At 39.0% G+C, this 108,089-nt stretch overlaps 4 protein-coding genes across 4 annotated transcripts; 1 reads left to right on the top strand and 3 right to left on the bottom strand.

The window, feature by feature from the left end:
* The first annotated feature begins 661 nt into the window (after positions 1-661).
* Positions 662-70,847, top strand: rims4 (regulating synaptic membrane exocytosis 4). Its single transcript, XM_026167306.2, has 6 exons — positions 662-1,948; positions 46,595-46,739; positions 55,372-55,484; positions 57,155-57,256; positions 59,530-59,669; positions 63,649-70,847. The coding sequence occupies exons 1-6, from the start codon at positions 1,852-1,854 to the stop codon at positions 63,865-63,867; spliced, it is 816 nt and encodes a 271-aa protein (XP_026023091.1). The 5' UTR covers positions 662-1,851; the 3' UTR covers positions 63,868-70,847.
* On the bottom strand, positions 25,732-34,295 carry LOC113025575 (uncharacterized). The gene is made up of 11 exons (XM_080301243.1): positions 34,229-34,295; positions 33,959-34,060; positions 33,014-33,085; positions 32,744-32,845; positions 31,520-31,621; positions 31,205-31,310; positions 29,445-29,515; positions 29,071-29,344; positions 26,924-27,082; positions 26,789-26,845; positions 25,732-26,359 (listed from the first exon to the last, which is right to left on the bottom strand). The coding sequence occupies exons 1-11, from the start codon at positions 34,283-34,285 to the stop codon at positions 26,112-26,114; spliced, it is 1,350 nt and encodes a 449-aa protein (XP_080157369.1). The 5' UTR covers positions 34,286-34,295; the 3' UTR covers positions 25,732-26,111.
* On the bottom strand, positions 39,506-42,217 carry LOC145428865 (histone-lysine N-methyltransferase set-1-like). Its single transcript, XM_080301707.1, has 4 exons — positions 40,867-42,217; positions 40,621-40,783; positions 40,314-40,506; positions 39,506-40,018 (listed from the first exon to the last, which is right to left on the bottom strand). Exons 1-4 carry the CDS (start codon positions 40,967-40,969, stop codon positions 39,908-39,910), a joined length of 570 nt encoding a protein of 189 aa, XP_080157833.1. The 5' UTR covers positions 40,970-42,217; the 3' UTR covers positions 39,506-39,907.
* A 9,644-nt stretch (positions 70,848-80,491) lies between the features above and the next one.
* abraa (actin binding Rho activating protein a) lies at positions 80,492-85,685 on the bottom strand. Its single transcript, XM_026167304.2, has 2 exons — positions 84,661-85,685; positions 80,492-82,198 (listed from the first exon to the last, which is right to left on the bottom strand). Exons 1-2 carry the CDS (start codon positions 85,291-85,293, stop codon positions 81,761-81,763), a joined length of 1,071 nt encoding a protein of 356 aa, XP_026023089.1. The 5' UTR covers positions 85,294-85,685; the 3' UTR covers positions 80,492-81,760.
* Positions 85,686-108,089: the final 22,404 nt, after the last annotated feature.

Here is a 108,089-nt window from a genome sequence, read left to right as displayed (position 1 = left end):
CATCTTATTTTTTTTGACCACAGTGCACATTAAACATTATATTTATAATTTCTTTTCTAAATTATGTTTTTGATCAATAGATTGAAAGCAACATCCATATTAAGCTTAATTAAATCTTATTAGTGTGTCCAGCTGGTTAGATAGAAATGCCTAAGGGTTTCTCCGGATATGAAAACACTAAGGGAAAATAAAAGTACAACCACTGACCCATTTTGAAGTTGTGTTTTTGTGGATTACTTTAGGAGGGTTGAGATCCTAAATAATATCATACCTCAGCTTCATCTTTCAGTATGGAAATTAAAGAAAGATGTATTTTTTTTACCATTGTAAAAGTGACTGCTGGCTTCTTTTATGCATTTGTGATATTTTCTCAAAAAAAAAGGTTAATGGTTACTGAAACATAAGGAGAACGAGTGAGAGACGATGTGCACTTGTACTGCCCTACATCTCCTCGACAATCCCCAAGCCACACCCATATTCCCTCATCCACATTTTGATTGGTTGGGCTGCAGGCAACAGTCTGCACTCTGTCCCCTCTCCCACCGCCTTTTTCCTGCCTTCTTGCTCTCTGTCTCTCCCCCCCGTTTCTGCTTTCCCCTCTCATCCATCCTCCCTCCCCCTCCAATTCCCCCCGCTCCATCTCCCTCTCCATGCAGCTTGCCAGTGAATGAGTCCAGTCAGACACAAGCTGTTTAACAGTGCAGTCTCTCTCTCTCTTTCGCTCACACATCTCTTTTACTCTCTCTCTCTGTCCTCTCCCGTCTCTGGAGCAGACAGTCAGTGGAGCATCGGCACGGCATCAGAGCGGCACAGGACTGACGGAGGAGGACGAAGTCGACAACTGCTGACAGAAAACAATTAAGAACATTTACGGCAGAACATCAATTGTAATACAGTTGAAAGCAGAGCAGAAGCAACAGATTGCCCTCACTTGCAATTGCTGCTACAACTGATGTTCTGGGCTTGGAAATGAAGCAGACTGGGAACAGCTCCTGGCATCTCGTGGTCAGTTTCTCTGTCTGAAAGAAATGCTTTTGCTCTGTACAAAGAGGAAGGAATTAACAGTGCTGAGCGACAGGAACCAAAAGCTTTGATTCAGTCGTAAAGCAACACGTTGCTGGGCGTCAGCACCACCTCCACCATCAGTGTCTCCTCACATCCACATCTTCCTTTCTACACTGGGATCTAAGGAAGAAATTCGAGCTTTGAATGCACAAACAGGAGGATGTTAGACTGGCATGCAGAGTGCAGAGTTTAGGGAGTTTTGCTGTGAATCAAAGAGCAAGATCTCGTTTTAACGGTGCAGGTGAGATCGGGTGCCGTCAGTAGTTCCACCTGACTCTCATTTTGACTTCTGACGACATGAGAGACATGAAAAGGACAATGCACATGAGGATCAACAAACCAGAAGCCAATAACTAGAGGAGAGATGACAGGAAAAGAGAGACCTAACCCTGGAGCACACGGTCACAGATAGATCCATAATTATTCTTTGAAACTATTTACCTGATCAAAAGTGAGCAACCTTGATGTATATCTTTCCACATTTCAGATTTCTATCATGTTTTTGCACCAGAGGACATTAATTTCACATACAGAGAAAGACGAACAGCAAAAACTTTATTTCATGTCAACTTGTGCCACCAGTCAGTGCAAGTAACTTTCTGCACCGATTCAAGTCGGTGTGAGTGCCTTGGGGCTCTCATTTGACTGTTCTTTTTGGAGTGAAGTGGATCTGCCGTGGGGGGCAGCTGACAACCATCCAAGACGCCGCGAGCCGTACTCCGCGTGAAAAATGCCCAGCCGCGCTTGGCCAAGCCGGCCGACCCGGGCCCGACGACGGGCCTCTACATGGAGAGGTCGCAGAGCCGCATCAGCCTGTCAGCGTCCTTTGAGGCCCTCGCTATCTACTTCCCCTGCATGAACTCCTTTGATGAGGATGATGGAGGTAAGTGGTAATGAAACACACACACATATGCGCAAACCTGCAAAGGACATCAACATGACTGATGGATTAATTCATAAAACACAGGCCTCCAAGATACATTATTTGTGTCTGTTAGGCAGTGAGTTATGTAAAACCTGCCAGAACTTGAAGGACAATCTCCTTTCAGCATGGGTTCATTGATCTAAAACCTAATAGGTAGTTTTTTCCTTTTTTTTTTTCAATTTTTAATATTCAATATTTTATCAGTCATTTTTTTTATAGTGGATGGAGGTCATTTAAAAATACCACATAAGAGAGCAGTGCCTAGCACTACAACCACAAAGACAGTAATATATTACTTTAATAGGAACTATTATCTATCAATATTTTACTGAAACAAAGTGAACAACAACTAAAAATAAAAGCAATCATGCTCTGAGACTGTCTGTCTATATCTGCCCCACTAGAGGCGCTAAAGTTATAAATATGGATATGTCATGTCTGCAGAGACTCTTGTGGCTTTGGTTGTCATTGTCAGTTTAAGCATTCTGTCAGGTATGAGAGTAAGCTGGTATTACTGTGTTGGACTTTTAGCAGAACTGTGGGTAGATAATGTGCATTTTCTACTATTCTAACACTTTGAAGAGCAGATATGTTAAGTGCATAAAAAGAAGTGAAAATCTTTACCAGTGATATCGACATTACATCTCTGTATGTGTGTCTATGACTGAGCGTGGCGCTGTGGTATATCATGTGTTGCATATGTTTGTCTCTGCGCTGTATACCACATATACTGTACGTTCATGCCTCTGTGGTTTCATTGTCAGGTTCTCATTGTTCAGATTGTCATTGCAACTATGCAGAGGGAGAAAGACAGCAAAGCCTATGCACACTTATATCCACTTTCATTGATGAGATTGCTGGTAGGATAAAGTAATTCCTCAAACTGGATGCATTAGATGATGTAATGTATTTTGCTCCTGAACTGGTATTATTGCAAACTACGTAACCTCTGATTCACTGTCGTATTAATCCTGCCTAGAAAACTGCATTACTAGTATCTTTTCTAGAGCCCAATTCATACTGGATTATTTGGCAGAGTATGCATTTTTTTCTGTTTCCTGTTGTTTGTTTGTTAAGTAACATTGGAGGACAATGAGCTGTGGTGGATAAACTGTGTTATGACTGTCTTTCCAAAGGAAACCACGCATCGTATCAAGGTTAACAACATATGTGGAAACGAATTGACATAAAGGGCAAAAGTGCTTTTAATCCATCTAAAGAGATATATATATATATATAAAAAATCCTGGTAAATTGGCTTCACCAGGGTTTTTATTTTTGGTATAAAGAATGTAAATGGGGAACACAATGTTCATGTATAAAAAAATTTATAAGAAACTTTTCATTGTAATTGAAAAAAAACAAATTCCACACAGTTAACATGAAAACAACAGTGAAAAACACACAAACACCTTCCTTACAATCCACTTGTTGTGGCTGTTTGATTGACTTGATTACCTTTATGAAATTACCTTTGTTTGGTTATAATGCATGTTTTTACCACACTATTAAGAAAAGTCATGTTAAAATGTATCCCATATGTTCATACAGTATATATTGCCAAATGATTTTGAAAATCTACACAAGTTTGGTGCATATCATTCTTAAAACACAGAAGATCAAAATTAAAACAAGTCTTAAATTATTTATGTGTTACTCTGTTTTGAAGACTTGGTCTATTTGTTAAAATGTAACTCTAAAACCAATAACTTTTAGAGTTACATTTTATGACAAACTCTTATTAATGTTGTCCACACACATGCAGAAGTGCTTTTTATTGTTTTTGCGGAAACCTACACATTGCAGAGATAGCCATAGATCTAAAAGCTGTGAGATCAAATAACAGGCTGGCCCATATACAGAGATGTGTATAAAATGTTCATCCTTAAGGACATTTTAACTGTGAATTTAAAAGTGTAAATGCTGCTCTTGTGTCACAGACATTTCTAAATCATACAGGAGAGATAAAAGGCCCAAACGGCAGCAGTCTGCATTTTTCTTATTTTAAAGACAGTTAGAAGTATTGGAATAGTTGGAACATGAGCCATTATTGGCTGAGACCACCTGTTATAATTATTTACATAGTAAATCATAGCAGTTTTCAAACCAACACATGCAGCAGCTGTGTCTAACCAAACCAGCGCTTAGAGGACTGTTTTTAGAAATATTGTGTACACCTGCGCCTGCTCAAGAGCACACAGACACACACACATTAGTGTGGTTATCTCTGTTGACTTCACCTGGACCCACAACACCAACACCCTGGAGAAGGACCAGCAGTGGCTGTACTTCCTCCGTGTGCTGAGGAAGAATAACCTGGACCGGAAGCTGCTGCTGGCCTTCTTCCCCTCCTCAGTGGAGAGCGTGCTCTCCTGCTGCCTGGGTGTTTGGTATGCAGGGGCCACAACTGAGAACAGGAAGGCTACGCAGAGGGTAACTAACACCACCAAAAAAAAAAAAATTGGCTGCCCTCTGCTACCTCATGAGGCCATAGCCAAATCCTCGTGTGTCAGGAAAACCAGTGCCAAAATCACAGGTGAACCCTTACACCCCGCCCACCACCCGTTTGACCAGCTGCCCTCTGGTCAATCAGGTCCCACACCTCCAGGATCACAAACAGGTTCTTCCCCTGGGGCATTCAGATTGTTAACAAACACTATCCCCCCACATCCCACCCACCTCACCAATCTGAGCCATGGTATGAGTAACCCCATGACTCAGGCCTCTGACATAGGGACTCTATTCAGACTTTTCTTTGCACTACTTTTAAGAACTTTGCAACTATTTTTTGTTCTCTAATGTCTGTCTTTCTCCTATTTTTTTGTATATATTCCTCTTGATTGTTTATCTTTCTCCTGTTTGTTATTTATTCCTGCTGTCTACTTTTTATATTTTATTCAGGCACAGTTGGTGTGGAGCACCCACAATCTCATTGTACATGTAGAATGGTATTCAGGATGAATCAAAACTAATACTCAAGCAGTCATTTCATGGTGTAAGCACTGCACGGGAAAGCTCAGTCTCTTACCAGCACAAGCACGCTCTTCTATGAGCACTCATGCATTGACAAATAGACGTATTCCCATGTCTAGACAAACAAATTTATATGTACAGGCATTTGTGATCGTAGGTATGCTGTATGAGCAAATACGCAGGTAAGCCTCAAGATACAAGCGCGCACACACACAGGAACATGAAAGCAGTGTGTGAGGTAATCAGAGCGAAGCGACAGGCCGTGGTTTGTGGCTCTCCATCTAATTAAATGCTAATATGGCTGCTGATTGTGGCTGACTGCAGCTAAATAGAGGCCTGATTGCAGGTTAATTCTCTCTCTCCCGTTTTCTGTCTCATTGTCTCTCTCACATGCTCTCTCAAGCCTTCACTCCCTCCCTGAGCCATTTTCACTCTGCAGTTTTGAAATCCTGTTTGCAGGTTAGCTCTGTCTTTCCACCTTAAATTGCCTTTTAATCGCTTGACTTCTTGTTTCCCTTCCCCTTCCTTTTTCCCCTTCCCTTGCTCTCTTTGTTTCATTTGTCCTCTCTCTCGCTTCATTTCAGCTCAATTCAAATATGCTTCTCTGACAGCACAGGAAGGAGAGTACTGTTCTAACAACAATAAGAAAGAACAGGTGAAAAAGTAGAAGCAAGGCAAGACAGTAGCCCTATCTGCAAGGGTACATCTCACTGATGTGCTGGATTTAAATTTACTTTAAAAGAACTGCTAAAAGCAATTGTAGGATTTTAGAAGCCATCACAACTACTTGTTTTGACGGTCAGATGAGGAGAAGAAATTGCTTGGCTTGAGTGTGTTTTATAGCTAAAACACATCCATTTTATTCATGGAAGTATTTCTTAACACTTCTGCAAATTGACCTGTGTCCTGCTTGTTTGTTTGCTTAGCTTGGTCACTGACAGCACACCGCTGCCTTGTTTTGGAGTATATTTGCACTCTGTATTTGGTCAGTAATGTTTATCCTGTGTGTAATATTAAAAATGTAATTTATTATATTGGGATTAGATTGAGCTCTGAATAAGTATTACATATGACAGATATAATATTTACCTTTTACTGTCAAATAGAGGTGACACAATATGGAAACCTCAAAATTACATCACATGATTAAGGTGACAATCAGTGGGCAGCAGCATGGCTTCATGCCAGGAAGGAGCAGCGATGATGATGTTTGCTTTGAGAATGCTGATAGGGAAATATGCAGAAGGTCAGATGGAGCTACACTGTGTCTTTGTGGATCTACAAAAAGCATAAGAGAGAGGAAGAGTGGCATTTTATGAGGAAGTCAGGAATTACAGATAAGTATGTGAGGCTGTAGCAGGTCATGAGGACAGTGCGACAGTGGTGAGGTGTGTGTAGTAGGAGTGACAGATGGGTCAGAGGAGGGAGGGGTGGGATTACATTTGGGACTGGCTCTGAGCATCTTCGTGTTTGCAGTGTTGATGGACAGGTTGATAAATGAGGTCAAGCAGGAGTTTCTGTGGACTAGGATCACAGTGTGATCTGCAGTGAGAGTAGGGAGAAGGTGAAAGAGAGCCTGGAAAAGTGGAGGTATGCACTCAAGAGAAGAGGAGTAAAGGTGAATAATGCAAGACAGAATATGTGTATGAGTGAGAGGGAGACAGATGTAGCAGTGAAACTGAAAGGAAAACAGGTAGTAAGGGTGACTGCGTTTAAATACCTGGAGTTCACCACCTAAAGCAGTAGACAGTGCACAAGAGAGGTGAAAAAGAGAGTGTAGACAGGGTGACGAGGGTAGAGATGAGTATCAGGAGTGATTTGTTCCAGAAGGATCGCAGCAGGAATAACCGGGAAATTTACAAGATGGTAGTGAGACCTGCTATGACTTACAGTTTGGAGACGGTGGCACTAACAGGAAGACAGGAGGCACAGCTGGAGATTTTTCTTGTGACTGATAAGAATGGACAGGATTAGAAATGAGCATATTTTAGAGGGGCGAGTCTAGGGCACGTTGACTTGGACCTGTGCAGAGGAGAAACAGTGGATATGTTGCACAAAGGATGTTGAATATGGAGCTGCCAGGCAGGAGAATAGGACAACCACTGAGAAGGACATTTGGAGGGTTGGTGTGACAGAGGAGGATTCTGAGAGAAATGGAAGGTGTGCAAACCCCTAAAAGGAGTAGCTGAACAAATAGAAGACGGACATATACAATATACTGATAAAATGGTGGTGTAAACATGGGGAAGGTTTAAGTACTGAGCTCAGGGTATGTACAAGTAATCCCTGGATTCACACTTTTCTAAATGTTCTGTTTGAGACAGTTTTTTCTGCTCACTCAGGAGAAAAAACAGCTTTAAAAGAAAGTGGTCTTAACAGGAAATGAGCTAAAGCACCTCCAGACTGGCAAACCAACTCAGGGGCCACACTACAACCCAGTATAAGATAAATAAGGATTATTTTCAACTCCATAATAATAGGTCCCCGTTAAAATGAAACAGCCACCACATAATTGGGAAAAGCAGAACAGTTGTAGGTTGGTAAAAAAAAAAGGACGACTGATCCTTAATTGTAAGCCTTTTAATTGACCAAATAAGTGGGAAATGAGCTGTGATTCATGTAAATAGAGTTTATGTACTCCCTGATAGTTAAAAAATAAACAACAATAAATGAATTCATGCTTATAGTACATGCCCCAGCTGATGACACACAGCCTTATGTAGGCCATGCATGTGTTATTAGCAATTCAGGTGTCAGGTTTCACCATTTAGGTGACAGACTGACAGCTGAGTTGATTCTCCAGGATTACGTTAATGTAAAATATGAAAGCCAGTCATCAGTGCATGCATTTTTTCCCCTATCATCTGTTTGAACCAACGTCCCAGGGAACAGTGAATCTCACAGTAATGGAGTTTATTCCAGAAGTAACTTTATGCCGTAAAGCGCAAATGCCACTTTCTTATTTTCTCCTTCTGGTTCTGACTTTACACACTTTGCTGCCGAATGTCCTCTTGTTGCACTCAGCTGTGCTTTTTAAAGGAAAGTGACGAGAGTGATAACATAGTGAGAAATGCTCCAATTTAGCGATGTAATTAATGAAAGCTTCTCAGTATGCGTTGCTGCATTTTATTCTGAGCTGATTCCCCCTTCAGTGGATGCAGAAACTAATTGTTGTGCCTCTTCTATGATATGTTTTTGTCAAATCTTCCTACAAAACTGCACCTGAGTGTCTACCATAAGTGGGATAAGTATCATCACTGGAAAGTAAAAGTAAAGGCATTCATAGCAGCACTCGATATTATTCCATGAAAAATGCTTCATGCAAAAAGCTGAACAATTGAGCCTAAAGAACTTGTGAGATGGTTGAATTGAAATGGAAAGCCTCATATCTTTACTTTATTGGATGAGTGATGTGTCTGAGCTTATTTATTTATTTATTTTCCAACAAGCTTTAATTTGTGTCAGTTGCAAATATGATCTCATATAACACAACATCCTATCCATCAGCACGGGACAGGGTCCAAAACCCAGAGACGCACACTGGTAATGTGTGAAAGATACAGAGAAACACAATCAGTAAAAAAAAAATCAATGTAAGGTCCTTAAATTGTAAGTAAAAACTATTAGTCTTATTGTCAGTAAATTATTTAAATTACATTTGTGGATTTTTAGAAATCATCTGTATAAAGTAAACATCATCTAAATATCCATAGCTGTGGCTGGTGTTTCTGAGTGATCTACTTTATATAGACGACCTATGAGGTCACTAGTCTGGTGCTATTGCACGTTTTTCTTATTCTATAATACATTGTGTGATACTGTATTGTATTTTGCCATTCCCCAAGTTGAGCCATTTTATCTTATGCATGTTATTGTGTTCTCTACACTGTTGTGTTGTTCAGCCCCTGATTGATCCTGCAAATTTCATTGTACTAGCCCTGCTTGTCCACTTAACAGCTGCAAGTACTTTAAGTAGTAAATAAGGCTAGGACAATACTATATGAATGCGGTCCAGTTTTATTTTCCAGAGTCCAAAACTAGATTTTTTTTGTCTATCTGATTTTAAAAAAAAATGCTGTGTACAAAAAATACAACCAGCAGAGACAAGTTCTCTTTTTCTTTGAATGTAAAATGAAAATGAAAACAATAATGTTTAAGTGTTTTAGGGAGAACACTTTTTTTCCTCTCAGACTTGTTCTCGTTCACTCTAATCCTGCCATTAATCAGATAGAGAAAAAAAAACTCTAATAGAAACAGAACAGGCGCTCCTGGTGCTGCTGTACTGGGAGATTAATTGACTTTATATTTCATTGTGTGAGTGTGTGTGCTGCAGTAATTCTTTGCTTGTGGGAACAAAATGTTCTCATAAGGAGAAGGAAATTAGGAAAATCTTCCAAAGTGGTGATTTTATCCCTTACTTAGCTAATTTAGGATGAAATCTGAAGATCAACAGCAGGATTATGTACAGGTTTACACTTGGACTGCTCCTCTGCGAGGACACGTGTTAGTGTCTATTTATTTAAACTGCAGAATCCAGATTTCCTATAGAAACATTAAAAGAACTACCTTTTAGTTAGAAATGAAAGTGTTAAATGTGTGTGTGTGTGAAGTACGAATGTGCATCAGGTATTATGGCTTCATAAAGCAGCTAGACGAGATGTCACTTCTAAAAGGAGGATCTGGGACATTAGCCTTCTGCAAATCAGGAGAGAGAGAGTGAGCAGAATGACATGAAGGGAAATTGAGAGGAAGGGAGTTGGGACTTATGTATGATGAGCATAAGTGGAGCGAGTAAAGAAAAGAAGCAGGATGGAAAAATGACATGAAGAAAGAGGATATCAGTCAAACATCAGCTGGCGATAGATACGGAGGAATAGGACAAAAGTGGTAAAGGTGAAAAGAAGAGCATGAGGAGGGACGAAGAAGGTAAGACTGAAAAAAAGTACAATAGCACAATAGGTCTCCTTTTCCCTTCTTGCTTTAAAAAGAAGTTAAATCTTTCATGCTCTCTTCCTTCTTGCATCTCTTGTTTTTTTCTTTTCCTCCTTCCCCTGCTCCCCTTCATTGAATAACAACTCGTTTTCCTCTTCTGTTCTGCTGTGAAGTCACACAGAGGCCAAGTGTATGAAGAGAAGGCAGTGGAGAGATTAAGGAAAAGAGCAAAATATTTCCAAGTCAAAATAAGGCAAAGTCTGTGCAGTAGTGTTCTTTATGAAAATAACTGAAAGAAAGATGCCAAAGATATGAATTAGTAGCGGAAGAACTGAGGAGAAGAACAGAAAAAGCAGAGAGGTCTCTGGTGTGCTTCTAAGCTAGAGAGACGACCCAGAAAAGTCAAGAGTAAAAAAAATGGACTGCCAGGAAAGGAGGTCTATTCTATAGGGAGGGCAAGGAGGAGGGGCTGGAGGGAGGGAGGTAAAGGCTGCAGGTGTTCATTTGTTATACTGAGCAATATGGCAGCAGGGAGTGTGTTCTTAGGTGTGTTTTAGTCTGATGCGGGAACAGAGATCGAGTTGTTGCTTTAACACAGTGTTTTTCTCCACGGGGTACAAAAGCACGTCAGCAGCGCCACATGGCAGGGGAAGGTTTGATGAATTTCTTACCCGGAGATTATAATGCAATATGACATCCTCTTTAACAAACCAGCAGCTCGTCTCTTTTCACACCAATGGGAATGAAAGAGCTGCGAGGAGACGAAGATCTAATGTTGGCAAATTCTCTGTGCCGAATGTCGCTCACTGCTTTGTAGAAGACAGTTTGAATTTCTTTGAAGCCTTATTCAGATTGAACACAAAGCAAAATGGAAATCAAGGAAATGGCAAGGTCCTTTTAGAGACGATTGTTACTGCTTGAAAGACATTAATGAAATGCCTAAGAGTAATTATTTGGGCAGTAAAGGGGACCTCGGATCACCAGTTCAGTCTGAGTGAAAAATTTTTTTAAATATTAAATAAAAAAGAGGGAAAAAAGCTTAAAAAGGATGGTAAGTTTTTTCCTACAGCTCACGCTAGTACTACTCAGCTGCACAGCATTATGGTTTCTTTATTTTCACATCACGATCAGCATCCAAAGCACAAAACAAATGCAATTCTAATTGAAAATAAAAGAAAAAGCACACACCACCATCTTTACTATAATAACGAATAGCTATGCCAACCACCACAGAACAGAGCCCCCTACTGTGCGCATGTGTTGCATTATTGGCAAAGGTTTCCTGTTTCAGCCATTTACCAGCTCTTACTCCGCATCCTTTGTGTCCTTCTTGCTTCCTTATGTTGTGTTACTGGCAGTATTGTCTGGTTGTGTAGATCCAAACAGAAACCAACATCCATTCAAAAACAAAAACATTTTTTGTTTGTTATTTTGTGTTTTAATGGACTCCAAAAGACCTAACAGCACTCATATTCAATCTGTGTGACATAAGCACAAGCTCAGATCAAGTCAAGCATTTGTTACGTGTGCAGATGCATAGTGTTGATACTGAATTTGCTAGCAATGGGTTCACTGAAAATGTGTCCTGCTACTACTAAGTTATCCACCTGCACAGTTCAACCTTTGTAAAAATCACACCCAAAATAAAAAATCTTTTCATTTAATTCACCCAGTGATTAAAATTATCCCAAGTGTAAATGGAAACTTAGTTGTGTAGAAATGTAAAAGATTTTGTCATATCAGTGCATCTGGCCAAGAGCAGCTCTGTATTTGCATGCATTCTGCGAATTGTAGCATAAAATGTAGTTTAAACAGCTGCCCGATTCCTCATTCAGCAGTATGTTAGGCAAATGTGATGTGAATGCAGCTGACCTTTAAAGCAGGCAGCAACTCATGAGGTTCTAATAAAACATGAGCGACTAGCTATCAGATATTGCGGCTTATATCTATTGCAAAAAGCATTCTCTTGGTGTAGCAGGCCTGCAAATGAATGGATTACTTGCTGACAGCGAGCTAGAACCATCTGGCACTCTGAAGCGTTCTTGCTTTCAGTGATACTAGATAATTGATGAAATAAATCGATTTCTATGCTGGACCCTATTGTAGAATTTGTGCTTTCCAGACACCATTTACACTGGCAACTAACTCACTGGGGGTGCTTAAAATAACTGATCTCCTTTTAAATACCCCTTCAGATTTCAGACTGACATAGTTCCAAATAGGGGCTGGACTCAGACACTAGGACGAGATGCAGGGATCCAAGCAAGGACTAAAAATAACAAGAAAGCCAAAGAATTAGGGAAAGGTAGAAAAAAAAATACGTAAGATGAGTACAGAAATGAAATGAAGGTCTGAATGATGCCTGACTGTCTTGACAGGCTGCATTGTGACAGCCTGAGAGCAGGAAGTCAAGTTGACGTGGGTTTCAAGTGGAGACAAAGCCAGACGAGACAGCCTCTGCGATTCCTCTCCAAACATACCGTTACATAATGAATGAGAGTGAGATTTCATTCTTAATGCCACAGCCTGTTAACAGCCGTGCTTTGTGTGGTAATGACAGGAAGCCACCGAGAGGCAATTTGAATGTGTTGATCCGACGAGCTTTGACAGCCACCTCCCATTGTCTCTCATGACAGGTTAAAATCACCACTTCCTGCTCAGGCTCCTGGTAAACTGCTGTGATTACTAGAACCTTTAATGAGTTAAATAGAAATATTAAGTAAAAAAAAAACTTTTCCTACTTCATAGTTTCCCCCTTTGTCCAATTTGTTTTTGGACTCTTCTTCCTTTCGTTCTTCTCTTTTATCATCATGTTTCATTGTCTTCCCTCACCTCTTTTCAGCCATCATTGCCTCTAATTTTCTGCTGTCTCCTTCACCTCCTGCTCTCACCTGTCATAATTTTTTCCCGCTCCTTTTCCTCTTTTGGCAGTCCTTTCTTCCTGTGCAGTGACCTGACTCTTCACCTCTCTGTTTTCTGACATTATGCCCATCTTCCGTGCTGTCAAAAACTAGCTATGAGTTATAGCAACTTGGATTTTATTTTTGTTGCTTGAACATCATTTTTGCGAGATGTTGCAGACACCACAGTCAGTGCTTAGACCCATTCTGGGTCTAAATAAAACCTCTCACTCAAATAATTCAATATATTGTAGAAAAAGAAAAGGAATTAATGACAGATTTATTATTTTAAAGCATCTTAGTGAGTGGAAATCTTGATTTCCCATACCCTTGTTTCCCTTCCTTACCCCTAACTGGTTACAGCAAATGAGCCGGGTTTGTCAGAGGTTTCTTCCTGTTAAAAAGGGGTTTTTCCTTTCCACCTTTGCCAAGTGCTTGCTTACTGATGCTTGGTGTTTTCCCTTTATTATTGTAGGGTGTCTACCTCACAATGAAGCACAATGACATGACTGTTGTTATGATTTGGCGATATATATATATAAATAAAACTGAATTTGAATTAGAAACTAAATTAGTCCAACATCTGTATATTTTTTTTCACTACAGCTGTATTTTGTTGTGTTTTCTGTGTTATTATCGTATTTCCAAAGAGATTTTTGGAAGACAAATACATTAAATGTGTCAGCAAAATATATTTTACACTATGTCCTTTTTCTGGCAAATAAAACAGCTCTTGTGTATACACTTAAGCAGCTTTTTAAGGGAGGACAACAATTGATATCTGAAAATTCATAATTTTTGAGAAAACATGCACTTTTTCTGTCCTCATAGAAAAAGTTTCAGTCCTTGTCCTTTCTTAGCTCGGCTAAAGGAAACATAACACTGTAAAGCGAAGAACAATAAAACGGTAATGGCTACTAAAAAGAAGAGACAAAACTGCAAAAGTAAAAACAAGGGTCCTGAAATCTGAATAAATTGGCAGTAATATGATTCAATGAAACAAACTCTTTAGAAAAACAACCAGTTAAACAGCTTTGAACTACATCTGCATAGTGTTAACTCACTTCAAATTACTACCAAACAGAATCTGCACAGTAAAGACGAATACACAGTGAACTACAGGAGACTCAGGGGCAGGCTGCTCACATTATATCACAGCACTGCCCGAATGACATCAGTGCTTCCCTTAAATTAGATGTCAGCAACAAGGTGAGTTTGCTGATTGGTGAGCTGGATGGGTTGCCTTTCCAATCAGGGTCGAATGAATCCTGGAAGCAGACTAATTGGCACTTGGGTCCAATCATGGTTCAAGGACTGCACAGCAGGATCTACATATCATGAAAACACAGAAGAGGTTAAGCAGATGGGTGGGTGACAGTGGTCAAGGCCATAACATTTGGCAAATGTTCTTATTTGAGTGCTAGATGAGATTTATTGCCACTCTCGTATCTGATAAATTTAAATTAAGGCTGCAGCTAGCAGCACAACCACCCCACCTCCCCTCCTCATGACCTCCCCCTTCTGATGCTTTAATTTGTGAACACTTAAGAGAAAATATATCACAGCCACCGCTTTCATTTAGTTTTACTCGAATTTCTTAAATTTGAAATGCTCGCGAAAGAGCCCTTTTCATGAAACCGCATGAAGATAAACATGTGCTCCACCTACTGATGTCTCAGAATTTTAGCAGTAACATTTACAATCCGTTTGTTTGGTATCATAATGCTAATAAAATCAAGCTACATAGCAAAAAGCTTAGAAAATTATCTGATGCTATTATTGGATCAACTAAGCTCAGATTATCCAACGCTTTTTGTCTCTGTTCTTGCAGAAGTGTTGCATCTACACTAAGTAACTGAGTGTAAAGATGTTCACTGGCTCTAACTGAATTTTCTATGGAACATGTTTCTGTAATGAATATTAGGAGTTGCTGTAAAGATGTATGTAACATGCACTGAATCTAATATGATGTCCTCTCATTGGGAGAGATTTTGTGAGTAGAAAATAGTCCATCACTGTACAAAGATATGCTCATGGATATTTTCTCAGTAGTGTTCCAAATTCTGTTTGCAGCTCTGGGGATTTGTGGTCTCTTTTCATATAATTGAAAGCATTCATTTCAAAATTAATTAATTATATTTTAACATCTATTAATCGCCATTTACAATCCCCCAAGAATCAGTTTACCACCAAGAATTTTCTCTCCAACAGCACCTTAAGGACACGAAGACTTTTGTAGTGATATTTCGCTAGTTTATCAGAACAAAAAGTATCCATAATTCTTTTTTATCCACATTTCTGTCAAAATGTTGAAAGATAATTCATTTTACTGTGATAGAGGACTAACTAAAGAAAAGAAAGTAACACAGATGTTAGGCTTTTTGTTTAATGATAACATATGCAACCTGTCTTTTTCTATACATCCTTATTTACTGGGTCCTTTTTTATTTTTAGACAAACCAGGGGTGCACACAGTAGATTATCAATAATCCATTAAAAACAAGACAATTTGTCATCTGGCGTTATGAAATTTTAAAACTGTAACAGCTGTTAGAATATCAGAGTGAGCTTGGATTAGCTGGTACAAGAAAATATACTTTGAAAATAAGTTTTGGGATTGTTACTACTTGTAAAAAAGGAAATTTGCTTTTTCAGGTCAACTCTAAGTTATGATGTGTAAAATACTTTATAATATTTTGGAGAAGGTTTCCTTAAAAATGACCTCTAGTGTCCGTATAAAATAATTCTAATATAGATCTAACTCAACTTTGGACCATTTCTTTCTAATTTCATTGTTATACTTGATTCTTCAGAGTCTATTTTCAAAAGTCCTTGCTCAGGCATTTTCTTGCTTTTAAAAAAAGTGCTTGTTGGAGCCTCTGCTTCCATTCTGGACCAGTTATTCCTCTTCACTGCCCTGCGGTTCTAATATAGACCTTGGCGGGAACAAATCACCATAGTGCCAGCTGTAATAGAGGTTAGAGGACTCTCTTGTGTGGATGTGAGAGTGAGTGCTTACACAAGGGCTTTTTGTGTGCACGTGTGAGTCCTTTATCAAAGAACTAGCCAAAATCATGTTAAATTTATTTCATTGAAAGGACCAACAAAATTGGTGCTCCTTAAAGTGATTTATTCTCCCTGCAGCAACACAAGAAAACTGTCCAGTCATCGCTTGTAAGTAGAAAAAGGGTTCTTGCACTGCCATTGATTTGATCAAGATATTATCACTGATAATGTGCTGGATAGAAATGTTATACTGGTTCAGACACTAGTCTGATAAGATAATCCTACACCATATCTGACTTTATTATGCTTCCTTTTCAGATTGTACAGGGACCTGTTTGATTACCTGAAACTAATCAGTTTTTTAAACTTAAAAAGTTGTCTTTTTAACTTTTTATCTTAATGAGGACAATATTTTTTGGTTTCTGAACATGTATTGTTCTGCATTGTACTGTACCTCAGGTCCAGTACAGTCTTTAGCACTGAACATCCACTTTTCTACCAATTAGCAAATGCTGGGATGCTAATACACTAAACTCCAATGGTACTTACTGCATGTTTTGCCTTATGGTAACTTTGCAAGTCAAAAATCTTTAAACTGCTAATCATTAGAGTAACAGTCAGAACATGTTGGGATGCTGATGTTAACACTAGTACAGTGGCTACAAGACTGCAAAGTTTTGCATGTAGTAAACTGCGAGATTTTTTTCCTTTTTGATCCGTTAAAAAAATAAAAAAAAACTATCAGGTTAGAGTCAAAACAGATGTACTAGATGAAAAAACGCTGATAGGACAAAGTATTTTCATAAAAAAAAACAATAAAAAACCCAAAAAGTAAATAGTTATGAATTTGTTTGCCTGCAATTGAGTGAAATAAGTATTTGAATTCTGGCTCCAGTGGGCAAGAATCCAGTCTGTGCCCACATGGCACACAGATTGCAATTAATCAGTCATTAAATTACAGATCCTCCTGATCCTCCTGAAGTCTTGGGTGGTGGAGCAGGTCACCTACTAATCAGAAGGTTGGTGGTTCGATACCTGTCTGCTCCAGTCTACATGCCAAATATCCTTGGCAAGAAACTAACTCCAAGTTGCTCTCCAATGCATGAATGCGTGTGAACCAGTCCATTTACCATGTGTATGAAGCACACCTGTCCACAGAATCAGTTTCTTCCAGTCCAACCTCTCCATCACCATGGGCACAACCAAAGTCAAATGATGTCAGAAACAAAATTATAGACCTATACAAGGGTTAAATAGGCTACGAGGCCATCAGCAAGGAGCTTAGTGAGAACGTGACAACTGTTGGTGCGAATATTTGGAAATGGAAGAACTATAAAATGACCATCAAATGCTCTAAGTCTGGAGCTCTATGCAAGATCTTGCCTATGGGGTGAGGATGATCATGAGAAGGGGTTGTGGATCAGCCCAAAACTACACAGGAGGAGCCTTGTTCGTGTGTAGTGTGTCACCATTGGTAACACACTACACCGGTAATGGCGCCCAAGGTCCCCTATGCTTGCAAGCATAGGGAACATGTACAGGCAAATGATACAGAGATGGTTTGGGATAAAGTTCTGTGGTCACATGAAATCAAAATCAAACTCTTTGGCATTAACTCAACCAGCAGTGTTTGGATTAAGTGAATACTATCTACCTCCACAGTCACACGTGGAGGTGGAAATATTATACTTTGAGGCTGTTTTCCCGGTAAGGGTACAGGTTGACCTCACTGCATTAAGGGGCCAATGGATGGGACTTGTTTTCATTCATAGGGCTTGTTTTGTAAAAACAACAGAACTGTAATTAAAAAAACATATTTTATGATAAACTCTCACCCTATCATAGCTGGCATAGGCTCCGCCCCCAATGACCCGGAACTGTAAGAGCAGACAAAAACGAATGGATGAATCTTCCCATATGGAAAAGAAATAGTAAAAACTTTCATGAGTAAATCATATAAGGTTTACATGATTTACTCATGAAAGTGGCCACTTTCTCATTACTTTCATATATTGTTTTAGTAAGTATCCAAAACATACAAGTTTCATTATATGATTTTTCAAGGGATCTTATATCTGTTTTCACTCTTGTATGCTTTTCATACAAGTTTCACACAAGACAGATACAAACTTTATAAGATTTATATATATCTTTTCCATATCAGTTTTTACCACCATAGGGATTTCATAAAATAACAAACTCTGCCGTTCTTTGCATTTTACACAAAATTATGTAAATATTGAAAAAAAGTTTTAATGGTGATCAAACATGCTTTGCATTACATAAAATTGTAAAAAATAATTAAAAACTGAGTATTTTACATTTCTTTCTATCATGTGAGTGTCTTATAAACTTCCTTTAGCTGCTTTGGCTTGTATCAAAGAGTAAAAAAAAGAGTTAAGTGTATGGGGTCTGTCAGACAACGAGGATAAATATGAGTTGTGTAATTCTCTGGAAAGCTGTTTATCACTTTGTTAAATTGCTTCAGTGGCAGAGTACTTACAGTATGGAGGAGCAGAAATAAATCATCTTTCTTTTTTTCTCCCTTTCATTATCACATTTCATCGATGCTGCCAACCCTTCATTTTATCTCTATCTTTTCTGTAGCTCTCGATCCTGCCACTCAAACTCTGTCTTGTTCTTTTTAATTTGGGCTTCTTCTCTTTTGTAACTCGCCATCTTGACAGATATTTTTCTTCTTCCAAGAGGCCCTGCCTCTTTACATTATTTTTTCTTCCTGTCTCTCTTTGTCTTTCTATCGGAAAATAACTAGCCTTTTGCTGAATATAACATCGCTTGTTCTTCTAACACAATAAATGTTTTATAGATGAGAAACAGTCATCCAGTATGTTCAAATCAGAGCAATGAGAATCTTAGATTTGTGTGGAAGTGGTATTCAAGTAAATAATGCATACGTATGCTGACGTCAGTGTCCTCATATCTTCCTTGATGTCACTAGACTGAGCACTTTTTCTCAGAAGCCACAGGGATGGAAAGAAATGATTCAATGAGGTTCTGTTAGTATTTTTATCCAGTGAGTGTTTAGCTGGTCTTACAGAGGGATTTGGGCTGGCTGTAGCTCAGGAGGTAGAGCAGGTTATACACTGGTAGATGGTTCGATCCCTGGTTGCTCCAGTTTGCATGCTAAAGTATCCTTGGGCAACATACTGAACGCCAAGTTTCTTTCTGGAATGTGTGTGAATGTTAGACAGGAAGCACTTGGGTAGAAAAAGCATAGAAAAAAGTTCTGGTATGAATGATTCAATGAGGCATGTTATATAAAGCGTTTTGAGTGCACGATCGTGGCTCAAAGAGTTGGCAGTTCGTCTTGTAACCGGAAGGTTGCCGGTTCAAGCCCTGGCTCGGACAGTCTCGGTCGTTGTGTCCTTGGGCAAGACACTTCACCTACCACCTACTGGTGTTGGCCAGAGGGGCCAATGGCGTGATATGGCAGCATCGCCTCTGTCAGTCTGCCCCAGGGCAGCTGTGGCTACAACTGTAGTGTGTGAATGTGAGAGTGAATGAATGGTGGAATTGTACAGTGCTTTGAGGGCTCCGAAAGCGCTATATAAATGCAATCCACTATTATTATTATTAAGTGTTTGTAGTATATGATGTTCGCCCACATTAGAAGATCTTAACAACAAATATAATCAAATTGCTCATGACAGCATGAATTGTATTATTTTGTTGATTACGTGACCTTATAACTTCGTAATAATCCCCTTAATTAAAAGTCAATACTTTCCTTTATTAAATACAACATACACTGTGTTTGGTACTACTTTGTGCATGCCAATATAAAAATTTAGTGTAGACATTAAATGGTATTTGATACTGTCCCTGCTGTTTTCTTATGCACAATAGTATAGAACTTCAAATTTTCAGCTTCCTTTGAAATGCATGCACAGTTCATGGAACAAAAAGCTGCATAAATATACATGAGCGAGTGAATGAGTAGTGAATCATGACTGAGTTTAAAGCTTAAAAGAATTATTCACTAGTGAAAATGCTAACTAGTACAATGCCCATGTGACTTCTGAAGCTGCCGATGTGAGAATACTTCCTGCTTCTGATTGCCTTACCCAGGCAGCTCCTTTGGTTTAACTCTGTTAACAGTAGCAAAACCACTTGAGAAGTGTGTACTGTACATGAGACAGAATAACTTACCAAGATGGCCTGACCTGTTTCACAATATTGTCACATTTAACGGCTGATGACAAATGCCAACTTATTTCTAAAAAGCACGGCTTGAGGTTTGCTCGTAGCCATAAGTGTTGGGCAATGGGCACTTATTAAAAGTGATTTAAGGAAACAAGAAAAAAAGATACAGTAACTGGATGCTGGGAGATGTGCTAGACCAAGTCTGATACAGATGATTACACCATGTAGCTTACATAACCTAGAGGCACAGGACATTATTGGAAAAATAAAATTAAAAAAAATCTCCTGGTTAAGTAAAAGTTAACACAAAACAATTTATTGCTGATTTTTTGGTGCCAAAGTGTACCACTGTAAATCTTGTAGAATCCATAGATTAGCATATTTGGCAGCTCATAAATGACCAAACAGGTATTCGGCAAGTCTTGCAAAAACGATATGGCTTTTCATCATGTTGGAGGAGGAGGAGGTCAACCAGAGTGCAGCAAGTTCACTAATGAACCAATGACAAATGAAGATCTTTGTAACTGAGATTTTCAATCAATATAAAGGGTTAATCAGAATATTGGCAGCTCATCAATAACTTTTTCACAGGTCACAGGGACATTTCATTTCACCTGAGAGGAGATAACAGATAAGGCATGTACATAGAAGAGAAAGCTTTGATTTCATTCTCCTTAACTGCACCTATATTTCTCCCTCTGAAAGGAGTTTGTTAGCAGTCTAGTGTGCACAGTTTTCAATATATAATTTTCAGGTTTTGTGTGATGGCACCAATACAAATGTGAGCTGATTTAATCTTCTTGAAAATCGGGTAAAGATCACATCAAATCTGAAAATCTGTAAAAATGTTATATTACCCACAGTTTTTCATGGAGCGTCTTCAAACTTCACAGCAATATACTAGGCCTCGGGGAACATGAGTACCTAGTTTGGCTAAGCATTTGACCTTGACTAACATTGTTAGCACTCAAGGTCAATGATGACATTGAAATTTTTTTTTTAAGAATCAAGTAATCAAGGTATCAAGTAATATGTCATATTAGAGGGCTTGGTGAGAACAGCAAAATGCACTTTTTATGTTTCCAATATGATGCCCTACAAAGTCACAATGACATCATAAAGTTTCACAAAACCACTCTAGATCTTAAAATCTCTGTCAATATGGATTTCCATATTACCAATTAGTGCTCTCTGAGAGCTGTTGTTGTATACAGTATTGATTTAAATATACAGTATATATGCTAAAACAGAGATTGCATGATGCATGATCAACATGCTCCCCTGGCCAACATCAATAGACTGGGCTGACCTGGGAGGATGGTCAGCTAATGAGGCCCAACGAACACCATAAAAGCCTGCGAATATACTCACTCAGTCACTCCCTTAAATTCACCTTGCACCTCCACATTACATCTATCTTCTGCTTAAATTGCTAATATGAATATAAAAAAATTCCCTACTTTGTTGAGTGTACAAGTTTTATTTTTATTTTGAAAAACTGAGACACACTTTACAAGCACATACTACTGTACATACTGTGAGAATCTGTACTTACATACTGTAGCTAATAATACAACTTTATATGGGAAATGCAGAAATAAGTACGTATGGTACACTTAATTAGTAGTGCCTGCTCATACTAATTAAATACCTCTCAGCTGTGACTACATGCATGATCTGATGGATGTCTAGTTTGATGTCAGATAATCTTTGGCCTCAGTCACATCCTCGTTTAAAGTGAGATGAGGGGTGGCTACCACTTTATCACCCCATCTTGTTCCGTTTCATGTGCAAACTAGTGTAACAAGACTGTTACTGCGAGTGTCCTCTAACTACAAACACGATCTTGTGTTAGTGAGGCAGCTTTACTTTTTTATGCACATACACTAACTGTACAAAGACCATCTTACCAAACAGTCATGTATCTTGGTGTTAGGTTAGATAGCCTGTAAACAGGGAGCACCAATCACTGTGGTAGAGGCATGTGTACAAGGGACCCAGGTGCCATCACACTGCTGCTTAAATGAGAAGAAACTGATTAATTCACGGGCAGCAGCTGTGCCAATAAACTCCTGCAGCTGAGCAAAACTATCCTGATACTATAATCAGTCTGAAACATTGTTTGTCAGTTAATCTATCCTAATATCTTTGAGCAAGGCATTCAAACTGGGGTATCTCCTGGCCAAACACATAAGACTGTGACAGTACTCCCCAGTGTTCAAAAATAGTATAGCACACTCAGCAAAACCCTCAATTTCTAGGAAGGTTAAAAAAATGCTTATCTACCAATAAAGTAATTAGCGCTGACTCCTTCTTCCGGCGTTCAGTGTTCTGCTTTGCCCATCATATGTGGTGCCAAAGCTTTGAAAAGGCAGCTTCTTTTTCATCTCCAGCCTTAGTCATCGCTCGTCATCGTCTGTAGTACCGCTACCAGGAAAGTCATTTTTTAAATAAATGCAACTCTCTCAGCGCCTCCCAGAATCCTCTCAATCTGACAGGCACCTTATGCCAAATCATCTCTTTCTGTAATGAATAGTCTACTGGTGACAAAGTAATTTCACTCACTGGGTATTGCTGTACATCCATTTAGTTTCATTTAACCACTGATTCATCCACAGAGGTTCAGACATGCAGCGATGACTGTCCCTTTTCCAACAAAGTATGCATTAACACATTTTTGCATATGTCATGTTATGAAGAATGGAAACAATAACCTGATTGACAAATTACATATAGATAATTGCTAAAAAAAATTTATCTGCAGAACTAAAATAAGCAGGGAGTCTGCTTTTAAATTGGCTATAATATGTACAGTACAATTTAGGAGGAGGACTTCTATAAAGTATTCCCAATAGCAGTTTTAGATTTCTGCTTCTTCTTCCCTATGTGAGAAATTAGGTCAAGTTAAAATTCACTTCCCCCCCCCCCCCAACACACACACACAAAATGTGGCCTAGAGAGGCAAACTCACTGTGGAAGTACAGAAGGGTGGGTGAGCAAATGGATACATCACAATCTCTCAGCACGGCACAGGAGGCAAACACTGCCCCAGAAGTGTGTGAAGTTGAGTTTTTAAACTTTATAAAGGGTTTCTCAGAAAAAAAGGTCCTTCCTGAGAAAAGAGGGAAGTTATATGATGCTACAGTTCACTCTATGGCAGTAACACTGACAGGGCTTTGACATGATAACACCCCACTGTGCAAGAAGGGGATGTATTTGTGATGCTGTTTGGAAAGTTGGAGAGATGTTGTCTGTAGCTGTACATAGAAAATTTGACCACACTGCCAAGATTATATTTGGCAGTGTCTCCTAAGTTGTGAATCATGAAGTGATTTTTAAAAAACAGTTTTCTTAAGTACTTTAGATACATTAATGATTCATAATGCTGGTGACTTTGCAAGTGCAAAACTTCTATAGAGCATGCTATTTAAGCTGCTTTAAGCTGCCTGAGACTGCTGTCTACAGTATCTGCAAGCCACATTGCAACCCACCTCTAACACAGCTGCTCCTTTCATGTCATATTTGTCTTAATTAAGGACATATTTGACATATATTCATGAATATTATTTGTATATGGGATTCTCGCTACTGCTGTCAAAGTGCCTTAAACTAACTTACACTCTATCATAAACATTCACACATATTTGCACATCACAAGCAAATACTTATTTTGTCATTTTTAGACATTTTACCAGTAAAAGTCTGAAATCAATTTTGGGAGATTTATGTTAAGGCAGATCCCAATTCACTGCAGAAATATCTGCCTATTGAGTGAGTTAGGCCACAAGGTATGACCTACCTTGTCTACAAGTCTCCCTGTCTGTATGTTGGTCAGATAAGTTGTCTGAATGGAGAGCGACTATTTTTGTATCTGCTCTGCTTTCATTAATATCTCTCTGCTGGGAGACAAACTAATGAGTCCTGGCTCACTGATTGCTACATCACAACTTTTGTGCGTCACCTCAGACACTTTTTGTGCTACATCACAGCAGGCACACTTCATCACACGCTGTGAACTACATTCACCAGAAATGCAGGAGGCTATTTTAGATTGGAGTGAGATTTTATTTTTATTCTTTTTTCCCCCTCTTTCAGCGGTGGAGAACAGAGAGGAGAAAAGACTGGGAGAAATGCCCTTGCTGATATTTATATAGAGATGACATTTAGGATAGTGGGGAAATGGTATTCACCTTTCAAGAGCATTAGGTAAACCTTATCATGTCTGAGGGGAATAATACCCAATTCTGATATTAATTCTTCACTTTTACAAAGATTTACTTTTTTCAGACATTTGATTACTTTAAAAACTTTTTAAGGTGAAAGGAAGGACAGGTCACTTGCACTTGGACCAGGGTTGGGGATGCAGTGAAAGAAAGGAGAGAATTCAAGTTGACAGAAGGAACCTTTGCAGTGAGCTTCCAGATTTCAAATGACTGCACCAGACTTAAGACCCGAGGCATCTGGAAACAAATAAACAACAGCAGCTGGTCTCAGAAGGAAAAGTGGCCGGGCTTGGCTTTCTAAGCAGATGCTGGCTGACCAACATCTGTCATCGTCATATCAGTAAACATTTGTATTTCAGGGTGATTATATCTGAATTGAATCAAAACAAACACATTTTTAGACAATATGTATATGTGTATATTAGGGGTGCAACGATATTCGTATAGATATTGAACCGTTCGATACAGTGCTTTCGGTTCGGTACGCATATGTATCGAACAATACAACATTTGTAATTTATTTTATCAATTTTCCTTCTGACGATGCTGTCTGCACTGTCGAGCGCAGATCCACTGAGCGCTCAACACAGACAGCATAGACCTGTGAGTGAGTTTTGGTCGCTGGACTGATTGTCAAAAAATAGGAAAAACTGCATACAGCTAAAAGTTTCCTGTCGTTCAGTTACAGGCCATGTTTAGTCTTGACTGGTGGTGTTGCCTGTATATATGTAGCAAGGTTTTCTGTCATTTTTATGACTTGTTAGCATGCAGTAACTGATGTGACTTCACTGAAAGCACTGAAAGAGATGCAAAGATGCGGGCAGGCAGGAGAAAGGAGAAAACATCGCAGGCCTAATGTTTTGTGCAAAGTGTTGGGGACAAATCAGTGGAGAAATGCTGCAAATAAAAAAAACTGTCAGTCCTCTAAATTTTAATCTTTTATCTTGATTGCCTGGCAAGATTGCCTTTCACTCTGCTGCAGATAAAGCATGTTCAATTGGATTGAAGTGAACAGAGATAATATCCCATCAGTGGCATGAAAAGGGTTGCAGCAAACCAGAGTGGTAGATGTGTCTCCGGCCATTACCCACCTGTTGTATTAGTTATGTAACTCTACTCCACCTCAATACACCACCCGTGACAAGAGGTGACAGGAGGCTACACACACACACACACACACACACACACACACACACACGGGTCTATGTGGTATGGCGGGACTATACGACGTCAATCCGCCCGGTGGTGGTTTAAGTGGACTACCCTTTTGAAAGGACTTAGAGCCAAGGGAGCGAGGTTAAAGTGTTCGAAAAAATCTGAAAAAAATTTGGGTCACTTCAGACCTCATACACTCCCTATAGAAGTCTAGATACACTGATACACACCAACCAGACTCTATTGTGTTTTCTGGAGACATTGTCCACTTGACAACAATGTGTTTTATGAGGTCCAAAAAAACCAATATTGGGTCTTTAAAGGGACAATGATGTAATATGTAAATAGCTCATCATTACCATGAATACACATCTGACAGGACACAGGATTACTGGAACATCATTTTATTAGTGTTCTTGGATCTGAACATTAATTTTAACCATAAATAAAAAAAGAAATCTATGGACAAAAATGCCCACGCTTCCCACAGAAATATAAAAATATAGAAAACAGAAAAATTAAAAACATTTAAAATGAATTTTAATAGTTTAAAGGTAAATATTAAGGGGAGAAAATATGCATTTATAATTTTTTATTTTAAATATAACCCGTCAAAAAAAACCCTAAATAAATTAAATGTAAAAATTATGAAATACAAACTACTTCTGTATTTAACAAGAACTTTTTTTTCTTTAAACAGAACATCAGTGTTAACAACAATTGGCAATCTGACCAAGATGTAAAACCACAGCTCTCTAAACAGTTATTTTAGTTCATTTTTTTCTGCCTTTTTGCAGTTAATCCTCTGTTTCTTACAAAATCTCTTATGTTTTGAACTGTTCTTCCTGCCAACACCGGATCTTCTACCAATTTGCAATGACTGCATTCATTTTTGGTGGCTAGTTTCCCTTCGTTTATGTGGTCTTTAAAATGCCTCATCACTGCAGCAACCTCAGCCTTGGACCACATGTTTTTGGGAGCTCTTCGGGAATTGTGGGATTGAGCAGCATTTTTCTCTGGAAGATATATAAAGTAGTAGTAGTTAAAACAAACAAAAAACCAAACAAAAAAAACAAAAAACATTTGGTGGTTAAAAGAATTGATTCTACCCTGTACTAACTTCTGAAATGTGTTGCTACCATCAATATCAAAACGAGCTAAAATTCTCTTTGAAAATTTATCAAATTTCTAAAATGAGACATTTAGTGTTCCGCTGTGAATAAAAGACTGAATAAAAAGTTGAATAAAAGTCTCTTGATGCATGCTCAATCATCCAGGTAAGCAAATCCCAAAACGTTGATTCTGTTAATCTGGACGTAGCGTTTTCAGTGGGAGAAACATTTTGTCACTCATCCAAGTGACTTTTTGCCACCACTCTGCAGTTTGCCATATGTTGCAAAGTGATGAAACAATAATAAGCTTAGAGAACCAACTGCACCCCTTACCTTCAGAGGGAGCAGCAGTCTCACTTGCTGCAGGCATTGTGAGTGGTCCTTCATCTGCTGATTACACAATTTGATTAAGTTTTAATATTTGTAACAAACATTTTATCCACAGAAACCAAGCTAGTGGTAACTTACCACAATCTACAGTGTCTTGGAGCTGCGCTGTGTTTGTGGAATCAGCTACTGCATGTACAGGCTCACTGGTGCCACACGCCAACATTGTGAGTGCTGTGTCATCATCATCTGATTCACTCTCACTGTCCTTTGTTTCAGCATCACTTAATGCAATTTCATCTGAGAAATTGTGGGAAAACCCCCCCAAAAAACCAAACACAAACCCCCCAAAAACCTCACATTAACAACGAGATATGACAAAATACAGAACAAATACTGGAAATTATAGTACATAGTTTTACTATTTAAGGCCACCACTCTGCAGTTTGCCAAATGTTGCAAAGTGATGAAACAATAGACTTCAAGAACCTTAAATCATGGACATTTAACAGAATGGTCTGTGCTTTTAGGTTTTAATTCGGTTGATAAAGCATAATATTCAACTACTGCCCTAATATTTGCTCCTTTCAATACAAACCTTCTATTTTGATCTCATCCAGTGATTTCCCCTGGATCTGGGAAAGTTGTCCTTTTTCCAGTGTTAAAAGCAGTTTGGAAATCTTGGCCAGCTGTGTTGTGGGAACTGGTAATCTGTAGAATTCGCGGTGAACGCGGATATCATGACCCAGGAAATCTGCAACCTGATCAAGTTCGTTGTTTTTCAAATTAAGGACTTGTGAGAGTGTGGCAACATGTTTTCTGAGCTGTGTCGATCTTAGATACTCAGGCTGCTTTGCTCCACACTGGTGTGCATGAACACGCAAGGAGTCCATTCCTCTGTAATGACTCATTGATCGGGGTCTTGCAAAGAGGTAGATATTAGTGGCACAAATACCACAGTCAGGCCTCCTACTAACCAGTAGTGACAGAGCATCCAGCATGCTTGGTGTTAGCAGAACTGGAACATTTCTGTCCCTTTTTCCCATTATTTCTATTCTACAGAAATAGTTACAGAGTCTGTTCCATTTCTGAGAGCCCCATGGCAACATCTGTGTGGAGTGCTGTTTTGTCTCTTTCAAGAAAACTTTTGAGGCGCATCTTTGAAACCTCTCCAGAACGTCTTCGGTTGAACACAATGATTTGTGAGAGTGTAACTTGTGCAAGTTGGGCATAATTCTGAGCTGTGGCTTCGTTCTCCAAGCTGCAAAAGGCACTTTCTGCAGATTTTTGAAGGTAGTGATGGAGAATCCGAACATCTTCTGTAAAGGGCAATGTTGATGGCTTGTTAAACTTTGCCTCACTCAATGTGTTCAAGGCACGGTGAGACACCATCTCAGACCATTTGGAGACATACAACTTCTTGAACGCATCAGTGGACTTGATTAGGGCTTCATCCTCTGTCATGAGGGCACGACAATGGATAATGTCAGACATTTTATGCAGTGTATGTCCCAGTTTCAGCGCAAGGCTTGGAGTTTTGTATGACAGTGTCTCTTCATCAAAACCTGAAACTTTCTTTACTGCTTGCACAACTCTCTGGAAATTAGCAGGCTTAATAGCTTCTTCCATGTTATGCACTGAGAATTCTGTGCGCAGACACAACAACAAACGTCCCGCTTCACGAAGCTTCTGTCGTATATAATCATACTTTGTAGGGTCTTGTCCATGTTTATTGTAGAGGGACTGGGCAAACTGAATAACAGTAAAGTCATTTCGCACAGCTGAGGCAATCTCATCTTGTTTCATAACAGCAAGAACCTTCCAGACTCCACTTGACACCTGCGGATAACACTGAGACTCCAGAGTTAAAGCCAGGCCGAGTACTTTGGTTCTTCCAGGTTCTTTATCCGTGTCATCTTTTGGTTTGTTAGGACATCTGCGGACATGTCTCCAAAGATCCTTGCGAACATACATCCCTTGACAATAAAAGCAATGAGCAAACTTTCCCTCTACTGCTTTAATCTTGGGTCTTCTCTTCACTTTCAGTGGTCCCACTCCACCATGCAAAACTGCAGCATTATGCTTAAAATTTCCCTTATTTCTCAATTTCTCTAACAGACTTTTACGCTCGTTTGAGTCTCTAGGCAGGGAAAATGCATGCACAACATCAGGAGCCGTTTTGTGCGTTTTCAGGTGGCGGGAAATTTTAGCTTGTGGTTTGCCACAAAAATAGCAGTAATTTCTTTTACTTAAAGTCATTTTTTCTGATTCAGTTTCGCAAAGCTCACTTTTATCTTGTGGCTTGTCCTTTGTCAAGTTGTGGATTAAATTCGTTGAATCTGATTGTTCATGCGCTTTGGAGATGTCATCTTGGCATAGCAGACCTTTTGATGTGCTTGGCAATAATGAGATGTCTTCATCTGAATCTTCATCATATGACTCTGAATCTGGCACATATTCTTCTTCTGATATGCTGTGGTTGCCATCATCATCGCTTGATATTTGATCCAGAACTGAATGTGGCAATCCATCCTCCCCTGAATATTCAGAAATTTCTTCTTTCTGGAATGTAAGAACAAAAGTTTTTTTAATTGATCAATACTTTAGACAGGTAAAAAATAAACTGAAAAAAAGTCAAGCCAAATATGAATGGGATACACACCTGTGTTGACTGGTGGCAATTCTGATTTGCCAATTTTGCAAGGCAAGATTTGTGCCAGACCCCTAAACAAACTGAAACACATTTTGATAGACTTAATTTAGCTTTGCAGTTCTATTTAAGTGAAGTAGTTTTTTGTCAAAGCATTGCAGTAATGTCAAATGCTGAAAAAACAAAAAAAACCAAAACTGTTCACATTAAGGATATTTTAATGACTACACATACACTGCTAATCCCCCTCCCCCCCCAAAAAAAGGACATCCCAGATGTGAATGAAGGAATTATTCTTATTAAATACTTTGTTCTTTAGGTAGTTGAGTGGCATGAAAGTGTGTAGTTGAATGTGTGTGGCCTCCAGATGCCTGTACGACTTCCCTACAATGCCTGGGCATGCTCGGGATGAGGTGGCGGATGGTCTCCTGAAGGATCTCCTCCAAGACCTGGACTAAAGCATCTGCCAACCCCTGGACAGTTTGTGGTGGATGGAGTGAGACATGATGTCCCAGATGTGCTCAATTGGATTCAGGTCTGGGGAACAGGCGGGCCAGTCCATAGCATCAATGCCTTTGTCATGGAGGAACTGCTGACATACTCCAGCCACATGAGGCCCAGTGTCGTCTCGCATTAGGTGGACCCCAGGGCCAAATGCACCAGCATGTGGTCTCACAAAGGGTCCGAGGACCTCATCTTGTTACCCAATGACAGTCAGGCTCTCTGGCAGGCACAGAAATGCCACCCCTCACCATTACTGACCCACTGCCAATATGATCATGCTGGAGGATGTTGCAGGCAGCAGAACATTCCCCACGGCATCTCCAGACTGTCACGTGCTCAGTTTGAACCTCCTTTCAGCTGTGAGGAGCATAGGGTGCCCGTGCTGAAGTTGCCAAACTTTGTGTTTTCTGGCAAATGCCAAACATCCTGCATGGTGTTGGACTGCAAGCTCAATCCCCACCTGTGGATGCTGGACCCTCAAGTCACCCTCATGAAGTCAGTTTCTGACCATTTGAGCAGACAGATGCACATTTGTGGCCTGTTTGAGGTCATTTTGCAGGGCTCCTCTTGTTCCTCCTTGCACAAAGGTGGAGGTAGCGGTCCTGCTGCTGGGTTGTTGCCCTCCTATGGCCTACTCCACATCCAGGTAGCACCTCCATGCTCTGGACACTACACTAACAGACACAGCAAACCTTCTTGCCACAGCTCACATTGATGTGCTACGCTAGATGAGCTGCACTACCTGAGCCCCTTGTGTGGGTTGTAGACTGTCTCATGCTACCACTAAAATGAAATCACCGCCAGCATTCAAAAGTGACCATAACATCAGCCAGAAAGCATAGGTGCTGAGAAGTGGTCTGTGGTCACCACCTGCAGAACCAGTCCTTTATTATGGTGAATTGACTATAATTTCCACTTGTTGTCTACTCTATTTGCAAAACAGCATGTGAAACTGGTTGTCAGTGTTACTTCCTAAGTGAACAGTTTGATTTCACAGAAGTGTGACTGACTTGGAGTAACATCGCATTGTTTAAGTGTTCCCTTTATTATTTTGAGCAGTTTATGTTATGGAATGGGGAATTGAGGACAATCCCAAGTATACCATTTTTACAAGGTCCTGCACCAATGAGGTAATACTGCATTTCTTTAATTAGACGTGACCACCCATTAATTAAAAAGGGAGCAGTGTTCATTTCAGCACGTCTTAACTTGTTGAACTCTATTAATGCTTTTTACTATACACTGTACCTATTCACTAAATGTCTCACCTTTGCACTTAAAGCCAAGCCACTTGAGGGAGGAAACCGGTCCCACACACTGAATGCACTTGTCCAAAGATGATATTGTTGTGCACACCAGACGATGATTGTGACACTGTTAGCAAAATATTGCAACATTTATTTGTTTTGGACAGTTGGAAAGGTGTGTTTTCAATTCAGTTGCAGATATCAACTAATAAACTTCGTCCATGTAAATCACATCACACCCAGGTGACTGCCAAACACACACACACACAGCATCCATAAAGAATGATGATAGATTAAATTATTAGTTCATTAAGTGGTACACTGGATTATATTTACCCTTTCAGGCTCTGGATGTTTCAGGTCCAGATCATTGTTTGGAAAGCTGTTTGGTTGTGGCTTTAGGCAGCTCACAGTCTTCTGAATCTGGCTGGTCTCAGTCTTCGTGTGTAACAGATAGAGAATGAAGACAAAAGAACAGTAATCTGACAGTTACTAAAAATGCATCACTCAAGAGGATGAATAGACCATTTCACTATTGGCAAATAGCGTAAGGTACACATCGTGCATGAGAAACATTCATTAAAATCTGTCCTAGGTCAATGTTACCTCTTCAAAATCTTGCACTGAAGAAGAATGCATGGCTTCTGAGCCTTGCTGAGGCATTTCTTCATCAAGATCCTGCAACAAAGAAAAGATGGCACAAAGATTAGACCAAGTGCTCTTCTTGCAACTGTACTGGGCAGTCCTGTGCTTCTGTCTTTAATTTGCATGTGTGTGTGTGTGTGTGTGTGTGGGGGGGGGGGGGGGGGGGGGGGGGCTTTCCACTCAAGAAATGTTTTCTTCTGAAAAAAATACTGGCTACAATAGTTAACAACTGATTCCTTTGCAATCATCCATCCTCTTCCACTTATCCTTATCAGGATTGTGGGGTAGCAGTTTTGGGGCCTATACCAGCTACCATAGGGCAGTACAACCTGGACAGATCACCAGTCTAACATGGAAGGACAAGCATTTGCATTCACACCAAAGGGCAGTTTTGAATCACCAGTTAACCTAACCCCATAAGCTACATCTTTGGACTGTGGGAAGAAGCCAGAGTACACAGCGAGAGAGCCCATGCACTACCAGCAGTAAAAAGTGCCTAAAACAAGTTAAGTTGTATAGTACTATCTATCTTAATGTTCAAGCCTGAGTTTCAAACCACATAGAAACAAAGCACATGTAGTCAGTTCTGCATGCTGTAGGTCAAACTGTCAAGAAATACGAGAAGACCCCTCCTAAAACCAGAGTGATGTCACCATGAAGCAAACTTTGACGGAGTCTCCCAATAACAGTGTGGTCCTCCTAAGTCACATTTGGGTGGTTAACACACACACACACACACTCAGATGTTATCCAGACTTGCACTTTGAAACAATGAAAAGGACCTACAAGCCACGGTCCATGTAAATCACATCACACCCAGGTGACTGCCAAACACACACACACACACAGCATCCATAAAGAATGATGATAGATTAAATTATTAGTTCATTAAGTGGTACACTGGATTATATTTACCCTTTCAGGCTCTGGATGTTTCAGGTCCAGATCATTGTTTGGAAAGCTGTTTGGTTGCGGCTTTAGGCAGCTCACAGTCTTCTGAATCTGGCTGGTCTCAGGCTTCGTGTGTAACAGATAGAGAATGAAGACAAAAGAACAGTAATCTGACAGTTACTAAAAATGCATCACTCAAGAGGATGAATAGACCATTTCACTATCGGCAAATAGCGTAAGGTACACATCGTGCATGAGAAACATTCATTAAAATCTGTCCTAGGTCAATGTTACCTCTTCAAAATCTTGCACTGAAGAAGAATGCATGGCTTCTGAGCCTTGCTGAGGCATTTCTTCATCAAGATCCTGCAACAAAGAAAAGATGGCACAAAGATTAGACCAAGTGCTCTTCTTGCAACTGTACTGGGCAGTCCTGTGCTTCTGTCTTTAATTTGCATGTGTGTGTGTGTGTGTGTGGGGGGGGGGCTTTCCACTCAAGAAATGTTTTCTTCTGAAAAAAATACTGGCTACAATAATTAACAACTGATTCCTTTGCAATCATCCATCCTCTTCCACTTATCCTTATCAGGATTGTGGGGTAGCAGTTTTGGGGCCTATACCAGCTACCATAGGGCAGTACAACCTGGACAGATCGCCAGTCTAACATGGAAGGACAAGCATTTGCATTCACACCAAAGGGCAGTTTTGAATCACCAGTTAACCTAACCCCATAAGCTACATCTTTGGACTGTGGGAAGAAGCCAGAGTACACAGCCAGAGAGAGCCCATGCATTACAGCAGTAAAAAGTGCCTAAAACAAGTTAAGAAGTTGTATAGTACTATCTATCTTAATGTTCAAGCCTGAGTTTCAAAAAATTTCAACATAGAAACAAAGCACATGCAGTCAGCTCTGCATGCTGTAGGTCAAACTGTCAAGACATACGAGAAGACCCCTCCTAAAACCAGAGTGATGTCACCATGAAGCAAACTTTGACGGAGTCCCCCAATAACAGTGTGGTCCTCCTAAGTCACATTTGGGTGGTTAACACACACACACACACACACTCAGATGTTATCCAGACTTGCACTTTGAAACAATGAAAAGGACCTACAAGCCACGGTCCATGTAAATCACATCACACCCAGGTGACTGCCAAACACACACACACACAGCATCCATAAAGAATGATGATAGATTAAATTATTAGTTCATTAAGTGGTACACTGGATTATATTTACCCTTTCAGGCTCTGGATGTTTCAGGTCCAGATCATTGTTTGGAAAGCTGTTTGGTTGCGGCTTTAGGCAGCTCACAGTCTTCTGAATCTGGCTGGTCTCAGTCTTCGTGTGTAACAGATAGAGAATGAAGACAAAAGAACAGTAATCTGACAGTTACTAAAAATGCATCACTCAAGAGGATGAATAGACCATTTCACTATCGGCAAATAGCGTAAGGTACACATCGTGCATGAGAAACATTCATTAAAATCTGTCCTAGGTCAATGTTACCTCTTCAAAATCTTGCACTGAAGAAGAATGCATGGCTTCTGAGCCTTGCTGAGGCATTTCTTCATCAAGATCCTGCAACAAAGAAAAGATGGCACAAAGATTAGACCAAGTGCTCTTCTTGCAACTGTACTGGGCAGGCCTGTGCTTCTGTCTTTAATTTGCATGTGTGTGTGTGTGTGTGTGTGTGTGTGTGGGGGGGGGGGGCTTTCCACTCAAGAAATGTTTTCTTCTGAAAAAAATACTGGCTACAATAGTTAACAACTGATTCCTTTGCAATCATCCATCCTCTTCCACTTATCCTTATCAGGATTGTGGGGTAGCAGTTTTGGGGCCTATACCAGCTACCATAGGGCAGTACAACCTGGACAGATCACCAGTCTAACATGGAAGGACAAGCATTTGCATTCACACCAAAGGGCAGTTTTGAATCACCAGTTAACCTAACCCCATAAGCTACATCTTTGGACTGTGGGAAGAAGCCAGAGTACACAGCCAGAGAGAGCCCATGCATTACAGCAGTAAAAAGTGCCTAAAACAAGTTAAGAAGTTGTATAGTACTATCTATCTTAATGTTCAAGCCTGAGTTTCAAAAAATTTCAACATAGAAACAAAGCACATGCAGTCAGCTCTGCATGCTGTAGGTCAAACTGTCAAGACATACGAGAAGACCCCTCCTAAAACCAGAGTGATATCACCATGAAGCAAACTTTGACGGAGTCCCCCAATAACAGTGTAGTCCTCCTAAGTCACATTTGGGTGGTTAACACACACACACACACACACACTCAGATGTTATCCAGACTTGCACTTTGAAACAATGAAAAGGACCTACAAGCCACGGTCCATGTAAATCACATCACACCCAGGTGACTGCCAAACACACACACACACAGCATCCATAAAGAATGATGATAGATTAAATTATTAGTTCATTAAGTGGTACACTGGATTATATTTACCCTTTCAGGCTCTGGATGTTTCAGGTCCAGATCATTGTTTGGAAAGCTGTTTGGTTGTGGCTTTAGGCAGCTCACAGTCTTCTGAATCTGGCTGGTCTCAGGCTTCGTGTGTAACAGATAGAGAATGAAGACAAAAGAACAGTAATCTGACAGTTACTAAAAATGCATCACTCAAGAGGATGAATAGACCATTTCACTATCGGCAAATAGCGTAAGGTACACATCGTGCATGAGAAACATTCATTAAAATCTGTCCTAGGTCAATGTTACCTCTTCAAAATCTTGCACTGAAGAAGAATGCATGGCTTCTGAGCCTTGCTGAGGCATTTCTTCATCAAGATCCTGCAACAAAGAAAAGATGGCACAAAGATTAGACCAAGTGCTCTTCTTGCAACTGTACTGGGCAGTCCTGTGCTTCTGTCTTTAATTTGCATGTGTGTGTGTGTGTGTGGGGGGGGGGGGGGGGGGGGCTTTCCACTCAAGAAATGTTTTCTTCTGAAAAAAATACTGGCTACAATAATTAACAACTGATTCCTTTGCAATCATCCATCCTCTTCCACTTATCCTTATCAGGATTGTGGGGTAGCAGTTTTGGGGCCTATACCAGCTACCATAGGGCAGTACAACCTGGACAGATCGCCAGTCTAACATGGAAGGACAAGCATTTGCATTCACACCAAAGGGCAGTTTTGAATCACCAGTTAACCTAACCCCATAAGCTACATCTTTGGACTGTGGGAAGAAGCCAGAGTACACAGCCAGAGAGAGCCCATGCATTACAGCAGTAAAAAGTGCCTAAAACAAGTTAAGAAGTTGTATAGTACTATTTATCTTAATGTTCAAGCCTGAGTTTCAAAAAATTTCAACATAGAAACAAAGCACATGCAGTCAGCTCTGCATGCTGTAGGTCAAACTGTCAAGACATACGAGAAGACCCCTCCTAAAACCAGAGTGATGTCACCATGAAGCAAACTTTGACGGAGTCCCCCAATAACAGTGTGGTCCTCCTAAGTCACATTTGGGTGGTTAACACACACACACACACACACACACACTCAGATGTTATCCAGACTTGCACTTTGAAACAATGAAAAGGACCTACAAGCCACGGTCCATGTAAATCACATCACACCCAGGTGACTGCCAAACACACACACACACAGCATCCATAAAGAATGATGATAGATTAAATTATTAGTTCATTAAGTGGTACACTGGATTATATTTACCCTTTCAGGCTCTGGATGTTTCAGGTCCAGATCATTGTTTGGAAAGCTGTTTGGTTGTGGCTTTAGGCAGCTCACAGTCTTCTGAATCTGGCTGGTCTCAGTCTTCGTGTGTAACAGATAGAGAATGAAGACAAAAGAACAGTAATCTGACAGTTACTAAAAATGCATCACTCAAGAGGATGAATAGACCATTTCACTATCGGCAAATAGCGTAAGGTACACATCGTGCATGAGAAACATTCATTAAAATCTGTCCTAGGTCAATGTTACCTCTTCAAAATCTTGCACTGAAGAAGAATGCATGGCTTCTGAGCCTTGCTGAGGCATTTCTTCATCAAGATCCTGCAACAAAGAAAAGATGGCACAAAGATTAGACCAAGTGCTCTTCTTGCAACTGTACTGGGCAGTCCTGTGCTTCTGTCTTTAATTTGCATGTGTGTGTGTGTGTGTGTGGGGGGGGGGGGGGGGGGGGGCTTTCCACTCAAGAAATGTTTTCTTCTGAAAAAAATACTGGCTACAATAATTAACAACTGATTCCTTTGCAATCATCCATCCTCTTCCACTTATCCTTATCAGGATTGTGGGGTAGCAGTTTTGGGGCCTATACCAGCTACCATAGGGCAGTACAACCTGGACAGATCACCAGTCTAACATGGAAGGACAAGCATTTGCATTCACACCAAAGGGCAGTTTTGAATCACCAGTTAACCTAACCCCATAAGCTACATCTTTGGACTGTGGGAAGAAGCCAGAGTACACAGCCAGAGAGAGCCCATGCATTACAGCAGTAAAAAGTGCCTAAAACAAGTTAAGAAGTTGTATAGTACTATCTATCTTAATGTTCAAGCCTGAGTTTCAAAAAATTTCAACATAGAAACAAAGCACATGCAGTCAGCTCTGCATGCTGTAGGTCAAACTGTCAAGACATACGAGAAGACCCCTCCTAAAACCAGAGTGATGTCACCATGAAGCAAACTTTGACGGAGTCCCCCAATAACAGTGTGGTCCTCCTAAGTCACATTTGGGTGGTTAACACACACACACACACACACACACACACTCAGATGTTATCCAGACTTGCACTTTGAAACAATGAAAAGGACCTACAAGCCACGGTCCATGTAAATCACATCACACCCAGGTGACTGCCAAACACACACACACACGGCATCCATAAAGAATGATGATAGATTAAATTATTAGTTCATTAAGTGGTACACTGGATTATATTTACCCTTTCAGGCTCTGGATGTTTCAGGTCCAGATCATTGTTTGGAAAGCTGTTTGGTTGTGGCTTTAGGCAGCTCACAGTCTTCTGAATCTGGCTGGTCTCAGTCTTCGTGTGTAACAGATAGAGAATGAAGACAAAAGAACAGTAATCTGACAGTTACTAAAAATGCATCACTCAAGAGGATGAATAGACCATTTCACTATCGGCAAATAGCGTAAGGTACACATCGTGCATGAGAAACATTCATTAAAATCTGTCCTAGGTCAATGTTACCTCTTCAAAATCTTGCACTGAAGAAGAATGCATGGCTTCTGAGCCTTGCTGAGGCATTTCTTCATCAAGATCCTGCAACAAAGAAAAGATGGCACAAAGATTAGACCAAGTGCTCTTCTTGCAACTGTACTGGGCAGTCCTGTGCTTCTGTCTTTAATTTGCATGTGTGTGTGTGTGTGTGTGTGTGGGGGGGGGGGGGGGGGGGGGGGGGCTTTCCACTCAAGAAATGTTTTCTTCTGAAAAAAATACTGGCTACAATAATTAACAACTGATTCCTTTGCAATCATCCATCCTCTTCCACTTATCCTTATCAGGATTGTGGGGTAGCAGTTTTGGGGCCTATACCAGCTACCATAGGGCAGTACAACCTGGACAGATCGCCAGTCTAACATGGAAGGACAAGCATTTGCATTCACACCAAAGGGCAGTTTTGAATCACCAGTTAACCTAACCCCATAAGCTACATCTTTGGACTGTGGGAAGAAGCCAGAGTACACAGCCAGAGAGAGCCCATGCATTACAGCAGTAAAAAGTGCCTAAAACAAGTTAAGAAGTTGTATAGTACTATCTATCTTAATGTTCAAGCCTGAGTTTCAAAAAATTTCAACATAGAAACAAAGCACATGCAGTCAGCTCTGCATGCTGTAGGTCAAACTGTCAAGACATACGAGAAGACCCCTCCTAAAACCAGAGTGATGTCACCATGAAGCAAACTTTGACGGAGTCCCCCAATAACAGTGTGGTCCTCCTAAGTCACATTTGGGTGGTTAACACACACACACACACACACACACACTCAGATGTTATCCAGACTTGCACTTTGAAACAATGAAAAGGACCTACAAGCCACGGTCCATGTAAATCACATCACACCCAGGTGACTGCCAAACACACACACACACAGCATCCATAAAGAATGATGATAGATTAAATTATTAGTTCATTAAGTGGTACACTGGATTATATTTACCCTTTCAGGCTCTGGATGTTTCAGGTCCAGATCATTGTTTGGAAAGCTGTTTGGTTGCGGCTTTAGGCAGCTCACAGTCTTCTGAATCTGGCTGGTCTCAGTCTTCGTGTGTAACAGATAGAGAATGAATATACAGTGCATTTTTGAAGAGGCTTTTGAAACATTAAATAAACTGTATGAGAAAGATAAGTTTCAAGCTATTGTCTTTAAAATATTCACTGTCATGTATAGAGAATTTAAGGCCCTATGATTAAGAGACAAATAGTCAGTGTGATTTCTTTATTTTTTAAGCCATTGCTAAAGGAGTAAAACAATCACCTGTAGCAGCAACGAACTGTCACTAGGGCCCATTTATCTTCAAGGGACAAAATTTAAAATGAATCTAACTAAAGAGGCTACACAGCAAAATCTCCAGTGTTAAATTAACACTAGAGAGTGTCTATATGGGTCCACACAACACTGTTGAGTGTTGAATTAACACTTTTGACAGTGTTATATGTTTAAAAGTAACCTAGTCAGTTTTGAAGATTAACAAAGACTAACACTGAGCAGTGCTGATTTTCTAACACTGGAATATTTCTAACATTTTGAGTTATTTTCCAGTGTTAGAAAATCAGCACTGCTCAGTGTTAGCCATTGTTAATCTTCAAAACTGACTAGGTTACTTTTAAACATATAACACTGTCAAAAGTGTTAATTTAACACTCAACAGTGTTGTATTTAACACTCAGAGGTGTGGACCCTTATAGACACTCTCCAGTGTTAATTTAACACTGGAGATTTTGCTGTGTAGAATCACATTAAACATCAATCACTGTTAAAATTTAGAAACCGAAAGCCATTTTTTATTTCTGCATACCTGCTGATATTTTTTTAGTGCTTTTAGAGGGCTTTGATGTGGCAGCCATCACAATTGCCTGTTTTCCATTAGTACCTACCCCTGTTTTTCCAGTAGGTTATAGTACCATGTAGTTTTTCAGTAACTACTGCACCAAGGTTCCAAGTGATCCAAAGTGATCAGAAAATTTGACATAGACTGAATGCCACCAGGTGGCTGGTCAATGGTGTCACTCGATAAGTTATGAGTGCGCCTCCTTCGTGAAAATCCAAGCCATCATTTTTGAAACTCTGAAATGTTTGAAATAGCGACCAAAATTAACAGCGTGATCCCTGAATTGAACACTAAAGTATAGACTGAGCAGCAGGCATTTTGTCACCTTGACGTCCATGCTTGCTGTGGCATTTATATCACTGGATGCTCGGCTGCATTGCTATAGTTACCCCAGGCACAGTAGGTGATACTCAATTTCAGTGAAAAACTAGATGCCGTAAGTCACGTTAAGCCAATTTGAGTAGGTACAAATGTAAAAATGGCTTAGGGTATGCAATTTATCAGTTCCAAAAAGTACAATTGTAGAAATACCTTGCATCTCCAGAGCCAATCCGAGTCACCATAATTATAGTCTATTTCTTCGCCTGGACTTATGTCTCTGCTTGCAAATAAGCATAGATGGGGCTTTCCATTGATATTTAATATTTTCATCTTAGCACTTGGACTGATGTGGTTGTCGTTGACAAGTCTGCCTAATGACCCATCTTCTTGAGATGCATCCACACTGTGGGGTTAGGCAAAAAAGTATTAGCTTAACTAGTTAGGAAGCTTTTTTTTTCATAAATCAAAAGCAATGTGTCATTTAATCTTAATCAAACTACACTGATATAATACGCACCACCAGAGTTTTCCATCAAACTTGAATTCAAACATGAACACCTTCAGGCTGTCATGATAAACTCTGTGTCTCCGCTCACATTCTTCTTTTGTTATGAGTTTACCTCTGTATTCCAAAAGAAAGTCTCCTTTTTGGAATGGAACAGTCGTGAAAATGCCCCGACCTGAATTGCAGAGGCATACCAAGTGAGTGACAAAAGACAAAGTGACAAACTCCAAATCTAATCCAAACTAAAGACCAACTTACCTTTGAAGGCATTTATGTAGTGGATATCAAGTCCCAGTTTGTCCCTTCCAGCAGAAACATGACAGACTGCATCCTCCCGTGGAGGAATGCGTCTCCTTCGCATGTTCTCCTGTACGATTGGCTGTATTACCAAAGCATATAAAGTATTACGATTATCGTCATCATTGTCATCATCATCAGTAGTAGCAGAACTAGCAGTAGTGTAGTTTACAGCATAAACACAGCTGACTTATTCATAGTGCTAATTTATGCCTTCTTTTAAAATGTTAAAGGCCTAGTACTCAAAATGGCGACATGTGACATTTCTGTAATGGCGACTGCAGAGAGTGATACAAGTACTGAGAAAGCTTAGGCATCAAAACTGTAAGAAGTTTTTTCTTCAGGCATATAAATAAATACACGACTAAATACACTTATACCCTTGCTTTTATTTTAGGGCTGTCAGCAGAATGACAGACATTGGACAAACTGCCCGAAATTAGCTAACAGCGACATCAGGGATTTTGACTCAGACTGCGCTGGTTTAATTGTTAATCGCGTTAGTCGCGATGTCGGCATTAACACGTTTAAGCCACAATAATGCTTTAACACCGAGTAAATCCTAACACGGGTTAGCCCGCTTTATCGCGTTGACGCGGTTAGTCGTCAGCCCTATTTTATTTACTCAATGACAAACGCTGGGGCCGTTTTACTTCTTCAAAGACTCACTAACAGTCCATAAAGCATAAATTAAACCAGTTTAATATAGGCCTGTGCACCTATAATTTCATATAGTATTAAAGTCATGGTGCATTTTACATTAAAAAAGGCTTACCTTTGTGTTTTTAATCCGTCTTCGTATTGCCGTCGACATACACTTGTTAAAGGGCACGCGCGCGAAAGTTGTGGCGCCGTTTCCTGTAGGTACCGCCTATATATATAGCCTACCAATCACAATGACTTCCGGCCGTGTGTATTGAAAATGTGTATTAAATTGCAGTACCTACACACATCCACTCTAACTCGAAACGTCGCTGTGCAATACACTGGAATACACAAAAATCAGGTGAGGGGTATAGGTGGACTTTTAAGAAAATCAGAAAATCTTTTAATTATAGTTTAATAAATGAATTTACACTACAGTTTAAGCAAATACAGGTCAAAAGATAAATAATGACCTCATAAGAAGTAGAAAAAATTATTATTTAGACACTTAAAAATGCATTTACAAGTCATGTTTTAGGGGGACACATGAATACACAGCAAAAAGTCGAAATGTCCCCGGAGCCCAGGTACAGCGCAGGTCAAATGTCAATCCATACCACATAGACGCACTCACACACACACACACACACACACACACACACACACACACACACGATCTAGTTTCCATTACTTCAGAGGACCTAACATGAACTTAAATGCATTTTCGGTAGACTCACTTTAAGCATAACCATATTTAGCCCATAATGTTAACCTCAAAACAAAGCTAATATTTTCTTTAACCAAGTTTTTATCCTAAAAACAAAGAATTTCTACCAACAGAATTTTGTTCTCAAGTAGAAGTTGTTTCCACAAGTTTTGTGTCTACATAACAACATAATGGAAACATGCACACAAACACTGAAGCAAGCTAATAATATGCCCCTGTGTTAAAATGCTCACAGAACATCCTCACCGCTGTCTCTGGTTTGACTGCAGTCTCCATAGTAATGGCATCTGTGTCCATGGCAACCATATCCGTGTCACTGCTGGTGACACAAGCTGTGCCCAAATCACTTCCTCATTGACTTGTGCATCACTGTTCATGTAAATAATAAGCAGTAAAGCAGTAAATTAAGAGATGAGAAAGACAAAGAAAACTTGTTCATTGTAACTGTTTTTCTTGGCTTAATGATCTATAACATGAATTAACACGAGACTTGTCATGAATAAAGCTCTATAAATATGCTCATGTAAAACAGAATTCAAACTTGTACAGAAAAAGAGACAAAAAACCTTCCTAAACCTTTTCTACGACAAACTAAGAGAACTTTTGAGTTACTTTTTTCATTTTACAAGATGGCTGCTAAGTGGCAGGAGTTGCTTCTTGCCCTATTTTTTTGTTAGAATCTTTTTAGAACACAAATTCAAACACAAGCAAAGTGAATGTCTTTGCTTAGCCGTCAATATCTTACAAAGAGTGCCACTGTCCAATAAGAGGATTTAGCCAGAAGTGAACTAATGGAAAGGACTTATTTTCCAGAAACGACAGGTAGATTTGGTTAAAAGCACTTGTTGTGAGTAAAGCTGCCTAGCTAAAACATAGCAATACTGTCATGAATCGCTGTGCGGCAGGCAGGAGTTGGACCCAAAGTGCAGGACTCACAGACTCAGGGAGGTGAACTCAAAACTCAGCTTTATTTGCTGGCAGGGAAAAAAAACATACAAACTAACCTAAACTGGGAACTTGGAAAACTCACAGAGAGACACACAGGGAGATCCACACAGCATGAGGGACGACGCGACACTGACTCAGAGAAACACAGGGTTTAAATACACTGGGAAGTAACGAGGGGAATGAGACACAGAAGGAGGGCACAGCTGGGAGAAATCAGGACTGACGAGACAAGCAAAGCAGGACGCATTCACATGAGACACGGACCATCAAAGTAAAACAGGAAGTATCACACAGAGACGCGAACTTGACACAGTGGAGACAGCAACTAAGAAATACAGAGACATAAACCATAAGGCAGAGGTCTAAGAACCAAAATACACTGGGAAATACTCAGCTGGGAACACAAGAGACTAGACTAGAGAGAGTAACAAAAAACCAACCATGAGAACATAATGCACAATGCAGAGTGACAGAAAACAAGAAACTCAAACATGCAAAGACACAATTACACAGAACAGAGGGGACACAGAGAGACATGAAGGGCAAGGGATCAAAACTAGAAGCCATAGAATAAATCACACACAAGTACAATAATACAAAAATCACAAAGAACTAAAAACGCTGGGTCAGGAGACCCAGGACCGTGACAAATACAAGTAAAGTCAGCAAATGTAACACTGCTCAGCCAGCAAATATTAGCAGACTAACATTCAAATACTCTTATTGCTCTATCTACTATAAAACACAATGAGGACCTGTGTTGAACATTAGCAGTTAGCAAAGTTGTGCGAACAGCAAATAATACAAATTGTTTGTGTTACACAGCATTTGAAAGGCATTGCAACCATAAACTATTCAGCAATATTTTGCTAGAAGTCTGAAACTTCATAAAGGCCTTTTAATGTTAAGGAGATACTAGTAAAGACTGGCAAGACTTGTGACTCTTGTTACCACAATAGTTTGGCAGGAGGATTGGGAGTAAAGCAGATTTGTTTGCTCGTAAATCCAGATGCCGGGTAAGATTAGGATTAGGAAACTTATTTTACAACTCTAAAGGTTTTTATGTGGATATTCAGGTTGCTCACCATGTCACACGCATTACATCTGCATTCTGACCCAATTTTCTGTCGCTCATTATCTTTATAACCTTGGAGCTTTAAGCTTGTATTATAATATAAATCTCTCTGAATGGAAACATTACATAAATGCTTGAGATATGAATTGCAGCAGATGCATATTACTGACTTGTGCCTGTATATGTTTATGATATTGAAGGATTATTGCTGCTACACATTGTTGCACTCAGTCCACAGGGCTATATGTGAACTGGCCTTGGTCCACACTCGGCTGTCCTGTTTGTTTGCTTTGGTTCGGGTATAGTTTGATCAGTTTGGCTAAGAATCAGGTTCAGTTGCTGTAACTTTAGTTACTGAGAATTGTGTTCAATTTGTGTAGCTTTTAGGCAATTGGTGGCACTAGAAATTTGGTTCATCGGTTAATAGAAGTTTGTGCTGTGTAAAGCATGGTATTGGTATCAAATTCCTGGCTTACTGTATGTCAGGTGTGAGGTTTTGGAGCAGCATTTTCAAAGTGTTACCCAGTTCTCTGTAGTTACACTTTTTCCTTTAGCCACCATACCACACTCAAGACTTTTTCAACTTTTATACAAGGAACGAACCCAGGAATCAGCCATAGACTTAAGATAGAAATTATTCTGAAAGGGATGTGTGACAATGACTGATTCAGTCAAACCTTTTAAAGACTGTCTGTGACCTGTTTGTCGTCTGGAGTAGAGTTTAAGTTCCCAAGTAACATCGTCTAGTTTCTGAAAATATGCTTGTTTAACATGTAGATACATCTTAATTAGATAGTAGGAAAAATCAATGTCCCATGTTTAGTCATGCAAAGAACATATTACGTTTATTTTTCTCTAAACAGTTGTTGGATGTCAGTATCAAATCCAAAATGGTTATATGGAAACAGCAAAATTCTAGGAAGTGCTGTGTGAATGCAGGAAAAAAAGGGATCTTACACATCAAAAACTTAAAAGCAACATGAATTATGCTAAGTAAGTGGAACAGTATTAAAGCTTTCTTCTGTCTACCAGTACTATGTTTTATTTTTCTTAAAAATTTCTTTCACTGCCTTGAATTTTTACCTTCACTGGTTTTCTGGACTGCACGCTATACTGACTTTGGTATTAATGGATGACAGTGCATCTGTGGACCAACACAGGAGATAACTGATCATACGAAACCAGACAGCAAGAAGAAGCAAGTAACCCAAATCTGCCAGCGTCCCGTCCCACTTGAACACGATAGAAATAGCACCATTCTAGGTCGCTCTTTAATAATTGCAGAACTAACTTTCACAGTACTGTGCCCATGTAGTTGTGTGTGAGAGTGTGTGACTGTGGGTGCCTTTTTGTTGACATGTATTTCATTTGGGGGATTTTACCCTTTATTCAGTTATTTAATCACGTTTGGCATTTATTTGAAAAACACTCAGCTTCACAAAATTAATGTGGCATGGTCTAGAATGTGTTTTAGGCTGATGTATTCGAGCGACTGTGGTGAATGTGTGTTGTCTTAGTGTGTTTTCCTTGCGGGTGTCCTGACCATTAAAAGGAAAACATCTTTCCTGTCCTGTTCTAAAAACAAGGTCGAAAGACCTCCTGCTAAAACACTTCATTATGAACTAAACCAACATGAACACCATCAACACACAAACACACACACAGGACACCTTGAAGCCAGAGAGTGGTCCCATAAAGTGCTCCACACATCGATTTTGTGGGCTACTTTGGAACAAGATGTATGTCCCTGCTTTAAGGAGTAATCGAGTGCTTTTGTCCTTGGCCTTGTTAAATTTCTCATCTCTCTGGTCGTCTTTCGTGTGACACTGATGAGGTCACAGCGGGACACAAACAAACCTGACATCCTCTCCTGTTTATATTTTCCAAACTACAAATGAAATATTAAAAATGGAAACTAGAGGAAAATCCTGCCACAACAAATGCCAGTCGCATGCAGTCACTCGCTTACTTTAAAGTTGATTTGAGTGTTTTATTGTACTCAGCTTATGTGATGAGATGTATAATAGTTGAAGGTTATTTATTTTAGTGACTTTTTGTCAATTTTTAATTAGAAGCTGATTTACTGCAAGAAAAGGGTAAATATCAATCTGTACTAAAACTGAACATCCTTACGTAGTAACGGCATTAGCAACACTGTAGACATTTCGAAACAAGGGATTGTATAAACTAAAACAACTGTAAGAATTTTAAAGCTAGCAGACATACACAACACTGTACTCTATTCACATGTAGCTGAATTCAGGTTTTATTTTTGTGTGTTTGCTTACTTGCAGTGGATACAGATGGCAGGAAGTTGAAGGGAGCTATCCAGAGGAGCACAGAGACGGGGCTGGCTGTGGAGATGCCCAGTCGAACTGTTCGCCAGGCTAGCCACGAGTCCATAGAAGACAGCATGAACAGCTATGGCTCCGAAGGGAAGTAAGTAACAAATACTGCTTTAATTAAATACCATTTTAACCACAAATACAGCATTCTGAGTCTGAAAAAACTAAACTAAACAAAAGCCAACACAAAAAATCCACATTTTGGTAAAATTACAAAAAGCCTGCTACAAACTTATTACATTAGGTCCTCTGCAATATGTTTTTACAGCTGTTTTTCTTTTTGTTTTACCCTCCTTCGATGGTAGTTTTTGTTGCTGTTACTTGGCTTTCTTTATTTTAGTTGTTTAGGAACAATTTCCCGTAAACCTTAGGCTGTAGATTGGATTTTTGTTTCAGTAAAAAGGACTAGGTGTTACAGTCCCTGATAATGCATTGCTTTAAATGGAGAAAATCTTGAGGGATGGCTGTTATGAGGAAAGGCAGCCCAGACACTTTACCAGTTTGGGACACATAGTCAGTAGTGGACCTTGGATTCATCGGGTGTTTCGGCCATTATCACTAGACACCCGCATCCAAGGAGGCCCTACCAGGGTTGATCAGGCCCTGGAGTGTGTCACTGGTTTATGTTAACTCGTTATTTCTCTTCTTCTTTCTTCTGAATTCATTTTGGATGTTGGACAATCTATTTGCACTTTAAACTATATCAGTAAAACTACTGAGACTATTTTGAAAATAGCACATTTTTGCAAGGATTCAAATTCAGTTCATTCAAACTTAAAATGAAAAAAGGAATATATTTTAGTGTATTGGAATTTCAGAGATTTCATTCCTTTGGTTGAGGTTTTGCAATCAGAAGATGCTGTCACGCCTTTGTGTTTTCAGGTTATTTTCTTCCTCGTGTTGCTGTGTTTCTATTACCTGTCATACAGGAAAAACATCAGCAATGTCTTTGATGCACAGGGAGAGAGAGAGAGAGAGAGAGAGAGAGAGAGAGAGAGAGCATACAGAGCACCTATGACATCAGCAGTAATAGTGTAGTACTACTGAACACGCTCATACACACACACACGGACACATGCAGATAACTGCCAACCTGGCTACCAGCTTGAATTCCTACTGTTACATAACAAGACAAGTCAGACAGACTGATGTAGGCTGGGAGGGTTTACAGAGGAACAGAGGAGGGACGAAAATAACGAGAGGATGATTGCATCATTGAGTGTGTTTGCGTGCATATTAATATTCCATTTATATTTGGAATATGCAAATACGTTGTTTATGAGCTTCTGCTTAAAAACATGGATTACTTTGCATAGTATGGGAAAAAAAACGAATTCATTAGCTAGATTTTAATGATGCTAGCTTATTTATTCTTTAGTAGCAGAAGCAAATCCTTTTTTAATGATGAATAAATCAAACAGAAGATGTCAGTCAGAGCCAACATACACAACTATATGAAAAGAAGAAGAAGACAACCTAACTGATTGTTTCCTAGAAGTCCACAGTGAAGCCTTAATAACTGTGAGGTAAAAAAAAAAAAATTAATGAAGGCATTACAGGCACAGATAAAAAAAAAATGACAAAGAGAGTTTTAGAAGGAGAAAGAGTGCAAGAAAATCTGTGTTCACACGAGGCTCTTTGATTTAGCTTATTCAAACTCTGCAGTCTTTACTGCTCTTCCACATCCAAGTCACTTTAGCTGAAAACACAGCACACATCGCATCACGTCATATGTTGTCTAGCTTACCTAAATGGAGCTCTGCCTTTTACCACTTATACCACACACTATTAATTTAAAAATAGTTTAAAAAGCAATGCCACCTGGGTCACAGACATTGCTGATATGTATTTCTATTGAAGTGATTGTCCGACATAAAAATGTCGACATGCACCACCAAAATGTATTTGAATTGTTTTGCAAAAACAATTAAAAAAAAACCCCTCAAAAATAGTGGGTCACAGACCCAGTTCCCTGACAAATGTGACATGAAACATGGTTAATATTAGATAAAATTTGTTATCCTATGAAAACACCCAGAATGTTCTTCATGGTCCCAAAGTGCTGTGCCTTGCAGACTCACCAGGCTCCATTACCATCTTTGTTCATACTATACATGGTTGATATGACAAATGTAAACAAAAGATAACTTACACAATAGCTCAGAACAACTCAGGTCGCCCAGGACTTTTTTCCATTTAGTGTAAGTGTCGTCATATTGAGGTAAGTTCAAGTGTTTTTTTTAATGTTCAATATTGATTATTTTGTGCAAGATAAAAAGGTGTATGTTGTGACAGAAATCTAAAGAATTTTACCTTCTCTGTATTTTGTTATTTGGTTTAATATAGATAAACAGACAAGCTCCATAGTAATACGTTTTTACTTTATATTATCTCCCATTTTAAGATTTCCAAAACAATGTCAATATGCTTGACATCCCTAATTCTACACAAGAACAAGGAAGATATATTTCTATCTTAAATCCTGTGACTGATCATTGTCTTTTTCAAACTGAAATGAACATAATTTGTACAAATTTGTGTTAATGAAAAATAATTCTTGTAAACATAACCCACATGGAAAATACATTGGGGAAATCAATGCTATCAATGTTCAAAAGATACCAGATCACATAGATTGTGTAACTAACTGGTGTTCCAGTATGTTCAGCTCTATTCTCCATGATTGTCTCATTTAGTTTTTTCTTTCAGTTCTTTTTTTTTATATATTAAAAGCACATTAAAAATTATATAAAACCAGAAACAGAAGGGGCCTTTAAAATCTGTGCATGCACCATGCTGCAAGCAACAAAACATTAAAGGGAACAACAGTTGACTCATTAAGCTGGCAACAGTTGACTCACTGCATCATTTAAATCATCCGCAGCAAACCACTGCTCATCTTCCTGTCTGTATTTCAGTCTTTACGTCAGCTGTCTGGCTCAGTCTGCTGATTGAAAAGCTCCATCATTCTCTATGCACAGTCATGAATAAGCACTTTGTTAGCTAACACCATCCAGTCACACTTATGAGCTTATTGATTTATGGTGGGAGCCATTCAGGATCCAATGCACGCACACATTCACTGTGGAAACTGAGGTAAATGGAAATGCGTGTCTTTGTGTAAGAGAGACACACAACTGTGACTCTTTCTAAAAGGAGACATCATTTTAAAAAAATATCCAGGAAAAAACATGTTGACATTTTACTGGGTTCATGTTGTAAAATTATAATGTACTCCTGACAACCAATCCTTTGTCAGCGGTGCAAAGCAGTGCTTCAGCTGCACTGTGACGCTTTAAATTTTAGTGCAGTATGTGTGGAGCTTATGACAATGATGACAGAAAACATAAATGTAGTTCTGTTCAAATGATATTTTAACAACAGAAAGACAGATTTTTTTTTACCAATATATTTGTAAAATCTGCAAATATATTTCCATATTTATTTAACTTTAATGAAAGGTTGTTGTTGTTCTAAATTCCAGTGCATTACAAAAAACTGAGTAGTATGAGATCTTATATTTATGCAAAGTTCCCATCGGTTTCCCACTTGCGGTTTGCATTGAACGTCATATTTCTGCAAAACAGCAGTGTAATCCCCAGATGTGCCCCACACACTAACATAATCTAAAGCTCAGGAATTTATCACCCAGTAATACCCACTCAGCTAATGTTGTTTGACTAATATCTTTGCATGCGTACTCATGATACACATATACAAAGGTTTTTACCTCATTAGGAATGTAATTTCTTCAGTATACAAACATATTAATTGATGTATTATGTTAATTGCATATATGCAGCACTTTAATACTTTGCATATTACATTCATGCATTATGGTCACAGAAACAAAACAAAAGAAGAAAAAAAAACATGCTGTGATATACAGTGGGGCAAAAAAGTATTTAGTCAGCCACCGATTGTGCAAGTTCCCCCACCTAAAATGATGACAGAGGTCAGTAATTTGCACCAGAGGTACACTTCAACTGTGAGAGACAGAATGTGAAAAATAAATCCATGAATCCACATGGTAGGATTTGTAAAGAATTTATTCGTAAATCAGGGTGGAAAATAAGTATTTGGTCAATAACAAAAATACAACTCAATACTTTGTAACATAACCTTTGTTGGCAATAACAGAGGTCAAACGTTTACTATAGGTCTTTACCAGGTTTGCACACACAGTAGCTGGTATTTTGGCCCATTCCTCCATGCAGATCTTCTCGAGAGCAGTGATGTTTTGGGGCTGTCGCCGAGCAACACGGACTTTCAACTCCCGCCACAGATTTTCTATGGGGTTGAGGTCTGGAGACTGGCTAGGCCACTCCAGGACTTTCAAATGCTTCTTACGGAGCCACTCCTTTGTTGCCCAGGCGGTGTGTTTTGGATCATTGTCATGTTGGAAGACCCAGCCTCGTTTCATCTTCAAAGTTCTCACTGATGGAAGGAGGTTTTGGCTCAAAATCTCACGATACATGGCCCCATTCATTCTGTCCTTAACACGGATCAGTCGTCCTGTCCCCTTGGCAGAAAAACAGCCCCATAGCATGATGTTTCCACCCCCATGCTTCACAGTAGGTATGGTGTTCTTGGGATGCAACTCAGTATTCTTCTTCCTCCAAACACGACGAGTTGAGTTTATACCAAAAAGTTCTACTTTGGTTTCATCTGACCACATGACATTCTCCCAATCCTCTGCTGTATCATCCATGTGCTCTCTGGCAAACTTCAGACGGGCCTGGACATGCACTGGCTTCAGCAGCGGAACACGTCTGGCACTGCGGGATTTGATTCCCTGCCGTTGTAGTGTGTTACTGATGGTGACCTTTGTTACTTTGGTCCCAGCTCTCTGCAGGTCATTCACCAGGTCCCCCCGTGTGGTTCTGGGATCTTTGCTCACCGTTCTCATGATCATTCTGACCCCACGGGATGAGATCTTGCGTGGAGCCCCAGATCGAGGGAGATTATCAGTGGTCTTGTATGTCTTCCATTTTCTGATGATTGCTCCCACAGTTGATTTTTTCACACCAAGCTGCTTGCCTATTGTAGATTCACTCTTCCCAGTCTGGTGCAGGTCTACAATACTTTTCCTGGTGTCCTTCGAAAGCTCTTTGGTCTTGGCCATGGCGGAGTTTGGAGTCTGACTGTTTGAGGCTGTGGACAGGCGTCTTTTATACAGATGATGAGTTCAAACAGGTGCCATTCATACAGGTAACGAGTGGGGGACAGAAAAGCTTCTTACAGAAGACGTTACAGGTCTGTGAGAGCCAGAGATTTTCCTTGTTTGAGGTGACCAAATACTTATTTTCCACCCTAATTTACGAATAAATTCTTTACAAATCCTACCATGTGAATTCATGGATTTATTTTTCACATTCTGTCTCTCACAGTTGAAGTGTACCTCTGGTGCAAATTACTGACCTCTGTCATCATTTTAAGTGGGGGAACTTGCACAATCGGTGGCTGACTAAATACTTTTTTGCCCCACTGTACATAGACCAGCATGCTACCACATAAAACCACTGACACTCGAAGTGAATAATGTTGATCATTACATGATAATGCAAGGTTCTGTTTGGAAACCTCCTGGTATTTGTGCATGTTACTTAAAACCCACTTAAATATTTTTTTTCAGATGCAATTTCTCCAAGAAGGACAATGCACCACATAAGCTGTCCAAGAATGACTTGAAGTTACACAACAAAAAGCTCAAGATCCTGATCTGGTGTCCAAACTTCCCAGATCCCAAGCGTCCATGGGATGTATACAAACAACACAGGGGAAAAGATAAAGTAACGAGATGCAAATGAGAGTTTGGGATTATCTTTCATCCCCTAAAATTGACATGTCATTACTTATTATATGCTGCCACCTGAATGTAAATTACTAATTTAAATAATTGCTTTCCTTTATTGCACTGAACGACTTCTAAATTATTTTGTAATGAAGCATTTGCATACTTGGTTTGCAGTTAGTATTAAAGGTTAGACTTTGTGCTTTTGTATGACTTTGCTCGAACAATCTAATAACTGAAGACAAAGTCAGCATTGAGTGTCTAGTTTAAAAAAAAATATAATGATTTGTTCCTTATATGTGCACCCAAGCACTCTTGTGAGAGTGGGGATAATTTAAAATTGAGCAACCATAAAGTATGATAAAATATCAAAGTGAAGGCAAGGTGGAAAAACATGTAGGTTAAAGAGGGGAAGAAGAAGAAGAGAGGGGTATGGAAAAGAGATAAAAGTAGAGACAAGGAGAGAATGTTATCTCGTGGGGCTCGAAACAGCTGCAAACTGCATAATCTGAGAAAAAGGAGGAAAGAAAGAGACTAATGAGAGCTCTGGAGAGAAGGAGGAGAGGTGAAAGGAAAAGAAATGACAGTGAGAGAGGGATGTGTGTAGTTAATCTTTCCTGTCTTTCTTTGCTCAGTCTCTGGTTGGGAACATGGCTAATGACTTTATTTAGAACCAACATGTCCTCGTAACTAAACGACAGAATGGGTTGACTGCCACTGGCTCCAAGTGGCTGTTAGAGAATGGTTAATTATGTGACATATACTACTTTCCCCACTCTCTTAAATGTTTTTTGAGTAATGAATAAATTCTCTACAGAACCAGTAGTCACATTGCACATTTGTCGTTAAATTAAATTATTGCCACCGTCCAAGTTACGAAAAGTTCATTGTTCAATTTTATGCATGCTTCAAGGTTGTGTTACCCTCACAATTGTCACTCACACCTCAGATACAGATACAATATATATACAGTATGTCTGTGTGACCTTTTACATCATGTACAGTGTCATTCAAAGGCATACAAACACTGCCTGCCTCATAGGCCTCTTTTTAAACATACCAAGTTCCTACAGATTTAAATGAATTCTTCAAAAATGCATGCATGCATTTTACTACAAATATAGTGCCAGGCAAAAGTTTGCAGTGTGTCCCAACTTTTGGCCAGTGTTTTACAAGCGACAGAGTTGGATTGTCAAGTGTTGAGGGGCATAGTGCGTAAAAGTCACCAACACTCAACTGACTCAGTAACTGGAGAGCTCCAAACTTCCTCTGGAATTAAAATCAACACAGAAATCTGCACAAGGCGCTTCCAGTTCCTGAGGGTGTAATGCCATTTCTAGGTGGTCCAGTGTGGTCCAGTCACTTTGCTTTCATTGGAAATTTCTTCAGTCGCTTAACTCTAAGTTGGAAAAGTTTAACCAGGGACCTGTCTACTCCAATGTCACCATTGTGTTTTTCTCCTTGTCATTTGTTAAAATTACTGTACCCTGTATAGATGCCACATTACTGCTATTCACTTTCTGCATAAATGGCCCTTTAGAGGTACAGCAGTTTGTCATCATGGTAGAGGTGGGTAGAGCGATCTAAATATCGATAGTACCGATACCATCGCTGGTATTGGTATTGGATCGATACCAGCATAAACACTTCTCCTGTCATGCAGGCACACTGTGCTCCACCTCCTCCTCCCTTCTCTGCTGTGTTTAGTTTTCCTGTGATCACGTGGCTCACCACTGAGCAGCGACATGCTGCAGTGAGTGAGAAGTACATTACAGCTGTAAATGAAAACACTGCAAACAGTGATGCATGCAGGCTATTCTCTACTGTGGCAAAACCATCAACTTGTACAAAGACACGAAAGTCCATGAAAAGAGAGCTTTGTCCTGGAACAAGCAGCAAAAGAAATGAAGAGAGGAGGAAGTAAATCCCTGACCCTGACCCCCAGCACAGAGACAGAGGTCACTGTCTCAGTCCTTTCATAGAAGCAAGGATAACCTCTATGAAAATAAGCTGGTAGCTCAGACAGGGTTGAAAGTAATAATTTACTCATGACTCGTGTTGGTTCTTCAGCATTACATAATGTTGTTTCTTTAGTAGACTGATTACTTATCAAATATATTCAGATATTCAAATAATATATCCACAACACTGAATTTAGCTAAAGAAGTTATTCTGTTAGTGAACTATATTAATGTTTTTTTAAAAATACAAGATAGCTGAAAGGTGTCCTTTTTATTGTGTTAACTAACTACAAGGTGAAAGTCACAGTGATTAGGCCATTAAAATGTATAAATCATGACACATCACTGCTGCCTGGGATGTTTTTGGTACACAGTGGAGGTCCAGCTTTTAGCCTTGAGGGGTATATCTGTGTAGACTTAAACTGTAGGGACGAAAACTGACTTTTACTATGCTCCTACTTTTGAGAGTGCATTGGTATGTTTTTATTTACACATCATGTTAGACTCGTAGAGCAATGGAAGAAAAGTGCTGTCGTCTATTGCTCATAGAACAAATAAACCCACACACTCACACACATATTTACTACCTGGCTGTTTGCCACCAAAGCACTTTGAGCTGATTTGTATACACATAAAAACCACACAAAATAAGGACACATGGGGTCAAACTCTAGAGCCAACATCTGAGCCTAGTTTCAGGAAGCCAATTAAAATTTTGTGAGTTTAACTAACCTGAAAGGGGAGTGATAAATGGTATTCGGTTATCAGCCTTTTCTTTCTTTCTTTTTTTCAGTCCCTATCTCGTTATTCCTCTGGATTGCTTTTGTCCCTATTCTGTTACTCCTCTCTTCCATTGTCTCATTATCTTTCAGTCACTCACTTTCTTCTGCTAATTGAACTGCATTAAGCACTGTCTGGTCATGTTTAACCATCCGTGTCTTTGTCTGCCTGCTTTTTTGTTCCCTCTGCAGTCTTAACTACAGTGGCATGTGTCTGGCATCCGATGCTCAGTTCAGTGACTTCCTGGATGGGATGGGACCAGCCCAGTTTGTTGGGCGACAGACACTGGCGACAACATCCATGGGTAAGAGAAGACTGGAGTTTTAATTATTTTGCTACAGCCAATTCAATTTCTTACATTTCTGTTTCTGTAGAATAAAAATGTGTTTTCCATTTTTGATATACAGGCTGGGTCAGAAAATTAAAAAGAAAAAAAAAAAGCTTTATACTCATAAAACTGAACCAAATGGTTCCTTAAAATCATTTTACATTGGCAAAGAAAGTGCCTCACAAATCAGCAGTCTTACTGTTTTTCTCATCATCTCCAGCACTTCACTTATTCATTTCCAGGCTGTATATACTGGATATATTGCATGAAGTCTGTCCTCTACAGCAGTGATTTACTGTAAGTGGGTCAGTTTCCTCACTGGCAGCCAGACAGTGTCCTTGGCCCAACAACAGTGACACTGACTGGACCAGCTCCACTCCAAACCTGCTGCCTGGTCCAACATTATATAATGTCAGAGAACCCAGAATAACTTGGCTTTCATCTGAGCTGTGTCACTTTCAAAGGAATACATTTGTCATTTTGGGGACATTTAGTTAAAACTTTTATTCCAAAGTTACTTCTAATGAGAGAAATTATTGCAATGTGCACGCAATTTTAATATAAAAAATGCAGATCATTATTGGAAGAAAACGCAGACAGAGCTATGATTAGAGAGTACATATGAATGATATATTTACTTATTTAGCAGTAAAAGCTTTGTCTCTTACATGTTTTACTGTCTTTATGGCTTTTTTCTGTGAGGAGCCAGCTGACTGGGATAAATTATAGTGTTAAGACTGAACCAAAACCATGACTTATTAAAAAGAAAGCTTCAGAGATGCTTGTATTGAAGTTCACACCATTTTGCTTAACATAATTCAAGGAGCTTGATGTTGGCAGACCAACAAGATATTTCAGAATCTCTAAATAGTTTTTATATTAAGCCTTTATATTATTACTCTATTAATAAGTAACTTACCATGATTTTTATTGTTGGTTGGGTTTATTGCTACAGAAAACATAATATGCAGAACGTTTGGACAGAGAGAAGTGTGCTCTATGTGATGCAGTATTTTGCTCTTACAGTAAACTGAACTTGCTTTGGGACCGTCTTTTCCTTGGCTCCAAGATTTGGTTTGGAAGTTGGATCGTATATAAAAAATGGATTTGGGTTCTGGGTCTGAAAAGGAATGCTAATGTGTCAAGTACTTTTATTCTTTCTAATGGTCAACCAGAGCCATTTCTCTGGTTCTCTGGTTGTGCAAAGAAGTCAAACTGAACTGAGGTCTAGAGAGTGTTTGAGAAAACAATAAGTGAAACTACGGTCTTGTACTCTAGTTTCACTTATTTGATGCAGTCAGATATTAATTTAGTAGGATATGGTCCCATGCAAAGTAAAATAGGACATAAGTCAAAGGATCCTTCTGTGATTGCTCATACAGTGTGACTGGCTTCTCATTCAGAATCACCTTCATAATATGACACGGCCATGGTCACAATGTGTAAAAGGCATTTGACAAACCAGTGCAGGATGTACATTTTTATACATGATGGATAGTTTGGACATGTCTAGCAACTGACTTGAAGTTACCAAGTGATCTTACACGATTATGTCTCACATCCATTTTAGTATCTTCTTCTAAAACTATTTACTAATTGTTGGGCTAATATTCACCTCCTTTAATCTCATTTTTTCACCCAATCAGGTGATGTAGAGATTGGACTGATGGAGCGGAATGGGGGACTGGAGGTGGAGGTCGTCCAGGCCAGAGGCCTCACCATGAAACCAGGTTCAAAGGGACCTCCAGGTTTGTCTGTGATCAGTCTTTGAGCTCTGTTTTTCAGAGAATACCATTTATACCATAACGTGAGGTGTTTTGAGTCGAAATTTAACATTTATAAAGCTGCTTTACTTCTGTTTGTACTCCACATGAATGCTTTACAAGCCAGCAAATAGTTTCACATACACAACAGCCTGTAGGGCATATTTAATACTAATGGGATATAGCTTCCAAAAACATACTTTTTGTGCTTGACAATATAAAAAATAGACGAGTGAAGGGGGGAATGGAGCAGAAGCAGGCGATGCACTAAATATGTAAAAACTGCATTTGTCTTTGCTCATGCAGTAGTGAAATGTGCATCTTGATGCTCTGACTTCAGATTTTAATCCATAGATACAGTCCAGTATTAAATGCCTCCTCTGGTCAGAATGATCATATTGTTGACTTTGATTGTAGCGCCTCGCCGCTGCACAATACTAAAGCAGGCATCAATCCCAACTGGATAAGAGCTAAACACCTTCACCGAAATGGAACAAAAAGTATCTGGGAAAAAAACTATGAAGGAGAGATAAAAGAGAATAGGAAAATAAACAGAGGAAAGCAAACAAATCAGCATAGACCACTATATTGTAACTGAAAGAAAAACATGGTCATGACAAGGGAGGTATAGAGATAAAAGGAACTCCGTGTACAGTGTAAAGACAAGTGAGGTTTTGCCTGCAGATTTTAGTGAGCCAGTGTCTGAATTATTTCTATCCTGTTATCAGCACACTAGACAGAAAGCTGTGACCTGTGTGTAAGCTCCAGTACTGTAAACTTACATTAGAATGCTGTTAGCGAAACCATATGTTATTATTAGCCAATATTTCTTCTTTAAACCTGTACAAACAGTAGTAGATGCTTTTATTCTGACAGCTGGTCAAGTGATCATGAATGATCATAAATCATAGTTTTCAGTTTTTATCATTTTTCTTTTCAAAATATACAGATGATTGGAACTTTCTCCTTACTTTCTGGTCACTGTGAACAGCAAAATTTTGAACAATAAGCTTGTTCCCTAGCCTGTATTTTGCAAGGTTAGATGGGAGCATGACCACAGGTATCTTAGAACATTCGAGGGTTACACATTCATGTGTTGTGCTTTCATCTTAGGCTTGTTGATGTGATTATACAACATTACAGCTTCATTCACAATTCAGTACTGACACGATTAACTGTTTGGTTCATCTCAGTTCAGCCTCCAAATTCCATTTGTACATTATAAGGAGTATTCAATTCAATTCAATTCAATTCAATCTTTATTGGCAGACTTCATGTCCATAGAAACAAGACAGAGACACACACACACAAGCCCTCCCCCTCCCCAAAACACAAGGTATAAACTTTTAAAATATATATATATATATATATATATATTTATATATATAAATATATATATATATATATATATATATATTTATATATATAAATAAATATATAACATATAAAACATTTGTAAAAATATAAAACCGTAATATACCTAAAACAAAATTACTTAAAAGAAATCAATAAATACACAAACACTTCAACCAGTGCTTTCTCAGACTGGATGAGTAACGGGAACCACTCACTGTCGGATCTGCGAGTGCTAAAATTATACTGTTACTCGAACCATCCAGTCATTCTCTAAAATTGAACATTAACTTTCTTAAAAGTGCTTTAAAAGTCCAAACACCCACAGCTGCAAACATCTGGCTGGCACTACCCCTTCTAGGTATCCTGCAAAGGATTCTCATCGCATCATTATATGCAACATGCAGCTTCTGCATGCTACATTGTTTGTAGGATGACCACAAGGGGGGCAGTATATAGCAGTGTACAATATGCTTTAACAAAGCCACTTTAACTGGAAGTGAACAAAAGCTGAATTTGTGTGCAATAGTATTTGCCTGCACATAGAGCTTACACCGTTGTCTCTATATGTCATCATCATCATTCATTTGCTCAGTAATAAAGTGACCAAGGTAGTTCACCTTTTTTTGGGCCACTTTAAACAAAGGGAAATTTAGCTGTTTATCCTGCTTAGTTCTACATATCAAAACAGCACTTTTAACAGCATTGTACTTTATGTCATATTGCACACCATTATTTGTTAGTCATTATTTTATAGCATCTGTTCAAAACACACTGTATGTGACAAATGCCCAGACAGTGTGTTGGAAGATCTTTTAGTCTCAACAAGATGAGCATATTTTTTTATCATATACTGAAAAACTAGAAATTAATCAGTCAAATCTATGTGTTTGCTGTCATTCTAGCAGCCTACATTAAAGTTTATCTTCTGGAGAATGGAATCTGTGTGGCCAAGAAGAAGACGAAATCAGTGAGAAAATCTCTGGATCCTCTCTACAACCAGGTCCTGGTCTTCTCTGAGAGTCCACAGGGGAAAGTGGTCCAGGTAAGATACACCTAACTTGACGTGCCATGCAGTTCGTTACACAGAACATTCAATTTGGGCATCAGCAGAAAATACAGAGAATGCTGATTCTATTGCAGGCTAATCATATCATGGAACCATTCAATATTTTATGAAAGTGCTAAATAAGAAGTACAGTGGGCCAAAGTTGGAGGTGCTTCGAAAGTTAGCATCCATAGACATTTTGTGTCATCTTTGTGAAGAAAATATATCTATTAAAGAAACATGAATTCTGTATGAGAGCATCAGCTTGCAGTGTCCTTACACCTAAAACACCCTCATGGCTTCCAATGACTGTCAACTGTGGAACAATCATTGGTACAGATCACTTTGATTTGCCAACAAGTTAACAACAAAGCTTAATGCGCAGCAAAAGGATTCCTGACGAATACAAAAAATAAGCTGTGAATTTATGTGTCTAATCTACAATATTGTGAAAAACCTGTAACTGTGAATAAATCCAAAATTTGGATTTTTTTTTTTAAAGAAAATGCGTTTTGTTTTGTTTTTTACATAAAATTGTGACTTTATTTTTCACACTATTTTTACAAGGGTTTTGTTATGTGTGATTCTAAGTTTCAGGTGCCCTAAGTTTAATTGATAGATATTTTTGTTTTTTCTTTTGTTTTGGTTGCGTGGCTCCCTAAAAGCTATTTGGCACAGAGCACTTTCATTTGTCTAAAATGTAACACATAATTTCAAGTTTTGTCATCAAAAATGTTGAAAGAAGAGCAATTGGTTTTTTTTGTAAAGGTCTATTTGTAAACAGAATTGAATATTAAACAGGAATTAAATATGTCATTGGTGTTTCAGAGTTCCCATTTTCATCATTCTGTAATATAATATCCATTAATATCCAGTACACTCTTCTTACATGATAGGATTGTTAATTAAATGGAAATTAACAGTATAATTTACATGTAATAACACTTTCTGAAATTTTTAAAAAAGGTAAGACACAAATCCTTTTGGGATTTCATCAGAAAATGCATCTAGCATAAAAAAAATGTCAATACCTTTTTAAAAAGTCAAATCTATTATAAGTATTTGTGGGAGCACAGATTTACTAAATATTCAAGAGTTATACATGTATGTAAAATTACATGTAAAGACCAGGCCATTGCTGTTATGATAAATCCACTTAATAGTTTTTATAAAAGTGTTTTCAATTCTATTTATGCATAGTATATCTTTTTCCTAACATTTAATAGGGATTAAATGTACACGATTTTGAAAAAAATTCCAACTAATAACAATAATATTCTGTCATTTTTGGCCTGGGTATTTATATTATAGCAGTGTTTGGCTATATTATTAGGTAACTGTTTTAACAAGTAAATACCGCTATTTAACATAAAACAGACAAAAAATACACAAGAGCTCATGTAACTTAAAGCTAAAAACTACATTTTAATTACAGAAAGTTGATGTGAGTTAATGCAATGATACATTTCTGTTATTTTAGAGCATTTTTTCTGGCGTCTCAACTGCCAGAATATTACCCTTTTATGTATTTTTTTCCCATCAGTAATCAGCAGGTAAAAATAGTATAGTGTTCAGTGGAGAGACTTGCAGCTCTTGCTCTGGCTGCTCTGCTGCTCCCGTCACTGTGTAATTAGCCACTAAACACCTCCCTCTTAATTAGCTGCTGTCATGTCGCTGTCCTTCGAGTTTCATCAAACTCATTCACACTGGATAATGAAAATCGCTGAAATCAGCAGCACTTTTCAATTTGTCACTTACTGATCTAGCAAAGCAAAAAGCTGCTTAAGTCTACACTGAAAAGTCACTGAGAAACTTACTACTTGTGCCCAAAACCAACTCTCAGCTTTTTCAGCTATTTTTCCAGCCTTTCCAAAACATATCAAGTGCGAAATCTAACTAACAGCTGTTTGTCAACTTTTATTTTGACATCATAAAAAAACATTCTCCCATGTCCCCATTCTGAACATTTTATAAATGAGGCATGGCTATAAGGGGTAAATTAAGATTTTATATGGCGCATGACGACAAAGTGTGTAATGATTCACCAAATTCATGGTTAGGGGGTGGGCATAAAAGTTGTTAAATAGAGTACCACCCTGCATGATCACTTTATAATGATTTGTTAATTAACTAAAATGAGACTTCATTTGTCACACTGCCAAAAATAACTTGAAGTGAACACCAAGGGCCTGCGTGGGTGACAGAATGAAATTGTGCTTTATTTATTTACAGTGATACTAATATAAAACACTGCACAGTGAGGTAGATGAGTCCAACATGGTGAAAAAAATTGAAAGCAATGAGCTCAAGAAAAGATATAGTCAGGAGGAGAAAACAACCAGGGAGACTCAGAAACATGAGGGTATTACAAGGAAGAAGGCTGAGGGGGAATAGACTCAAGACAGTAATGTAAAAGGGAAACAATGAGGTGATGCACAGCACAGAAAGCCACGATGAACTAATGTTCACAACAAGGCACAAAGTAAAATAACACAGAATACAACCGGAAGCAGAGGATGCAACACAACAAGCATTTTGGAATCTGAAATGAAGTCGTTAAAGGCAGATGATGTTTTACTCGGTGTCAATAAACAACAAAACAACAAAAATGAGTGGCAGCTGTTACTGAATTCCTAAATTTATACTACAGTTATTTTCTTCTTTCTTTGATTATTATTAAAAACAGATCCAGGGTTTACTTTGTGTATGTTTCCAGTATGTGTCTTTTATCTGACTCTTTTCAATCATTTATTATTAAGCTGTCTCTTCAAACTAGGGGGAGGTTCTGCTGTCAAACTGTCAGCGGATTAGAAAATGACATGCTGGCTATTTGGAATAATCTCACTAGGTTATATGTGACTTTTATATGCTAGACCACAGACATGTAAATATTTATTGTAACATACCCTTACTTAACAAGGTGAGGTAATTCTGTCCAGTGCCATTGCTTATAGATCAACGTCAACCTGGCATCAGTGTTCAAATTCAGCCTGTCTTAACCTAATCTCTTCTGACACGACCCTCAAACAGTTATTAAACTTAGTGGTTATTCCAAAATAATGGGTATTAATCTTTCTGTTTACGCTGCCTAAGAAAGCTTCCCACTGGAGGGATTTGCTCCCATTCGGGCCCAGAAACATTAGTGAGATCTAGCACTGATTCTGCCTTGTTCTCCGAGCATTTCTCTTATTCCTAGAGAGTGCAAACTTTGGATCTTGGACACTGCAGATGTCATCCTCCATAGCTAACAAACAACTGGTTTCTGCTGTTTTAACTCTCACTTCTCCCATTACCAATGTCTCTTTCCTAATTTGTAGAGGTTAAGGTTAAGATCTTTTTTGAAGAAAAATCAGAAAAAGAAATAGATTATCCTTCTTTGAAAAGCAGAAGACTAGGTTGAAATAGATTTGACCATTGAGTCTCTGTGGAAATCACTTGCAGACACACACTAACATATATCAAGGAAATCAGTGTGCTGGGATGTACAGACACACAAGACCAAAACATGAGTGGACACATTTGCTGAAGGATATTGATTATTTTGTCCACTCCTTGACAAGCTGCTGGGTGGTCTGAGATGAGTCCTGATGTTATCAGGATGTCAGGAGGCAGAGGACAACAAAAGTACAAACACACACAGGATTCCAAACACTACCATCATCCCTCTCTCTCGTGCACAGCACCTCTTTATTTAGTTTTATTGACACCTAACTCTTCTCTCTGCTGCTGTACCAGAGAGAATAACTATCAAGACTGATGGGTTTAGTACAGATGAGCAAGGCAACTTATTAACCTTATTCCTTTATTTTGTTTTCAGTCTTGAAGTAGGCTCTGTAAACATGCATTCTATCCCTTCCTGAGTCTATATGTAATTACAAATGCAGGAAATAAACATTCTGGTTTTTATTATAGGAATATATTTTAGTATATTTTAGAGTCTTACCTTCTAACTCTATATTACGACTCTCTTCCACAGGTTATTGTTTGGGGCAACTATGGACGGATGGACCGCAAATGCTTCATGGGTGTAGCTCGAATCCTACTGGAAGAGCTGGACCTCAGCACAATGGTTATCGGCTGGTACAAGCTTTTCCCTACCTCCTCCATGGTGGATCCAACAATGGCACCGCTCATCCGCCATTCATCCCAGATGTCATTGGAGAGCACCATTGGGCCCTGTTGTGAGCGATCATAAGACTCACGCAGAAATGTATAGTTTTGATGTTGCGGCTAAGTTTCCATTGCTTCAACCAAGTACAGAGTTTTTGTAAACCCTGCATTGCTGCACCTGGGTCAGCCAGGCAGTGCTGTCCCTGGAGCAGGTAGATGTAAAGTATCTCACTCAAGGCTACTTCGACAGGCCCAGCTACACTGGGGAATGAATCACTTCCCTAATTTGGAAATCAATTTACAAACCAGTTGGTCATGCTGGTTCTCATTGGAAATGTGTTATAATTCTTTGATATTGTATCAGACTATTTCCCGAGACTCATGGGAAGTACATTTCTTTTGTTGTTGCAACCGACCGCCCCCCGGAATTTTTTTTTCTCTTCAGAGCTCTATAAAGAAAAAACAAAAACCTTCTTAATGAGGATACTTCAAAGAAGGGTTTGGTTGCCGACATTGATTACATCCTATTGGGACCACGATAGACTCCAGGCTCAGCTCGCTTCAGCTACAGCCCTTCTTTACAGCCTACATTCAATTCCCCATCCCAGGACTGCTTGTTGTCTTTCTGTGTCTTCATTAAGGGGCTGGGCAGCTTCTGAGTGTTATTGTCTACCCACGAGTCCTAGGAGAAAGTGAGACTGTCCTCAAATTGTTTGACAAACCACCATCTCATTTTGAGGGAGCATTGATGGCGAATGAATGTGTGCATAGCAACTTGAGAGGCTTTCAAAGAATATATAAAGTTAAGTGTTGTAACTGACCAAGACATTACCTGGTTTTTAGCACTTGACCTGTATTACATTTCTTGTGTCACAGGTTTGGCCCATCATTGTTCACTTTATTTGGTAAAATGTAGAGAATCTGAGAGGTAGAAATATGAATGAAACCCCCATCATCTACTGGAAGGATGAAGATTTGGAACTGATTTTGTGGGTCAGGGCTAGTCCTGGCTTTCTCTCCTGTTAACTACATTTACCTGGAATACAAGGTATAAAGTGGTCAAAGAGTGAATTTATATGGCTTAGAAGAAGAACTACCACATTATGAGTTTAAAAAAAAAACGTGTCTCATTATAACCCCAAAGCATGTACTTTTTAAATTGCAATGAATCTTGGTATTAGCTGATTTTGCAGATTGTTTTGTCACCATTTTTGGAAGGTGCTTTTCAATCACATCAGTTACTGTTGTGTTTGGAATCAAGCACATAAAAACATGTATCCTTTGGGTTTAAAAAAAATAGCTGGGTGTTTCTTGAATCAACAGCACACCGATTATGTTCAATTAGAGATTTCCAGAGTATGGCACCAGATGTAATCAAAGTCCACCAACCTGAATCACTTCAGGCGGTGTGATATGTGAAAACATTTGACTCCTTCCTCTTGAATATCGTTATGAAAATGCTAGTTTGATAGTTTCACAACCACACTAAATTGGATTTTATGCATGCATTATATCGTATTAGATTAGAATTAGAATTCAAACCAAATAACCATAAATGCATGATCTTAGCATGATTAAATTATGTTAACCTTTATGAGGACACCGTCTACATCCGCCTGGCAAGAAACAACCAGGGTTTAATGGGCTCATGTTGAAGGTGTTTTACTCTTATTTAGTTTAATATAGTTTTCACATTCCACATTCACATGGAATACAGGAGGTAGTTTTGTATCTGAGCTGTAGCACTGACAAACAACAAGCAAATGCAATAGCAATCTGACGTCACTGACTTAACACATTGCTGTACATCCCAGTTTAAGTGTAGTTTCTTTTTAGCTAATACTGTAGAAATAGATTCCTCCCCGCTATTTTTAAAGCGTTGGCTAACAGTTCTCTAATAACAGTTTATACTGTGCCAATTTTTACCAGCAAGTGTCTTCTTCTTCCTTTTCTTCAATTACCTTGCGGCATGTGCCATTATGAGGGAGGCACAAAAACAACCACTTATAACATCTGACAGCAACATTCAGGCTGTGCAGAGAATCACCCCCTTTATTCTAAATTACAGTCCTAATCCACAGAACGTCAAGGCACCTGGTGATTAGCCATGCTACCACTCAGTACAGAGGAAAAAAGGAAAGAGAGGAAGGAAGCATGAAATGTACTTTGCATCATCCAAACAAAGGATCTGAGTGGACTGGCGTCAGGTTTTGTGGACTTCAGAAAAGGACACAAAAATAGGTGGAATTAAAGGAAACACAATGTGCACACTGTAGAGAAATTCATAGTTTATTGAAACGCAAAAGCATATGTATTTCATTTGGGCACTTTATGATTCTTAATGTCTTTTTATGTGTAAATATTGTTAGTGTCTTCTGGAGTGAGCCAAAGTTAACTTATCATGGCTGAGGTGGTTAATGTCAAAGCTCTGAAAGAGGGAAGTGATATTCTTGTTAGTTACTGTAAGATTGTAGCATTAGCTGGTAGCATTCGCATGACTAATTTAAACTTCTAATTAACAAACAACTTGATAAGACTAAGCATGAACTACATGCTACACAGCAGGAAGACTAGTGAAATACAGTACATTGGGTTAAGACCCAATGATAGTGGGGGTCAAAATATGTAGCAAATGTATTTAGATAATGATAAAGGTGACTAATTGTTTTTTTTTTCTAAATTAATAAAACATTCTAATATGAAGATTTTAAGCCAGTTTATTTCATTAATTAATTTATTGTTTTTGGGTTTTTTTTACTTTGAATGAAAATTTCAGAACCAAATTTTTATTAAATCTGCTTTTAATTTAATCAAATCACCCAATTTGGAGCAATTTTACTCTAAAAAGGGGCCTCTAAAATTGCCTCTCTTTTGCCAGTAGCAGTGTTGCAGGGATATTAATGCTGCATTTAGTTCCAAACTGTTTAACAAAATTCTGTAAAGCAATAATCAGAAAGCATCCACTCACTGTATTTGTCTGTTACTTGACAGAAAAATGACATGAGTAAGTAGTGATTTTCGCTGTGGTAAGATTCATCATTGAAAACAAAACAATTGAATTCATCATGAGGCATAAAGGGACTTTTTTTTTTAAATGTGCAATTCCAAACTTTTACTTTGGAAAAAAAATGTCTTAACGTGTCCATTTGTTGCATGTGCAGACAAATGACATTGAATGCAGAAACTGAAAATCACTTCCAGACAAATGTCATTTTATTTTTTTCAATGTTTTTTCAACAAAACTGTCATGTAGTGTCTTATATCTGTAAAAAAGTGTTAGAACTCTGTATGTACCATACATACATATATACAAATATATAAAATTAATATATAATTAGATATAAAATAATGAACTCCCCTTACTTTCACTCAAGGAATGTGTTTGTATTAGTGCTTTTTGTGCCAAAACAGAGATTAGATTAGATATTTGATGGGTAATGGGTTGTTTTCCCAGTTTTGATTCAATGAAAGCCAGTTTCACAAAACTGGGATTCAGTCGTTCACCAAGCCATAAGCAGGATACATGCATCCAAATGATTTAGATTTATCTAATGGCAGCCAGGAGTGATGTAAAAAAACATCACTGAAGTTTCCCACCTCTCTATCTCTAACCTGCAGCCGCTCCCTGTGCAACATAAAGGAACAGATGTTTATAAAGCATTTATCAAAGAGACAATTAACTGTACCATATTAAACTTTAAACAAGTTTCCCAAAATTTCCCCTCTCCAGTGGAGAAACATGACAGCAGTAGTGTGCGATGCATGCAGGAAATAATGGGGTTTTTATGACGTCTACAGATGCAGTCATTTGTGTGAATTTGGGGTATGATTTATTATTCGAATAATATTAATATTAATAATAATATTGTTAATAATAATAATAATAATTCTGTAAGTGTCTGAGAGACAGTTTATATGCCAGCCTTCTTACCAGGATTAAGAGTAACTGTTAATAATCATTGTGTAAATTTTCTCATGCAATGATTCGCCTTCATCACTTTGAGTTAGTCAGTGACACTGTGTAATTTTGAAGGCAAATGATTGACCTGATGAAGTCTGTTAATGTTATTGTTGACATGTTCAGGACCAAAAATGTATGTTTTTGCATTCCTCCATGTTTTGATTGTGTCTGCCACTTGGATGTTAATTGTGTACTTCTATCAATTGTAATGTAAGTAGAGGCCTTAAACACACAATACACATTTTTGCCAGGGCTAAGGAATGAGAATTGGCACACTAAGTGATCAACGCAGGGTAAGAAAAGAGAGAAAAAGACATTTCAATCCATTATTTAAAACAACTTTAGTGTCATCTATGGAAATAGAAATCTGTGCATATGTTCTTAATGAATTTCTGATATACTGAACAAATGAACAAATTGAGCAAAAAAACTACTAATAATAAAACAATAAAAACATATTTTACAGGATAGATTCAACCATTTTGACCCATTTCTTATCAAAACATATTTTCTAAACTGTGCTGTTGTTTATCTGTTGATGTTTGGATGCACCTCGTTTTACTTTTATGTTTCAAATGAGGTGTTTAAACAAAACAAAAAGCCCCCACTAATCCTATCTTGCCGAGGTCCTTTTACACTGTTAAGGTTGTAATTCTGCGAAACCAGACCTTACTTTTTATATATTAGTGGTACTTGATTGTATACATGGTGCCATTTGGGACCAATGCCCAAGAAATGAAGAAAACTGTAGGGGAACGATTTTGTTACATGTATTAAGCTTCTTGTGTGTTTTTGCTCATATTTTTTAGGGTGTAATTTTTACATACCTGCTCCTTTGGCTGCTGCTGGCTTTTACACATTATAAACTGCCATTCACCTGGTTATAGCAAACAGTAGTATATTAAGATGAGTCATGTGCTCCTTCGGTCTTTATTTATATTAACTTTAAAAATAAATCAATGAAGAGCAGATATGTCGAGACAGTTGAAAATCAAATTCTTAAAAAAAATCACATTCTTTAAAATAAAATAGTCAAATATGAATATTATGCTTCCTGGCAGGCCAGACTTTCTGCTGCTAAGCAGCTGATAAGATTAGTGATGATATAATGTACAAGCACAGCTTGTGGCACTGAATATTAAGTACATTCAATAATACAATTCATTTGGGGATATTTTGGACTGTCAGAAAAATGCATACTTTCTAAAGACTCAGCACAGAATGCTAGTCTGGTGTGGTTAAGTGTGCTGTGTCAGCGATAAATGACCACTATGCCAAAAGTCTTTTAGGCCCAACACCAAGTTGTAGTGATAAAACGTATATGCCTAGGGTTTATGACCTCAGGGGAATCGTCCAAAATTTTGAGGTAAACAAAACATCCTTAATAATGACAAATATCTCTTACTTAAATTGTAAATTAAAATAGGCCAAAAGATAGTTAATGTTTTGCCCCATTTTGACAGAGATTATGTAGTTTGTGTTTAAATGTCAGCAAATAGCTTCAATATGTGTAAACTGGAGAACTACTTTTTCATGTAGTAGTCAATAAAACACCGAGCTAACCTTGGTGTACAATGGGTTAAGTCTGTGTCTGTTTTTGCAGATCAACCTAAAAGTGACACTGGAAAGATTTACCTTTGAAGAAGAAAAGAAAAAAATTTCTGTTATCTGCTAAAATCAGCCATATCTTTCCCCTCTGAAGTACATGAGATTTTACTCATTAGAAAGAAAGCAAGCACTCCTTGAATCGTTTTCTTTAGAGTGACAGTGTGTATGTTTCTCGACATATCAAATTATGTTCTCTCACAGGGAAGAGGTGGATGAGTGGGTGGATGAAAGGGAAGATGCTGCTCCTCTGTGGCTATTATGAAACAGTGGCTGGTGGATCCCAAAAGCAGCACATCTCCTCCAGTCCGCTGTGCTGCAGAGACAGCGATCCACAAGCTTTATTTCTTTCCTTCTTAGAGCCCCCAACTGCCTCACAGCCCAAAACTAACCCTCATAAATGTTTTCCCTCACACACCATCTGGTAGATTATCGCGTTCAAAGCATTTCATATTACCATGACTTAATACATTACACAGTTCGGTGAACCAAGTGAGAATCAAAGTGCCATGAGAAATCATAACTTTGTTTTTTTCTTTTCTTTTGGTTTTGTTTAGCTTTTTTTTTGTTCTATTTTGTTGTTACTGTTTTTATTTTATGACTGTTTGGTGTAGATTTAGCTCTCATCTTTCTAGATTATATCTCAGTCATTCAGTTCTACACAAGTCTTAACTCACTGTTTTGCAAACATGGTTGTTTTATTTCCTCAGTGATACAAAGCCATCATATTAAAAAATCCACAGCCTTAAATTCTATTCTTTAAATCATGTGGTGATGTCTTCTAAAGGCATATGAGAATTGTCTAAACCATACATATTCCCAAGACCCCTAACATAATAAGGGAAGGCGATGTTTTGGTTTTAAGATGCGTAGTATAAAACAGTTTTACAGGCCTTCTTATGTTTTCAAGGACATGTAATATGGGCAACGTCTGGAAGCAATGTTACTGGAAAAGTTTTCCTTAGTGATGAGTATTTATCCAGGGAAAAATTGTTTTTGTCAGCTATACTTTCATTAGATAAATAAACCTATCCATTTTCTTTCTTCATTGTCTTTATTGTTGCACTTGCAATTTTTGCTACTAGAACATTAACAGCAGTAACAGTAAGGTATTTTGCCAGGTATCTGTTTAAACGCCATATTTTAAGAATTGCCAATCTGTTTAAATATTTGAAATACTGATTTGTAAGTATATTGCATTTTTTTTATTTACTTTATTCCAGTAGAATAGCATTAACAATCGTTAGCATTAAAGTACAAAAAAGCTGCAAAAGTCCATATGCATTGCTTTCCATTTGTTGCTCATGTTTTACTGACTTGAAGTCCTGAATGTTATCAGAAGAGTGACAAAATGTTGTAACTTTAGTTTTAGTCACTGCGCTGTCATTTAAAACACATATATTTGCAGATTCTTTGGGAAACCGTTATATTGTTGAGTAAATGCACAATTTGGTGTATTGTTATTCTATTCCAGCTGTCAATAAAATAGTTTAACTCCATCATTAAATGCTTTATCTGTTTTTTTTAATCTATTTGTTTAATTTAAGGTGGTCATATAAAAAGCAGCAGAAAGACGTTCTATGCTTACAAAACATTGCTTATTGATTATTTGTACAATGTCGATATTATATTGCTTTATTTTTAAACAGCCTTTTTAAGATCTGGCCAAGCGCTACAGAAGAAAACAAGCCTATGGTTAACTCTGGGACATTTACTGCAATGTTTATTAATGCACATCATCCCTGTTAGAAAGAAAAAAACAAATACATCAAAATCCTGGAAAAGGAATGTCACATCCACTCAAAGGGAGACAATCAGACACATACTTGTCATACCAGCTAAGAAGTACTTTTGAATTATACTTGAATTTTTATTTTTCAGAAGGGGGCACAGTTAGCCCATAAGCAACATAACACTGACAAGCTACATAAGGGTGAGAGTCTGGTTTGGATGGACAGAGGACTACAGCTTTACAACAAAAGACACTTCGAGGTCACAGACTAAGCACTTAATTGTAACCTATATGTCATTTGATAAGTAATCTGCATCATTCAACATCAGTAATCATTATTTCACCTGTTGTTGGTTTATGTCACTCTATTTGACATTCTGTGCCTTTATGGAGCCCTTTTAGCCATTCATCGTGACTTTATTGATAACTATTTTATAAAACATAAATCCACAGTGACCTTGAACTTGGTGGTGTTGGTTCTTGTCAATGTATATGATTTTATTATTAGTTATTAGTTATCTTTCTCTGTGCTGAGTGACATTAATGCTTAGGTTTTTAGTAACTGCAAGTTCTTGGTTCCTTTCTGCCTCTCTGCCTGTGTGATTTTGCTCCTGTCCCTCTTCGAAAACACTTTATTTTGAAGGTTAGGGCCTCATGTAGGTTTCCATGCTTTTACTTCCCTTAAAGCCTGAACCATAAAATAATTGCCAGAAAATTCAGATTTCTTTAAAAAATTAAGTGTTTAGTCACCCATCTGATGAAAAAAAAAGAATTTGCATATTTGACTTTAAATTTGTATCATATGTGCTACATCAGGAATGCAATGTATTTATTTATTTATTTATTTAATGTATTTTTTGGGGGTGGTGGTGACTATGTAGATCTCTACCTGTAAATGCAATGTGTGTGTGGGTGTGTGTGTGCAGTTAGGAATTATTGGTGCTCTGTTATCATCACTGTAGACTGATCATCAACTAAAGCTCCTGGGAAGATTTTCTGTGAAGACTTGAGAAGGGAAAACAGAAATACAGAGAAAGACACAAGAGAAGAAAAAAATAAGTAAAATGTAGACGAGGAGAATGAGATGAGAATGAGTTGGAGATAAAACAGAAGGGAGGAAGGATTCATTTTGCTAGATAGAGTCGCTAAGGATGACCAAGTCTGAAGCTTTAGTCTGTCTGTCTTTCCATATATATATATTCTCTTTTTCTCTAGTTCTCATCTTTTACTTACATCTACTATATTTTCTAACTTGTTTCCTTTTTTACTCTTTCATTGTGTCTTTTAATCTCGTATTTCCTCTATCACTATTTTCCCTGTCGTTCCCTGTCCCTGGCAGATGTCCAGACTCCCTGGTGAACAAACTGATCAGCTTATATTAATGTCTCTCTTTCCTTTTTTCTCTCTCTTGCAGTCTCTTTCTCTCTGTAATGCACACACAAAGCAGTTGCGTGACAGGAAGGCAGGTCATTCTAGGCAGGCACCCTCGCACACACACGCAAAGGCATGACTTGCATGCACATGCGCAGAGTGACAGAAAGAAAAAGACACAGACACACGTTTGTGCATGCAAGTGTACAGTAAGTGTGACTTGCATTGCAAAGACAGGAAATTAAACTCACACACTAAAATGGGATGAACCAGCAGGGGGCCTCTGATGGTGCAAATGTAAATTGAGACATAAATCATTCTGTCCATGCGGGAAATTACAGATCCAAACAAAAACAACATGTTTCATATGAGTAAAACATTGATTCTGTACAGGAAGGAACTGGCCGTTGGCTCCTTCGACTTACTCTGGCACCTCCTCTCACATCACTGTTGTGTAATGTAACAGATTCAGGGACTGCTTCTTGATCAAAATTACAAAAAAATTAATTTCGACTTGTCTCCTTGTGTTACTTTTTGCTTCCATTAACTTTTTGGTTTTTGTAAGTAATTTTGGTTTAAATGCCCCCAATTCTCTTTTTTACTACCTCATTTCTGCTTTTCTGTCTTCCATGGGATATCCTTTCCTGCCTCATATTGACAAAGTTATGTTAGGAAAAGACTGTGAACTATAAATAAAGTAAGCAAATAGAGATTGCTTTGCAAATGGTAATCTAAGGCTCTCTCTTTCAGAGCAAATAATATAGACTATATTTTTACAGTAAATATCTGTGTTGTTGTTTTTTTTATCAACCTTTGTTATTAAATAGTTGTGATTTGGAAGTAATATAAAGTTCAGTCTATGTGCACAGACTTATAAAACCTATTTAATGGATATAAGTTAAATGAGTGTATTCACTGGTAAGATTGGTAACTTCCTCATGGGGAACTGACCATTTCGTACTCTTACTAAAAGTGAATTTTGTTTCATTTTGTTTCAATTAATAACAAAATAATATCAAAAAACACAAACTTGTTAGAAAGCCTAAGTAGGATGACCAAACAGTCATGTAACATCACAGACTATCTGGTCTTTAAGTGATGACGTGATGAATCCTGCTTCTGGGCCCAATCTTTGTGTTTTTAACATGTTTTAATGCTTTGTATGAATAAATAAATAAATAAATAAATTCAAATTTTATTTGTCACGTACACAGTCATACACAGTACGATATGTAGTGAAATGCTTGGACAACTGCTCGTGACCTAAAGAAAACAAAAAAGGAAAGGCTATGAATAAGATAGGAAATAAATATGAAAAATTAAAAAGGGTAAATTTAACTAGGAAGGAATAAAATATAAATTAAGGTTAAAAATGAAATAACTGTACAACACAAATTAGAATGAAGGGTAAATTTAACTGGGAAGAATAAGATAAAGATAAATATATAAATTAAAGTTGAAAATTAAATAACTGTACAACAAAATACACAATACACAATATAGAACTATATAAGAATGTATGAAGAAATCTAAATATAAATAAATATATACACAATAACAGCAGCTGTACAAGCATTAACCGGAAATGAAGAATATAGTGACCAGTGTTGTGCAAAACCAAAGTCCAGAAAGTCCAGTGTGTGTGTAAGAACCATATGTGTGGGTCAGTACTGTGTGGTGGTGTGATTGAGAGACCGTATCGCCTGCGGGAAGAAGCTCCTCCTCAGTCTCTCTGTGTTGGTCTTCAGGGAGCGGAATCGCTTTCCTGACCTCAACAGAGAGAACAGTCTGTTGTTGGGATGGCTGAGGTCCTTCACGATCTTCCTGGCCTTGGTCCAGCACCGCCTGCTGTAGATTGAGTGCAGGTCAGGGAGCTCGGAGCGGATGGTGCGCTCAGCTGACCGCACAACCCTCTGTAGAGCTCGTCTGTCCTGCATGGTGCTGTTCCCGAACCAGGTTAAGATGTTTCCCGCCAGGATGCTCTCTATGGTGCACGAGTAAAAGTTCCTGAGCACCTTGGAGGGCAGTTGGAAGTCTCTCAAGCGTCTGAGGTGGTAGAGACGCTGTCGGGCCTTTTTCACCACGGTGTTGATGTGACAGGACCATGACAGGTCCTGCGTGATGTGAACTCCGAGGTATTTGAAGCTGTCCACTCTCTCCACTGGGCACTCGTTGATGACGGGGGTCTGGTAGTTCCTCTCCTGCTTAGTGCTGAAGTCCACTATCAGCTCCTTTGTCTTACTGACGTTTAGAAGGAGGTTGTTCCTCTGGCACCAGTTCTCCAGATTCCTAATCTCCTTCAGGTAGGCCGTCTCGTTGTTATCAGAGATCAGGCCCACCACGACGGTGTCGTCAGCAAACTTGATGATGGTGGTGGAGCTGGTAGTGGCCACGCAGTCATATGTGTACAAAGAGTACAGCAGGGGGCTCAGAACACACCCCTGGGGGGCTCCAGTGCTGAGAGTGGTGGAGGCTGAGACATGTCCGCCCATCCTTACTGCCTGTGGTCTGCCAGTTAGGAAGTTGGAGATCCACTGACACATAGATGAGCTGAGTCCCAGATGCTCCAGCTTGGTGGTGAGTGTGGAGGGAATTATGGTGTTAAATGCAGAGCTGTAGTCTATGAAGAGCATTTTAACATAATTCCCCCTTCTAGTGTCCAAGTGAGTGAGTGATGTGTGGAGGAGATGAGAGATGGCATCGTCTGTGGAACGATTTGGACGGTAAGCGAACTGTAGTGGGTCCAGTGTGTCTGGTAGTGAAGAAATGATGAAGTCTCTGACCAGGCGTTCAAAGCACTTCATCACTACTGAGGTGAGGGCTACAGGGCGATAGTCATTGAGAGAAGCAGGGTGGGGTTTCTTCGGGACAGGAACAATGATGGACTCTTTGAAGCATGTGGGGATCACCGACTGAGATAGAGAGATGTTGAATATCTCAGTGAACACAGGAGCTAGCTGGTATGCGCAGTCTCTTAGGATACGACCTGGGATGCCGTCTGGTCCTGCTGCTTTCCTGGTGTTCACGCTTTTGAAGGCTCTCCTTACTTCATGCTCGGAGATGACGAGCACGTTTCCGGTGCTGGCAGTATCTTCCTGTCTGCAGCCGTTAGCGCCGCTAACACTAGCATTGTTGGAGACCTTAGCTGCAGCCTCGAAGCGAGCATAGAAAGTGTTCAGCTCGTCTGCCAGAGTCACGGCCGCGTTCGTCATACCGGTTGTTGGTGCTTTATAGTCCGTTATTGTCCTTAGTCCCCGCCACAGGCTCCTAGAGTCACTCTGTTGGAGTTGTGACTCTAGTTTCCTCCCGTAGCGCTGCTTTGCCTCTTTCACCGCCCTCCGCACATTATATGACGCGGCTTTGTACGGGTCCATGTCCCCCGTCATGAGTCCCGTGTTGTAGGCAGCGGTGCGGGATCTCAGAGCGTCGCGGATGGTTTTATCCACCCACGGCTTCTGGTTGGGAAACGTTGTGATAGTCTTTGTCTCCACGGTATCATCCGCTAGTTTCCCGATGAATCCCACAACCGCTTCCGTAAACACGTTGACGTCATCGTCGGAGCTGTTTCTGAACATGCCCCAGTCTGCGTCATCGAGTGCGTCCTGTAACGCGGCCACCGATTGATCCGTCCAGCGCGCGACCTTCCTCTGAACCGGAACTTCCTGTTTCAGCCTTTGTTTGTATTTTGGCATGAGGAAGATGGCGGCGTGATCAGATTTGCCAAACGGGGGGCGGGATTGTGCCTTGTAGCCGTCCTTGACCGTAGTGTAGCAGTGGTCCAGTGTCCTTTCACCCCTGGTGTGGCAGGTGATGTGTTGATAAAAGTTTGGCGCTGCGCGTTTGAGGTTGGCGCTATTAAAGTCCCCCGTCACAATAAGCGCAGCGTCCCGGTGTTGTGTCTGGTGCTGTGTGAGTGCCTCATGCAGCTCGCATAAGGCGGTGACCGTGTCCGCTTGTGGTGGAATATAAACGGCACTTACAATGACCGATGTAAATTCCCGAGGTAGATAAAAAGGACAACACATGATGGACAGTAGTTCCAGATTTGGTGTGCAGGAGCGTGTGAGAGGAACAACGTTCGCACTGTTGCACCAGTTGTTGTTCACCATTAAACACACGCCGCCTCCCCTTGACTTCCCCGAGTCCCGTGTCCTGTCCATGCGGTGAACCGAGAAGAACTCGGCCGGCTGGATGGCGTGGTCCGGCACCGCTGGGTTCAGCCATGTCTCGGTGAAGCAGAGGAGATTGCAGTCCCGAATGTCTCTCTGGTTCTGAATGTATCTGGTTCTGTTTATTCTCAAAAAGCCCCTAAAAACAGTCAGTGATCACTGTCGCCCTCTCTCGGTTTTTATTACCGCTATTTATTTTAAAGCTCGGTTTTTAAAACCTTACGACGCAACTACAGCCCAGCTCATGCAGCAGTATATTAATGAATAACCTCGGATTGTGGATGAATTATCTCAGTTGTTCTCCTGACTTAAGTTCGGTCCGTTTACAGCATCGTGCCATGCGATTACATTTGTCCCTGACCATCGAGAATCCTCACAGCAACTTTTATTGAGTGGAAAGAAATTAGCGTTCATCCTCCACCTTCACTGTTTATATTATGCTAACATAGCTGTGTCACTAGCGATCACGTAGCACATCATTATATATCAGCTAGCCAAACTAAAGTAACCCTACAAACGCCACTGCTATTTACTTTCCTGTCTTCATTTATGTCGGAAGTGATAGCAGAGCTGTACGTCTTAATTTGTTTCAGAAACCTCTCTGTCAGGACAGGCTATATTATATTTAGATGGAAACTAGCGAGCTAACTTCTAACTGCGTTCAGTTTAATAAATTCCGTTTTCATGGATGCCTGGATGTTTAACTTAATTGTTACACCTGGTAGAGCAGCCACACTGATCATTTTATTATAGATGAAAGAATTTAGACATTTAACTCTCAGTGATGCCACTGTGATCGTTTGGCTTATGGACCTGCAGCGGAGTTTGGGCCCAGACACAGCTAATGATGTTAGACTTAAAGACTGGATAAGTATTTTTCAATCAAGACAAGGCTATGAAAAAACAATTATAAAGTGAGCACTTCAAAACCAAAGTCCAGAGGGGCTTAAAATTGTCTCACTACAAAATCAGCAAGTGTGGGCTTTGCCATGAACTTCTACAAAAGGAACTTTTGTAACTTTTGTAGCAGTTATAAACTCACACATGTTATAAATGTCAATACTGACACAAGCTTATAAGCCTGCCAAGTATTGTCATGTTTTATTAATTTATTTTCCTGTGTAACAGTACTAGTCTATAGTATAACTATATCTGTAGCATTTGATGCCATACAACTTTCTATATATCAAAAACATCCTAAAAAGAAAATATCATCTGGCCTCCAGCTTGTATTCAGTATTAAGGCTTCTGTGGTGACTAGCCTGTTTGATTCGGTACCAAAAAGCGTGTGTCATTTTATTTCACTCTGAAAGTCCGATGCAAGAGAATGTGTCTGTTTTGTATTGCAAAACCCCAAAATGTTTCCCAAGAGAAAGTAAGGAACCTTTTTGATAAGTTATTATCAGTTTTGACAGGTGATTGTGCATGCAATGTGTATGTCTGACTAAGTGGTAATAAAAGTTCATTTAGATACCTTAGATAACTCTTCAACACGTAGACATTCAAGTTCTTACTTACAAGAACAAAATTTTGTATAAATAACTTCTAAATGTTAAATAATTGTTCAGTTCCTGATGAAATTATAGAAGGTAAATGCACATATACAGGGAGTGCAGAATTATTAGGCAAATGAGTATTTTGTCCACTTCCTTCTCTCCATGCATGTTGTCTTACTCCAAGCTGTATAGGCTCGAAAGCCTACTACCAATTAAGCATATTAGGTGATGTGCATCGCTGTAATGAGAAGGGGTGTGGTCTAATGACATCAACACCCTATATCAGGTGTGCATAATTATTAGGCAACGTCCTTTCCTTTGGCAAAATGGGTCAAAAGAAGGACTTGACAGGCTCAGAAAAGTCAAAAATAGTGAGATATCTTGCAGAGGGATGCAGCAGTCTCAAAATTGCAAAGCTTCTGAAGCGTGATCATCGAACAATCAAGCGTTTCATTCAAAATAATCAACAGGGCCGCAAGAAGTGTGTGGAAAAACCAAGGCACCAAATAACTGCCCATGAACTGAGAAAAGTCAAGCGTGCAGCTGCCAAGATGCCACTTGCCACCAGTTTGGCCATATTTCAGAGCTGCAACATCACTGGAGTGCCCAAAAGCACAAGGTGTGCAATACTCAGAGACATGGCCAAGGTAAGAAAGGCTGAAAGACGACCACCACTGAACAAGACACGCAAGCTGAAACGTCAAGACTGGGCCAAGAAATATCTCAAGACTGGTTTTTCTAAGGTTTTATGGACTGATGAAATGAGAGTGAGTCTTGATGGGCCAGATGGATGGGCCCGTGGCTGGATTGGTAAAGGGCAGAGAGCTCCAGTCCGACTCAGACGCCAGCAAGGTGGAGGTGGAGTACTGGTTTGGGCTGGTATCATCAAAGATGAGCTTGTGGGGCCTTTTCGGGTTGAGGATGGAGTCAAGCTCAACTCCCAGTCCTACTGCCAGTTTCTGGAAGACACCTTCTTCTAGGGCGATTGTGGCTCAAGAGTTGGGAGTTCGCCTTGTAATCGGAAGGTTGCTGGTTCGAGCCCCGGCTTGGACAGTCTCGGTCGTTGTGTCCTTGGGCAAGACACTTCACCCGTAGCCTACTGGTGGTGGTCAGAGGGCCCGGTGGCGCCAGTGTCCGGCAGCCTCGCCTCTGTCAGTGCGCCCCATGGTGGCTGTGGCTACAATGTAACTTGCCATCACCACTGTGTGAATGTGTGTGTGAATGGGTGGATGACTGGATATGTAAAGCGCTTTGGGGTCCTTAGGGAGTAGTAAAGTGCTATATAAATACAGGCCATTTACCATTCAAGCAGTGGTACAGGAAGAAGTCTGCATCCTTCAAGAAAAACATGATTTTCATGCAGGACAATGCTCCATCACACGCGTCCAAGTACTCCACAGCGTGGCTGGCAAGAAAGGGTATAAAAGAAGAAAAACTAATGACATGGCCACCTTGTTCACCTGATCTGAACCCCATTGAGAACCTGTGGTCCATCATCAAATGTGAGATTTACAAGGAGGGAAAACAGTACACCTCTCTGAACAGTGTCTGGGAGGCTGTGGTTGCTGCTGCACGCAATGTTGATGGTGAACAGATCAAAACACTGACAGAATCCATGGATGGCAGGCTTTTGAGTGTCCTTGCAAAGAAAGGTGGCTATATTGGTCGCTGATTTGTTCTTGTTTTGTTTTTGAATGTCAGAAATGTATATTTGTGAATGTGGAGATGTTATATTGGTTTCACTGGTAAAAATAAATAATTGAAATGGGTATATATTTGTTTTTTGTTAAGTTGCCTAATAATTATGCACAGTAATAGTCACCTGCACACACAGATATCCCCCTAAAATAGCTAAAACTAAAAACAAACTAAAAACTACTTCCAAAAACATTCAGCTTTGATATTAACGAGTTTTTTGGGTTCATTGAGAACATGGTTGTTGTTCAATAATAAAATTATTCCTCAAAAATACAACTTGCCTAATAATTCTGCACTCCCTGTAAAAGCGCCGTTGTGCGCAACATAACCACTTTAAATGCAACATTTAATTTCTCTCCTTGGGTTAAGGTGATCATGTAGGATATTGCATTTGATGTTCAAGTGCAGTTAGCCAGTTTGCCTGGGTTTATTTATTTTTTAAATATTATTTTAGTTTGATGTAAAACATATATCTTTTATCTTAAAGCTTATGCTCTGCAGACTGTTGTTTTCACGCAAGCAAAAAGGTTTTTGTCAGAAACATACAACACACAACTCAACAATGACATACTAGCCTTGTCAGCTAGAGTGACCTAATGCAACACCACAGTCAGTAAACAAACTGAAATAAGCTTAGTATGCAACACAGTTTGAGTATATATATAGAAAAACAAAAGCAGCATTTAATTTTTATTCTTTGTTTGCTTCCACATAGCATGTGTCACCACTCTGACCACAACAATACTGAAAATAAACTAATTAACTAAAAACTAACTAAAAAACTGTACACATTATACAAATGCTTACAGTTTTTGTAACACATATATAAAGAACATCCACGCTTTCACTTTGAAAGAAGCAAACATTTGACATTTAAAGCACCTCTTTCATTTAATTTTAATATGAGATGATCCCATTTTAACATTTAAATGTTTGCTCTAAAATGATTTCTTTCAAAAAAATCTCGCCTTACACAAACTTAACATGCAGAAGTTTTTCAAACTCATTCACATTATTCACATTACTGCATGTAAGCTTCTTTTTATTGTCATTTTCTCTTGTCTAAATATAATTACATTATTTTGCAATTAATTTTTGTTGTGTATGTCAACCAAATAAGAAAGCCATTTTGACCAAACATTTTACTGGAGATTAAATCTTTGAAAGTGAGCATGGTCCAGAGTAAACATGGTTGTAGTCCTGTAAGAAAGACTGGTGTAGTGTGCTTTTAAGTACTTTAGTTGAAAACTGAGGTTTAAGGTACATTTATATCCATTATTTCTATTACTAAAGATGTCACATATTCCTACATAAAAATAAATGTTAGCTTAGCTTAATTTAACTATTTAGTCTTAAACTGTCATTCCAAAGAAGACGAAAAACAAAACAAATAAAAACAAACTAAGGAAACGCAGACATTGGTCTCATTAAAGTACTTTTTAACTATTTAAGAAAACAAACAAACAATAAACAAGACTAGTAAGTTGCTACCACTGCTTGCATGTTTTTAGCAAAATTAGCTAAACGAACATAAACTTCCCTTGTCAATTCTGTCATGAATTATTAAATGAAATTAACTCAAAGTCCTTGTTTGTTTAGTTGGAGACTCAGTAAAGCCTTCTACCATGACTGACATTGCGATGGATTCTTAAGGCTTCTAGCATGTAGCATAGTTAGCAAGTTGAGCATGGTTTGCAAGCTAAAGATAGCTTCCCTTCACCCCATAATCTATCAGGTATATGAGAAGAACTAATGACTCTAGCGTGTGTGTCTGTGTGTGTGTGTATGAAACATTAGATATGTATGCATGTTTAATTTTTAAACATTATAAAGATACTACATTTTCCTTACGTACATGACATTGCATGCTCAGAATGAGTAGTTGTTTCTACTGGAGCTCTGATGTATGAGATTTATAGGTACGTTTGCATACGCATAATATTTTTTCAATCCTTTAGCGTAATAATGACATCATCATCCTGCCCCTTCCACACCATCTCCCCCTCAAAGTCCAGCATCTTGTGTTTGCGGCAGCGAAGCAGAATGCCCACCACTTTGTCCGAGATTTTCACGTAGCGGTCAAAGAGACGGCCAAAAGTTATGATTGTTCTACCCTCTTTATCCTTGAAGCCCATGTCTCTTATAATCCAGACCATCTCCTCCATCTCCCTGTAGATGTGTTTCTGGGCCCTGTCTCCCCTCTCTGCTGTCTTGGAGCCTTCTTTGGGTCGTCCATAGCCAGAGTCACCCTTGTGGAGGCGCTGGGCCATAGCATACTCATAGTCAAATTCCTCACTGAAGGGATTGAGCTTCTGGCCTTCAATGTGCTGTTCGGACCACTGTTGCCAGCGACTTCTGATGTCACCCGTGGTGGCAATTTTAATCTGTAGAAAGGTTAAAATCAAAACTGAAAAATCCATTGAAACCTTTTCAAGGAAACAAAAGCGCAAAGCAACACATGTCTTTTGAAATTTATTAAAGAGGAGTACATAGGTCGTCAAAACATTTGTGTATTGTTCATTTAGCGCTGGGTGAGCTTAAAGCAAAAGAAAAACCTGCAGTGTATTTCATCACTATAGGAATCTGTAGAGTTATTAACCCTTAGTCCTTTTAAAAACTATGTTTTAGTTGGTGAAATTGATCCCTAGTCTGTCGATAAATACAGTGAGACTGCACATGTGCAAATAAAGAAGCATGGATGTAAATAAATGAGTACTTGGAAATGAGAACCTTATATAAACCAAAGGAGAGGGTGTCCTAATCTTTCTTTAGTATATTTTTTTCAGAAAAACTTTTTCCACCCCCACAGTTCCCCACTCCACCCCGATTCCCCTGGTATGTGTCTTAGCTTTCCAGAGCTTCGGAAGAGTGTCATCAGATCTCTTTGGTATTTGATCTATGAAATCTTGAGATGTGTCACGGAGGGACCTTCCACAAAACTCTGTGAACTTTCAAGATGATAATGCTGCTATTCCTTATTTTTCTTTCTATTAATGTCTCACCTTAGACTTTAACGTGTTGTGAATTGAACTGATCTGAATTTGTAACATTTGTTTTTACTCTATGCTAATAAAACAGTGTTGGCATGGATTTGAGCAGTGGTAAACACTTATTTACAATTTTTTTTTCATTAACTGCAAATGGCATACTTTAACTCGCGTTTATTTTAGAGGGAAATATTTAACCATGAGCTTTTAAATTGCAGCGTCGGTGAAATTCAATAACGCATGCATATAATATTTTCTGAATTTAGTTTCTTTGATAGGTTACTTCATTTTCATTTAACGCCTGATATGCTGAAGTTAGTTAGCATTTATTACTAAAGTGCTACTACTATTGTTACTTTTTATGCTAATATATGTTTGCAGATAAATCATGGGTCATGTAAACTGGTTTAATTTGATAGGTGTTGTTTGCTGTCGGCACACACAGCCATTTTCAACAGTTCTACATTCTTTTAGCTTCTCTTTTGCCTTTTTACTAGCAGATAAAAGATTTATGAATAGCAGTGTTACCTTTTTGGTATGCCCATCACTTTTTTCTCTGTATTCCTTAAGTCTCGTTTAACTTGATAATGCACACCTTTGATGCTTTAACAGGATTTTTGAACAACACAAAGCAAAAATACACAGCAATAAAACAAAAATAATTTCAGAAACCATTTTTCTTCATATTTTGATTATAATTGCACTGTCTCTCTCAGTGTCTCATATTACCTCGAATTCATGTCCTTCATTGACCTCTCTCCCTTCACCCTGTTTTCCTCTCGCTGACTGTTCCACCTGAAGGTCAGGGTGTAACTATATTTATTTACATATATTCCACTGCACTGCATTCCAGCATGTGTTTTATGATCTGGACTTGCTCTCTGGCAACCCCTTTAACATGTCTAGAGGGCCACTAAAAAAGCCTTTGCCTTTTATGGGAGAGATTTCAGTATTGCAGTTATGTAACTGTTATGATGTTTGGTGTCCATGAGGGAGTTGGATTTCTTCAGGTGACATCAAAGGCACTTCTGCTTAATCTTGTTTATTCACACTGTGTGACTTGTTCTATTTTAGGGGAATTTATTCTCCTTTGTGTCTTTGACTGGGGGACATTTAATATAGTTGTAAAAAGCCGACTTGTCAAAAACTCTGCAAAATACTCCGCCTCTTTTGTAAGGCTGTCATTACCAAAACATTCAGTGACAGTTACAAATAACCTCTAAAATAAAGAGTTGTGGAGCTTTTCTGCTATCAGTGTGCTTTCACGTGTCTTTCTACACTTTATAATAATAACTAAGAAAAAGTATCCCTGAATAGCTTTTCTTCTCTTTTATTTGACTTATTATGTGAAATTTTTTAAATAACAATATCAATGTTGGGTACAGGGAAACGTGACAGTTAAATCTAATGCAAGTGTATCTAAAGATATTTTGAAGAAACCTCTTATAAAGATGTTGTGGTTAGATATTATGTAAATATCCAATTGTCTCTGACTTATGTTATCATTCATGTTAATGTGTTTCACGTCATGCTAGTCCAACAATTACTTTTCTTTTATTTTAGTATTTTGCACTTATTTTGCACTTATTCCTCCTCCCGTAAACCATGCTATAAATATATTTTTTAAAATGATTGAAAGATGAAACAACACTTTATAAAACCAAAATAGTAAGAAGAAGAATGTTTTAAGGGTTAAAGAAAAACCTAAAATTTTGGATAAATCTCTATGGATTTGTCAATGTGATCAAAATGTTGATTGATCTACCTTTAAACCTGAATACATTTCTAACAGTTTTTTTAAAACTATATTGATATTGTTTAAACGTATCGTTAAAGATCTTTGTTATTAGCCACTCTACCTTTGGCCTGTTGGTCTGCTTTTTAGACTGGAGCTCGCCATTTTCGGTTTTAGATTCATTGTTGTCGCTGAGCCCATTTTCCTCTCCCAACCCGCTGTCATCTGTGTCCACGCTGCTGCTTCTTGACCCCAACTTCTTCTCCTGGAGCTTTAGTTTCCTGTTCTGTATCCTCCCGCCTCCTTCTCCACTTTGTAGTGCCCTCATCTGCCGCCGCCGTGTTGGTGATTCGTTGCCCATGAATGGCTTGGTCTCCTCAGGACCTGACTCCATCTTGCCACGAATGGCATTAACTACATCGCTGCTGCTGCACTCGCTGCGTTTTGGCTGAACGGTCTTGTTTACAGAGCAGGTTCTGATCTTATTCTCACTATTGTCACTGGGATCTGCTAAGATTACACGTGGGGTAACTGTAAGTTTAACAACATGGTTGCGTTCTTTTTTATCTTCCTCCTCCACAGATGAAGGCATCCAGCCACTTGGCATGGCTTCTTGCTTGCCAGCATGTTCTTTAGCCCATCCCTGCCAACTTTTAGCCAAATTGGCCACCATAGCAGCACATTTTATCTTCTTTACAGTCCGTTTGAAAGCCTGTGGATCCCGGGATGAAACTGTAGTGATCCCACTGCTACTCATGGTGAATTTCCAACGTATTCACTTTTATTGCCCGTATAATAATCTACTCTTGCAGGTGATGTCGTTATTTCTAGCTTCAGTTTTGGTCAATTGGCTTAAGATGCCAAAAAGTCTTGAAAAAATATTTCGTCACGTGAAAATTCTAGCGAGTTAACTTAATGCTTAAAAAAGGCTGAAGTGAATCTTAATGGATTCAGCTTCCTAAGGTTTCAGCTCAAATCTTAAAGACTTCAAACTTGTAAAGTGAATCTTTCCAAATGATCATCAGTGTTCCTCAGCCTTTATAGCCACGATGGATCTTTACGGAAATATCCACACCCTTCCAGATAAGTTGGTCAGTGGGTGAGCTGCTGGTGTGAAGAGTGCAAGGACTTTGACTTTAATCCCCTGCTGAAGCCCCTCTGGCTCCATACTGGCCTTTAAAAAGGGAAGGGTCATAAACGAAGTGATGGGCATCTAGTCCACGTGAGACAGGAAAAGTACGGTGTCACCATACTTGTTTCTAACACACACACACACACAAACATGCGCTGTGACTGTGGAGTGGAATTTCTCCCAGTGCTATCCAGAGAACAGGTGTCCACTTCTTTTTTAGTGTCTCTGTGGTTTCTGTCATCACACACACATACTTGCACAACACAAACAGGCCTTTGGTCTGAGTCAGCCAGTAATACATAGGTGACCCCACATATATGTGCCTCAGTTTATTGTTTATATATAGGCATGTTTTCATTCAAATGCTACCTAAATTTATTAGATGACAACATGTGCTTAGATCACTTGTGGTGGCTCACGTACATACGAAGCAATAGGCGTGATCGCCTGCGTGTCTGTGCATGTGTGGGTAACTATTTCAGTCTCTGAGTCTGTGAATATGTGAGTGGATGTGTTATGATTCTAATAAGGCACAAGCACTTTGGACACTGAAGTGAGGATTCTGTGAAAAGTTTAAACATATCTATTTGTAAATTAAAAAGAGAAGACACTTCAGTCCATTTTATCTTCTGTATACTTGCTTACATTTTAATTGAGGTCTGTGGCTGTTAAATCTGATTCAGTGTTTTCTGTCTGTTCATGTAATCCCAGAGTGGCACCGTGATGTTCAGACCAAGACTCTTCCAAAGCCACATCATCAACAGGACTCCTTGTTCTCACAACTGTCCCTGTTGCTCAGGATAGTTTATTGGAGTAATCTTGCTGGGTGTCCTGAGTTCAGATTTAAATGTTACATGATAGAAATTTGAAGTGCCTTAAATGTGCATACTACTGTAAACAATTTCAGTAAGTGAGGGAATTGTCCAAAATCTGTGTCTGTGTCTAAGTAGAAGTTGAAGAAATCTTTAAAATTCGAGCATTCAAAGACAAGTTCTGAAGCCTCTGCACTGCTGTCCCATTGATCTGTTGTACAATATCAGATACCTTTTATGATTAAAAAAATCATTGAAATGATTTGCACAAGTGCAAGCTTGCAGTCTTTCACTTTTTCAATTTATTTATCTAATGCCTGTTGTTGAGTATGTGTTAAATTCCATATGATGCACCAGAATGACTTTAAGCGTCCAGCAACATTTTTTTTATTAATTAATTTATTATTTATGTATTTGTATTTTTATATGTATACATGTAATAAGAATGATTTTGTCGGTCCTAGTTAAGGAAACAGGTGTCACACAGTCATAATAAGTAGAGAAATTGCAGAATCTACAATAAATAAAACTAAGTATATCATTTTTAAATATTTGGTACATTCAAAACAGTAGTAATAGAAATGCAGATCCTTAACTATCGTGCACATGCCGCAAATAAACAGTAACTATTGAAGTGCATTGTAAAGGAAAATGTAAAACTGAGAATTATGTGCAAAATAGAAATTAAAAGTTGTAGTAGAAAATATTTCTTTTCTATCTATCTAACAGTAATTCTTTCTGCTTTGATATATGTGCCTGTAATCTACTGAGGGCCCTAAAAGAAATATTTATGCATGAACTTCTGTTACCTTGCTTTAAAATTTACATGACTTCAAAATAAATTTTCTTTAAAAAAAATGAACAAGTAAATTGACTCTTCAATTTAATTGATAAACCAAATAAAGAATAAAAATTTTGCATATGATGTTCATAATGCGTTTATGAAAATCAAAATTAATTCAGTCCTGCAAAAATATTTCTGTATCTGATACACAGCCAAACAAAGCTTCTGAGTGTCTGTCGACTAAAATAGCCAAATGAGGGGCCAAGCTGTCACCAGCTCCGGTTACTGGTGTGCATGTTTGTTTCTGTGTGTGTGTGTGTGTGTGCGTGCGTGCGTGCGTGCGTGCGTGCAGGCATTTAAGGTTCTCATCCTCATTCTAACAGCTGCTTCCTGTGCACACTCCCACCGTATGTTGTACACGGCAGGCTTGCACAGAAATAGACGTGCCTGGCACTAGAAAGCAATGAAAAAGGTTTGAGAGCTGGGTGTAATGAGTCACATATTTATACATGACTTAATCAGAGGAAAAGATTTTTATGCTGTTTGTGAACCATGAGTCACAGAATTATAATGTGATGTACTTTGTTGATCACTGTGGGAAAAACTTTTTGTGTTTCTGAATGTGAGACTCAGAACAGGTTCAGTGGATGAGCACACTTTATATATATATATATATATATATATATATATATATATATATATATATATATATATATATATATATATATATATATATATATATATATATAATAAACACCCAGCACGCCCCTGCGGGCGGTTTATCCTTCAAGCTCGGGTCCTCTACCAGAGGCCTGGGAGCTTGAGGGTCCTGCGCAGTATCTTAGCTGTTCCCAGGACTGCGCTCTTCTGGACAGAGATCTCCGATGTTATTCCCGGGATCTGCTGGAGCCACTCGCCTAGCTTGGGAGTCACCGCACCTAGTGCTCCGATTACCACGGGGACCACCGTTACCTTCACCCTCCACATCCTCTCGAGCTCTTCTCTGAGCCCTTGGTATTTCTCCAGCTTCTCGTGTTCCTTCTTCCTGATATTGCTGTCATTCGGAACCGCTACATCGATCACTACGGCCGTCTTCTTCTGTTTGTCTACCACCACTATGTCCGGTTGGTTAGCCACCACCATTTTGTCCGTCTGTATCTGGAAGTCCCACAGGATCTTAGCTCGGTCATTCTCCACCACCCTTGGGGGCATCTCCCATTTTGACCTCGGGACTTCCAGGTTATACTCGGCACAGATGTTCCTGTACACTATGCCGGCCACTTGGTTATGGCGTTCCATGTATGCCTTGCCTGCTAGCATCTTGCACCCTGCTGTTATGTGCTGGATTGTCTCTGGGGCATCTTTACACAGCCTGCACCTGGGGTCTTGCCTGGTGTGATAGACCCCAGCCTCTATGGATCTTGTACTCAGAGCTTGTTCTTGTGCTGCCATGATTAGTGCCTCTGTGCTGTCTCTCAGTCCAGCTTTGTCCAGCCACTGGTAGGATTTCTGGATATCAGCCACCTCCTCTATCTGCTGGTGGTACATACCGTGCAGGGCCCTGTCCTTCCATGATGGTTCCTCGTCTACCTCCTCTTTCTTGGGTTTCTGCTGCCTGAGGTATTCACTGAGCACTCGGTCAGTTGGGGCCATCTTCCCAATGTATTCTTGGATGTTCATTGTCTCATCCTGGACTGTGGTGCTGACAGTCACCAGTCCCTGGCCCCCTTCCTTCCGCTTAGCGTATAGCCTCAGGGTGCTGGACTTGGGGTGAAACCCTCCATGCATGGTAAGGAGCTTTCTTGTCTTTATGTCAGTGGCTTCTATCTCCTCCTTTGGCCAGCCTATTACCCCAGCAGGGTACCTAATCACGGGCAGGGCGTACGTGTTGATGGCCCGGATCTTGTTCTTACCATTCAGCTGACTCCTCAGGACTTGCCTGACCCTCTGCAGGTACTTGGTGGTTGCAGCTTTTCTAGCGGCCTCTTCATGGTTCCCATTCGCCTGCGGGATCCCCAGGTACTTGTAACTGTCCTCTATGTCTGCAATGTTGCCTTCTGGTAGTTCAATCCCCTCAGTTCTGACTACCTTCCCTCTCTTTGTTACCATCCGACTACACTTCTCCAGTCCGAACGACATTCCAATGTCATTGCTGTATAGCCTGGTAGTGTGGATCAGTGAATCGATGTCTCGTTCACTCTTGGCATACAGCTTGATGTCATCCATGTACAGGAGGTGGCTGACAACTGCTCCGTTCGTAGTCGGTATCCGTAGCCAGTCTTGTTAATGATCTCACTGAGGGGGTTCAGGCCTATGCAGAACAGCAGTGGGGACAGAGCATCTCCTTGGTAGATCCCGCACTTGATGGTGACTTGTGCTATGGGCTTGGAGTTGGCCTCTAGTGTTGTACGCCACATCCCCATTGAGTTCCTGATGAAGGCTCTTAGGGTCCCATTGATCTTGTACAATTCTAGGCATTCCAGTATCCAGCTGTGGGGCATTGAGTCATAGGCCTTCTTGTAATCAATCCAGGCAGTGCACAGGTTGGTCAGTCTGGTCTTGCAGTCTCGGCTGACTGTTCTGTCTACCAGTAGCTGGTGTTTTGCGCCTCTGGTATTCTTGCCAATTCCTTTCTGTGTCCCGCTCATGTATTGACCCATGTGCCTGTTCATCTTAGCCGATATGATGCCTGACAGGAGCTTCCATGTAGTACTGAGGCAGGTTATTGGTCGGTAGTTGGAGGGGACCGGTCCCTTCTTGGGGTCCTTGGGGATCAGGACCGTCCGGCCTTCAGTTAGCCATTCCGGGTGTCTCTCGTTAACTAGCAGCTGGTTCATTTGTGCTGCCAGACGCTCGTGGAGTGCAGTCAGCTTCTTCAGCCAGTAGGCGTGAACCATGGTGCTGTCCAACTCTTCATACTGGAGACCCTTTCTTGGATATCTGCCACTGTGATGGTTACTGGACCCTGTTCAGGGAGGTCGCTGTGGTCTGCCCTCAGATCCACTAGCCACTGAGCATTGCCGTTATGGGTTGCGTCCTTCTCCCATATGCTCTTCCAGTATTGCTCCGTCTCCATATATATATATATATATATTAGGGGTGCAACGATATTCGTATCGATATTGAACCGTTCGATACAGTGCTTTCGGTTCGGTACGCATATGTATCGAACAATACAACATTTGTAATTTATTTTATCAACTTTCCTTCCGACGATGCTGTCTGTGTTGAGCGCTCAGTGAATCTGTGTTCGACTACTCCGCCTAGGCTGCACTGTCGAGCGCAGATCCACTGAGCGCTCAACACAGACAGCATAGTCAGAAGGAAGACCGCAGGGCAAGCTAGCAAGACACATGGACCTCCCCCACCCTCATTCAGATCTGGCGTTTGGAATTATTTTGGTTTTCATGTGACGTATGACCCTGAAGGTAAGCGAGTCATGGACTAAAGTAAAACAGTATGTTGGATGTGCCATGCAATGCTCAATTACATGGGTGGGAGCTAGTGTGTTAGCGCAGTTAGCTCGTTAACGTGTTGGCCGTCTAGCCCCACACACGGGGCGATCGGCGGTAGCTCGTTAACGGAGATTTGCCGTGTTGTGGCGTTAAGGTCATTTCAACGAGATTAACCTGAAAGCACTAGTGGGAACACAACGAATATGACTGCACATTTACGCCGACATCATCCTAGTGCAAAGACCAAAACAACAAGCATGCTACTAACTTTAGCCGAGTCATTTAGACAGCTGTTAGCACATGATTCTCCTTATGCTGCTGAGAATATAGCCCAGAAGAAGCGGATAGTATAGCTTTTATTTTGGAAAGAGACATTTCTCTGTAATAAACTCTCTTTTCCAAAGATGAGTGATTCCTCAATCAGATACAGGGCTTGCAATATCGCTAGCCCGACGTCCTGGAGCTAGCGATTTTTTTCAGTCGGGCTACCAAAATCTATCTCTGCCCTGCCCGTCGGGCTATTGTAGGAAGGAAAAATATATGTCAATGCTTTTGCATTCTTTCAGAAATGTAGCTGGGTAATTATGTCATTGGCATCTGTGAGCCACTGTCAATATGTGACATATTGAAATCGGGTTTGAATTTGCGCTTGTTTTTTGCTTTCACTTTGCAATCGTGCGAACTGTGTATAGAGAGCGACAGCACTGATCTGTGAGTGATGATAATTTGTGCACCAATTCCTCTGACATCGTCTTATTAATCGTTAGTTTACTATGCAAACATGACAAGTGAAATCTCGCGCAGCAAGCTTAAACATGTGAGAGGTTGATTGCGCAGAGAATCGCTGAGCTTATGTGAGTGCGTGTGTAAAAGCAGCAGGATTTATATTTGACTACGATGACCTTCACAGACAGATATATATTTTAGTTCTGCTGAGCCAAATAAGACAGGTCAGGGTGAAGAAGTGACAGCCAAAGAAAAGCTTACCACAAAACGGAGAAGTTATGACAAATCAGACTATAAGGCAAAAAGAAAGTGCAGCTTTATGGTTTCATGGACAAAATAATTTCTGTGGCTGCAATATGACGAGCTATATAACCAGGGGTGCACATAAGTGGTCCGCAGGTGCGCATTCGCTGTCAAAATAAAAAACACGCACAAGGGTTAGGGTTAAATTTAAAAACTGTACTTTTGAGTTAAAATATATATTTATAATTTTAATAAATGACAAATTAAAAAGGCATGAACATTTTTTTGTATCGAAAAAATATCGAACCGTGACACCAAAGTATCGAACCGAACCGTGAATTTTGTGTATCGTTGCACCCCTAATATATATATATATATATATATATATATATATATATATATATATATATAGAGAGAGAGAGAGAGAGAGAGAGAGAGAGAGAGAGAGAGAGAGAGAGAGATTTGTCTGGAACTTCTTTACTGAAGAGGTTCACATTTGATTTAAACATTTTGACTGAGCTGTTTTTGATTATAAAACATAGCAAAGGTTTTGGTCCTAAAAGTTTTGTATTTTGACCCATATCTCCCCTTATCTCACATTGTCAGGCCTCCCTGTTCATACACATTGTGATAAGCTATCATTTTACAGGAGTGAATAACAAGCTGTGGAATGCATGGAAAAAAGCAACACAAACATTAAAGGTGTAACTCTTTGGAATTTGCATAAATTAAAGTCTTTAGATACTAAGTGAACTGAATTATTTGGCAAAATGTTCTGAAAAGGTTAAAAGAGTTACAAAGAGAGAGGTTTTAAGAGGCACATTCAAAGTCTCCATGTTGAAAGGCACATACGTTTGTGATCTCTCAGCAATCTCTCAGTGCACAGCCTTTCCTTGTGATATCATTTCATCATATTAATTCATATAAGCAGTTTATCAGTGATAACTGGAGTGCTTTAAGTGTGATGTTGTGCTTTTTTTCTTCATCTAACCAGCCAAATGGCTGGCCAAACCAAACCAAAGCATAAATAGTAATTCTGCTTTTTAAGTCATTAACAGTCTGAAAAAAAAATAAAAAAATAAAAAGCCCTGGAGACCCTTCAGCTGGTTCACTGGTTACAGTCAGCAGCAGTAACATAAAAGCGCTCAACAACCTGCAGTCACACTGCATTTCAGGATGTCATTTCATTGCTTTCACTGTTGGAAATGAGATCCAAATTATTACTAATGCCAACTTAATGACTTTCAACTAGTTTTGTTGAAACTTACTCTCAGCACCGTGTCGTCTCAGATAATAAAGCACATACTAAGCAGCTGCTGTTTCAGAGTACTGTGTTTTGTTTCATTCAACATCTGCCAGATGTATTCTAGACTTCTTAACTCAATTGTGAAATTCTTCAGCTTCAACTATAACTGCAGGACACATGTCAATTGTTTTATTACAAAAACAATAAGATAACCTCAATAAACTGAGGTCATCTTTTGTAGCCATTCCCCTCATTATTTTATGAAGAAATACCATCTCTCAGTTTTGTTGTGTGAACTATTTTCTGATGTTTTACATTGTATTTAATTTAGAATAACATTTTTATAATATTTGATTTACATTTAATATGTTTAATGATGTGGCAGGCTAGTCCAATTTGGCAAAATGTTATTATAGCGACTCACAATGGTACTCAGTAGTTTGGATGACACCCACATGCTTGTATGCATGTCTGACAACATTGGGGCATGCTCCTAATAAGACAATGGATGGTTTTCTTGGGGATTCCCAGAGCCAGACCAGGGCAACCCTGAACTCCTGCACAACAGCACTGGATGGATCGCAAAATAATTTTCTAGAGGTGTTCTAGTGGATACGTCAAGTGAGGGCCAGTCAATGGTATTTATTCCTTCATCCTCTAGGAACTGCCTGCATACTCTGGTCACATGAGACTGGGCATTGTGGTGGTCCAGGAGGAACCTAGGACCCACTGCACTACCCTGTAGAGCCTGACATTAGGTCCAAGGATTTATACCAATCACTAATATGAGTCAGGGTGTCATTGCCAAGTCTGTAGAGATCTGTGGATCCCTCTATCAATATGCCTCCCCAGACCCACCATTTAAACTGGTGAAGCTGAACAGAAGAGCAGCAAAATCTCGATATCTCTACAACTTCTCCAGACACTTTCACATCTTTCACATGTGCTTAGAGCAAACCTGCTCTGATCTGTGTAAAGCAGAGGGCACCAGTGATGGACCTGCCAATTCTGGTATTCTATAGTAAATGCAAATCACTGCTGGTCACTTTCTGATTGTTTGATCAGAGACATTCACACAAGTAGCTTGCTGGAGGTCATTTTGTGGTGCTCTGGGAGTGCTCATCCCACTCATCCTTGCACAAAGGAGCAGATAAGAGTCATGTTAATGGGTTAAGGACCCTCTACCACCCTGTCCAGCTCTCCCAGAGTAACTGGAATGTCCTCCCTGCTCTTGAGACACAAGAAACCATGTGGAAATGGTACATACTGATGTGCCATCCTGAGTGAGTTGACAATGTAGCTTCCTGGTGTCCTCTCATGCCACCAATTTTTTAAGTAAATAAATAAATACATAAAAGATGTGGTGGAAAAAATATGCCTTCTGTGAAAGAGATGTTCCCTCTAGTGCACCTCTAGTTAATTTCAGTAATACCAAGCAGCTGAAACAGATTATTAACAATATGTTCCAGTGTTCCCGAAGTTTAACTCACTTGATGCTTTATCTTTAATATCAAGAAAAGACCATTATTATACACAAACAGAGACACACACAGATACACACAATATTTTTTTTGGCCCACACGAACTTTGCTTTTGGTGCAATGGTCATATTTTTTCTAACTGGGTGTCTTTTTTGTGTCTGCTGACGACATTGCAGCAGAAAGGAATGCCAAAAGTGAGATCTCATTACTAGTTGGTTCCTCTGGCCAATTTGAGTGCCAATCCTGGCAAAGTGACACACACACACACACACACACACACACACACACACACACACACACACACACACACACACACACACACACACACACACACAATGACTGCACAGACTGTGACACACTCACACTTCTATACTTGTAGGGTCCCTCTGTGATATAATACAGTCCCTAACACGTAATCCACCACAGTCACATTTTTAACTTTAACCATGATCCTAATAACAAAGCTCATTTGAAAACCTTGAGGACAAAATGACCAGACTTTCTGACGCGATCCACATTGTCCAAGATTCAAAAGCAGCAGAGAAAGTAGAAAAACCCTTAAATACATACAGATTTTACAGGTCAACACACAGACACACACACACACACACACACACACACACACAAACGGATATCCTGTCCAAGTCTCACAGCAGAAAGACAGATTGGAGTCAGTGTGAGAAGAGTGTAAAGAACGTTTTTCTGGCTGCCCATTGTGGGGATGACATCATTGCACAGACTTGGTGATGAACAATGTGTTCTGAGCCAACTCTGGTGAAAAGTGCAACTGTCCCTGGCTCTGTTTCCCTTTCAGACTGGCAACTGTCACACTCTAACGGTTTTTCTGTGTAACAGCAAACAACTCACACACACCATTTGCCTTTTGTAATGAGTGATTGGAAAATCACTGTACTGCCACATTCCAGCAAACCCTTGCTTTCAGAGTTAAATTCATGCTTGTCTTCTGTTTTTTTTTATTATTATTTTTTTATTAAATAATGATGGTGCCCAAGCATTTCAAAAAGGAGAGATTATTTGGAAGAACTGAACACGCTTTATTGTGATACAAAAATTCATTGATCTATTTGGCAATTAGTCTCCAATGACTCATCGTTGCAGAAAAGAATCCCCGGTGGTGATGAAGATGGAGATGGAGAATTGGATGGGCTCTGAGTGACCAGAGTGAGGTGGAAATGGGGGAGGAGGCAGGATGGAAGAATGAGAGACAGACTGACAAAAGAGCACTGAAATTAAAAGCACATTGGTTGGTGGCTGATTGGCTCACTTAAGGTAGGGAAGACGGTGATAATTCAGAATCAGAATCAGAATACTTTATTAATCCCGAAGGAAATTCGGGTTACAGCAGGCAGCACGCTAATGGCGCATGCGCACTTACAAAGGAATCTTCTGACCAACTTTACACAAACATCACATTGGGGAGACATGTCAGAAAGGTAGGCTGATAGGAAAAAAAACAACGAAAATACATAACATGAGGTAAGAGGAGGAGAAAAAAAACTCCACTCAGACTGAGCTCCTAGTGGGAGAACAGTTTGATAACAGATTAGAGGATGAAGATGTTAATTTTAGTTTGTGGAGGCTCATTTCCATACAGGGCAAGGATTTCTGTCACTTGTTTCTCCAATTTATCCTTTGGACTCTTTAATATTTTCAGAAGTAGATGGCAAAAAAATAAAAAATAATAATAATAATTTAGAGGATTTGTGTCTTATTTGGTCTTTAGTTCGTTTTTGACTTTGCAACAAACATCGATTTGTACAAACAAAAAATATTACATTTTTATTTTGTTTTTTTGAGTCAAATTCTACTTTAATTTTAACTATGTGTTTTAAACACACAGTTTTAGTTCTGTTTAGTTTTGATGTTATAATAACCTTGTATAACCTGCCGTCCTGGAAATGCCTCCACGAGGTTAACTGTGAAGTTATTTTGAAGCCCCTTATTTAAATGAATGGGGTGGTGATCTATAACTTAACTCCTGTGCATACAGGTCATAGTAGTTCAATTGTCAATTGTTACCAGGTCTTTTTGTAGCTCTCCACAAGTGGGTCTTAGCTCTTGGACAACTCTTCTGATCATACTTCTCATTTCTCCATCGGAAATCTGTGAAGTAATCTGGTGAAATGGAGTTATGGCCCCAACAGTGCTCACTGGAAGCTCAACAAAAAACAAACGAACAAGAAAACAAACAAAAAAATCCCTGAAGCCACTCATTTTTATTTTGCCTCGAACAACCAAGTACTTCTAACACTGAGCACTAAATACTCCACTTTCTAAAACTTACTATATGGTTTATCAATAAGGAATGTTTTAAGCCTCCAAAATCCAAGCTGGGAACTGCCTCCTATTCTACTTTTACATGTAACCAGGTCTCTTTAACCCTTTAAAACCTCAAGCATGAAATAACTGCCAGAAATCTTTAAATAAATATATTAATCACATCACATTTTAATCTGCATATATATATGAGTTTTAATTTGTATCACATTTGCTACATAAGCCTTTTTTATTATTTAGTCATGTGTCATGCAATTTATATAATTTTTTGAGGGTAAAAAAAGTCACACTGATGATGTAGAAGTCTCAAAAACTCACAAAACACCTGTATCAAATACAATACGCTGGTCTTGAAAGGGTTAAGGCAAAATAAATCAACATGTTAATCAGTTTTTATATTATTTTCTAACAGTGCGTTAGTAAACCTAATATTTTTGTGCGTAAGTTTTAATTTACTTGTTCGAACCAGCTTTCTGACTTGATCCATAAAAGTAATAAAAGTATTCTAAGCAGCACAGATAGTTGGTTTATTTGTTCAAAGTGCTTCTCCCATCTTGCAAGGAGTCCTAAAATAATCATTAGCCATAATGATATGCAGCGCCAGTTCTCAGTCGAAGCAGGACAAATAGTTGGTGTTCACTGTTGTTGCAGGTTTTGAATTTGTGCACAGTTCCTGTGAAGGACGATATGCATGCTGCAACACTTGAAGGTTGTTTATGTTTTTATTTTTGCCATTGTACTCAAGAGTAGACAAGGGGACCAGGAAGTGGGGCAGCAGCAGATCAGAGCATGAAGCTCCGTTGGTAACACAGGCAAGAGCCAGCCGGAGACAGAAATAAACCTGACAGGCGTTCTTTAGTTCTGCACTCCTCGCTCTGTTCCCTCTCAACTGTGAATATGACACAGCTGAGTCACATTGCGAATGGTGTGTGTGTGTCTGAGTGTGTGCAAGACAATTTGTTAATGTGCTGCTCAGTTGTATGTGCGCGTCTCTGTGTGCATGTGTATGCAGCTTTTTCAGATGTCTGTTGAAGCGTGTGTGCATCAACAGTAAAACCTAATAGGATCAGTCAACTTCAATCTTCTGCCTTGACAATACACCAACGCACCTATGCACAGCTCCTCTTTGAAGTGCGTGTGTGTGTGTGTCTGTGTGCATGTAAATCTAAAACCCTGCAGCTTGTTCTTATTCCCTGCTAAAGGCTAAGTAAAACAGATTAAAGTGGTTTATCATCTCGCCATTGTCATCTCTAATATAATCACACCACTGATGATTGAAGAGACAATATAACCAGCGATTTGCGTGACCCACTCATACAACTGTCATTAAATTCTTCAGTCACATTTAAACTACTCGAATAGTGTGTTAACAATTTTGTTTTAGGTTCCCAACCCTCTCTTTCTCTTCCTTCCATTTTTCCTCTCCCCATCATTTTCTTCTTTTAGACTTATTAAAGTCTTATTAAACATTTTTCTTATCAACATGCAACAATAAACTGCTGCATAACTCATTTTTTGTGCCACACTAAGCAATCAGTGCTTTTTCTTCTCTTTATACACTGGCCATTATTTTTGCATAGCTTGCTCTCCAGTGGACTTCAGCGATGTAGCTGATTTGTGATGCAGCTATAAAACTTCCCTGTTGTAGCACAGCGCTACATTTCTAGCACTCATTCCACTTATTTCTGTCCTCTTTCCTCCTCTGTCCATTTCTCTTCTCATTCCTGTGCATGAAGCACAGCAAAACGTATCAGTAAGTGGCAATTTATCATTACCTGACATTTTAAACAGTCAATTGTAAATATCAGCGTCAGCCTCAAAGATCCGATATCAATCGGGCAATAAATATTTTTTAAAAGTAGGATGCATATTTGTGGAGTGTTAAATGTCACAGATATATTTACAAAGAATTTTAAGAAAAAAAAATCTCAGAACAGAATCAGTGAAAGCCTGATTATAAGGTGTGTATTTATTGAGAGACAACATTTGTAAATAGTCCAATATGTACTTAATTATCTGCTACTTCACATTTATTTGAGTCAAGAGGGAGGCAAAGCAACTCTCTGAGGAGGCAAAAGGTTAAAAATTGAAGTCAAATGTGTCAGTTTTCACTGAGAACTTTTGAAAAAGAAACCAACACATTAAGAGTAATATCTTCAGTTCCTTTGTTGGCCACTTCCGATTTTAAAATGCCCTAACAGTACAGCCTGGAACAAATCTAATGTATATCCCATGCTCCTCTTCATAACCACTGTATGAGGACAAATTGAGAACTCTTTAACCACTTTAAACAGGGTGGATGGATGGGCTGAGTATTTCAGAAATTGTTAATTTTCTAAGATTTCGCTGCACAACAATTTCTAGGGTTTGCATAGAGTTGGCTGAAAAAAAGAAAAAGTATATGTTGATGCCAGAGGTCAGAGAACAGCCAGACTCGTTGAGCTAATTAGGAGCCAAACTCAAGTAACACTATACAACAAAGTAGAGAAGAACATCTTTGACCTGTTAAACACACTAAACCTTGCACATGAGTACAGCAACAGAAGACCACGCTGGCTGCTACTCCTTTCAGCTAAGAACAGGAAACTGAGTCTGTAATTCACAGAGGGTCACCGAAACTGGATAAGAGAAGACTGGAAAGGATGTTACATGGTCTGATGCGTCTACATTTCTGCTGCAACATTTGGACGGTAGAATCAGAATGAAAGCATGAAACCATCCTGTCTTGTATCAACAGTTCAAGCTGCTGGTGGTGAAATGGTGAAGGGAACATTTTCCTGGCACACTTTGGGTCCTCTAGTGCCAGCTGAGCATCATTTAAAGACATCTGAGTATTGTTCCTGACCATGCCCATCCACTTTGGTCAGAGTGTGCCCATTTGCTTATTGTTTCTTCCAGCAGTATAATGCACCCTGTCACAAAGCTCAAAATCATCTCAGACTCGTTTCTTGAACATGACAATTAATTCACTGTACTTAAATGACCCTCACAGTCATCAGATCTCAATCCAATAGAACATCTTTGGGATGTGGTGGAATGGGAGGTTTGCATTATGGATGTGGAGTCAGCAAATCCGCAGCAACATGCTATCATCTCAGTATGAATGAAAATAAAAATCTGAGTTTTTAAATCTACACCTTGAAGAATGAGTTCTGGAGGCAAAAAAGGGAAGTCTGGTTATTATTATAATTATTTATTCTGCAAAATTACAGAGAAGGTAGAAAAGCATTGTCTACAAATCCACATAAGGAAAGATACTTTTGAAATCTCCAAAAGCCATTGAAGCCTTGGAAAAGAAACTTCAAAATGACTTCTGGGTCAGGAGGCTAAAGAGGAGGGAAGGTCAAAAAGTCACCATAGTCATTTGTGTTAATTTCTCTGGTCAAACTTCAGATATTTTAGATGAGAGGAAACCTTTTAGTGGTGTTGGACGTGAACTCATTATTATTCACACTGTGGAAACTGTGAATCTATGAACACACTTAATGAAAATTGTGCTGCTTTTGCAAGTTTACAACAGTAGAGTCATCCATTTTCTCTTCGATTTCCTCTTTTGTCATCACTCAAACGCTCTTTCTGTCACCTCTGTGATAACAATACAGTGAGTATGCATTTGTATTATGAAGATTAATAAAGAAAAAAATATTATTTGAGCTCCTCTTTCTTGTTTAATCCCTCCTTTGCAATAATCAATCAATTAAGGGAGTCTTTAAATGTGGAAAATATTCAATAACATGTATTGCTGCATGGTGTAAATTCACTGCTCTATTCATTACAGTTTAGCAGACTTCCTCAAAGTGCAGCAGTGCATTTGTATCCAAACCCATTAGATGATTGAGCTAATATTGTGATGGAGCAGATAATGCCATCCTCAGCTCAATTTTCTTTACTCAAGGCATAAAAATGAAAGGTTTTTGGATAACAGCACTCAGTTGTAATTGTCCAAAAAGCTTGAATAATATTTCAGTGTTGCTACACCTATTTAATAGCCCCTATCGTTGCACATTCTTGGCAAATTTTCAATAGACAGAAATGAGTAAAAAGCATAAAAGAGTGCCAGCTCTTCTTCTTTACACAGGTCTGTTCTGCTTAAAATGTAATGAGAATTTTTTTTGGCAGGACAGGCAAAGGGCAAATACATAAAGGAGGATGTCTACACTAACTTCCATTATACATGATATATGAAGATTACATGCATGCCAAATAACAAGCTGCATTATAAATGATCCTCTCACTGTCTCTCACCAGACTCCAGTGCACAAAAAACTATTGCTGCTGCTGTCAAACGTGTTTTTAATATATTCATCACGTGCATCTAGCACAGTCATGTGCAGCTTCTTTGGTGCTTAGCAGTCACCGTCTCAGTTGTAATTAGGGACCTGTGAAAGAAATTGATGAATGCGTACTCTGGATCAGTGTTTGTCTGCGTTGTTTGTTTGCAAAAAAAGTGTGCACTAGCTAACAGGCTGTGAGATAAATGATGTGTCAGTTTATACACAGATGACTTCATAGATATTGCTGCTGTCATGAGTAATTTGATATATCGATGCTGTCAGATGAAAATCAAATACAAACAAACACTGTGCAATTCCATATTGCTTATATATCACCAGTTCACAACAACAGTCGTCTCAAGGTGCTGTATATTGTAAGGTAAAGACCTCACAAAGACAGCGAGAGTAGGAAAACTATCAGATGATTTTCAGTGAGCAAGCACTTCTGCAAAGTTTAGTGAAAGGAGGAAAGAGTGGAGGAAAATTACTCAGTGCATCATGGGAAGGTCCACAGCAGTTGGAGACTATAGCAACATGACTAAGGGATGGTTCAAGGTGAAATGATCCAGCCCTACTTTCTCACTTTGTGTTATGCACGTGAGCACAGTTGCACTGGAAACTGTTTTCATGCATTAATATTGTTATTTACCCTTAGTAACTAATGAAACAATGCAACTGCTGAAATCTAATTACAGTTACATAACTTCAGAACTAACAGTTAAGTCCTTCCATCTCACTCGCTTTTTTCAAGCCCTCTCCTCTAAAGAGAAGGTTGAAAAAGTTTATCTTCTAGGCATCATGGGAATCATGATCATCCGATGGATTTTGAGAAGTTGACTCTATGTGTGTCTTGACTTTATGTGTAAATCATCCCACACAAAAACCCTTGGCCAAACACAATAACTTCACTATAGTAGAAGTAGAGATTGTCCCTACATCTCAGTGTACCAGTGATTTGTAATTTGTTTTTATTTGTTACTTTTCTTGAGGAATAAAAGGTTTTTAGTTATTTTGTCTAAATACACCACTGCTGAGGTTAAAGCTGGAGCAGCATTGCTGAAAATTACTTGAGTTTACTCAGATTAATGCACTAAAGATTAAAATCTGAAGGGTGAAGGAGATGTTAATCAAGAACAGTCTGTACACACAATCCTGAGGAGACCCATAATCAAGCCAATACAACTGATTATAACTGATTAAGGGTCAGAGCTCTACTTTATTTTTTGTATCAGTAAGGTTCCTATTATTAAAAGAAATATGTGATTTCTACTATTAAATACTTGGTATTAATGGGCAGCTCGTCCAAATTATTTGATTCAATAAGCTACAGAGAAATTAACATATGCTGTTCAGGAAATATACAAAGATAAATATCTATGTATCTAAAGATGTAAGTGATTTATAAATAAGGTTTTTCTCTATTATTTCTCCATTGTTTGTCTGGTTGAAGCTCGGTGATGAATGAATGTGTTAGCAGAGTCAGTGCTCCAAGGAGACATAGCGCTTGTGCCCATTAGTTTTCATTGTGCCATCCTCCTGGCTAATAACACACAGCTCCTGCTCTCTGCTGTGAGGAGTTGGTCCACCAAGGCTGACACTCTGATTTATGAATTAATGAACCATTTGTTATTACGGACAATCTCCTCATTGTTTCTGACCCTCCTGGAGCTTTCTATATGTGTGTGTGTGTGTGTGTGTGTGTGTGTCTTTGTGTGTGTGTCTTTGTGTGTGTGTCCGGTGGAATAAAATAATTTTCACCCTCTGACTTACTTATTTGTGGTGTTTTGGTGCACTCCTCTTAGTGCTTGGTGTTGACATTGTTGGAGGAGGAGGAGCTAGTGACTTACTAACAAACATAATTAACTTACTGCTATAACGTGATGGAAAGTGACTTGTGTAGACCCAAATTTAAATATATATATATACACACACACACACACACACACACATATATATATATATATATATATGTGTGTGTGTGTGTGTGTGTATGTATATACTGTATGTATATATGTGTAGATATATAGCTAAGTTGAGCTCTTGGAATACTTTAATCCTTCACAATTTTGTCATTTTATTTCAACACTATTCAATAACCTTTACCACAGTACTACTTGATCACTTAAATACTACATGTTGACTTCATATTACATAATGTTCAACAAAGTCTAGAGTCTGGTTAACATGAAAGTTGAATGGGTCTACAACAACTAACATCCTCCTATCTTTATCCTGGTTGCAGGGGGCTAGGTTACGAGGCATGGTACACACTGGACAGCTCACCAGTTAATCACATAGAGACAAACAACCATTTGCATTAACATTTATGGTGAATTTAGACCTAAGCAACCTAAGCTAACTCTAGTAACTGCATGACTTTTAACTGTGGGAGGATACCAGAATACCCAGAGAGAAATCATTGTGGATTTGAACCCAGGACCGTCCTACTGTGAGGCAACAGCACTAACCACTATGTCACCAATCCAGGGATGACAAAAGTACGAAAGCTATGATTTCAAGTCTTGATGCAGAATTTTCTGTACGTTTTTGTCCTTGACAGGTTAAACCACAATAAAAAGCAATAGCATACACGTTGTGTGTGTGTAGTTGTCTGCCTCTTATAACTCTAGTGATTTTCTCCAAAAGTTGATTCTGTTCATCCGGACGTAGCGTTTTGTGGGAGAAACGTTTCGTCACTCATCCCACAAAATTCTACGCCCAGATGAACAGAATCAACTTTTGGAGATTTACTTTCCTGGATGACTGAGAATGCATCAAGACGTTCTAGTGATTTTCCTGCAGTTTGAAATCTCATGTGATCTTGTTAATTTCATGAGTCCAGCAACTAACCACTCTTACTAGATTGTAGCAGGTCATCTCAACAAGAACAAATTAAGTTGTTGAATTTTGTACAGATCCTACATGATTTAATTACGTTCAAGATAGAAACATGAAAATTTTGTGTTCAAATTACAAGGTAGACTTTTTTAATGTAACAACCACCCAATTTACTTCTTTCGGTTTACCAAAAAAAGCAGAGGTGGCTGTTCGACTTGACTGAGATGGATGCCTTCCTCAAACCACGATCCAAAGCGTGCAAGACGGAAATCCCGTGCAGTGTCGCAAGATTTAACATTGCTATATTATTGACTTACTTCACTCGAACATTATATGAACAATTTAATTTAATCTACCCACTCTGCAAATTATGCAGTTTCTACACTATATAGTTACACTTAACTTTAAACCAAGAGGCAATTGTGTTAAATACACACAAGATGCTTACATAAATCCAAGAGCTGGCCAATCCCTTTTTTTCATTGTATGTGTGTATATATATATATATATATATATATATATATATATATATATATAAGTAACTCCTCAACATTTGTAGAAGTGAAAACTAATGATTTGTTTTCATTCCCAGAAGGAGTAAAGGATGGGCGAAGAAAGAAACCATTAAACCTTGCTGTAGATCCAGATCACTTTCTCTCTCACAGTAGTCCACTGGATACACATGTGTGTGTGTCCAGTCTTCTACCACTTAAAAAAACTTACATGTTAATAATGAAAACCTTTCTTGGCCTTAAGACAACAATTCTGATGGCTAAAGATCCAAACGGGACACAATAAATAAATAAATAATGAAAAAATAATGAAAACCTCTAACCTTAAACAGAAAGAAAGGTTCCTTTATTTGTTTTTATGCTAATATTTTATCACATCAGTACATGCAGAAATACTTACAAAAGGTGATTTCAAGGTATTGTTCATAGAGCAATTTTTCGTTTTTCTCTCAAATGTAAATAATATCCCTCTGGCGAAAGGCCTTTAATATAAGCTGCCTGACATAGCCTTTCTCTGACACATGCACCATTTTCCTTTCCCATCTTCTCAGCTTTACTTTGATTTCCTTTTATTCGTCCTTAGTAGCATATAGGAGATGAGAGCAGCCTTCCCTCATGCTAGATAGCTATCGTTTCTGCCTGTTCTAATTCACACTGCTCCAAATAGCCGGCAGTGGGTCGCAGCCCAGATTGCTGTAATTCCCTTCTCCATAATGAGTTAGTGTCATGGAAAGCAACTGGACACGTAGAGTTTCACCAAAGAAACTAGAATGTATTCTAGTGCAGGAAACTGTACAAGAAAACCTGAAACCAACAAGAAAAAAAGGAAAGCATTCACAACAAACATGACTACATCTGGGCTATATTTACATATACATCTTACTTACTTACTATATTTTACTTAGACAGATGTTACTTTTATGCATCTTGCCTGGAGAGGTACCTGGAAAGTAGCTGGATTATAGTCAGGTTCAAGATCTGATCGCAGGATCCATCCCAGTATCTGTGGCAGAAGTAATAATTATATCTTTATACATGTTGTGAAGTTTAACATTTGCATGCGCAGAAAATACGATTGACTGTAAATCAGCAAATAATGTTGGTACAACAACAGGTAGCACAAACATTTAAAAAATGCACAGGTGGATTTCTTTTTTCTTTTATATTTGGAGCCTGTGAAACAGCTCTCCCCTGTGTGGAAGAAGCACACAATCTGTGTTAGTTAAATCACTGTGTCATGTCAAGGACTTAAATAAGTAATAAAGATAAGAACTCTGTGTTAGCACTGTGCAATGTAAGAAGTACTCCGGAGAGGTCTCAGTGTCCTCTGCTAAAAAGTTGGTCTGAGAAGAAGATGCAAAGTCAATATAGAGGGGTTTTTTAATCGTGCTTTCCAGGTTAATATGTGACTGGACTGCATTTTAATTTCCTATCCCACATATTAATACAATGTCTCACATTTTCATTCAGTGTTTTTCTTGTTTCATTCTGCATGACAGACATTTTTCTGTAGCCTGGCCTAGAGCAGGGCGATATGACCAAAAATATTTATCACGATATACATTTGAAAATTTGCGATAATGATATAACTGACAATATAATTGACACTAGACAAAATTCTTTACAACTCCACAACTTTATTAGTGCAAAAAACCCCATCAATGTATTTTCACTTAAACAAGCAGCTGTTTTTTATGTGCATTAAAGTTATATAAAAATGTAACAGTGCAAATTCCTTGCTGACAGTTTAACCAAAAGGCATTTCCAGTGCTAATTGACCGACATGTCCTCAGCATAACCATGTATAATATCCACAAAACTTAAAAAGAGGTTATACACACATAATACGGTAATATTATGTTGAAGCACAGTACGTATCACTCCGCGAGGCGCCTGCCTACGATAGCCGTAATGCTCCGACAATCCATCAAGCTGTGCGGGTTCGTAGCTTAGCAAAGTCGTACTAAAACATTTGAAAGATTTCCGAGCACCGTGTACGACATAAAATCATTTCGAGGTCAGTAAACACAACCAGAATTTATACATAAAGCACACGGGATTATAAGGGCCACTGTTGATTTTCAGAAAAATCAAAGGATTGATTTTAAGTGTGCCGTATTTTCCAAACAACACGGTAATAACGACGGCCCGCTAGCACGCTCTACCAAAAATAGTGCTTTGTTGTGTATCTGATGGACGAAAGCTAAACCAGTTCCACACCACTCAAGTTGCAGCATTTTTACAAACCAATTCTGGTTCATCTGTTTCATTCAACGATCCACTTTCGCCCTTCTCATTCTGCGTCGCCGCCATGTGCGTATGTAAACATAGGCACTGCGCATGCGCGTTTTACCCATATTCTATCGCGATATTTCATTTTCCTATCGTTGCCCGTTACCGTGAACGGTATGATATAGCCCAGCCCTAGCCCGGCCTTTATTCACTGGCTATGCACAAGTAAGGAACAGCTTGTGCTGTGCTGGTTAACCTGTCAGCATCTCTGCTGCCAATGTTACTCCCCAAAATTATTAAAAGTCACCACAATGTCACCAGTTATGCAAATTTTGTTGAAACTTGATGAATGCCGTCATAAAGACTACTAAAGACTGTGGGGTTGGGGGTATTTTTTAAAGATATGATTAATTTTTCTAAAGGATAAATATGAAACAAGCTGTTTCAGTTTCACATTTTAGGTTGGATCAAATTTTTAGATATAATAAAATATCAAATTTCCGGTTTTTCAGATTTCCTTTTAGCACTTGTAAAGTGTCTGATGTGCTGAAAGGGCACTGTCTTCAGTGTCTTCTGCTTTGCCACACATTTATTATTTATTTATTATCCTTTTTTTTTTATCCAGGTGAAAAGTCTAATTGAGATTTAAATTTAACTTCTTGGAATAAACAAATGCCAGAAGTCCTGACACTTCTTCTTTGAAAGCAACACAAGCTAGTTGGTTTGTTTTTCTGATCAAGTAATTAAGAGTGTTTCTGCAAAATTTCTAATGCTTTTGGATACATTTATAGCCTTTGCCTATCTTGTCTATATGTAAATGCTAAATGAGAATGATTGCAGCATTCATACGCAGAAGTCCATTTTATAATAAATCTAAAATTATCTACATTTAACATCAAAATTTGTTGACTAAAACAATCAATCCAGAATCCAAGAAACTTAAACTGAACCACAGCTGTACCTTTACCTTGATTTTATTGTATTTTGGCCATTTTTATAAAGAACATATCAACAGTGTTCACAGGATTTACCGTAAGCCATGTTCTAATGTGGCTCATTTCACAAAAGCGTGGAAGCAGTAACCTCCTTTATGTGTTAATATATGCAGTACATTTAGTTTAAATAAAAATTCATGGAAATGTACAGCATCCTGAATTACTTTTCACACTGTTTCTGCATGATTTGCTGCTGCTGATAGGATGCCCCTCATCAAGAGGCAGTGTTATTCATTGCTGGTTTTTTTCTATTATGGAATGAATAATGAAGACTAGATGTTAATGTCCTCAGCAGGCCCTGCCGTCCTCAGCTCCTTCTCAGCCTGTGTTTAAAATAGATCCCTTAGAAATAGCTACAGAAAAGATAAACTGCTCTGACAAAGCTGAATGTGTGTGCATGTGTGTGTGCCTGTGTTTGCATTTCTTTTCACCAGTGCATACATGTGCACGAGTAAATTCATGTGTTTCAGTCTCCCCCATTGGCTTTGTCTTCATCCATAATTAAGTTTATATAAATCAGCCTGT

This window comes from Astatotilapia calliptera, chromosome 5, assembly GCF_964374335.1.
Source record: "Astatotilapia calliptera chromosome 5, fAstCal68.1, whole genome shotgun sequence".
Classification (NCBI taxonomy): Eukaryota; Metazoa; Chordata; class Actinopteri; order Cichliformes; family Cichlidae; genus Astatotilapia; species Astatotilapia calliptera.
This window is presented reverse-complemented; position numbering and strand designations above follow the sequence as displayed.

Bases quoted from the DNA above. Each gene is read 5' to 3' on its own strand.
- LOC113025575 (XM_080301243.1), bottom strand. From the start codon at position 34,285: ATGCCTCAGCAAGGCTCAGAAGCCATGCATTCTTCTTCAGTGCAAGAT. The intron at 33,086-33,958 runs GTAAATATAATC...TCTTTGTTGCAG, and splicing joins AACATCCAGAGCCTGAAAGG to GATCTTGATGAAGAAATGCC. The intron at 31,622-32,743 runs GTAAATATAATC...TTACACACGAAG, and splicing joins AACATCCAGAGCCTGAAAGG to ACTGAGACCAGCCAGATTCA.
- abraa (XM_026167304.2), bottom strand. From the start codon at position 85,293: ATGAGTAGCAGTGGGATCACTACAGTTTCATCCCGGGATCCACAGGCT. The intron at 82,199-84,660 runs GTAGAGTGGCTA...ACCTTTCTACAG, and splicing joins AGCAGACCAACAGGCCAAAG to ATTAAAATTGCCACCACGGG.
- rims4 (XM_026167306.2), top strand. From the start codon at position 1,852: ATGGAGAGGTCGCAGAGCCGCATCAGCCTGTCAGCGTCCTTTGAGGCC. The intron at 46,740-55,371 runs GTAAGTAACAAA...TTCCCTCTGCAG, and splicing joins AGCTATGGCTCCGAAGGGAA to TCTTAACTACAGTGGCATGT. The intron at 59,670-63,648 runs GTAAGATACACC...TCTCTTCCACAG, and splicing joins CACAGGGGAAAGTGGTCCAG to GTTATTGTTTGGGGCAACTA.
- LOC145428865 (XM_080301707.1), bottom strand. From the start codon at position 40,969: ATGCGAAGGAGACGCATTCCTCCACGGGAGGATGCAGTCTGTCATGTT. The intron at 40,507-40,620 runs GTGCGTATTATA...CTAACCCCACAG, and splicing joins TTTGATGGAAAACTCTGGTG to TGTGGATGCATCTCAAGAAG. The intron at 40,019-40,313 runs GTATTTCTACAA...CAAACATTTCAG, and splicing joins ATTGGCTCTGGAGATGCAAG to AGTTTCAAAAATGATGGCTT.